Genomic DNA, 104,033 nt, shown 5'->3' on the forward strand with positions numbered 1-104,033 from the left:
CTCATATTTAAATGATGCTAAATAAATTTCTGCAACTGTAAGCGGTCCATGTCTTGCTGTATCTTTTTTTGAGGAGAGTATATCCTCATTGCTCCCTAGCATTTCATACAGAAGTATATTATTTCATAAAAATAATATCTGTCAATGTCCATCCTGCTGGTGAAATGGGCACTAGACGTATAACAGAAAGAGGATACACCACAAAGTGGGCTTACTACAAAGATATAGCTTTGTTCTTTTGACCTAAGATGATGTTAATGATCAGGGCTGGGTCCTATATATATATATTCTTAACTGGTAGAGTGGGCATCACACTGAACACTCTCTCTTCCTTTGAAGGTGAAGATGTTTAGATGTTCTGGATGTTTTGCAGATACAACTTGTGCATGAAGACTAAAAATTTTCCGTAAGTGTGAATGTGCGAGTGTGTGTTGCCCTGTGAAGGACTGGCGCCCCCTCCAGGGTGTATTCTCGCCTTGCGCCCAATGATTCCAGGTAGCCTCTGGACCCACCGCGACCCTGAACTGGATAAGCGCTTACAGATATTGAATGAACTTGTGCATGAAATGAAATGAGAACTCTGGGTGGCTGAGTGAGCTACAGTGGTAGAAAGTTAATCCCAGGGCTTTTAGGAACGTAGCAGAACTAATAATTCAGTTTTAAACATGGCAAATGTTTGTATTTGGCCATTATCGCAACAATATTCCAACATCTAGTGCAGCCCTCCCAGAAGAGATTCTTCTGCCTCGTGGGATTACATTTCTCTAGGAAGTGTATAGGGAGCAAGTGAACTATTCGGAACAGACCCACTCTTCATTCACCACCCCTACAACACGTTCTTTTCCTCATATTAAGACCTTGTTCACATGTAGTTTCGTTAAAACGTCAGTTCAAAATGTCAACAAGAAGTGTACTCATCAGAGATCCGGCTCAAACCACTAAACTCCTGCAACAATATCTGATTTTATTAAAGAAATATCCGATTATCACCAAATCTGTCACAAGGTCAGTGTCCAGCTTTTGGTTTGCGGTGGATGTTTGTTTTATTATGGGTCTAACCTGAATATTAACACGATTTCCCAATTTTGTAATTCGAATAATGTTATTATGACGTAGTGAAAGCAGTACCAGCCAGTAAGATCGCGAAAACCGAGCTGAAGTCACCAGCTTCTTATTCTAATTCCACCTTAAATGGCACAGGACTTTCATTGTAACGGCTGCACGACTTAAGGTGGAACCAGAAACTTGAGTTCAAATTCATAATCAGTATAATACATGCATAGGTAACAGGCGTTGCAGTTACTTAATTATCAAATTCTGTGTGGTTATAAGGACAGCTCGGGCTGATTGATTGAAAGTTAATTTCCTTAGCTAATGTTACTCATGGGCAGGTTATAGATTTTGGTGCGGGGCTGTGGTGATTTGATGACACTCGGTCATGAGAGCACTGTACTGATGTTGGACGACTTGTTCTTCGTCCAATGCGCAACTCTCGAGCTCTTTATAAAGATTTGCTCAAACATTATATTGTTTTTGGGGAAACAGGCCAGTGTTTCACCAACGGGTTAAAAGCCAATCCACTTGGGGGTAGACGCTCAACCACAGGGTGATTGGCCCAAAAACAAAAAGCTTTCAAAGTTTAAAAACAGCACAAGTTGAGTTTTTTTTTTTGTTATTTTTTATTTTTTTAATTATCATTGTAAAATATCAAAAAAATAACAAAAAGCATTTGCTGTGTTGAGCAGCATGTAGCAAGATAAAAAAAATAATAACTTTACACCTTGAGACTTTATTCTGGTCCCAAACGAACACTTTAACTGTCTAATATCTCCCTTTTTTTTAGAAATAATATATTTTGTTACATTACATATAACTGCAGGCCATGTGACTATAATATGGTTATATTTCGAGTTGATATGCTTAGTGAACAGTGAGATATATAACAGTGAGATCATACAATTCCTATAAAGTTAAAAATGTCTTTTAAAATTACCTCCATGCCTGTACATTTAACTTTATTTTCACAAAAAAAAAGTGAACTTAAAATACTTCTCTGCACATCACCTGTGGATTTCAAACAATACACCTTTTTAATTAAAATAAATAAATAAAATAAACTCTAGATGGACAGGTGTCCAAAATCATTTGGTCATTTGGTTTACCGTGACATGCCCTTCTGTTCTGTTTGCAGTGGTGTTCTATCAGCACTCGGGAACCTCCTCTCTCAAGCTTTAGAGTCAAAGAGAAATCTTAAAAAAGGCCGCCCAACAAAAGAAGTGGATCTTCATGGACCAATCCGCTTTGCGATATATGGGTATAGTGATCAGTGGCATTATAATATATATATATATATAGTGATCTGTCATTTATTTTTATTTTTTGCGGGCTGTGGTCAGAGCAACTCAAGGCTTCTTCACTTGGACTGTTCTTCCCCACTCTCAACCTTCACAGAGCTACTGTCAAGGACAGCACCTTAGATTAACAGATAGAGTCAGAATTAAACATTAAAATGTGGTTTATACAATGTTTTCTGTGAGTGTGGATCAAAGCGATGTGTAAATTGTGCCAAGTTCTGTCTGTTTCAGTTCAAAACGTGCTGTGGGATCCACTCAGTTGACTTTCTCTCTCACACTGGGTACAGAAAGGTTGGTCAGCCAGACAGCTTTGGAACCATACTCTGAAAACAATTTTGGATATTTAACAGCAAGGTGTTCTCCATGTTGCATGACTGTGAAAAGAAAGGTTTTTCTTTAGAAGAATCTGAGTAATCTCTAAGCCATTCTAGACCAAAATCTCCTTGCACTACCCTCTCAGGAACAAAGGTATGGTAGAGGTACATTATTGGTCACTAAAGGTACACGGTTTAAATGTACTTTAAAAAGGTACAACAGTGGTTTTAAAATCCAGGGTTTTTCCTTAGAAAAAGGAAAAGAAGGATAAAGAAATGTTTGTAATATTTCATTATAGAGCTCTGAATAATAAATAAAAATAATGTAATTCCTGGAGATTAAATAGAAAGTATGAAATCAACACAACTTAAAAATCTACAAAATAATAGAATAAGGTACAAATGTGTTCCCTAATTAAAGGTACAGAATATGTTGTCTTGAGGGTACCACCACAGTGACAGTTTTTCTAAGTGTACTGAACCTATTTTTTCCCATCATCATGCAACATAATCAAAGATACTGTTATGGAATCATCTTTAAATCTTAATTTAAATTATTCCAAAGTATGGTTCAAGGCCTGCCTTTGTGAGCTAGTGAAGATAAGTCTCAAACTGTCAAAGAGAACACATTGAGTCACTCTGAAAACAGCCCCAGAAAATAAACAGACCACATTCTTATTAAAATTTCTTTGCTAATTATTTTCTGTTTTTAAATCCTAAATCTGTTCCTCTACCATTTTTTAATTCAGAGTAAAAACCGGATAACAACGCTCCTCCTGTTTTTCGTTTTCTCATTTCAAAACGAAAATCATCAAATTGTATCCACCCTGGGCGACTTCCCATGTCTCCTATGCCTGTATCCGCCACTTGGAGGCAGCCATGTTTAACTAGCTTTCCTACAGGATCTCTGATAAGGTCTCATCATTGGATGAAATGACTGTTTGCTCTTTTAAATGTGCAGCAACTAGTGATGGGAATTTCGGCTGTTTTTGGGGAGCCGGTTCTTTTGGCTCGGCTCTTCATAAAGAGTCGGCTCTTTCGGCTCCTAAATGGCTCTTTGTTTTACCACTTATTTCCACTGGTACAGAACCATATTACCTACATTTTACATGACTATATGGACAAAATATTATTGTTCAATATTAAAAATAATAAATAGTGTTGCAATGGCCAATTGTTTTTATGGCTGTCTTGTAATAACTCACTGATTGCACTCACACATTCAATTGTATAAATTTTTATGTATTTTTATTTAAACACCTTAATAAAAAATCACTTGTAAACTCTGAAATACAGCCAATGGAACCCAAAAGGTAGGTATTACAAAAGAGCTTATAAAATTAAATAATCATCCGTTTCTGGGTAATAAAATAAACAAATAATCTGCAAAGTGCAAAACAGCAGCATTCAACGGTAGTGATTAACCCCTAAACAACCACAACTGTCGACAAACATTTAACTGATTTAACATTTTCTTCAACTATTTTTTGGAAGGCAGCTTGGCATTTTTCTCCCTCCAGCTCTCCCTTTTTACTTTCCTCCTGTTTGTCATGTGCGAGCACTGCACACACCACCAAGCAGGGAGGGGAGGGGAGGATGCCACCCCCGCTTGGTGGTATAACCCTTCGCTGATTGGTACCTTTGCTTTTTGTTCTCTGATTGGTTGAATGACAAGCCTTGGAAAAAAATGGCTCGGTCTTAGACAGGAACCGGCTCTCATCGTTCACTTACAAGAGCCGGCTCTTTGAACCGGTTCATTCGCGACCGACACATCACTAGCTGCAACATTTAAACGTTTGCAGACTATAAACCCTGCGACCATGTGGTGTCTGGCACAAAACATTTGAAGTGTTCAGCTACTCCTCACTGTGCTGAAATTAAATTAAAATTGGACCAACAGTTAGGCTTCAAAATCTCATTCCACAGAATTTGACTGAAAATAAAGAATGTTTTTTCTTCAACCCAGTTACCAGTTTTGAAGATATCAGTGTCTGTGTTCTGTGGTGTTTCCAGGCTGGTGGTCACAGGGCCGATCAGTCATTATTTCTACCAGTTGCTGGAGGCTGTGTGTCCGTCCTCTGAGTCGAATTTTGTTCTGAAGCGGCTGTTTTTGGAGCGGCTGATCTTTGCTCCCGCCTTTCTCCTTCTTTTCTTCACAGTGATGAATGCTCTGGAGGTAAAAAAAAAAGACCCTGAAGCACATACAATTCACTGAAGACATTTTAAAGCCCAATTCCTTAAAGGCGACATATTATACCCCCTTGTCCACATGTTAGTGCAGTTCCTTAGGGTCTTAGCGAAATATCTGCTACATACTAATTGCCCTGTCTTAAACAGTCCTGTCCACAGTGGCTGGTTTAAACTCAGTTTGAGAATGAGCCTTGTCGTGGGAAAACAATTTTATTACTTTGTGTTTGTTGACAAATATCCTTAAATGATGATTAGTTAAATTAGCATACTCATTGTGTGAAATCCTGTACCCTATATGCATTTATATGAATGACTAACCAGCATTTACATTATGTATTACTTACACATGTAGTTAAACATTTTTGCTTGATCCTGCACCACTAACTCATATGATAATTACTCCTAAAGACATATTATAAGCTAACTTCACTATATGGCATGATAACTTGATATTTACACATTTTTAATTCTTAACGTCTAACCTTGAACAGATGTGCACTCCAGGATTGTAACACACTGACATCATAGTGTTGGTCAGTACTGATCAACGCGCTGATCTGTAGCTTCTGTTTGTGGCCTTGAAGTGCATTTCTGACTCCCTAAATTTTAGTTTCTCTGGAAAAGAGGGCTGGGAAGAGAGGCCCATTGTCAGCCTGGCCAGATAATGAATGTCTTCAGGGTCACAACAGGCACCTGAATCTTGCACTTGAAGAGCTGAGTACTAACACGTGAAATTATGCATATTAATATACGCTAATCAGCCAGAAAACGTCTCACCACCAGGATATACGTCATCTGGGGTATAACTGTTGGAGTCAGATGGGGGAGAGGTCAGATCTTCACTTGGGAGGGGTATCACACTGTTCTCAATGTGTTAGTTCTCCTGGATCCAGTATTGTTAAATAAATACTTTGATTTGCTTTGAACTTCACTCGACTGGTGTCTGCGACTCTCTCGTGACGGACACGCCTCCCCCGAAGAGGGAGGGTGTAGTTTGGACCTTTTTGTTATTATCTCATAAGCTGGTAAATTTTAAATACTCTGAGAACGGTCCAAAGAACATTTTTATCTTCAGTATACATGCATTAACTCATACGTACATATATACCTACTCAGTCACTCAGTTAGGAACTGCATGACAAAGGAGATACTGTTATGCTTTGCCTCTGTGAAACTTGGTGTCACTGTTCTAGGTTGTAAATGTCCCCAGTTTTTACAATCAATACATTACCAAACCATTGTCTTGTATCTACATGCTCTACATATTTAGTTCATTTTTAAAGTAAATTTGAAACTATCACCTTCCGTTAACTGTGTAAAAGTGAATTATTCATTAACCACTTTGCATTATTCTCTGTTAAGTGTAAGTTGTTCAGACATTTTTTAATCAGCTGCTGTGAAATATTCAGTATCTACTAAAAATTATTAATTGTCTATTTTGTATAAGTATACAGCGGAAGAGAGGAATGACACAATGTTAGTATGATTAAAAATATATATTAGCATTAAGCTCCTAGATAACCTGACTCTATTTCCCGCAGGGTAAATCAGTCTCAGATCTTCGGGAAAAAGTTCAGACACGTTACTGGGCGGCACTGAAAATGAACTGGAAAGTTTGGACGCCGTTCCAGTTCATCAACATCAACTATGTTCCTGTGCAGGTGAGGAATATCACAATAAATGGAAAGATATGTGTCCCAGTACCTTACGGAACAGCACTCAGCAGCATAAAATGTTTAATTTGTAGTTATTTTATATGTATTAAATATTAGCTTGCTCCTTTATGAACCAACTGTTACTGACACAGATATATCAGATTCTTTGGTGGTAAAAAATTACTTATATTTCCTCTGAGTAATGTAGTGTATGGTGGTGATGATCAGTGATTTAATCACTGCATAATTACAATTTGTGTTTTGTAAGATTTGATTTGGTTTGACCTACTCTGACCTACACAGCTTCCTATGTAGGGAATAAGTGGAACACTGGGTATTGGGATACAGTCGTGGAATTGTATCTCATTTTACTTGATTTTACTATATGCATTTCTCTCTCTTTTCAGTTTCGAGTGCTGTTTGCAAACTTGATCGCACTCTTCTGGTATGCCTACCTCGCTTCTGTCAGGAAATAAGAATATAGGAGGGAAATCTAGGTTTACACTCTAAAACCAGAAACATCTGAGAAAACTCACAAATCAAGTTGTCTTTATGAAGCTTCAGCACATTTTTGTTCTGCTCGGCTGCTAATAGAATATATTGCGATCTTTATTGAAAAGAGAAACTTTACTTGCCAATTTTACCCAAAACAACTTCCAGTCTAGTCAAGTCAGAGTTGTGACTAGGTACCGTTCCCATGCAGGAAATCAAACTAAACCATTCAACTGCAATCTTAATTCATTTATTTAAGTAATACCTGTTGAGAACAGTGTGTTTTCAGAAGATTGTCAGTGGTATCATCATCCTCTTAGTACATTGCTGGTTGTATAGCTTATGGTGCTTTTCCACTGCATGGGTCCAGCTCTACATGATTCGAAAACTTACCCAGTTCCAAGGACCAGGTACCAGATTTGGCCAGTGGAAAAGCAAAAGAGCCGTCCTCCACGCAATAGACTGGGGTTTAAATCCCCACTATGGTAAAGACATTATGCTCTAAATATTTAGCGCTACATGCAGACATTGCAGAAAAGCTAATGTCTGCAAATGCTTTATTTGTGATGTTGATTGTGTTGTTCCTTTTAAAACAGTGTAATATTTTATTGGCAGACTGACATTGGAAGAACAAACTAATCTAAGTTGTTGATCAAATGAACTTTACGCAAAGGATATCAATAAAAGCAGATGTTTAGAAAGATCACAGATATAAATGCATCAGGTCTAGATATTTTCAATAGTTTTCTCAGCAATTCTAAAGTGTAGACCAAGATTTAGAGAGTAGGTCAGAACTAATTAAGCCAGTTTGTGCCTTTAAACACATACTAAGTCACTGCCTTCGGAAACGGAATCGAATAATATCCTCATCTATGGAAGATCACTATAAATATTTGAAATGAATTTTTTTTTTTACTTCAGTAATGTGCCTCCTATGAATTTTTTTTTTTCAAATAAAGTGCTACTCTGGGAGAAATAATTTTAACGGTTAATTACCTTTCTAAAGCTGTATGTAGCATTGCACAACAGTTTATTTTGTACGTTTCCTGATGATAAACTATTACAGTATGTCAAATGTGTAAATCTTTTAATAAAAATTAATAATAATTTATTTGATATTTAATGGAACTATTTTCATGTTTTTACTGAAAATATTAAACTCAGATCAGAGTTTACCACCACTCTGTATTATGAATCATTCATTACAACTGCAGTATTATGAAATTATTCAGTATCTTGTAATGATTAATTAGACAGTAATTAAAACTTCACAATCATTTAGTGTCTGTTATTTACTAATCAGATGGTATTAATAATTCAGTAATTTGTACTGCATTTTTAGCACCTTGTGAAAAATATTTAACATCCTAGAATTATTCAGCACTACTATGAATTTCTCAATTACAATATTATATACAGTATTGTCAATTATTAATCATTTACTATGAATTATTCAGTGACTCCTGTGAACTCTTTTGGTGTGTGTTTAACACCTTAAGAGACTGGTGGATGATGAAATACTGAACACTTGTATGAAACTTTATATTCACTCTGTGTCCTCAAGGTTATTTTTAGTTTCTTTTCTTTCAAAAGACCAGGTGTTTGTCCTGCTCAGTTACACAATAATAAAAAAGTCCCCTGAAGAATGCACCCATCCCAAAGGTTGTAGAACATTCTTTCTAAAGAAGGTTTTCAGATTCTTTAAGGTTCACCCACTGTGAACAGAGGTGTTTGGTCCATCCCCTTAGAAAAGATTGATATGATGCTCTGGGGCAGCTTAGTAACCCCCTTTTGCTTTGATAACAGCTTTGCACACTCTTGGTGTTCTCTCAGTCAGCTTTATGAGGCCGTCACCTGGAATGGTTTTCAGTGAACAGCTGTGGAGAACTGCTCGCCTACTACACAGTTCTATACAGTGAATAGCCCTATTCCACTACCGACTAATGAGAAGGTGTGTCCTAACTTTTGACTGGTACTGTAGTTTATTCTGTATACTTTGCATAACATCTTAAAATGCTTGGAGAAGAAAACCACTGACCAATTCATGCTACACACACTGAGAGAGAGAGAGAGAGAGAGATAAATAGATAGATAGATAGATAGATAGATAGATAGATAGATAGTTAGATAGATAGATAGATTACTTTTGGGACTCTTGGCTGTGGCATCAAAGGTTCCAATTTGCAATGACATGACAAGTATTTGACAAATAACTGCTTAAAGTCAAGAGTTGGAACAAATTTATTTATTAAAAGGAACTATGAAGAAATTCTAGGATCTATATTTGCAACACAGGCAGTATATATTTTTTAAAGATGTGTTCTTAAGGCTAAGATTAACTAATAATGACAATGTTGCACATACTCATAATAATAAACAAAATTTACTTAAACAAAGCATCATTTGAAAATCATAAGAACTCACAAAGCAGGGCTTCTGTGCTTTACAATAATTACTCGAAAGTATATTCTGACATTAAACCAATAGATAAAATTAATTAAACAATAAATTATACTAATAATGTACAAAATTATCAATAAATAAAATACAAGATGCTGGTGCATCAAAAAAAAACTTTTTTTGAACCAAACTTATTAATAATACTTCTAAAAGATTTATAATCTTTAAAAAAAGAAAAAAAAAAGTAAATGCAGAAACATTACAAAAGAAGCCAATCTGCTGCATGTATTTCAACCTTGAGGAAGTCAACATGGAATGAAAAATCTGAACAGGCATAGTAGAATGTATAATTAACTTAAGTGAAAATGTAACTGCTACAATATTTATGGTTAATAATGCACTTTTATATGGAATGGTAAATCTGAAATAGAAGCAGGCATGTAATGTGGAATGTAGCATTCATATAAGTGAAAATGTAACTGCTGCAAACTTATTTTAATTTTTGTAATTTCTAGGGCATAACATAATTATTTAAACACTGTACAATATTAAAATATAACATTGGATTATTTATTATTTTGCACATTATTTTTGCATTACATTGTTGGTCTAAATTCTAACATAACTAGAATTTAGTTAGACAAGTTAGACACATAACTACTACCTTATTGTGTCTGACACTCGCAAAAACAGTCCATTTTAAGATCCCTGGCTAACAGCAGATGTCCTCCTTTGTGGTGTCAAGTGGTTTTGTTTCTTTATCCTCCTCTAAGACGAAGAGTCATGTGAATGGTGCTGCCTTTTTCGATGTTGTACTCTTTCAGCTTCTTCCCAGTTTCCAGTTGTTTTCCACTGAAGATGAGCCTCTGTTGGTCAATAGGGGTGTGTTCTTTGTTGTAGATCTTCCTCTGAAGCTCATCCACTGTCTCCTCCTCTGTCACATCATATGTTTTCACCTATATAAGAGAACATACATTTTCATTTTTCTGTTTCAGTTTCAGGTATTTTCATTTATAATCATCAACTGTGCTTACACTGATGAAAACCTCTTTACATTCAGTTGCACTTAAACATTTATATATTTTTATATATTTATATTGTGCCTTTTCTTGTAAAGTTACCATTTCCAAGGCTATGGAAACTTTTTTTTGACAGGAACAGTTAGATGAAATAAATTATTTACAGTACCATAGGGCCACCACAGAGCGATGACAACACAATCTGTGTAGAAACTGATTAGACACTGTCTCTGACTTAAGATCTAGAAAGTGGACCTACTGGGTAAGTATCAAAACCAACACACATTAATACATCAGTGTCACCACGTCAGTGTCTCTGCAGCTAATCTGTCTTTTTGACCGATTTTGGTACGATTTTTTCGTATGCGACACATTTCCAGTGTCGGAGCCGAATTTGATAGTCGGGGGCTAGTAACGGTCGTGTAGTGTGACGTAATGAAAGATCTGCGATGTCTGGGACGCCCCGTGAGAATGTTCTAGAAAGTCTAGCATGTTCGAATTTGTTTTCTCTCTTCGCCTATAGTCTGACGTATTTACAGCGTGTTCCTTGGCAATGACCAATAGGAGGACAGAGCGCTGTGTGGCGCGCATATGTAAACACAGAGAAGAGAAAAGAGGGCGGCAGCTACTGCAGCTGTCAGAGAATCGAAACTGAGGAAATGTTAATTTGACAAAAACTTGACATGTTAATAAATTAACTCAAGGTCTCTTTGCAGGACACAGACTATTCTCTCCACAATTATGTTTTCTTCTACTTCTTTTTGGAACACAAAACCGCCAGTAACACACAGCGCTTTTGTAGCTGTGATTTACATTTTCTTGACCCGCCTCCCAGAGAACCTCTGTCCCCGAGAATGGTCCGTGTCCATCGTGTAGTGTTGCCAGTCTCCCGACAGAGACACAGCATGAATTAATAGCGCTAATCTGACATCCTGAACGTCGTGAAACACAAACATATCTTGTAGTCTGATTCAGGCATTATTGTTATTGCTGATTGCTTTTGTTCGCTCTAAACTCACCTGGCCTTTCTCGTTTTTGACGAAAACCTGGAAAGACGAGAGGATCAGCGCCATGATGTTCGAGCCCGATCTCAGGCTGTAGCTGCTGAGTGCATTGTCCTCGCCCTCGAGGATCACGGGCTGTTCGTTGTTGGTAAAGAGCCGCGCGCGCGACGGGGACACGTCGAAGCTCTGCGCCACCGCGCGCCTGAGGTCACCCACAGTGGCAGCCGCACTCAGGCTCACGCTGCGGGAATCTCCGCCCAAGAGCGTCACAGTCAGATCCATAGGTTTAACGGGTAGATGACCTGCGCGAGAGAGAATGGAGTATTATTCACTACTGAAGAAAACTTCAAAATCAGCGCTCAGTCCAGAGTCCATAAATATAATGTGGGCACATTTAACACTGGATTATTGGGGGTTTCCAGGTATAAACGTTTGGACACATGCTAATTCAACATTTCTGCAGGAAATCTAGGGTATTAAGTGGAAGTTTGTTGCCACATTTCAGCATCATATCTATCACCTTATGTTTAGTCGGGAGTTCAGGATAAAATCTCATCCTAAATTTACCAAATGAAGTTGTATCATAACAGAGAAAACAGTTCCACTGATCCCCAGGACAGTGATGGGAGAATTCATAATAGTGTATGTTTAGAAGTGAGTATAGTGATTTTAACTTCCTGTGCTGCTGTGTTAGAGCCTCTCATTGCATTATAAGCCTTTCTGTGAAAATTGTACATCTGCCTACAGTGAGGGCACTTTACAGTTATTAAATTCACTTATTCTAAAGCCTATCCACAACACTTTGGAGATATACCACAGAATTTTAAGTCGTTTAACAGAGCCATTAATATGATCTAAAATCAGATGAAATTTGTAGCTTACCTGAATTAATGCTGTCTTGAGAGTTTTGAACAACACTCTTCCTTCAAGCTAATGAATTAGTCCTCTCTCCACATCAGGAACTTATATTTAACTACTATGCCACGCCCCTCCACAGTGCCACCCAATAGGACCTAGTTTTCGTTTATCATCCTCTTAGTTCAGTTTCGGTTTCCTTTCCGTGCTGGACAGTGACGTCACAGTCAAAACAGTGGCCCAAATAAATAAAATTAACAGAAAAAATAACTATTTTTAAGTTTTAAAATGAATTATAATACATTGAAATATCATTTTGACTGTTGTGCCACTTAAATTAATCCCAGAGGTTTTGAATGGATCTCCAACAAAGTCCTGCTGCAGCACAGCAGAAAGCTGGCAGAAGGTGGTGGCTTTATATATCTCAGATGAACACTTGAGCATGGTGAATGTTCTGGACATACTTTTGTGTGGAAGTTAATTTTGTGCATAATTAGAGTTCTCAGTCCACAGTGAGTGCACTTTAATGTAGAGGACATCTCCACAAATTTTTGTACCTAAAGTAAATGTGTTAGTTTTCTTGATTCCAAACTGTTAACCGTTACTGTATATCCATGTATATTTAGCACAAAGGCTGCATCCTGTGCTTTAGGCTGAACTCATCAATAAACAATGGTCAACAGTAAAAAGTAAAATGAGTTTCTGTTTCCAGTGGCTGGAGAAAGGAAAGGGAAATACCAGTTGATAAAGGGAGTAAAAAAAAGTGTTGATCAGATGATGGGGAATTCCAGCTGTAAATATCTACGTCACACATTCCTGAAGGAGGGCAGGTTGTGTTAGGCAGCATGTTCTCATGTATTTGTTTTGGACCAGAGGTGGGTAGAGTAAACAAAAATTGTAAAAAGTAAGAGTATTGTTACTTTACAATAATATGACTCAAGTAAAAGTAAAACGTAGTCACCCAATTAATTACCTTAGTATAAGTAAAAAGCACTAAATGAAAAAACTACTCAAGTACTGAGTAACCTCTTTGATTAATAATCAGGACATTAAATAATACACCTGAATGCGCAAAAATATAAAACAGCATGGAACAAATTTAGAGCTGGACAATATCTCGTAAAACAACTAAAACAATATTAAATTAAATCTTTACAAAGTAACGTACATTAAATTCAGACAAAATAACTTAATAACAAAACAATGGGCTCAATAGGTATAGGTTACAAAGAATAAGAACAAGAAGAAAAAGGCAGTCTGGACATAAGTGTGTTTGTGTGTGTAGTTCTCTGTATTTACTTGTTCACTAACAAAACAATGGGCTCAATAGGCAGAGATTACGTTGTCTCTGCCATAGTACTGTGCTTCTGTGCTCTTTTTCTGCCTGGAGGATTTTGTGTGTGATCATGTGACAGCTTGGCTCTGTTTGATTGGTGAAACAGAATCAAACGTCACTAGTGTCTACAAACCGGATTCCAAAAAAGTTGGGACACTAAACAAATTGTGAATAAAAACTGAATGCAATGATGTGGAGATGGTAAATGTCAATATTTTATTCGTAATAGAACATAGATGACACATCAAAAGTTTAATCTGAGTAAATGTAACATTTTAAAGGAAAAATATGTTGATTCGAAATTTCACAGTGTCAACAAATCCCAAAAAAGTTGGGACAAGTAGCAATAAGTAGCTGGAAACAGGACATTGAGCATATAACAAACAGCTGGAAGACCAATTAACACTAATTAGGTCAATTGACAACATGATTGGGTATAAAAAGAGCTTCTCAGAGTGTCAGTGTCTCTCTGAAGCCAAGATGGTAAGAGGATCACCAATTCCACCATTGTTGTGCAGAAAGATAGTGCAGCAATACCAGAATGGTGTTACCCAGCGTAAAATAGCAAGGACTTTTAAGTTATCATCATCAACCGTGCATAACATCATCAAAAGATTCAGAGAATCTGGAACAATTGCTGTGCGTAAGGGTCAAGGCCATAAAACTCTACTGGATGCTTGTGATCTCCGGGCCCTTAAACTGCACCTCAAACAGGAACGCCACTGTCAAGGAAATAACAGAATGGGCTCAGGAATACTTCCAGAAAGCATTGTCAGTGAACACAATCCACCGTGCCATCCGCCGTTGCCAGCTGAATCTCTACAGTGCAAAGAGGAAGCCATTTCTTACCAAGCTCCACAAGCTCAGACATTTTCACTGAGCCAGGGGTCTTTTAAAATGGAGTGTGGCAAAATGGAAGACTGCTCTGTGGTCAGATGAGTCACGATTTGAAGTTCTTTATGGAACACTGGGACGCCGTGTCATCCGGACCAGAGAGGACAAGGATAACCCAAGTTGTTATCAACTCTCCTTTCAGAAGCCTGCATCACTGATGGTATGGAGTTGCATGAGTGCTTGTGGCATGGGCAGCTTTCATGTCTGGAAAGGCACCATTAATGCAGAGAACTATGTTCAGGTTCTAGAACAACATATGCTCCCATCTAGACGTCATCTCTTCATCATAAAGAGGAAGGTGTGACAAAGAAGGCCCAAGACGATTGAACAGTTAGAGGCCTGTATTAGACATGAATGGGAGAGCACTCCACTTGAGAAACTGGTCTCCTCTGTCCCCAGACGTCTGTTGAGTGTTGTAAAAAGGGGGGATGCCACAAAGTGGTAAAAAATGGCCTTGTCCCAACTTTTTGGGGATTTGTTGATGCCATGAAATTTTGAAACAACATATTTTTCCCTTAAAATGATACATTCTCTCAGTTTAAACTTTTGATCTGTGATTTCTGTTCTATTCTTAATAAAATATTAGATGTTGGCACCTCCACGTCATTGCATTCAGTTTTTATTCACAATTTGTTTAGTGTCCCAACTTTTTTGGAATCGGGTTTGTACATTTGATTGGTGAGATGCAGTCATTTGACAGAGGCTGTTTCTTAAAACAAAGAGTGTCAAGTTCGACCTGCCGTACTTGGTAGTACAAACTTGGTGAGTTCATCTCAAGAGTACAAACTCCAGAGGACGCTGTGGTCATTATGTAGTTGGAACACCGGCATACTTGATGAGTCACCAGTCATTTCTCAATATGTGTTCTTGGGAAACGCCATCAGTCGCAGCCCAAGCACTGTTCCGTTTAAAAGTCTACATCTAGGCAAGTACAAATACCCGAATGTGTTCTTGCTCCGCCCATAATATCAAGGTTACACTGGGACGTGACTTCTGTAGACTTGAGTGCGTCAGATATCCCAGAATGCATTTCACACCAACTTCAGTGGAATTCATTATTTTGTGCCACAGAGGGATACGTAAGGTCACATGGTTTCATTCCTTTCATAGCTCAGGAGATTGGTGCTGAATGCTTTGCTGGGATACACTATAGCCCTTTTAGAATTTAGGGTAATCATCAATTAAAGAAGAAATTCCCTCATCTATTAATCTCCCTGAACGCTGTAATCAGTTTCATTATATGAATGCATTATCAATATTCATTATTTGATATTACATTTGATAAACCAGTTGTATGATAAAAAAAAACAATCCTTGGTTATTTGTTGGTGTGTGCACCTTTATTTTGTACGGAATTATTACTATATTTTCAGAGCCAAGAACCTACAGCGGGTCAACGAGCATATTAATTCATTAATAATAATTAATTATAGCTAACTCTGCTATACGTAAAGTCATCCAACATGATGACCTACATGTCCAAGCTGAGACTGGACCGGTAAAGACACTACATATTATTTAATGGCTCCCAACCGTGGAGCTTAGCTAAATTAACTAAATAATTAATTATTAATCAAATAATGATTCATTATCACTGACTGCACTACAGAATCATCCCCTCAGAAAAGAATGAAATGAGGCTCTGGAGCAGCTTTGGCTAAAGGGTTATAAGACCCTCACATTAGGCTCTAAAGCAGTGGAACTAAGTTTTATTTAGTGATGGAGCTCCATCTAATAAGTTTGAGATGGGTGAGAGAGCCAGAAATTATAATCGAACATTAGTACCCTACACTGAAATTTTAGATTTCCATATAGTGTATTTTGTAATGTATGACTGTGTGTTGCCCTGTGAAGGACTGGCACCACCTCCAGGGTGTAATTCCGCCTTGCGCCCAATGATTCCAGGTAGGCTCCAGACCCACCACCACCCTGAACTGTTTAAGTGATTACAGACAATAAATGAATGGATATACAGCATGAGTCAAAAGTTGCAGGACACCCTTGTATTTCTTTGATATGCTGCATAACCACCCTTCCATTGGAAAAACTTGCCCTTGATCCAATATGATGGGTTGCAAAATGGCGGCCATGTTCCTGACAACATAAAAGCTAGGACCAATCACCCATTACTTTCTGGTGTATTCAGATAAAAGGGTGTCCTGCGACTTTTGACTAACCCTATACTTTCCACAACATCTTAACATGCTTGGAGAAGAACACTAACTGCCAATCCATGCTACACACACTGAGATAGAAGGAGTACAATTATTTTTTTGGGATTCTTGGCTGTGGAATCACAGGTTCCAATGTGCAATGACATGACAAACAAAAGTATTTGATAAATAACTGCTTAAAATCAAGAGTTGGAGAAAACGTTGGAACTTTTATTAAAGGCAGTCTCAAGGAATTGTTACAGTTTCTATTTGTCACAGACACAATTTGTTTTCTTAACGGTAAGATTTGCTAATAATGGCAATGTTGCACAAACTTCACTTGAACAGAGCTTCAAAAAAGACATATGAACTCAATGCATGTCTACTTCCATTTACAATAATTATTTAAGTGTATATCCTAATATTAAAGGAATAAATAGAATGAATATAAAATAAATTATAATGAGAAAATATAACACTACAAATAAATAAAAGTAAAAGTGGCTGGTGAGATCAATTAGCTTTTTTCTATCAAATTCATTAATATTATTTCTAGCAGTTTAAGCAAATGAAATTAAAAAAAAAAGAAACAAAAGGTATCTGCAGATACAAGTGTGGGTGGGGGGTGAAAAGCTAGAAGACGTTAACTTCGGTTTAAAAATCACACTTTTAATATGGAATGGAAAATCTGAAATAGAAGCAGGCATGTAATGTGGAATGTAGCATTCATACAAGTGAAAATGTAACTGCTGCAAATACTTGAATTTTTGTAATTTCTAGGGCATAAAAATAATTATTTAAACATTGTTCAATGTTAAAATATAACATTGTATAATTTATTATATTGCACATTATTTTTGCATTACATTGTTGGTGTAAATTCTAACATTGGGAATACACTTAAGTTAGACACATAACTACTACCTTATTGTGTCTGACACTCGCAAACAGTCCATTTTAAGATCCCTGGCTAACAGCAGATGTCCTCCTTTGTGGTGTCAAGTGGTTTTGTTTCTTTATCCTCCTCTTAGACGGAGGGTCGTGTTGATGATGCTGCCATTCGCAATGTTGTACTCTTTCAGCTTCTTCCCAGTTTCCAGTTGTTTTCCACTGAAGGTGAGCCTCTGCTGGTCAATAGCTGTTTGTTCTTTGTTGTAGATCTTCCTCTGAAGCTCATCCACTGTCTCCTCCTCTGTCACATCATATGTTTTCCTCTACAGAAGAGAAGAAAAAAATACAATTTTCATTTCAGGTGTTCAGGGGTTTCGTGTTCAGATTCAGGTATTTCTACGGTATGAAAATTGCGGGGAGGGGGGGTCTCTTTACTTTCATTTGCATTTAAACTAAAATGCTTTGTGCCTTCTCCTGTAAAGTCAATGTAGTTGATTTGTTTGTTTTTTGACAGGAACATTTAGAAGCAAAGAATCATTTACTGTACCACAGTACCACCACAGAGTGAGTATTATTTGGGTAGTGGATATTTTCGATTGGTGGACCATTCTTAATCCAGCTGTGACACTGAGGTGACACCAACACTGCTGTGTCTGTTTCACTTTAAAGAGCACACACACTAAAGCACAGCCACCTGTGCTTATAATGATCAAACACACAAATCATACCTTCCCTGTCCCTGCGGGGGCCCTGATGATTGAAGAACTAGGTGAAAGGAGACTAAAATGTATGCAAAGCAAACAGATGAGCTACCCTCTGTTACTGTATACCTAAGTGCTCCTGCATGGTCAGTGGAGCTCAGAGAATGGATAGCGAGTATACATACAAGGAGGTGGTCATAGCATTATTGATGATCGATCTAAACTGATTAGCCAAAACAGTTTTTGCACTAATTGTCCATTTTATCAACCTCTCATACAATAGAGGAACACTTGTATTTCAGCAATTACTGAGTGTAGTCCATCTGTTGCTCTGCACTCTGTTGTTCAATGTTTACCACAGGATCCTGCAGAGCATGTATATCTTAGCCGGGTGGACCACTGTCACTGCTGTAGTGACACTGATGTGGTGGCTGTGTGTTCTGCGATGGTATGATTGGATCAGACACAGGATTGCTACTGGAGTTTTTAAACCCCTCAGTGTCTCTGCTGGACTGGAAATAGTCCACCTACGAGATTATGACAATACTGTCTCTGACTTTATGTGTAGAAAGTGGACCAACTAGGTAATTATGTATGTCTAATAAAGTTAAATAGTTGTAGTGCACACCATGCTACACCAGTAAGAGTCATGACATGATTAAAGTAGTAACTAGCTCTTGATGAGGGTGTCTGCCTAATTCTGTAAATGTACAATTTTAGTGTAGAGTACACAGTGAGCTTGCATAGTGTTTGAAAACTCCAGCAGCGCTGCTGTGTCTGAGCCACACATACCAAACTAACAGGCGTTAACACATCAGTGTCACTATGTCAGAGTCTCTACACCACCCAACCTGCTCTGTGGTAGTGCTGTATAGGTTGAAGGAGGTCGTTTTAATGTTATTGTTGGTTGGTTTTGTTCGCTCTAAACTCACTTCGCCTTTCTCGTTCATGACGAAAACCTGCAAAGGCGAGAGGATCCGCGCCATGATCTTCGAATCCGAGCTTAGGCGGTAGCTGCTGAGTGTCTTCTGCTTGTCCTCGAAGGTCACGCGCTGCCCGTTGTCCATGAAGAGCCGCACGCGCGAAGGGGTCACATCGAAGCTCTTCGCCACCTCGCCCCTGAGGTCACCCACAGTGGCAGCCGCACTCAGGTTCACTCTGCAGAATTCTCCGCTCAAGAGCGTCACAGTCAGATCCATAGGTTTAACGGGTAGGTGACCTGCGCGAGAGAGAATGGAGTATTATTCACTACTCAAAACTTAAGAATCAGCGCTCAGCCCAAGATTAAAGAGGAATTCCCTGATTTCTTTATTGTCGTAGTGATTGGAACCAGGCGTCTCATTACAGCATTTAATTTACTCTCCACAGCTACCAGTGACCTAAATACGTCGAGGAGTTTTTCGTGCAACGATGATGCATGTATTGAAAATGTGAACAAATGTTTCTTTAAGAACTATTTTAAAAAAACAACAAAAACAAAACAATGTCTCAGATATTATACAAACTCTTCAGACCAATTTAATGTAATAACTTTGTTAGGAGCTTCTAGAGGAAGAGCTTCACACGTCTGGTTCCATTCACCACAATTTCACATCAAACCCACTTGTTTACAGAACCTCTGTCATTGTTTCTCTGGGCTCAGCACTGCAGAAATTACACTATGACCCTTTGGAGGAAGGTAGGAAACCAACCCACCCTCTCAAACCTCCTCACTGATTTCAGTACAGTGCTGTAAAATTTACACTAGTGGGAGCCACAGAAGCAAAAACCAAAACCTTACCTAGTGTTTCTTTAAAAATGACTTTTAATCAACAGAATTTCCCTTTAATTTTGTGTGACCAGACACATAGTCCATAGAGTGGAGTTCACTTTTATAGTGTTAAGTCATCATCTGAACTGTTAACTGAACACATACAGAGTCCATAAATCTAATGTGGGCACATTTCACACTGGATTATTGGGGGTTTCCAGGTATAAACGTTTGGACACATGCTAATTCAACATTTCTGCAGGAAATCTAGGGTATTAAGTGGAAGTTTGTTGCCACATTTCAACATCACATCTATAACCTTATGTTCAGTGGAGAGTTCAGGATAAAATCTCATCCCAAATTTACCAAATGAAGTTGTATCATAACAGAGAAAACAGTTCCACTGATCCCCAGGACAGTGATGGGAGAATTCATAATTGTGTATGTTTAGAAGTGAGTATAGTGATTTTAACTTCCTGTGCTGCTGTGTTAGAGCCTCTCATTGCATTATAAGGCTTTCTGTGGAGATTGTACATCTGCCTACAGTGAGGGCACTTTACAGTAATTAAATTCACTTATTCTAAAGCCTATCCACAACATTTTGGAGATATACCACAGAATTTTAAGTCGTTTAACAGAGCCATTAATATTATCTAAAATCAGATGAAATTTGTAGCTTACCTGATTTAATGCTGTCTTGAGAGTTTTGAACAACACTCTTCCTTCAAGTTAATGAATTAAAAGTCCTCTCTCTTCATCAGGAACCTATATTTTATCTATTCTGGCCACGCCCCCAACGGCGCCAGCCAATAGGCGCCGCGGAAGCACCGCCCACGGCACGTAGTATTCGTTTATCATCCCATTAGTTCAGTTTCGGTTTCCTTTCCGTGCTGGACAGTGACGTCACAGTCAAAACAGTGGCCCAAATAAATAAGAAACTTAACAGATAAAATAACTATTTTTAAGTTTTAAAATGAATTATATGACATTGAAATACCATTTAGACTGTTGTGTCACTTAAATTAATCCCAGTGGTTTGGAATGGATCTCCAAAACAGTCCTACTGCTCTACAGCTGAAAGCTAGCAGAAGGTGGTGGAAATTAACTCTGTGCATAATTAGTCCACATTGGGTGCACTTTAAGGTAGGGGACGTCTCCACAAATATTTGTACTTGCAGTAAATATGTTAGTTTCCTTGATTGTACTGTAATGTGTTACTGTATTATCCATGAATTATTCAGTTCTAAGGCTGCATTCTGTGTTTTAAGCTGAACCCGAATAAATCATGGTCAACAGTAAAAAGCAAGACAAGTTTCTGTTTCCAGTGGGTGGAGAAAGGAAAGGGAAAAGACACGTAGATAAGGGGGCGGGGGTTGATCAGATGATGGGGAATTCCAGCTGTAAATATTTACGTCACACATTCCTGAAGGAATGCAGGTTGTTTTAGCTTGTTCTTATGTCTTTGTTTAGGACACAACCATGTACTTTTATGTTCCTTCTATTAATATCTGATGGAAATTAGGTGACAATAACTGTTTGTTTTCCTGTTAAATGAAACCTACAGAAGTTCTCTTAATAATTCTTCTCAGCTCATGCCACAGTTTTTTTTTCCAAATGAAACTTAATGCTTTCTGCTTTAAAAAGTGCAAGTCATCTTTCAATCAAGAGAAAGTTTTCACCTTACATTTCTGATGCTTTGATATACTCAAAGGTTTCTAGACACTCCTTATAATGAGTGACTTCCTTTATTTTAAGATAGTGTGGACATGCATGTTCAGTTGCAGATACACACACCACGTATAATCTGTGGTCCCCATGCTCAATACCAAGTCATGTCTAGAGGGGTATAAAACAACCTCATACTAGGCCATGGACCAGTGAATCCTCCATCCAATATATTTGAAATGTGTTTTAGTGCAAGAGCTAATCATCCATTATCAGTGTTTTAACCTCAGTAAATGCCCTGAAGGCTGCTTTACTTCTCAGAAATGTGACCATATCTAGTTTAAAGCCTTCTGAGAAGAACAGAAACTGTAATTGCAATCAGCAGAGACTAAAACCCAATTAATACCAATACACTTCAATTTAGAAGAATGTTTTTGACCAGTTTAACACAATGTGTGGCTCTAATTAAATAGACATTAATGTTTATTATGAATTCATACATATTAAAAGCAATAAATTTAAATTTGTCTGAAATTAAAATTCAGCATTTTTCAGCATGGTTGATCGCTCTTCTCTCTTCGGCAGTGGGATATTTCCTGTAAGAAAGAAACGTGGATATTTTTCAAAATGAAATTATTTGAACAGTTCTTTTCTCCAACATGTAGTGAAATGAGATAATGCTCACAACAAACCTTTTCACCTAAAGTAAGAAACTTAATTCCATTATCACTAAATTTTCATTAGATAACATTAGCTGAATTAGAGTGGGGTTTATGGTTTTAGGCCCACATTTCCCATCAAAGACAAATATTTGGCATCTGCATGTGCTCATGGCGACTGCCTGTGATGAATGAACATATCAGGTACAGGATATTCTTGCCCATAATATTCTTAAACCTATTTAAAGTTCTCTGCATTTAATCTTGTAATAGATGAGGTAGATGCAGCAGCAGGAGCAGCAGTCAGCAGCTCAGGCTCTAATATGAAAGTGCCGTCCGTGATTCAGTTCTCTTAATTTTTGGTGAAAGAGCTGGGTTTGTGGGAAAGCTGCTCTTTGTCAAGATACGCAAGTGAAAGTTCTCTTCAGATGAATAATGGTGTTGTGTGTGTGAGCCTCATCTGTGATAAGTTGCATATCTTGCAATCTACCGAGTCCACAAACAACAGGCCTCAAATTAGAAAAGTTGCGTAGTTTGAGCAGTGTTGTGATACTCTTGACTATGGAGTAACTTGCTATTGTTACTTGGGTAACAGTGTTTCTGACCTGGAGGTGCAACAAAATACTCTTCCACCGTTTTCCTGGAGAGCTGACGAAGTTCCTCAGCACAGTCTCCTTCCTTCACCATGTCTTCTCTCAGATACAGAGGTCTGATATGTGACAACAAAAACATTCAGAAGGAATAAAAACTAACTGAATATAAAATTGTACCTGAACAGATGATATTAGCATCTTAGATCACATCAGAGGTCCATACTGCATTATTTAATCCTGGGTAAGGCTTCTTAAGCTGTATAATGGATGTCTTCCAAATATAAATGTACTCTTTTCTCTGCCAAAACAAATGTTCTCATTCAGACTGCTGCTTTACTCAGTTCTGTGTATATTCTGTGTATATTAAGTGTATATTGCTGAGCATGATTGACATTTCCTGTTAAATCTGTGGTCTTTTTTGAGTCAATGAACATGTTGGATGTGACTCACAGGAATATGTCTGTGGTCTGAAACACCTCACAGAACAGCATATTACAGCTGTGTAATGATCTGGGTGGTCAAGGTTTAGAGGATAATTTCAGAACACTGTATAAAAAGTGTAACTGATATTAAAAAGAATATCTCATTACAACCTTAAAAAAGACCCAATATCACAATACCTAAAGATTACCTTTGTAATCTTTGTAATCTAAGGGTTCAAGCATGAACTGGCTTACTATGGCAGCAAAGTCAAATCTGACAACTCCTGTAGTTGTTGTTTGGGAAAGATGTATAGACAATAGTTGCTTTGGCAAAACTGTCAGACACTGAACCAATCAGATTCTGTGTAATGTGTGATGTGTCTGACTTTCTGTGTGAGGTTCAGATGATTGTGTTTGTGATGGGTGTCTGAGAGTCTGTGAAGTGTGTCAGTTTCTGTGCGAGGTGTGTGATGTCAGAGGGTCTTTGTGTGATGTATGTAATGTGTAAACAGTGGACATGGTGAAATTTCAGTGCTTGGACCCCTAAAAATCCTAACAAAAGCTGTGTGCTTGAACCTTAAATATATGCACCATAATATTCTGTTTTGTTTTTAATAAATATATAAATGTGTCTGTAAATAGATTGATATATGTGTGAAATTTTGCTACGAATGTTACGAAAAGGAAAGACTGTGTATGAAACTGGGTTCATAGTCATAGGAGTCATGACAGATCTTCAGAGATGGCGAGCACAAACAAAAGCTGAAAACCAAAAGGAAGTTAGGCTTTGTAGAAATATGACATCTGTCTTAAGCAGACTGACAGTTCAAATGAGGACAAGGCAAAAGCAGGTTTTGCTGAATGACAGGGGATTTCCATCGCATCCACTGCTAACTGTTACATGTTTCTGCTGCTAGCGCCTTAAAAAATGTTTATACTAATTTTAAAAAAATTATAAAGGGAGAATTCCAGTTATATTTCATTGTTTCTGCATGATTTAATGTTTGACATTTATATAAAAACAATAATCACTCAAGTGTTTATGTGAAATGCTCTGTTCTACAGAAGCTTACTAATAAATAGATCAAGACATTTCTTAAAAAGGTCAGCAGAGAAAGTTACTGCATGAAATTATTATGATAAGATTTTGAGGATATATGGACTAAAATATTATTTATATATATTTTTTAATTTTATGAAGAAGGCAAGAAGAGCATTGTCATGTCGCCACTCTAAATAATCTGTAGGTCTCTGACACCATTCAAGCAGTTATAGTCAATGAATGAATGAATTTCAAACCCTGATTATCCAGAAAAAAAAAAAAAAAAAAAACATATTTGTTGGAGATGCCCTTGGACATTAAGACATTACAAATATCTCACCTGTCTTCAAGCACAGAATCCATTGGTTCTACACCCTCTGTATTAACAACATGAAGTTGATCTGCAAAACGTATCGCTTTCTCCAAACACTCCACTCCTTCCTGACTGCCAAAATCCACAAGAGCCAGTCTCTCCAGCTTGTCAACAAGATCAGGGGAGACCTTTGTGTACTGCAGATAAAACATCTCTTGTTATATTTCCATGTTATGAAACAGAGCAATCAGTGATTTTTTTACCACAATCAAAGAAGCAAATAATCATTCATGAAATGGAACATAATTTATGATATTATTATTATTATTATAACAATAATAATTATATTTATTTTTCTCTAAAGTGAAGCACACACATCATGAAGAATCAGACTTTTGTATGAAGCTAAATCAGTGACATAAGTATTTTAATCTGTATTTTGCAATCTGAATTTTTTCGAATTTATGGATATCTGTATTTTTTAAAATCTCTGAATTTTTTTAATGTCCAAATTTTAATTTTTCCAAATCTGAATATTTCACCCCCTTAAAATTTCAAGTTTATCTAATGCCATACAAAAACAATTCCGATACAATATATTCAGACAATTACGTTTCAAATATTAAAAATTCAGACAAATATAATTCAAATATTGAAAATTAAGATTCAAATACTTATGTCATTGATATAGCTCTGTAATTTTGTAACCCTTATCCCTACCCCTCCATTATTTTTTAAGTAGTTTCAGTATATTATGATCATTTACTTCATAACTCAAATAAAACATTACTAGTTGTATGCTGACATCTTGCTGATTACCCTGTAAATTATTAGTTCCACCTTAAATGGTGAAGTAATTGCATTCTCATGCCTGGGCCTGCTGCAACATTTTAGCCCCAGTTCAAACTCACAGGTGACAATTTGCTAATGACACACAATTTTGGTCTCTTGGGGGTGTGTTTGAAGCCACTGTCATTGTCGCATGTGGCTGTGTACATGGTCCATGCTTCACAGTTCACCAGAGTTGCTGTGTCACTTGCCACTTTTTGCTGCATCACAGCTACAAATTGCATTCTCCCGTAGTAAAAATGACTGGTTGCTTGTCGCTCTCTCACCTGCTAGTCTGAATGCACGGTAAGGTAGAACTGGATGTTTTGAACAAAAGGCTGCCAAATTAGAAGCCTTTCAGCTTCATATTGCAGAAGTGTTAAGAGTGGGCGATAATATTTGACTGTTGAATGTTTCTAAATACATATGATGCCGTATATGTAACTAAAGTCCAACAGCATGGTTGCTACACTGCTCTTCTGATATCACTGCAGACTAGCTTTTGATGACATATCAGGCTCTTGAAGGGTGGAGCTATACCTAACCTTTTTACTCAGTTCCAAGAGGCAATGTGACTCTTGAAAACATGAGGTAGTGATAAACATAAGACATTGTATTGGGCATTCAACTGTAAATATTTTTAAAAAAATTGAAAAAGTGAATATAATTCTGAAATGAATGCTTTGACAGAGAAAACGACCAAGGTGACGGTTTAAGTATCATACAGAAAAAGTAACATACTGGGGGAAGTTGACTTTCAGATACTGGCTCCCAAGTGGGATTCTGTGGGACCTGGAAAACATGCAAACAGATAATATAGTCAGCACAGCTATTCAACCTATAGCATTTTAGCCCCACCCCATTCATCATCAAATTATAAAGAGTAGCTGCGTTCCAAATCCTTTAGCTGTGGCCGAGCTCGGCTGCATTTCTTGGCCGCTATGTCACAGAAAGCTGTTCCGATGTGAAGGATTCTTTGTATACAGCCAAGAAATGCAGCCTACGTTCTGAGCGATAAGAAGGACACAACAGATGTATCCTTGTGTTACACACAATTCTCTGTGCACGTACGGTGCGTTGGAGAAAATAAGTTTGTTTACCTTGTAAAGTAAATAATTAAGTAAACTACTTGTCTCTATACCATATTTAAACAAAAAGCTTATTGGCATATTACAGTACCACAGAAAACATATTTAGTAGTATGCTTTTCTTATTTCGAGTTGAAAGGTAAGAAGGTAAGATATTTTGAATTTTGTTAATAGTGTTAATTTTTTATTTTAATTTTATTATTACTGTCTTCCAGAATAATATTAATAATCAAATAAGACTTATTTTAGGGCGGCACGGTGGCGCAGCAGGTAGTGTCGCAGTCACACAGCTCCAGGGGCCTGGAGGTTGTGGGTTCGATTCCAGCTCCGGGTGACTGTCTGTGAGGAGTTGGTGTGTTCTCCCCGTGTCCGCGTGGGTTTCCTCCGGGTGCTCCGGTTTCCTCCCACAGTCCAAAAACACTGCAGGTGGATTGGCGACTCGAAAGTGTCTGTAGGTGTGAATGTGTGTGTGTGTCTGTGTTGCCCTGTGAAGGACTGGCGTCCCCTCCAGGGTGTATTCCCGCCTTGCGCCCAATGATTCCAGGTAGGCTCTGGACCCCCCGCGACCCTAAATTGGATAAGCGGTTACAGATAATGGATGGACTATATTTTAACCTACAGTCATGTTAGTGCTCCAAGGCAGATTGTTATGGCATGCATTTGGGGCCAAAATCGTCTTCATACGAACTGTGCTCTTAACTAAAACCTAGGCTCATGTGACCATGATGTAGTCTGTTTACTTGTTTGACTAAATGGCTCTTCAAATTTTTCTTTTTAATTGCAGAAGAGTATTTGCGGACTGCACAAGGCTGGCCATTTCCAGCCATGCTTTGGGAGATGTGGATCTGAGTACAGAGCCATAAAAGCAAATTTCCATTTTATGTACACGGATAAGACTGTTGGTACCCTTCCGTTAAAGAAAAATCACAATGGTCACTGAAATAATTCTATTTTACCACCTCATCACTGCTTTCATGATCTACTATTACTACTATGATTATAGCAGTACACAGGATCATAGCAGTAGACTTATGTGATGGTACAGGGACATCTTGTCAATAATTTGTAGGTAGTCTGACCAGAGGAGGATAGGCCCCACCTTGTGAGCTTAGGTTCCTCCCAAGATTTCTTCCTCAGCTCTGATGGAGTTTTACTTATCACTGTTGCTCCTGGTTTGCTCATCTCTAGGTTTTATGTTTCATTTTAAAACCTTTGTCTTGTCTGGGTTTCTGTGAAGCTGCTTTGTGACAACATCAGTTGTGTAAAGCGCTATACAAATAAATTTGATTTGATAAACTAACGCTTCACATATTTTTCCACTCACAGATATGTAATATTATTGACAATTTTCCTCAATAAATAAACTCCCATTTTATATGATTTTAAGAAATTTGCCCAGAATGCTGGCTGTTTACCATTGTTATTGAGAGTAGTTAGACTTAACATGATCTGTTCTAATGTTACGTTTGTATGTAAAGCAATAATCTCTTGAATATGACTTGAAAATATAACTAACTATTATTAATATTATTATTATTATTTTCTTTCTGATATTTCAACGGTCAAATCACAAATGGCAGCGTGAGAACCAGATATTTTGCATGCTTCTTTGGACTATGGTACAGGAACATTCTGCCATCTACTGGCAGAATATTGCAACTTTACATAAAAAACCAAGACGTGGTACAATTACGTCTGCACCAATCTGAGTCCAATCTGCATTGTAAAACCAGGCCAGCCAGCCAATCAAAACAGCTTGTTCGTATAGCCACACTAACTAAAACAATAGCAAGTTTTGGTAAAATAAGGAATAATGAAATGAAACGTATGTAATTACGTCATTTTAAAATTAAGGTTTGGTTTAATTACTCTTTCCGGTTTTGGGTGTTTTGTTGTTTAAGTTACCTTTGAAATAAAACCAGAATTGCATGAGCTCCGGTATGAGGTCCAACAGCATCCAGCTGGTCTAGTGGGCGGTCCCCAAGCGTTTTGTGCAGGCAGCTTTGAGAATCGACAACGAGGCTGTGAAGGCCGCAGGTGAACTGTTCCGTGTAAACTACGCGTAGTCAATCGATACAAAGCAGACATTTTTCCTTCCGGCGACAAAACATTATGCCTTAGTTTTACACCGCGGTGTAAATTTATGGCACAGTCGAGAAAACTGTCCTTACTAATACATCTGAGAGACATATCTAACTGTCTAGAAAATATCAGTACTCTCATCTCCCACAACGTTGTAAAGAACGTGTCCTAAATCGCACCCAACTCCCTTGGCATCTAGTGTACTAGCAGTAGATCAGGAAACAATGGTTTCTGGAGCCAAATAAAGAGCTTAATATGTCGAAAGGAAAGCCATGTCTATACCGCACTGTACCAATTTTGATTGAACATTTAGAAATGTGTTCGGAAGACATCCTTTTGTGTGTTATGTAGCTAGCAGCTAGTATAATACAAAGGAAGTAGCGGTATTAGACGTCACAAAGAGCACATATGCAGCTTGGTATGCTGTCGAAGCGACTCGTGCAAAAAGAAGCCCGGATAGCTCAGTCGGTAGAGCATCAGACTTTTAATCTGAGGGTCCAGGGTTCAAGTCCCTGTTCGGGCGATAACATTTTTGTTCTTAAGACTATGCGATAAAACAATAGCTCAATCGTTTAGTATGTACCGTCACATATTTTGATGTGACATGTTAGCAAAGACTTCAAATGAAAAATGTGAGTCTACATTTAGGAATTAAACGTGTTGTTCCAAATGTAATTCTAACTGTAGTATTAAAACTTTAAAGATTCAAGATTCTGAATTTCCAGATCACTCTGGAAATTTGGCACGTAGGTGTTAAACCATTTGTACAAAAAATGTCTCTATCATCTTACGGGGATTTCCAAAATTGTGGCCAGTGGCAGATGAACAGCTACAATTGACAACTGTGACTTTAATTCGTCCCATTGTAAACTTTGTCTTCGGGTTATTGAAAGGCGCTTTAGAAATGCCATTTATTTAGGGGTCCAAGCACTGCACGTGCTGGGGCCCTATTGTTTTTGTTCTGTTTTTACCGCTTTTCTTTTCTTCTTTTTCTCCGATGAAACGCGATGGGCAGCCCAAACCGTAGGTCCTACAGACTTGTCGTTTGGTCAACTGGTAGTAAACCCTCCCGCTACTCAGGCGCAAAGTATCAGCCCGATCAGCCTGATGGTGGCGCTATAGCGACGCGGAACGCCTCCCTATATCTCCTACCCCGTGTGGCGTAGAGACGAAATTCTTTTTTCCCCTTATTCCTCAGGTCAGACCCTACAAAAAAGCCACAAGAACCCATAAGCTCCGCCTACTTAGATTTTGAACTAATATGCAAAATCGCACATATGTTTGAGCGCGAACTAGTCTCTGGTAATGTACCCAATATGGACATATGTGGTATCAGCAGAATCCTAAGAACCTGAACTTTAATAATTATTCAAAAAAAGTTGGAATTTCATCACTGCTTGGCTTCCAGACTCCGCCCAAATACAGGGGTTGAGCTCGCGTTCCAAAAATCAGACAAATACAGCTATAACTCACAAACGCTTTCTCCGAATGTTACGATACTTCACATGCTTGATCCCTATAAGGGCTGGAAGACATGAGTACTTGGTTGTGTCACTGCAAGCCTAGAGGGCGTTGTAACAACAAAAAATTTGTTACGCTTCACAGGATTGTCCCATTGACATGCCGATTGGTATGTGTGTAGTGGGTGATGAGCTGACTCAGGTTCTATGACGATGATGTCATATTCGAAAAAACATGGCCGCCATCAGCCAATCAAATTTCAGCAGCTGTTTCATGACCTTAACAAGGTCCTATCCTCATGACACTTGCATGGTATGTCCATGGCACCACTTCCTAAGCACATAACAATTTTCATTACGATAGCAACTAGGGGGCGCAATTCGATTTTTCTACATGCAAATATGGAATATCTCAGCGAAATATAAACATATTGACAAGCAGTTTGCTTTATTGCATACTCTGCATAGTGTCTTACAACTTTGCAATTGCAACTATTGTCAACAAATGCATAGTTTATCCACAATAGTCAGGTATGTGAAAATGGAGCTTTTCGAACTCCTTCCTGGAAATTTGTCTCATCAATAAACAACTGGTATTTTTGCAATCTGTATAGACTGTAGATCAATAATTATTTTAAAAAGTTGGAACTTTTGACACGCTGTTGCGGCAGTAATTTAACAAATATGCATGGGCAGGGCTCGATGCACTCTTTGAGCTATAACTACAACAAACTTCACCTAAATCAAACACAACTTGGTGCACATATGTATGTCATTACTCTGAAGTACTCTTAAGTAGGAAACCGAAGTGCTAAATATGCCCGCATTGTACAGAAAGGGGGCGCTACAATTAGACAACAAATGGTTGCATAGGGTCATATACACTGCCACCTAGAGATACAGTACCAGCAAGATGAGAGAGATGTATTCTGAAGACCATGGAAAAGGAGCTTGTGCATTTTCTTACCTTATGACTAAAGCATTTGTGAGTTACAGCTGTTTCTTATGCAATGTTTCAAAGGCAAGCTGCACATCTCTATTTCAGCAGAGTCTGCAATCACACAGTAATGAAACTGCTTGATAGTTTCATTACTGTGTGATTGATTTGTGATTAATGTGTGATTAATATTGTGATTACTGTGTGATTAATTTCTGTGTGAGAAATTGATAACTGCTAAAGTTCAGGTTATTACGATTCTCATGATGCCACACATGTCTATATTGGGTTTTGATCCAAGGACTAGTTCTTGCTCAAATATATGTCCATAACATCTTATCTATGCCTGCAGACATGTCCTTGTTATGCAAAATCCCCCCCAGCCCCTCCCTCTTCTCCTCACACCCAGACTGTCACCTCTCTCCCTCACCTCCCCCTGCCAGTCAGAGAGGGCCAGAGGGCACACACAATTGACTGCAGATCTAAACAAATCAACAATAACATTATGACCAACTCTTTATTTTACATTCAGTGTTTTCAGCTCCACTGTCCACAGGAGAACTTTGTAGATCTAAAATGACAGAGAGGGGTCCACCTCTTGCTCTGCATACTTTCATTGCCCCTTTTCACATGTTCTTCAATGGTCAGGACACCCACAGAGCAGCTATGCTGAAAATGTATGAGCTATTGCCTCTGCCAACTCATTCACTACCACTCCCTCTTAAAACCCTGCTCTGCTGAGACACCAGAACATCAAGGATCATATGTAAAAGCTCTACAAAGTCTATACTAAAGTGTGGCTCCTGTATCATGACATGTCATATGCTAACCTCTTGCTCTGCAAAATATTTCTCGCTTTCACACTGATCTTCAATGGTCAGGACACCCATACAGCAGGTATGACTCAGGTGTTGGAGTTGTAAATCCCTCAGCATCACTGCTGGACTGAGAATAGTCCACAATCAAACACATCCAGCAGACAGTGTCTTGTGTCTACTGATGACTGACTCCCATACAAGCAACTCCACATCATATCTGCTGTTTGGGGGTCCTGAACATTAGGGTGAAAAACCAGGGTGCAACTCCAGAGTGACATCTGTGCTCTATGCTGTCTCTGTCATCCACTACTCTTCCAGCTCATGCTACACCTCCAAAGAGATGCCAGGACAGCATGGAACACCTTACATACACTACACAAACTTCCCCAAAAAGCCCCTACTATCTCAGGACAGCTCACATGCTAGCACATTGTTCTTCTACAAGCGAATACAAGCTTGGACCCCGGGAATTGTCGCTTGCGGCTATATTTATTATTGTTGTTGTTGTCAGTAAGCCCAGTAACAGATATTTGCATATTGGAAAAATAATAGCAACTCCATTTTATTTATTATTATTATTTTTTTTTTTACAAGCATGTGAACAATTTAATTATTATCAACCACAAGGTAACACATACAAAAGCAGAGACAAATGAATACATTCAGATATAAATAAATAAATTAACATATAAAGCGAGCTTTATAAATAATTCATCGGTAACAGAGCCTGCTTCACACAATAAAATGGCGATATTTAATGCAAGACAATTCGAAACCATTTAAAGCGCAGCATAAATATCAGATTACAGTTGTTACTGAGGTTAACGCTGATTTTAGAATTTGAGATTTGATTTTGGAAAAACTTAAATAATAATAAAAAAAGACATCTCTATTCTAGGGCCTTCTAGCTAGTCCAATAAGCTAGAGTTTCCAGTCAGCCAGAATAGGTAGATTTTCAAACTGCTTTGATAAGATAGAATTTAAGAATTTAAGATAGCATTGTGTTTCTAGCTGATTAGCTAGAATGTAAAACAACATTACTGTTCTAGCTAGCATAATAAACAAATGTTCACAAATCAGTTAGGTTTACAGACTAGTCAGTATCAATTCAATAGCACAAACATTAATAATGCTTTACAAACTTAAAAGTTAATGCACCAAACATTAAATGGTGCAATATTCATGGCTACTTTGTTGGTTAATTTTTTTTGGTCCTAAATATCATACATCAGCTAGCAACTGATTTTGGTGAATCCACGAGTGTTGAGCTAAGTTTTCTTGGCTAAAAAATGGTGGTCTAAGCTTGAAGCCATAAGAACCTTGAGTGAATTCAATCTAGGCTCACAGCCCAAATAACACAATTAATTGTGATTGTGTTCATTAAATTTCTTTCCTTGGACCAAAAGCTGAAAAAGACTCAGACAGCACCGAAGGACAATACAGGCCACGATTAAATTGACCAAGCAATACAGTTAAGGCCACACTGTTGACTGTAGTTACCCAATAATGCAAAAATAAATAAGAGCACTGCTAAATATAATTCCTTTGCTTTAGTATCAGCTTCCATTCAGACAACCATGTGACTGCTAAAGCTAAAATTCATTATAGATGTCTCTCTATATGTAATAAATATAGTATATATAGTACTTTGATGTAAATAAGCTTCTTTCTTGCATTTGTTATAGTCACAGTAAATTCAAAACACACACACAGGCAGTCAAGGTCCTCCAATTGAAGGTAGCTAAACATTGGCAAATAAACTGAATAACTGTCATGGTGATTCAGAAAAGGTAGTGGCTAGTCCACACACACACACTTCATATACACAGGAGTAGGCAAAGTTTTAATGAAATGATAAGGTAATACCGGTAAATCATCACTGAAGTGAACTGAAATGAACTGGTTTTGGTGACTACACAGACCTAACTGGATATTCTAAAGATAACACAAATGTTTCCTAAAACATTCTCAGTTCTGAAAGAGACACTTTAAGGGCTCTGTAAAGACATCTTTTACCTTGTTTCTCCAGAGCTAACTGTAATGCTGCGTCTAAATGTTGTTTGTACAAAGACTTCTGTGCTTTACTCTGATTGTTTCAATGCACACATCAAGCTTGTAGAGGGTCTGAAATGTACACAAGACTTTTTTTTACAATATAGCATGATTCATAGTAGCTTTTTAGTTCTTTTAACATTTATATTTATTAAAATTATACAGCCATCTTAATACCTGATGTACCCAGGTTTCAACAATATATATAGTCTCCCCAAAAAATACAAAACAAATAAAAGATGAATATTTGGCTTGACCTGTTGTCTACCTCCAACATGAAAACACAGCATACACATTACCAAAAGAAAAATAAAACATGAATACATATAAATCCCAAAATACCGGTATTCCAGTCACACCAGATGTTCTGGCGGTGAATTTAAATTAATTTCAGTGAAATTTACAAATGGTGCTTGAAAATTCCATATTTTGTTTTTTTATTTCTACATATGTATGACTCATCCAATAACAAAGAGATCCTGGTTAAAAAACGCTACACTTGGTCATTTTTATTGAGGAAAATAATCCAATATTATACACAGTGTTACATTCATGCATAAATAACTGCAGCTAAATGTTTCTTGCAACTGCTAATCTGTCCATGATTGGCCTGAAGGTATTTTAGCCCCTTCTTTCGTACAGAACAGCTTTAACTATGGGATGTTCAAGCACCACTGTACAACATCAAGAATTAAAAGGTAAATTTAGTGTCTGAATATTAACTTTGAAGTTTCATTACCATTAACCAATTATATCCGCTAATAGCAGTTTAAAAGCACTGATATTCAAAAATGAACGAAGCATTCGTTTCAGCAGTGTCTAATTATAACATTTCCTAGATTCCTTCCCAACTCTGCTATAAATTGAAACACGAAACACAGTTTGATTTGTATGCAATTATTCGGGAGTTCGAGTAACCATAACAGGCTTCATTTTGTGTCTTCCTCGGTCCCAATATACTGCTAGCCATACTTAGCTATCAATGCTAGCAATGCTTAGTTACTAAATGTCTTCACTAATTTGGGTTCTTACTATATTCAGCTAAACACCAAATGTGAATTTCTAGTATGGTTTTCTCTTTAGCCTAAAACTCTATTTAATATTTTAGAGTGAACTGAAACCAGTGCTAAATAGCTAACTGCCATATAGTGGAAATAAATTATTATTAATAATAATATTTTTTGATTGTTTTCCTATAACATCAACAATGTAAATGTCTAAGCTAAGCTGCAGTTTAGTCTGAAAACATATGAACATGTGTTTTGACAAAAGTACAACAGGGGAACAATTAATGCCCCTCATTTTCAGAGCTAAAGCTCAGATTTATAGGCCTTTAGGAAGTTTCACAGTTTGGCTTAATGTAAAACGCACTTTTCCTTAACAGCTATCGCTAACTCTGAGACTGGAGGCATCCTTGGAAATGTAAACAACACCTTAGGAGCACCTCAGGATGAAAAGAAAACCTTAGAAAGAAAATGTAGTATCTCCAGATAAGTAACTTTCTAAAATGAGATTTCAACAGGAGCAAATGTACTGAAATTGTTTTAGGGTCATTTTGGAGTCATTGTTCTATCAAAATTAATGTTTGACAAAGTGTAAATGCCAGCTAGAATTTTTCAAATTATGCCTGAAAAATGGAGATATAAGGTTTTGTTCTGACAGGAACAATATGCCTACTACTGAAACTATTTTTTTCCCTAATGTGTTGAACCTGATGGAACAGGAAAGGAAGAATTGCACGCTGTCTGGTTCCCGTAGGGTCAGTTAGGTTAGCTAGAGGTTGATTTATTGTGCTAATTTCCCAGTGAACCAGACACTGAGCTGTACCCAGTCTGTGCTGCAGCAGTGGAGGCTGATGGTGTGTCTTGGCAGTGTTTTGTTGGAGAAGGAAGAGGGGCTGGTGAGTTACTTGTTCTCGATGATTGTCTGAACTTTACACACCAGGTCTCGGGCCATAGCCAACACCTGTTTTACGTTGTGGTGTTCAGCCATTTCTGGAAAGAGGCAATGATGGCATTCAGTTATATATCATCACTAGACATACATTTCCATTCATGATTAAAATAAGTTTCTAACTGACCATGTCCACGGTGTGTGTAACAATCTGTTGAACACCCTACTATTTGTTTTTACATATGTTTAAAGCTAAATGTTTATTTGACTGGTTGGCTGTACAGCTACTGAGTGCTGATGAGTTGAGAGCAGATAAATGCATGGGACCTGTTACAAAGTCCCATAACTGTTGTTAAACAGCTCTGTAAACTAGCACTGAAACATCACACAAAAATTCACCACATTCTAGAGCTTCTTTAAATTGTAGAATGTAAAGTGATGAACATATCACTTTCTGTTCCATTTTCCTATCACACGCAATGTCTTAGCTGCTTTTGCAAAAGGGCTTCATAAGAACCCCTTCTATAAGTAGGTTGCACCATCTAGTGTCCAACAAAAAGAACTATTTTTGAATATCAATTCTCCAGTAAAGTGCATTTTTAACCACCCTATGGGTCCTACAACCAGCCACAAAAGAGGTGCATCTCTAAATATAGTCTAATAGAATATTAAAGGCATTGACTTGGGTCATTGGTTACCATTGAAAAACTTGATAATGTCAGTGAAGTCCATGTTGTTCTCCAAGATGATGTCTCTATAGATCTCAACCAAGGCCAAAGCGATGAACAAAACAAAGTGATTGGATGAGACATACTTTGCCGCCCAGATGGTTTCCCACACAGAAAATACGTCATCATACACCAGCTCTAAGGGACCAGGACAACACACACACACACACACACACACACACACACACACACACACACACACACACACAGAGTTCATAAACTGAAAACATTGTTTCAATCAATGTGACATTATGAGCTGAAAGTTATAGAATGTAAATAAACTTAAATATGTAACAATGTAATTAACACCTACTTGATTAATAAATTAAGCAATAACTTTAAACTAAAAACTATTTGTAACAAATGTTTTTCACCCATTTTTCTAAATTTACAATTACATAATAATATACATATGTATGCACAAACACTGCTGATATTTTGTCTTGATTTCAACCTGAAATTCTGTACAAATTTTTCCCTTAATATTTATTAATTATGATATGCATTAACAGAGGGCGCTGAGTTCTCTGGTCATTTTGGTTTTTGTGTAATTCTGTAAATTTCATTCATTAACTCATTTCCTGTAACTGCTTTATCCCATCGATCACAGTGGGTCCGGAGTCTACCCAGAACCATTGGACACAAGGAAGGAATGTACTCTGGACAGAGCGCCAGTCCAAAATAGTCCATAATTCCGACACAGACAGAGAACTGTGGGAGTATTTTTAAATATTTTGTTATTTAAGTCCATTAAGCAACACTTATTACTGTGCAATTTTCACTGAAAATTTGATCTCCCCCGTTTTGTCAATATCAATTCCTGCATTAACTAAGATCCCTCCAATCACACATACTGCCGCTGTAATGTGACAAGATTAAGACACAGGTGTGAAAGTGTTTAAAGATTTTACATTGGTAAACACAGTGATTAAAACAAAAACACTAAAGGTACATCATCCATGGTGAGCAATATGTGTTTTCTCTAAGACATGTGAAGTCAAATAACACATCAAACTGTTGCTAACACAACGCCACTGGCTAGCTAAGCATGTTTGAAGGACAATGTTAAATGGTCCTCACCTGACACCCGCAGTCACTAGAATTTTACCAGTCATGGGGCAGTGGGAGGGCCATCCCTGCTACCCACCCAGAGACAGCAGGGGATCTAACAAATGATCTCTCCCAAGGTGGGAACAACACTTAGACCACCATGACACTTGGGGAACAAAATATGTAAAATATTTATCTAAAAAAGCAAAAACATGACTGAAAATTAGATGTGTCGCCAATAAAATCAGCCTTTGTTGAGGGTGGTCTAATTATACCTCAGCCCCTTCTCTGACTGAAACTTGGTGACTCACATTCCTTCTGGGAGTTAAAAGGCTCTTTACTAGAGAGGACAGTCATTTCTGTCAAACCAGCATCTCTTTGACCATGAGACTCATTAGTGTTTGGTTTTGACCTTTGTTTGGACAGGTTTTAAATGAGAATTCTGTTGTTTTGAAAATTAAAATATAGCAAACAAAATAGATTTGAATATTCATTATCTGTAACCGCTTATCCAGTTCAGGGTCGCGGAAGGTCCAGAGCCTACCTGGAATCATTGGGCGCAAGGCGGGAATACACCCTGGAGGAGGCACCAGTCCTTCACAGGGCAACACACACACACGGACACTTTTGAGTCGCCAATCCACCTACAAACATGTGTTTTTGGACCCGGAGGAAACCCACGCAGACACAGGGAGAACACACCAAACTCCTCACAGACAGTCACCCGGAGCGGGACTCGAACCCACAACCTCCAGGTCCCTGGAGCTGTGTGACTGCGACACTACCTGCTGCGCCACCATGCCGCCCTAGATGTGAATATTATTTATTTTATTTTTTTTAAGTAAGATTCGAATCAAGAAATGAGTCAAGATGTTATTTCATCTCAATAACCCATCTTTGGTAGATAGAGACAGAGTGGGTCACCTACATGAAGGCGGCTGTTTCACACCAGGTTTAGTAAAGACATCACAGGCAAATCAAGGCCAGTAGATGTCAGCATAAGGTTAATGTCTGTTTCATGACATGAAGAAAACAATCCAAGGGTTGGTCACTGTATTTTTCATGTTTTCTTCCTCCTGGGAAGCTGGACTGACCCATCCAGGGATTAGTTCAAAACTGTTCTCAGGCCCGGCTCTGTCCCATTTCAATAGTTCTCAGCAGAAGTCAGTCACAGGCTCATTAGCTTTGCTTTTTAAGCCTAATTCAAACATGTAAACAAATTTTAAAGCATAGCCGATTCTACTGGTTTTTAGATCACTGAAAACACACCTTTTGGAAAACTCAGGGTGAAGATATATTTCATCTCTGGTTTCAGTGTTGTCATGTAGACAACAAAAAAAAAAAACATGGACACTGTTTCCTAAAGTCTCTGTTATCTCTGTTTCCTTTGTTTCTTTATTATGGTTGTCCCTGTGACATATATAACAAACATGTGTTTGACCCGTGCCTGTCCTGACTATTGCTATAAGCTCAGCTCAATTAAAACTACTAATCACATGTATACTTTATTCATGTCTCATTTTTCTGCATTTACCTCGCTTAAAATCCAGAAGAAACCAGCGGTAGCAGAAATAGAAGTGTGTGTAGTCTCCGTTCTGATGCATCAACTCAAAGAGTTCAGAGTCCAGGATCTACAGAAAGGGGAACAGATAAAAAGGAGACACCAAAATCAAAGGCATTTAATTTTTATTCAAATTCGAAGTGATGAGAATACATTTAAAATCATAGTGATTTTTGAGGCCAAGCATCTTAATTCCATAAAACTCAGTTCATGCAATGATGTCATAAATATAGTATTCATGTTGCTTTATTGATTTAACACATTTTTATCTCTAATAATATAGTATATGTATCAAATAATCATCTACCTGGATGAGGGATCTCATGTTTGCAAAGTGAGTGTCCATCGCTCCTCCATGTGGAAAGTTCTGGTTCATCCTATTCATCAGCTCAGAGAAACAACTAAACGCCAGAGCCTCTAAACCACACATAATAAGAGAAATGTTGAGTATATAAAAGAAAACCTAGGATCAATATAATTTCTTTACAAACCAGTAACAATTTGGGAAGCTTTGAAAAATGTTTTAAATGTATTTATGACTAAATTTGTGTCACTTTTTTACCTATATGTATTAGAACTACACATGCCTATGTTTCTTACAGTTGAACTGCAGTAGCCTTAAAATGAGCTTTTCCAGTTTAAAGACTAATTTTGGCCTGTTCACACAGATTCAGACATTCATTTTTCTCACACCATTTCGGAAAATATCCCTGTCCAAGCAAATACAAAAACAGTTGCATTATCTTGGCACTCAAGGGACACATCAAAACACCATGAAGCACGAGAGAAGCACAGAGGTTTATTCACAAATCACTCCATACTCTCTGTAGCACAGTATGCAACTCGTAAAATAAATTAATCTAGATTTTAATAGTGCATTATGTATTTCTAATACAACAGTATTGATATTTATTCATATATAGGAATCTAAATTCTTGTGCTAACTGCATGTATACATTGTAGTTTTATGATTTATGTTATTCACTATATACGTAATGGGGAGCTTTTTGAATTTCAGCCAGAGACAGGCACATTGTTTGACATTACAGATCCAAAATGCTCTATTTGTCTCATAAACACAAGACCACCGACAGCGGCATTTTCAAAAATCTTCAAAGTGGATTAGAGATTAGAGAGCGTTTCTTAAAACCTCAGTTTTCTGTGACCTACAATGCTGTTTTCGCATGGACAAGACGCCAAAGCACAGGCAAAAACTTAGTTTTTAAAAAAGTCTGGATCCATGTGAATGGGACCCATGTATCTTCAAAGTGGCAAGAATTGAGAAAAGCTACTTTGATGGAGAGATGTTTTGGAAAATTCCAATTAATGGATTACTCAGACGAGATATGAGCAGGACAGCAAACTTAAAGCTAACATTTGCAATTAAATTTATGAAAAATCAGCAAAGTATTTGACCATATTTTTCATACATCTGTAACAATCACATACGAATAACTATGTCATAAATAAATAAATTGTGTCAATTAAAAGCCTCACACTATAGTCAGGTCCAAAGTGGAGGGACTCACCATCATCTAGAATGACGAGAAGAGGGGCCAGGAGGTCACACATGCCCTGGACGTAACCAATCTCCAGATGCTGCCAGACGTAGCTGTGGACAGACACAGAGCTACTTACAAGACAAAAGTTGATGTTTTGCAATTAAAACTTATGTTGGCCAGCTCCCTTGCAGTGCCATCTTATCTTCCTAGGAAGTATCTAGCCCAGATCACACCTGGGAAGCTATGATGGCACTGCAAGTGAGCTGGCCAATATAATTTTTAATTACATAATTATATTTCAAAATTTTGACCAAATCAAATACAATCTAGAACTTAAAAACACTTCTTGTTTGATAATATTAGCAAAAACTGGACAAAAGCTTGCAGACATACTCTTTCTTTTAAAATGAAAGGTATAAATAATAAATTTATCTCCCTTTGCTGCACTGTGGTTAGGATTTCATTAGATACGCACTAATAACCTGGCTAGGGGGGTCTTTCTACACCAAAACTGGACATGGTGATTTTAGACTTATGCGTGGCTTCTAGTGTCCATTGTATTATTCAGCACTTTTCTACAGAGACTATACTAGCTGTGCCATCAAAAGGTTCACCTTAAACCAGTGTAAACCACTCATTAAAAGAGGTATATATAAACCTCTGGTCATACAGTGTTTTCGTTGCAAGCCGATGCAAATTTGTCTATTTTTGATCATAAGGAAGTCTGGAGGACCAGAATGATTCAGACTTAATGGTGCAAGTTTGATTAAATAAGCAGGCTAACAGTGACACTTTAATCAGGAGTTTAATCAGAGAGCAGCTGCTCACCGAGAAGATTAATGTGGTGTAAAATGATTTGATAGTATCACGTGGAGTCCCATTCTTTTGATAAGAATCTGAATGAACAAAAACAAGAACAAAAAATGCTCTTGGAATATGTATCATCATTGACTCCAGTTTCTGTCCTTAACTTAATTATGCTGATCTGGGAAGGCTTCACCACTGCTGTAAGGAGTTGATTGTATCCACACACAAGAGTGAGGTCAGGTACTGATTAGTAAGGTCAGGTACTTATATTTGATGACTAGTTCTGACTCATTCCTCCTATTCTCAGATTTACCGGCAGGAGACGAATTGCAGAATTGCAGGCCTCAGAGCTTTGCACTGAGCATGCTGATTTAGGCTCATCTGTAGCTGGTCAAATGCATCTCATTTGTTCATCTGTTCTCAACTGATTCCACAATGGAGACAGTTGAGAAGCTGAAATAAATAATTTTCACTAAAAACAAAACAAATAACTCTGCGTTAATTGAACTGAACTTCACAACCCACCTGCACATGATGTTGCGGAGCTTCTCCAGGTTTGCAGGGGTGAAGTACCAGTAGTTCCTGTCACACCTCTGTACATCCTTTTCGATACGGTGCAGGTTCAGAGTGTACATGTCCAAAAGCTCCTGCTGCAAAAGCCAATGGAATATTTTTTTAAAAGAACAAAACACTAATTAAAATACATTTTATGATTTACTATTACTTTTATGTTTTAGTCTCTTCTAACCTACTCATAGAGTAATACTTGAATTATAAGGTGTACAAACATGTTTTTAAAGTGTTATGGTGTAACATAATTTTACTAAAAATTCAAATATTCTCTGACATTTTATGTCATTTTATGGTAACTGTTGAGTAATATTAAAAGTGACAATTGTCATTTAATTAAAAAAATCCCTAAATGTATTAATACACTACGTTCACGTTCCTTAAGACTGAAATCACCATCTTAAAATCATCTAAACCAAAACACACCTACTTTTGGATACAAAATTATCCCCAAGAACAGATTGATTCACATACTTTTAAAGCACTTTTTTTCTTTATGGAACTCATTATTAACGAAATGAATGAATTTCCAAACTACTTCATTTTTATTATTATTTTTTTTGTGGAATTAAATGACAATGGTCAAAAGTGAGAGGATGTATGAATGTATGTGAATGTTATTTAAAAACTTGAAGCCTATATGTAAACTAAATACATCTAGTGGTGAAGCAACACTAAAATACCAAGTCAAATTCCTACTGCTAAGTGCTACCTTAATTAAGCAATAAATCTAGTTGTGACTCTGAGAACAATTTTTGTTTCTATGCATACCGAATAAGTGGTGCCTATGGAGGAGACAGGTGATGTGGCTCCATTTTTGTCACCAGTCACAGTTAGTGCATCAAACTGGGGGTAGAGGCTCTCCATCTGAGGCTCGTCTGACAGACCTGACTCTGTGCCTTCAGGGCTGTCTTTAGAGCTGCCTTCATTCGGTCGGTAATCCAACACAGGTACTGTGGCAGCTTTGCCACTGGGGTGAGACTGTCTGTCCCAGGCTGTAGCAACCCTAGCTGAGGGAATCTCCTCCATTTCGATGGCTGAGGGCGACTCGTCTGATGGCGTTTCACTCATTTTACATGTACTGAAAGCTTCAAACACAACTGGTACCACAATTTCCTCCACCACAGGGGCACTCTTCATCACAGTTTTCTTGTGAATGGCCTCCTCCTTTAGCTCCTCTTTCCCTGCTTGTCGAGTTCCTTCTGTTTTTGGTCTCGCACCCATTTGATCTTGTCTGGTCATCTCTGCTTTTGAGGCTAGCGTTGTTTTTGATGTAATATCTTTTAGGGTCACAGAAATTTGTTCTGGACGCATCTTGATAGTCCCTGATACTTTTGATCCCTCAAGCATCTTAATGTCTGATGCAACTGGTCCACTGACAACTTCGGAACTCTCTCTCTTTTCTGTTTCAATATGTGCTTTTGTTGCTGCCTCTGCTTTTGTTTCTGTGGTGTCAGCTACTGATAATTTGTCTAGAGAACTGACATCTTCCATTCCATTGTCTACTTTTTCAGCTGAACTTGGCATTTTCTCCTCTTTGTCCTTCAAAGAGTCATCAGTTTTCTCTGTCCCCTCCAAGCCCGAATATTGCTGCACAGCCTCATCAACTTCAGACCCTTTGGCTCCAATATTTTGGCTCCCTGGATCACCATCCATTGCTACAGTTGGGCTTGAAGCTGGGGCTGGCTGTGGTTGGCTGGAAGCTTTGGCACTCAATTCCTGTGCCCCGCTGTCTTCCATGCTGAGAGAATCCGAGTGCCCTGAGGTCACAGAGAAGTTCCTGGAAGATGGGTGTCCAGAGTCTGGTGAAGCACTGCCATTATTTGGTGCTCCATTGGAGATTTTGTGGACCTTTTTGGTCTCTTCGCTTTTGGGCTCTGTCTCAATCTGCTCAACCTCTTCAACAGACTCGAACACCTGGAAGAAGAGGCCAAAGGGAAGACGACTACTCCAGGGGAAGGGGCTTAGGGAAGTGAAGAGCTAGTAGGGACAGTGTGGGGGGTAGGGAGTGACTGTTCAGAAGTAGCACTATTACAATTGTACACATTCAGTTCATGCAAAATCTTCTGAATCAGGTACAGCTAATAATATTCAGAAAGGCCAGTTGTGACCACAGGTTTTTCTTTACCCAGGGAATATCTGATTAAAATTGGTCTTAGTATCAAAATTATTGATGAGGCGGGATCTCTCTTTGTTGGAATGAAAACCTACAGCCACAACATTGGCCTAACAGTCTGGACAATATTCAAAATAACATTTTTGCACATATGAGATGTACAATATCAGCCTGTGTGTGTCTAGTATATGGTCATGGTACATATTTTACCTGTGTGCTGCTACTGGAGTCACTCTGTAGCCGAGCATCTCTCTGCCTGTCAGAACTACAGCTCTGAGAAGACTGAGGACAGAAGAATAAACAGACACAGGCCTCATTAGAATAATCATTATCAGAAAAAAGAGGAGATCTGCAACAGAGAATGGAAGGCAATACTTAGTTCAAAGATTTGAGCATAAGCTGAGAAAGAATCATCAGTGTAAAGAATGAACAGTGCGATCTATATAATGATTACATTTAATTGTGCTCAAAGTGCTGGAAATATATCAGCACAGTATGTTTCACAGCACTTTATAGCTGCTGGGAGTTAAATGACTCGCTCAAGTCAAGCATTTCAGCAGCCATCTTCTTTCAACACGGTCCATTAATTCTTGATATCTGCCCGCTGAGTAATTATGACTGCAGTAGATGAGGCTGAGTACCTCATTGCTTATGGTGGAGTCCCGGTGCAGCATTCTCTGGCTGCTGCTATCTATACTGGCCCCCGATGAGCATTTGGCCAGGGCCACAGCGTGCTGTTCTTTCTCTTTTTGTCGGACAATGGCTTCACAGCCCAACCATTCGCTCATTGTCTGTTCGTAGCTCGCCCGAACATGGTCATCCACCTGCAGTGTAAAATGTATCTGTGTTAACTACATTTAAACCTTTAATTTAATATTTCAGTTTCAGCACTTATAATTTTGTATTTGGATAAACAAATTTATTCAAACACTGACCTCTTTTCTCTCACTCTCAGACATCCCAAAATGGTAGTGTCCCAGGAGGAAAGGCCAGACTTCCTTTCTTAGAGAAGACTCTACTCCTCCAAAGTACACCAGCCTCAGCAGCTCTTTCTCATCATAAGCCTGCAGTGGAGCAGAGGGTAGGATAATAGAGACCGACTGGTCAATTAAACCCGATTTCATTTAAAATTGACAGAACTGCCTCAGATTGATACTTTGATACTGATACTTTGGGAGTTTTTGTCTTGTAATACCAAAATATTTCTAGAAAACTGTCACGCCCTCGTCTCGTCATGTCTGTTTTCCCCGGTCATGTGCTCTTTTAGCACATGGCTATGTTTGTTTATGTTCTAGTCTCCGCCTTTGTTCCGCCTCCTCGTCTGTCATTTGTTAACCCGTCCTCCTCGTTATCTGTCCAGGTGTGTTTTGTTTGTGTCTTGTATTTAAGTTCCCTTGTGTCGCTCCTGTTTGTCGAACATTTCTCCTTAGTCAAGTCGGTCATGTTATCTGTCTGTCTCCGTAGTTTTCCCCGTCGTCGTTTCATTTCCTTTCCTTTTGTCGTTGTTTCACCTTTGTTTTGTCTAGTCAGGTCATGTTTGTTTCATAGTTTTGTCTTTCTGTGTTTTTCCTGTCCCCAGTTTAATATCCTCGTCTTGTTGTTTTCTTTATAGCTTGTCTTTGTTTTGTTAGATCTTTTGTTATAATAAAATCATCGTGTTTTAGCAAGTGCGTCCGCTTTCGTCAGTCCGCCCCGTGATCCGTGACAAAAACCAAGAGATAGTTTGGGATTAAATTTTGGAAAATATTACAGAGTTAGTCTTGTATCAGAAGTAGGGGTGAGCGATACTGCACTAAAATAATATCACAATATTTCAATGTATTTTTAGATAACAATATTTTTGGCGATATGAACAAAACACTGAAAATAAACTTTTATTAACTATTGCACCAAAATAAACACTATATTACTATTAATTATTCATTAATTCATCCATCCATTATCTGTAACCGCTTATCCAGTTCAGGGTCGCGGTGGGTCCTACCTGTAATCATTGGGCGCAAGGCGGGAATACACCCTGGAGGGGGCGCCAGTGCTTCACAGGGCAACACAGACACACACACACATTCACACCTACAGACACATTTGAGTCGCCAATCCACCTACCAACGTGTGTTTTTGGACTGTGGGAGGAAACTGGAGCACCCGGAGGAAACCAACGCAGACACGGGAAGAACACAAAGACAGTCGCCTGGAGCGGGACTGCGACACTACCTGCTGTGCCACCGTGCCGCCCAGTATTAATTATATTAAATAAAATATATTTTTACACAATACCACAATTTATTGTACATCAGTTATTTTGTAACCAAACCAGCTCCACAAGACTGAAGTCACTCCCCTTTTATTGGAGCAAATTCCTCCACCTCAGAGCCACTTTCCACCATACTTCACTGTGCCTAAACGACTGATGTAAAGAATGTAGGCTGTACTATAGGTAACTGCATGATGTCATTACGTAAACAAGTCAGAATACAAATGATATGATATAGCACAGCCCTAATTTGAAGTGGATACAAGAAACTGATTAAACTAATGAAACTAATTCTGTTAATTAGGGATTCTACTTTTAAAGAGCAGATGGTGGAGGATTTTGCAGTGGGATTTAGAAGGAGCGAACTCTCGTTAGGAGCTAAGTTGAACAAGCAGGCTGTAGGTTGAACCAAGTGTCACCAAGTGGTCACCAAGTTGTACTTGGTTACTGAGACCATATCTGGCCTAGCAATACTAATTCATCTTTGGTTTGTCTCCAAGTGTACAGATCTGATGTGGCAGAAAGGACAGTTTGTGTTCTCCTTCAAGCATGCTGAGTTGTGCAAAAAAAAGTATTTATTTTATTTTATGTTACACACATAATTAAATCATAATTATCCTCCCTCTAGTTTTGGTGAATTAGAAACCTTGAATCGGAAAAGAAGTGAAATCGGAAAAGAAATTGTGGAAAAGAAGTGTACTTATGTTATTCTGAAACCATTAATATGTACTAAATCACTACTAATAAGTATTTTCAATTATATTAAGTTAAATTTAATATATACTATTTTTCATAAGGGTTAGTATTGGCTTTAGTGTTTGGCTTTAGTATTGGCATTAGCAAGACTTTTTTTTTGCAGGTGTTCTTGGCTCATCACTCAAACACTCGGCTATCAGAATGACACAGCAAATCTCAAGGAAAAGCAGTAATAATGGAATAAAAAGCTTTTTGTGGAGCAAAACAAAAAGATTACAGATGAAGCATGGGGTGGAAGAGGCTCTTCATTTGGCTTTTGTTTGAAACACTTTAGAAATGACGTGTTCTCTGATCAGACGGCACTTTCAGCCCCAGCGGCACAGCATTAGTCATCCACACATATTGTGTGTGTGTGCGTGTGTTTGTGACTAATCTCTGAAATGTGTTTAGAGGAGGATGATTATTCATGAGAGGCACAGTCCCTAGAGGTCTGGAGTGAAGGATCAACGTCTACACTGATAAACAGATCAGTATGAAAGCCTTGTTTGACAATGTGTGTGTATGTGTGAGAGTGTCAGTCAAAATTACTGTCCAAAAGTCTTGGATAAAGTGATCTGTAAAGCTACACTTCACTGTTGCATGTTCATGGACACTTGTTCATCCAGCATTTCTTCTACAAATTAAGGCTATTTATCAGGAATTTGACAGCTTCTACTCTTCTGAAATGGCTTTAGACTCCATGTTAGGAAATTACAGTGAGGATTTAATGGAAATCAGTCAAGAAAATATTAATAATGTCCTGGACTATTATAAGCTTTGTGTACATACCTTACTGTCCTGCAGGAAGCGGTGCCACACATCTGCAGTCAGACCACTGTACGCATCACCAGGTACATCAGGCTCCACGATGGTGTGATTAACCAGAGCGGACAGGTGGATACGGACAGTGGACAGGTGACGGCAGTATGCCAGCCCTAAACAAAAAACACACACCAGCACATACAAACAAATAAGAAGAAACTATTAAGAACGTAGTCATATTAATATTATCATTTGAAAAAGCAGGAATATTTAAGTAGCATATTTTATAAACAAGGCATTTACCAGTAAAACAGAAGAAATTAACCAGTATATAATGCACAGAGTTGGTCTATGACATGTTCCATATAAGCATAATCAATAGAATTTGATATATCCAGACCACACTGGAGAAAATGACTTACTGCTCCTATTAGTGTTTGGAAGTCTGTACTACTTAGTTCACAGAGTTTGTAATTTTAATTTAGCAATGTGCATAATACTCACAGCCATAGAAGGCTCTGGAGATAATCTGATACTTCATGTTGTCACAGAGGAGCTTCAGAGGAGCTCTGAAAAAAAAACAAGCAATGGCAATTTCATTTTTATAATATTTTAACACTGAAAAAAAAAATCATAATCATCACAAGTTATTCAAGCTAGAGTTAAATTACCATATTTTAAATGTTTTTCCCCACATTGCCGGAGTCTCAATTTTTATAGATAGTGACGGGTCTAAATTGCTAAAACATTTACTTAATTATTGAATATGGAATTACATTAATTAAAAGAATAATGATGTTTAATGTTAAAATACTATAATTAATAATGATGGAATCGTGAAGCTGGTTCTCTCTGAGTTTGGCCTGTGTGCTCTGTGAGGCCTGAGAAAGCTTATCCATGACACTGAAGAAGCCCATTGTAGTTCAGCACAATTCTGGCAAACATTACACACACACTCTTTACGTGAACAAAGACTATTACAAAAACTTATTATCAATTTGCCTTATTTGCAGACAGGTCAACTCTTAGAAAGGACCAGCACAAGGCCTGAGACCTGAAGGCTGAGATTATTTGGTAAATGTTGGCTGGAAAATAACAAAACCATTGTTAATGATATTATGAGTATTTGGGAGGACTGGGAGAAGCCAGGTGTTAGTCAAGAGATTGCCAAAGGCTGTGAGGGTGTGAAGAACAGAAATATAATTAATGGGAAGGAAAATGAGTATGGGAAAGAGTAAAATGACATTGAGTATAGTTAAGAAACTTTTCTAAAAAATACACATAATTTCTCTTGAAAATAATAGTGTCTAGTAAACAATGTCTGAAGAGCTGAAGTGGAAGCTCTTAAATGTACACGGGGAATAAGGTGCCTTTTGGTTGTAGTGGGATCCAGCTCAGCCTACTGATTGTGTGAAAAAGGTGGGGTGATATTCTTATCACCCCTGAATACTCTACAAAAATGAGAGCTTCACAAATGCTTTTTTGTATGTTCTATGTATAGACCTTAACCTGCTTTCATGAATGCTTTCGGTATCTCTTTCTAGACTTACCCAGGATAATGTAGCTATGCCTTAACCTGTTTAAATAAAGAATGGAACCTGTTCTCTTTTAACCTGAAACCTGTGTCTGTTAAATTTTTAGTTATTAATTTTTTTTATAGAAGATGTGATTTTTAATGAGGCAAAGACAAAGCTAAGTTTGGCTTTAAAGGAGAAAGCCTTCTTGACCTGACAATAGTTTATTTGTTTATATGTTTATTTTTATATGCCTTATAGATGTATTAACCTATACGGCAAATTAATTATACCATTAAGAAGCTTAGACGCTAGACTGCTGCAATATTCAAACTGGCATAGTCAAACATTTTAATGTCAGTATATCTTTAATCCTTCTATAGTTTACTGTTAAAACTACTGACCTCTCATGGTTGCAGCCATTAGGGGGCACTCCGTCAGAGAAGCTGCTCTGGGAACAGGATGAACAGGATGACTTCCTTGGGTGCCAGATGTTCGATCCCTGCTCCATCAACTCTGGAGTAGCTGTAATTTGTAGAATAAAATATTGTTGGTGGATTATACTTATCATCCACACTCAACATTAAGTCAACATTGGCAAAGCATGAGAAGACAAAACACAAACTTGGTCAAAGCAGATTATTTTGACAGATAAATAAAGTCAAAGAGATGATTGGAGGAAATGATTGGGGTGATCCAGGTAATCTGCGGTTGATTAAATAATAATTAGTGATGTTTGCAAAGTAAACAAACGTCTGCACAAAAATATAACATGCAGTATGCTAGCAACATATGTACTGTGCCAAAAGTTAGGTTAGACAACAGCTACAAGTTTTTGAGACCCAACCTTATCCTTATGTATGACAGTATCATACATATATTGTTCAATAGCCTGTACCACCCTTTCAATATACCAGTTTATGCCCCACATGAATGTTGCCATGATTAAAACAGGTTTAGTACAGTCTTGTTTGATTCATTCAGGACCCTAGGTATCAGTATAAAGTCTGTTAAGTAACATGGATTAGAATATGCCTGATTTTTCCTTAAAGTTATTCAAGTTAGCTCAGTATAACTAACATTAAATCCTTGCAGACGTTTGTCCAGTAGACCGGGATTAACAAGCCTCAAGACAGTATCAGTGAAATTCACGAGGCACCCAATTGCTTGAAGCAAAACTCTAAAGGAAAGAACTGCCAGCAGAAGCAAGAGTTAGTCAACAAAAGAATTTTGGGATGAAGAAATTACAGTGGGGTAAGGATGGTGAGGAGGGTGAGGATGGTGACTCAGCCGGTGACCCACTGGGCGACTGCGGATTGTTGTTGCAGCTGCTACAGCGTTTGGGCATCACTACAGTCTGATGCCTCTGCTGCCTCCCGGTGGCAGGGAAGAGAGAAACTGAACGTGACAGAAAGGTAGGGCCCCCCAAAATAGTGGAGGACTGGGTCACAGTCACTGGAATCGATACATCAATAATGATGACTTAAAATTACATGTCTTTAAAATAAATAGGTGAATTGGTAGGATGTTTAAGTAAATAAGCATAAACAGAAAATGAATAAAAAAACAAGCTAATAGTCAACTTGTATGTTGGGTGTTAGAATGTAATCGATGTACCTTTTAAGATGGAATGAAAAATTCAAATAAGAAGCTTAGGCAAGAATGTATTACAGATTTTTTTATTTTTATTATTTTTTTTTTTGCCAAAGCTTTCCTAAATGTTGTCCATGTTTTGGGATTGAACATTCATTTTTGAGCACCACTAATGAATACTTGTATTCAAAAGAATAGGGACAGCGTGCATTCATTAAATCTTCAGGCTTACCAAACTCAGACTGGCTGTTGGGGAAGACGATGCGGAAGACATAATCTGTGGCCTCGTCCTCTTCTTTGTCTGAGATTGAATCTGTGGAACCGAGAGGGCCCCTCTTCCTCAACTTCGGAAACACTTTTCCCTGTTAGAGAACACACCCACTCAGTATATCAGCTTAGAAAAAAAAACAGCTCAGAACTGAAGACTGGTGTCACCAGAACAGTGTTCCGCAGCGTAATTTAGAGCTCGGAGGACGGCTAATGACCCAAAAACATCTAATGACCCCATTACTCTGACACCTGAGGGCATATTCAAAAGCGATGGAATTCATTACCTTGCTGCAATTTGGTAATCTTCAAATGCAAATGTGGGCGGAAAGGGAAAGCGAATAATTTAATTATACAATACACAGTTGTTGAAGCTTTAATCAAATACCAAGAGCTCAAAGGCAAGTTCTCAGCTTTCTGTAAAAATCAAGGCAGGTGGTAAGCATACAATAAAAATAGAAATTTGAAGACGTTTAATGAATTCCGCTACTTTAAAGTGCACCACACACTTTAGACACAGTGTGTAAAATCTCTGTAGAAAACCATGAAACTAAACAGGATGCTCCAATGGAGCTATTCTTGAGACTAAAATCATCATACTCAAGGACAAGTGTCAGTCAGAGTGGTATAAACCTCACCAGTATCAGGCTTTTGAGCAGTGGAACTGCTTTCTCTGATGATATGCCGCACTATCCAGGTCCTTTGGGGAATAAGTAGAATCCTGAATAGCTTCTAGCTCAGTATCTCATCAATCTCCAACATCTTGGCTGTCGGAAATGACTCTCTATTTATGTTTTAAGGTACTACAGAGTGTCAAATGAGCGTGATTTTGAGGACACTACAATCTCCCACAATGCAATCACTACAACGGACAGTGGAAGTGTCCAAATTTGCTTGTATTCTTAGTACTATTCAGTGAACTAAATAAGGCCTCACTGTACTGTATATCAAAATACTAATGAGGGATAAGGGAGCCATTTCAGTCACAACTCTTACATAAAGTCTTTCCAGAAGAGTAGAACTATGTCCCCGGAAGGAACAAACATTCTTACCCTTACAAAGTTCAGTAAACAGGTGTCACAAGCCTTTGGCAATATAGTTCATGTTGGAAGCAATCCGTGTAATCTGTCAATATTTATTTGTTTTGAATATTACCTCAGTAGAGTCTTGGGTAAAATTCACAGAAAATAATAAATCCTTCTGAGTATGTGTCTATACACTGTAATTAGCCACCACCACTGACCTTTCCTCTCTGTGACCACAGTGGAGGGTCTAGCTGACCATGAGGCAGAAGGCCGTTCTCCAAACAGGAGAGAAACTGGAGGAGGTGACCACCGCGAGGAAAACGCAACGGAGGCCTCTGGATACCATCCTGACTGACCAGCACCACTGTCCCTCCACTGTCCACTGAAACACAAATTAACATGAGGCTCACACACACATAACATAGCACGGCTAAAAGATTTGGGGGAAACGTCTTATTTTGACCTAAAGAAGCAATCTGTCATTTTGACCAGTGATTTCTTCTTTACGTTACAAAACAGTTATACTGACACCTAATGGCTTGGATGCATCAGAGATTCTGTACTAAAGCTATATTAAATATGGCCACCTCCAAGAGAAGGACCTAATCTATGGAGCATTAACTAGTTTGTTCAAGGATTATAAGATAATTAGATTTTTCATCTTATGTGAGTCATGTGATTTTACTGAAAAAAAAAAAATAGATATATAACAAAAATTAAAATAAATAATAATAATAATTTTATCAGCAATGTTTGCTACATTTTGGTGGTACATAAGATCCTCTAAGATTTAAGGTTTTTTTGGACTGTGGTTTTGAGGTCACAGCACATTGTTTAGTTGATTCTGATTGGTCAAACCTATCTACAGACAAAATAAAAGCTGCGTTCTGTTAGCTTAAATTTTGTAATAATAAAACTGGCAGCTGATGTGATATGAGAATTATGCTCTTGCAAATTTGTAAATTGGTACTGTGAAAAAAAAATATGAATCTTTTTGCTTGAACACATCATCAGTGTCAATGAAGATCTGTTACAACTCAGGAGATGAGCAGAATCAAACTCAATAACAGATTTATAAATGAATCATCCTCAAAAATCAGATTAATCCCTGGAAGTCTAACTGAGTCGAAATGATATTGAGCTAAACTTCATTTTTCACTGCTCTTCTTCATTATCATACTCTGCCTCTGAAACCACAGCCCCCCAATCAATATACAGATATATGTCCTACTAAATTATATCATGGATTGTTTTTGTCATGCTTTATTCTGAAATAACACTTTTACATAATATTATAACACAGTTCTATTTTTAAAATATGCTATTAGTTCCTCAGGGTAAATAATCTAAATGGGATATGGAGTTTTGTGATATGGAGTAACTTTTGTAATGTCACAATCATATATTTTTTTAAAATAGAAGATTAGTTGTAAACACAAAAAAGAACAAACCTGTAAAATATATATAACTGCTCCACAGATGTGCAGCGTATTATCACTAAGCAAATTAAACCTAAAACCTTGCCTTTCACAATGCTATTAATGTTGCTTTAACTGTCCAAATATTTCTCCAATTGCTAGAAAAGTAGCTTTAAATGCTGTAAATGCAGCAGTAAGGCTGCGATAGCTGCTCAGAGGCAGCAGGGGAAGTGATAATTGAGGATTTAAAGCTGTGAATGTGAGAGAGACTCCAGGGCTTTCATTACAGCTGAGCACAGATTAATTCATAAATCTCCTGCTCCTCCAGGTTCCATATGAATCCCTTTAAAACACTTCAGAACAAAATTTCTTCAGGGTTTTATGTATTTTCCACACTAGGATTTCACACATATATGTTAAATGTGTGGGTACCTCTAAAAGAATCAATTAGAAGCATAATTGCTATAGAAATGCATACAATTTAATAATATGCCTTAGGATGCAGAATTAATAATTGAAGAAGAGAATCATGCTTAAACGGCAAATGTCAGCTAGAGGTCTCTAAAGCCTCCAGCACTGGGTTCTGGAACAGTGGAGTTGTGCTGAGTGTTCATGCCAATCTTCCAACATCAGTAAGTGTCTGATATCACTAATGTCTGTGGCTGAGTGGCATCAAACCTTCACAACAATGTTCCAACAACCAGTCTAAAGATATCCAGATGAGTAAAAGCATTAATGCAGGTGGGACAAACTAATAATATACTTCATTTTATAAGAAACACTGAATCAGTATGTGTCTACATACATTGGTAATGTAAAATTCATTCATTCATTGTTAATCACTTATCCCGTTCAGGGTCACAGTGGATCCAGAGCCTTCCTGCAAGGTGGGATTACCCCCTGGAGGGGGCACCAGTTTATCACAGGATAACACACACACATTCACCTATGGACACTTATATTGTGCCTATATTGGACTATGGGAAAAAATGGTGCACCCAAAGGACACCCACGCAGACATGGTGAGAAAAACACCAAACTCCTCCCAGACAGTCACCCAGAGTGGGGCTCAAACACGCAACCCCAAGACCCTGACAGTGACCCTACATGTTACATGCTCTCATGTTAAATTGTAAAATTCAAACATTCTCCAACATTTGAAGAAACGGCCATGTTTTCCTTCAGCAGAGCGTTTTCTTCTATTTTGTGTTCATATAAACAGCATTCTTGCTCCGTGTCTCTCTTTTTGGTCCTTGATTTTGTCCTTCTGGGCACCAGAGTATTTCTTGGGGCTGGTCTCGGCTTGTTTTTCCTCATTTCCGCTTTGCCCTTTTTTTTTTTTTTTTTTTTTTTTTTAAAACACAAACGAATTTTAATGAGACCCTATGAAGCATTATGTAAATTACATACATGGCACCCCCTCCAGTGTGTTCCCACCTTGCGCCCAGTGATTCCGGGTAGGCTCCGGGCCCATCACAACCCTGAACTGGATAAGCTGTTTCAGACAATGAATGAATGAATACTTACAATTATTATAATTTTTTTAACAAATTCTACAACAGGAACATGCCTGTAACTGAGATAATATTGTCTGGCGCTGACATAAACATACTGCTAGCTCTGATCGGCTGTTGACAAACTTGACATCAGTTTTTGACATCAAGCTAAAATTATTCCTGCCAAATAATAATCCCAAAAAAAATAAATAAATTACTGTAGCAAACTCTCTACATTACTATTTTCTGTGCCATTTTAGATTCTGCATAAAACATATAGATACCTACTAGAGGAAAATTTTGAAAATGAGCGGACAGGTTTGTGGTGTAGCTTACCCTGCTGATGACAGTGCAAATATACAATCTCCGCCAGGCGGATCGTCATGGCGTAGTCCCAATACACACTGCAGCAAGAAACATCAATGTTAGACAAGATTACATTACAATAACACCAATATTATCTAGCACCAGAAACTAGATCTTATTATCAACAGTGTATGACTTTCTTGCAATTTCCACAAGGAGAGTGTGAGCACTATGTGAAGAATCCGAGTTCTGCACCAAACCAACTTGACTGAATAATTTATCAGAATCTCATAGCATTCCACTATCTGCCTCAGGTTTTTTAGATCAAACAGAAAGATACAAACACGTCATCTTTCATAAACTATTTACTAACACATTGCAGTTCAGGCAGAAAAATCAACAACAAACCAGAACTAAAACATCTATGAATCAGAAATAAAACTCTTTAACCTTTAATTCCAAGGTAAAAAACAGAAATGTATGCTTCTGGGTCAATATATAATTTTGAAAATTCATTATTTAATGGTCTAAGAAAGACAAACTCAAATGTTTCTTAATGTTATGACACACACAGCCGTCTTGAACAAGCAAAAACATGACAGCAATTTGAATCAACTTTAATTCCACATGCTTACTCTTTTTATTTTAATCAATAGAGACAAATCTGGGAGCAGATTTAGTCAATTTAAGGAGTCATGCATAAATTGTTAACATCCATCATGGAAAAATTTTAGAGAAAAAATAGTAAACGTTTACAACCTTTTCTCATAGTCCAGGTCTCCCATAGTACCATTCATCAGCTGATTGGGTGTCCACTTAAGGGTCATGGCCTCAGCCGTTTGGTGCAGAGAGAGATATCCTGGGATTGCCTCCATGTCATCCCTCTGGAAAAAAATAACAAAATGAAACATTGCCAATAGCTTTCTGAAGGTGTTGAAATGAGCATTGAATATAAAACAAAAAAAAATACAGAAAAGTATGCAACCAATACATATAGGCCACACAACACATTGCATAACCCTGACTTTTGGTTTGTTTCTAAGGTTAACACTAGATAAATGATGCAGCTGTTCTCTCTATTCATTATTCATCATCTGTATAGCAGAGATGCACTGAAAGACGCTCATTTACTATCCTGTTCACTCCTCCATTATTAATTCTACAGTGGGAGGGAGAGGAATAGAGCATGGCTGACAGATGTTTTGTGGTTATACTGATTCAATTTGAATGATTTTGTGTGCCTGTGATGGTGGGAAATCTAAAAGAGATATGTTCTGCTTTCCGCAGTAAATTCTAAGCATTCTATATTTCTGTATTCAAAAGGCTGGTGTTACAGGATGTATGAAAGCATTTTATGATTACATTCTGTGGCAATGGGCCTCAGAATGAGGAATCAAAAGATAACTGGACAATTTGCTTCGTAGACAATCTGGACAAAACCCAAAGTTATAAACCACAAACACACAAAATAAATTCTGACATCCAAGATTCTTAATAAAATTTTATGTTCAACCATAAATGGTGTAGTTACCTTCTGGCACCAGTCCACTTTACACGGTGCAACAAAAACATGACTAAATAATATTGTGCGAACATGACAGTGAACCCCAAATTGTTTCAACCAAAACTGAAAGACATTTACTGACTATTTTTAGAACAAATTTCAAAGCATCTCCATACAATTGTGTTTATTTTGTTGATAAAACAGTGTCTTGTTGATGGATGGCTTTTACCGGCTGCACAAGGACATTGTTTTTGCCAAAGAGCAGCGTGGCTCTGGAGTTCTGATGAAGTGATTCCACGTAGTCCCTCGCAGATGGAGACGGAGACGGACGCTCATCCATACTGCTGCTGGAATGTCTTTTTTGGATCTAAACTCACAAGTACAAGAATAAAAAAATATATGACGTTACAGAAATACACTAACACACTCTACAGAAGTCCAAGTTGTTTACATTATGAACATTGCATTAAATCTACTGAAATTAGAGGTCAATTCATTCATTCATTCATTCATTATCTGTAACCGCTTATCCAATTCAGGGTCACGGTGGGTCCAGAGCCTACCTGGAATCATTGGGCGCAAGGCAGGAATACACCCTGGAGGGGGCGCCAGTCCTTCACAGGGCAACACAGACACACACACATTCACTCACACCTACGGACACTTTTAAGTCGCCAATCCACCTACCAACGTGTGTTTTTGGACTGTGGGAGGAAACCGGAGCACCCGGAGGAAACCCACACGGACACGGGGAGAACACACCAACTCCTCACAGACAGTCACCCGGAGCGGGAATCGAACCCACAACCTCCAGGCCCCTGGAGCTGTGTGACTGCGACACTACCTGCTGCGCCACCGTGCCGCCCGAGGTCAATTCAACTTCCCTAAAACTGCAATGGAGTATCACAAATAAAATGAACAGAATAACAGATTGTTGGTAGATTGTTATATGATGCAAAAAGTCTGAATTTATCAAACCTTCAGTCAAAAGAGACATTAAGTACATCCTGTTCATTTGTCACAGTCAGAAAATAAGAAAACCTAATGCTAATCCTTGTAGCAAAACCATGTATCTCCATTTTTTTTTTACACCAGCTAAGTAACAATTTTTTTATACATTCACTTACACTGAAATTGTGGAGATACGAATGACAAAGACAAATTATACTGAAACTAAATATATTTCATTCTGCATTCAAAGTATCAAATATATAGGCCCCTATTCTTTTTATAACATTGGATTTTAGATTTCAACAGACATCTGCAGATATTTTTTTTTTCCAAATTTCAGTTGATTGCATGTTCTGGTTCTCACAAACTTGCACACATCAATCCCCAAATGAAAAACTTGTACTTAACTCTTTTTACAGGATAATAAATCATGCCTGATCTCAGAATCCTGTGCAGTAAATTCAGATCACACCAAACTACACATAGACACACACACACACACAGAGTGCAAGAGAGAAAAATGATCCTCATATTTACACTCTGACATACCCTCTTCATCTAGCACTCTGTTCCAAAATGACTCAGCGTTGGAGATGTGTGTGTAATTGTGCATCAGAGAACAAGCTGCATGCGGTCTCATAAAATATCGGGCCCATCTCTGGCCCAGAGCCCAGTTCTACATGTGAGTCCGCCCCGTTGCCATGGCACCCAGGCTTTAAGAAGTGATGTGCACTGAGAGAGATGCTGTTATGGAGCAAGAGAAGAGCAGCGGGAGGAGAATTTTTTAAGAGGAGTAAAACGAGGGGAGATACTCATGACAAAAGTACACAGTGAAAAAAGAAATCACTTAAGCCGGAGACAGAAAAAAATCTGATGGAAGTAGGAAGCAGCTCTATGAAATTAATAACATTACTTATCAGTGTGAGGTCTGCTTCAAATTTCCTACACTTTTAAAACCAAGATATACGGTTTGTGTGGAGTTAGTGAGCAGGGCTGTGTGCTGTTAGTGGATGGGCTGTGTGCTCTGTGTGCTGTTAATGGGCAGAGTTCTGAGCAGATGCGACAGGACTGTTTGCAGGAAGTGGGCATAGCTACGTGTGCAAGTAGAGTGAGTGGAGCTCTGTGAAGATTTCAGAATCAAGACCAAAAAGCAGGCTTCAAGAGAAACACCTGACTGTGGCTAGGGGCAAAATCCTGTGCTGGACAGAGAGTAAACTGAATTACTTTGGATTGTCTGAGAACCTGACCTTATCAGCTGTTAGTAGTTGTCCACCAGCGCTAAATTGTATAGTTTATTCATCATCAAACTTGTTTAAAAGGCCCACCAGCACATGCCTTTGTAGCTTTAAATCTATTTAGCTGTGACTGAAGTGGAAGTATTGGTTTAGGCAGGAGCTATTCGATCTAAATTGTTTTTCATGTTATCCAGACTGAAATGATCCATTTTGACAAGCGTGCTTGTGGCAATTCACTGCCAGCCACTGAGCTCCAAATCACTGGTCATTCATTCATTATCTGTAACCGCTTATCCAGTTCAAGGTCGCAGTGCAAATCACTGGTCATTCACTGGTTAAACTATATTTGTTGCATGAATGTTGTTAAGTGATATGCTTGACCAGACAAAAAAAAAGAGATTAATGTAAAAAAAAATATATATATATATATATATATATATATTTTTTTTTTTTTGAAAAACTTTTAAAAAATTTCTCATGTACATGCTATTCACATCTGGCCGTATATTGTGTGTAATGTCTAGTATCATGCACTACATGTAGTAAGTCAGGAGAAGGATTTTGGGTATAAAGTTTTTTACTGGGTATACTGTGTGGTGTCTCATTCATTCATTCATTTATTTATTGTCTGTAGCCGCTTATCCAGTTCAGGGTCATTGTGGGCCCAGAGCCTACCCTGAATAACTGGACACAAGGCAGGAACACACTATTGAGGAGGTGCCAGTCCTTCACAGGGCGACGCACACATACACACATTCACTCACACCTATGGACACTTTTTGAGTCGCCAATCCACTTACCAACGTGTGTTTTTGGACTGTGGAAGGAAACCAAAGCACCCGGAGGAAACCTACACGGACACGGGGAGAACACACCAAACTCCTCACAGACAGTCACCCAGAGCGGGATTTGAACCCACAACTTCAAGGTTCCTAGAGCTGCGTGACTGCGACACAACATGCTGTGCCACCATGCCGCCCACCCTGCAGTACATTAGATGTAATATTTTGGGTACTGTAAGACGTATATTTGGATATAGCCTTGTTGGTGCACAGTGTTGGTAATGTATGTCAAGTGTCGGGTACAGTGAGTGTTTATGAAGTTCACTCACACAGTGAGCATAGTGTGTAGCATGGGGTAACAGGGTGACTCACACACAGTGCTGGTCTTTTTGTGGGTGAATCCTGTCTGTAGTGTGCACTGTGGATTCTGTGTCTCTGAACCAATTCATCGGCTGAAGGGTCTGTCCAGAAATGATCGGCTGTTTTCATCTTAGTGTACTCCAGGGCACAGGGGCCAACTGAGGAAGCAAAGGGAAGAAACCCACATCATCAAGAGCTCAGTAACACAGACTTACTAAGAATGTTATGCATATGAAATAAAGTTATTAACAATATTTAGTTGGGGATTGACTATGGATTCACCATAAAACTGCATCTTACAAAGAAAATATATCCACACTGATGGAGAGAGACATAGAAGCTAATATAATGAGGTATAAGGTAAAGAGAGAGAGAGAGAGAGAGAGAGAGAGAGACAGAGAGAGAGAGAGTGAGTAAGTGAGTGAGAGAGAGAATGTATCCCAGTAAACTGCAGTAATGCTATCAGCACAGATCATGAAATGGCAGGAAACCAAATAATGCAGAATGAGATTTATAATCATAATTAAAATATGAAAAGACTGAACAGATACCTAACAATGAGGCCAGAATAGGGCCGTCCACAGGGTCCATCAGGACAGCTTCTTTTTCATAAAACTTACTGAAATCACAATATCAAATATGACATAAAAAAAACATAAAGGACATATGTCTGAAAATGTTATGGATTATGTGTGAAATCAAATTTCTATACGAATCAATACATTTTAAACAATTATCTGTCAATAGCTACATGTTTCTGATATTGTGGTGCATTTTGAAACCAAAGTTCCTGACCCACCAAAAAATGAGACTCTTATGAAGGATGAAGGAAAGATGAAGGACCTAGTGTCACATTAAAACAGTCCCCAATCAGATAAAAAGCACTCAGTCATCTTTCATTTTGACCTCAAACCTCAACATCACTGAATGTGTTCTGGATGTATTACTTGGTAAATATTTTGGATATTGATGAATTTGAAGTTGAATAGATGAATGGTGGTCTCTGACTTATGCACAGTAGTACAGGTTTCACTGTAAGTGCTTGATAGCTAGCTAATGTAAGTTAATGTTCAAGGTAAACTACATTAGGTGAAAGGTAGGTAGATATAAAAGCCTTATCTGTTACCTGCTGTTCTCCACCAGATGTAGGACGATTTTGTCAAGTATTTTCTCAAAGAGGGCTGTGCGGATCCACAGGTGTCGGACTGTCTGACTGGTCAGGCTCGGAAGTTTGGGAAGTTTACGAGTGCTGTCGCATGAAAGTGTCTGACTCCGTCTTAAGAGAGAAAAAGAGAGTTGTAGGGTAAAAAAAGTTAGCGTCTCTGTCTTTAGCCCGATTAGCTTTACACAACGTAATTATTACTAGTGTACCTCAGTCATGTATTTAGTCCCATCTGAACAGACCATGGCACTCTTTTTTATAGATTGCACACTCCTATATTAACAAATATAAAAACATTTGAATAAGCTTTTGCACCAGACTATAACTGCTGCATCATTTAGGGTGGCCTGGTACCAGTATGTACAGTAACTGTGGCAAATAAGAAGCATAGGTGCCTGAATATATCTGCTGCACAACTTAAGGTGAAGCAATAAACTATACTGCACTGCTATTAAGCAGTATATATAGCTGTCACAGTGTATTTTATGTGTTTATTTATCATTTATTTTTAATTTTTTTTATTGTATCATTTCAGATTTGTTTTGACCAAGAATTTCCATTTTGATGCTTCACTAATTTATACAAAGATTTTATAGAAATATTGTAACTGACACCCTGTAGTGACATGATATAACTGTACATTCTCAGGTAAAACTAATAAGGTGCCATGCAAACTGAGGGATTACACATTTGCCTGAAAGGCTGCTTTTGTCTTGCTGCAATTAAAGTCAAATTGGCTGAAAGCTTTAGGGCTTGTACTCCACTCAAGCATTACAGGAAGAAGAAACTGACAGAAACGTGCCACGCACACAAACACAGTGTGTTATTACTGTGATTTCCTGGTTAAATTGGCCAAATTGCAAGTGTCTTGTAAATGTGGTTCAGAGTGATTTAGAGCTGGTGTAAAACTTTTAACAAAGCTCAAATCTGTAGTAAATCCTGCAGTTAATCCTGGAGATGGTCTGTCTGCCTGGAGCTGGGGAGATAAAAAGAACAAGTCGGTGTACAGCCTTAAAAGAAATGTGGGTTCTTTAAGTGTTCTTCAGTGACGGCATTGTCATTCAGAGGTTTAATCCATGTTACAGATGTAGCTACATATTGGGTTTGGAGTTTTGCTGAAGGACCTTTATATTTTTTTCTGCCACATAAAGACCAGGGATCATACAGTTCACTATTCAACCTCATAGATCTGTGGAGCAGAGCTAAAGTAGAGCTCCTGTATTGAGTACAGCTATGTAGAATGCCGAACAATAGCTGTGTAGCATTGAGTGTATTTATACTGTAGCCAAGTACAACAGTAGACACTGTAAGCTGTAAGCTGCAATCCCACAGAAAAATATTGGCAACTGAATGACATGCTGTGGAGCAGATGCTCATTTGCCTATGTCACCATGAACAATACCAAGAATGGGACGGAAGTTTGTTGTCAAATCCAAAACCTATTGTAGAGTTACTGCTGTAAATATCTGAAGAAATAGTTGAGGAATGATTGTGTACAAATTTGGCCACATACTACGCCTTATGCTGTTGATGTGTGGAGTTGTAGTGTTGTAATCCTGCACTGATTACTGTAGTTTATAGTGTTGTGTAGTGTTGTATCGAACAAAGTTGCTCTCTCACTTTGTCTCAAGGACTTGCTCCAGTTCCTGAGCTTTGCCGCAGAGCTCCTCGGCCGGAGGGAACGTTTTGGCGACTTTGGTGAAGAGAGCCGCCACTTTGTTGCTTCTCAGAAATCCAGCTGCCCTTCGCTTGAGTCCGTGCAACACACATGCCTCCACAGCGGCTACACACAGACACAGAACAACACACGCAGACACGTAAAGAAGAGCAGAAATTGTTTATTTTGTAGAACAAACGTCAAGTGGCATTTCAAAGGAGACGCTCCACTGTAGTGGCTCGTAGATCTAACAGGTCAGTGATCACAGATGAACATACGGTCAGTGTAATGGTCAGCAATAAACCACTGAGTCATGAAGTGATTGCAGGTGGAGCATACAGAAGCACACACTATGCAATATGACTAAATCTGAAGAGGCTGGATTATATGGATAAGCCAAACTATTAAGACCACCCCCAGATGAAGCAAATAACTTTGCTTAATTCTGCACAATGACCCATGTCAAGGTAAAAAAAATAGTATAGGAAGGGATAAACTAATTTGTATATCCAGTGAGACCTGTATTTAATCAGATACAATACAATATTAATGGATGCCTGCAAGTTCTAACATCCTGCTGTACAGTACATATCATCATCAAAAGATTCTGAAACCAGGGTATTTGGAGTAACCTGTGTTATAGTGGAACATCTAGAATGTTCCTATCACAATGTACAAGAGGATGTGAGTGAGTTAAAATCCAGCTCCACGAAAAGCATATAAAAACAAATTTTTGGCAAACTATATTTAAAATTGTATTTATTTATTTAAAATTTCACATACAGTCCCAACATTGGAACTGCTTTTGTATTAAACTATAGAGCATTACTTCCTAACTGAGGAGGTAATTAGATACAGTCATTTCCATGGCTTTTAGTATTCTACTTAACATATTATTTACATAATTACGACCTTGAACAGAAATGTCATTAGGATTAGCCTCAGCTCTGAATGAGTTATACATATGACCTATTAATCTAAATATGAACACACTATGTTTTATTCATAAATTATGTATTGAGCTATATGGGCACAGACTCTGTGCTACGTGGCAATGCTCTCGGAGGCTCGGCTCACACAGGGTCCAGGAGGTGGGGAGGAAGCCTATTTAACCACGGCAACCAACGCTGATGGAACTCCTGCTCTGGAACATCTTCATCATCATCATCATCATCATCATCCTTTCTCTCTAGTTCCTTCTCATCCAGATTCTCTTTTCCATTTGCTTTCTCTTTTTTCCCTTGAGCGCTATTCTTACTTCCCCTATCTCTATACTTCTGCTCTTTCTCCTTGTTTTCTCTCTTATTTAATAGTTAGCCTGTTTCCCTATCAGGATTTTTAGAATGTGCTCTTCCTCTCTCTTTGTTTAATTTCCTCCTTTTGTTTAAATTCCTGCTCTCTCTGTACTTTGACTGTAAATCTCCATTTCCCTTTCTCCTTCTCACTCCAGCATTCAGATTCTCTCTACCTTTGTTCTCGAATTTTACATTTAAATTTTTTCCTTTGATCTTTCTCTTTCTCTCTGTAATTTACCGCTTTCTCTCTGTATTTTGTCTCTTTCTCACTCCCTTTTTCAGCATTCAGCCTCTCTTTCTCATCTCAATTTTTATGTTTACTTTGATGTTTTCATTTTCTCTCTTATCAATTGTCTTGTTATATTTACCCTCTCCCTTCTCTCTCTCTCTCGGTCTCAGCACTCAGTATGGCGTTCATTGCTGTATATTTTGTTGTGTGTGTGTTTGTGTGTAATTTGGGATGATAGATAATAACATGCAGAAAAAAAATTCATTGACAGGAAGGAGTGGGATGATACCACACCATAGTATCACAATAGTGTTTAATAGATGTAATAATGTAATTATTAGTTCCTAATTCATTGATTTTCTGCTTGTAATAACCAAGAAAAGTGCACTGTTATATTAAGGCAGTGTCTGTTCATTTTCATACTTTTAACCCTTACAGAAATAATGATCAGTCTTGTTTTTTAAACAATTCTTAAACTAAACTTTCACTGCAGCTTTATTCTCTTGCCTGGAAACAAGCTTGGCCTACAGGAGCTGTGTAAAACACAGATTCTCAGTGCTACAGAAAGTGTGTGTTTTGCCTATCATGGCTAGTCCCAGGGTTTTTAATCCCTACCGTCCTTGCTAGTACTAGCAAATCGTTATTGGCGCTGCAAAATTTACATTACAGTGGTGATGCTACTGTCAATAATTTTGTAATCTGACCCACCCTAGCAGTGGAAAGTAGGCAAGGGTTTTCTGAGCTTATAAACACTAGCAAAGGGTATTACTTTATAAATACATACTGACAATAATAGGGTACTTATAGTGTGGCATATGTTTGTAAAAATTATATACACTTTATAATCTTAAAAAATATTTAACAAATGTATTCAATAAGTGACCACACATGTTTACACAGATTTTGTGCTCCATAAAGACTTTTTCAAATTTGCCAGTGTAACAAAGTTGATAGACGAAAACATGAAACTGGCTTCAGGGCTGTTAGAAGAGGTGGATTTTAGGCCGACACGAGTGCATCTCAAGCTGCTGAGAAACCTTAAATATAGTGAACATTTATATGTATACCCAAGCTTAAGATGAAGAGAGAGGGATAAGAAGGAGGAACATGGAGAGATGGGGTGAGTGAGAGGGGAAAAAAAGAGACAGAGAGAATGTGTAAATGAAGCTGCCTATTATCATTTCATTTCTGCCACCACAACAAACACCAACAGACAAAAGATCCAAAGCAACTTTTCTGAATATACCACAGACTCCAAGAACATCACACATTTACATAGACATAATTGCACATTTTCACACTACCCAAGACATAAAACAGGGCTATTTTCTCTTTTAATAAAATCACCTGAATCACTAGTACATTTGAAGTAGGCACTACCTGTGTCTTCCACACACAAGTACATAGACACATGTAAACATCTGTATTTGTGCATTTGTGAGGACATTCATTGGCACGCATAATAATACAACGTAATACATAATACAAAATAATACATACTGACTAATATCACACATCAGTAAAACTGATCAGTAAAAAGAGTGTGGTGCAAAAATAAGTGGCATTTGTGGTAACAAATTAATGTTTTCTTATGGACAGCAGGAAAATGTCATCACTTTCCATGCTTTCCTTTCATTATGAGATAGGTGGTGTCATTACTTGGGCTGTTAAACTTCATCCTTAGTAGCAGAGGTTACTCATATGAAACAACTTTTCAGACTGCTGTAAATACAACGGCACTGGAGCACAACAAGCTTGGTGGAGAACACCACCTTCCCAGATCAATTTTGTTAGTTAATGCACCAGCATTGGCTAGCAGTCCAAACTAATTCACTCAGAACTGATTCACTCTCACATGATTCACTTTGAACTAAAATACTGAAACACTAGAAACACCATAAATCAATACACACTCCATAAAACGCTGCATTAAACAGACAGAGAGTGGACAAAAGAGTTTGAGAGAGAGAGAGAGAGAGAGAGAGAGAGAGAGAGAGAGAGAGAGAGAGAGAGGGGGGATGGTGAAAAATAGTGATTGGGAAAGAGAAAAAGATAGGGACTGAAAGAGAAAGAAAGATGGAGAGAAAGAGTGAGGGCTTGTGTAGTTATAAAGGAAGTAAAATTTCATCAGCCCTTGATGTTTCCAAAGCAATATCCACATCAAACCCACCCCAGAACACAATCAGTCAGAGGAAATCGCATAGTGTGTGTGTGTGTGTGTGTGTGTGTATTAAATGGCCCTTCAATGTAGAGAGTGAAAAATACAGAGGTTCCAGGAGAGCCACTGTTATGGCTACAAACAGATCGGAAATTACTGCAGGCAGCGAGACTTGGCATAAAACATACTCACTGATCAAAATACAAACACCAGAGGATGTTATTTACTCTTTCTTTCTTTCTGTTCTTCAACTTGAAATTGATGTCTCTTAGATTTATAAAGGAGTGCATGGGGTCAAAACAGCATATGATGAAAAGTAGATTCCAAGTGGCTCACCACTAAATGAAACACAATAAATCTTACAGTAAACATGGACTAGTAAGATTTATTTCAAATGACCCAAAAACTACTGAACAGAAAAAAAGACAAAAGAAACAAACAGACTTTCAGCAGTAACATCAGTAACAATCAATACAGACATATCCATGCTCACGATGTATAATTCCAAGTGTTGGGTGGGTCAGTGTAAAGCAAATTTAGGGGTAGTAGAAATCTCTGATCGATAATTCACAGTTCAGATATTTATTGGATTTTAAAAGCTATTTATCTAAGACGAACATTAATTTGCTAAGAAAATAAATAAATAAATGAGAGAAACATACAAATCCACATGTCACAGCAGCTACTAGTAGAAAAGAGACCCAAGTTGCAGGGCTAATAACTAGCCCTCTGATGCTATGTGCAGTGCTGATATTTTCAGGCAAGGTGAGTAAATGTGTTTGGGTTAATTAATCCTCCACAGGAGTCACAAGAGCCGGCCTGCTCCCTGTTGTGTCCTCCATTATCTCTGTCCTCCATGCAGCTGAGCAACTCCAGGCCTTTTAGGAGCTGGGGTTTATGGGCTGCAGGCATTATTTCCCACTGTTGCATCACAGAAATCATCCAAAGGGTGTCTAAGGGCCAGGTCAGGTGCAAGAATTGTGACAAGACCCAAACATCCTCAACATGAAACTTGGTGCAATACATAGATTCAAAAACCAAGGCATTCACTTTGTAGACATCCGCCACAAACATCTCGCTGTTCTGTAGGTACTTGTCACAGATGCTGGCAAATACAGCACTAGCAGTGCTGTAGTTGCATTAACTAATTCATTTGCCCAAGGACTTTTAATTTGCCCGAAGACTCCAACAGATGCAGTGCACTTTGAACTTCAGTCTACCACCTGTTTTACAGGATTGAATGGCAAAGCCAGAGTCTTATACAGTGTTTACCTGAGCTGTGAATCAAACTCCAGTCTACTTTACAGGAGGGCAACAATGTTACACTTTACTCTCAAATATAATGGGGAGTAAAATTACAGGCTAGGGATTATGGTGTGTGGGGGTTGTTTGCCACTTTTATTGTCCAGCAAACATCCGACATGTTATATTCTTTATTCTATGTATCAACTATGTTTGAAAATTCGATTTTTGTTCATGTTCTTTTGTCCATGTTTATAGTTCCAATGCCAATTCAACAGCAGTTTTTACACCAGCATTCTCTGACTCAATATCTGCAAATCATGAAGAGAGAGGAGGGTGGAGGGGTTAATGCAAAGTAAACAACAGGCTGCAAGAAGACAGAATAAACACACACACACAGTACATTTTCACTAGTTCAAGCACCCTGCTCCCACTTCACACTAGCGTGACATTTAACCAAATGTTTAACAAAAGAAAAAAAAAAAAAAATTCTTTCCATAGTTGAAGCCGTAAAGGCCTTGCTGGTAATTGGACAGGTTAAATAAAGGCCACATGAATAGTAACATGTGCTGGTAAATTAACTTCCTATTTCAAACTACGCAAGCTAACTCCTCCACTGACATCACAAAAATCTCTTATAAATGTACACGTTTTGCAACTTTAAGGTGCGCAAATTGTGGACACACATGTTCAGCTTGCATAATCTACACAGAAAAGCAATTTTGGACACTTTGGAGCAGCTAAAAATAAGCCTAAGGCCAACAAACTCAATGGCAAGGGGTGTCCAGAGGGGTTAAAAAAATATATATATATATGGGCGATGGAGTGTGTTTTCTGGAGTGATCAACCTTGATCAAAACTGTGTCAAAACTAATCATCCAACATCTGTACTTGACCTCACGAATGCCCATGTGGCTAAGCTATCAAATTCACACAGCAAAATTCCATATAATCCCTTAATGTACCAACTTGTCTTTTGACTTCCAAATTTTGGTAGCAATACAATGCCAAAAAAAAAAAAATAAAAAATAAAAAAAAAAAAAAGACAGCACAGCACACAAAAGTAAGCTGATCACCAACAAAACTTGCATATGCATTGTTTTGGTTGCGTTGGATAAGCAGCTGAAAGCAGCATTTTCAACAGGCTCTTTGGATGAACAATACAGTAGCCGGTCTGTGGACACAGAAGGTGGGTGTCTAGTAAAGTGGATGAAAGTGTGAAGTATGTGTTTTTAACTAAGTGGATGATTGTTTTTTTTGATGAGTTTGGGGATTTTTTGGTGTAAAACACCCACAGGCAACTTCTCAAAGCTGAAGTGGTCCTGGTGGGCTTATATTTTGATGTGTTATTAACTTGGCATAACTCTCACTCTGAAATGGCATGCCATGACACACTTAAGAGCTCTGCCACCATTCACCCTTTGACAGCGTTGAGGCAGAGACTGTAATTGTGTTCATATCTTACAACCTGAGTTCAGATCTTAAAAGATTCATATATGGAAACTACGCTGCAAGAAACAACCTGTTTAGTCTTCCTCATAGTTGTGATGTCACAACAATGAATATATTAATATATGACCGCCCATTAAGCCTATCCATGGCTTGCAGCTGCTGTCACACTGTAGGGTAGTCGCTGTACTGGGGACAAACTCCTTACTCAAACAAGCAACTCAAATAAAACTTGTGATTATTTATATTGATTTATTGTTTCTGTCAACACATGTAGTCTTCATTTAGATGTTAAAATTAAAGAAATATAAGTATGGATCTGTAACCCATTTATCCACATCACGTTTGTAAACAGAGCTCTGTGGTAGGTGTCAGTCAGTAGAGGAGCCTGGGCCACCTCTCAAAGTAGCGCCATGCTCCCTACATACTGCATATCACAGATAATAAAAATAATTTAAAAAAAATTTTGGCATACAATGCACTATAGCATTGCACAAACCATTATTTATGACTGACATTGTGCCCTACGGAGGGTGTAGGGAGACATTTGGGATTCTGCCTTGGCTTTGCTGGGACGTGGAAACATCTCTCAGTGATTGCTCACATTATCTGGCAATGAGAACTGCTTAATTAAGCTTTATTTAAAGCCAAACCAGAGGAATAATTTAGGCAGACAGTCACGATTAAACATTATGAAACAATAGAATATGTGGCTCGTGTATATATATTTTTAAACACCAAAACAAAAGCTTGTACATGATCTGTGTATGTATAACTCACTCGGAATAAGGCAGAAGAGCAGAGAAAAACATTACAGACTGGTGTGCTAACAACTTTCCTTTAGATAATCCTTTAATCTTTCCCATTTGTTTGTATTAGGGCTGTGCTCTGAAACCAGAAAAATTGGTTCCGAAGATAGTCATGCCAAAAAGAAAAAACCACCATAGATAGAATTTCAGCTCCACCTATTCAGAAATCTGAAGTTTAGCCACGCCCACTTTCACTGCAGTCAATGGTCATAAAAATAAATTATGATTGTTTTTGGCATTAAAGCCACACAAAATTGTAAACAGGCTTCAAAGGGATAAGAATAATCTAGGCTATGGTTTGTTTAATTACTTTAACCATGTGTAGTCCAAAAACTAAGACAATGTGTAAGTGTGAAGACTAAAGCAAAATTTCTCTATCCATCTTCCTTTTTTTTTTCTAACAGATGGGACATATGCTAATTCTGACTTTCTTCCTAGAGCCTTTCCATCACAATCAGATAAAATATCTTCCTGTGATTCCCAGAGTCCCATAAAAAAAACACATAAATACATTCCAACTGAGAGAGATACTCTATCTAAGAGACAAAATAATGTGGTTAAGTATGAAAGAGAATGTGAGAGAGATGGGGATGTATCAGTTCAGCTTTAACTTTACTAAAATGAGAAGAGGACGCTGCATGTTTACTCTATGGCACTTTCTGCTCATGTGATATTTGCCCTCAAATAAATAGAATACAATTTGTTCCTATATACACACACAAACATGTGAAGGCACTAAAATCAACACGGCAATGTTACTGCTTTGTCACCTTCAGCAGGTGACCACGTGAACGTGAGAACATAAACAAGACAATAATGTGTTTCATTCAAATGCTTGTGTGTATGTATTAAATTATAGAAATATATATATTTTTCTCCACTCGCGAATACTGGATTGGATCTGGCGCCATAAATCAGGCTGCATCTCTTAAATAAACACGGCCAATAAACCCTCCCAAGTGCAGAACTGTTCCCATATTGCGTGGTGATTCTGGGCAGCCTCCCACACCCACAGCGCCCCTGAACTGGACAAACAGTTAAAGACAAAAAATGAATGGAAGTGTGAAACTGAAAACCACTGTTAAAAGTCTTCCACTGTTCTAAGCCTCCTAATAGATTAAGTGCAAAATGTTTACAGTTCAGCACTTGAAATATTTATTAGTTATTAATTTAATTTAAAGTTGAGCTGAGTATGCATTTTCTTTAATGTGCTTTCAAATATAAGTTGAATTAATAACAAAATGATAATATAATAATAAATAATTATATAATGAAAAACAACCTGTACTATTTCTTCTGTGGCAGCATTTTCCTTTTAATTCAGGCAGACAAAAGTGTCTTGATTTTTGTCAGCATTTCATACTGCCCCTCTTCGATACAATGGGTTTCTGACATGCTGAAATTTGCTTGAGATTGTTTACTCACCACAGAAGGACACAATGTGGCTGCTGTCTTCATGAACAAACTTCCGAGTGACAGCTTCCTCCATAATTTGCTTCACCTGCGTTGGACACACATACAAACAACCAAAAAATGATTAATATTCCACTGCTTAATGGGGTATAAAATTGGGATTTAGGTTTGGAACAGAAAAAAATCTGGAAGATGGAGTCAGTGTTTACCATGCCCAATGAACAGAGTTGGCTAAAGGGGTATAAATCCACCCATCAATGTGCTGTGGAGGAATAAAACCATTCTGTGGAGTGATGAAGCTCCATCCAATAACTTTGGGATGAGCTTCAAAACGTAGTCCACTTACATTTCTCTGGTGGGTTGTCTGTGTTTGTCGTATGACATTAAATTCACCTTTAAAGGCAACGTCTACAGTTCGGGGGAACTGCTGCTCCCTCTCGTTTGCTTATGTTCAGAAGCTTCTTGAAATTTAATATGGAATGGTGTGTTTGAGGATATAAATAACTATTTGAATATTATTTATTGTTTGAATTACCACAGAGAACCCATTTGCAACTTGAGGTGTCTCCCAAAGTTAGAGTCAGTTTCACATTAATTCATCTGAAACAGTAAAAATAAGTCAATATTATGGAGCAGGAATAGAGCAATAACCTCATCTTGGCTCATGACTTTTTAAGTTTGAAAGCCTATTCACTGCCTAAAAAACACTAGATACAATATCTCTGCTGTGAGCAAAGAGAGAAAGTCTAGCATATAATTTACTGACACTGGTGCTTTGTACACATATTAGCCAGGTTTTGAGCACCCAAAAAGAGTGGCGAGATAACAATTGTTGATGAAACATCTTCAGAACTTAATTTAAAAAAAATTTTAAACAAAAATCACTTAAAAAAAAAATAAGTATCACTTTAAATCAGTGGCGGATGCTGGTCTTTCAAGGAGGGGAAGCTCAATTTCGGCCTACATCATAAAATGTGTCGGTTTATTTATACGTAAATTCTACCCTCCGTTTCTTTTTAAGAAATTGATCTGTGACCCTGTCGTACCAACAAGGCGTCTTTTCCAGGGACTTGACTAGTGTCCTCTCAATGGCAGCCTTGGCCCATGTGAAGTGTGTCCGCCTGTGCTCCCACGGATCTTTACACCAAAGGATCGCTGATTCGTTCATTTCGATGTCAATCAAAAAGGGATTCAGCCTCAGACAGATCATCCAATCATCAGGCACAAAGTCCAGCATTTATCCAGCGTCCTCACTGTGCTGTGAAGCACTGTGAAGCTGCGGGAATGATTGAGAGGAAAGTCGCGTCTTTACCAGTGATAAGAAGCTGATTCTTATTTATTCAATGACATGTACACACAACAGTATATATTTGATCACTTATTTTTTTACATTTTAGGGGAAGCTGAGCTACCCTTGCAGTCTTAGAGCATTCGCCACTGCTTTAAATGCATTAATCCACTATCAAATAAATTTCTTCTAAATGGCTTTACAATTATGTGACAGTTTGTAAAAAGAAGGGAGAAATGGAGGTGTTATCAACAACATTCTGTAAAAGAGTACAGAAAGAGAATGAGAGAGTGAGAGAAAGATATCAAAAATGGAAAGAGAAGAGGTAGGTGTTATAATAACTCATATCAACTGCACAGATCTAGAAGAGTGAGGTGCTATTAGGTTTGGATGAAACCCACAAGCCACCATCTGTACCAACGTCTGTGATCTCACATGCATACACATGCACACAAGGAAAAAAATGGGAAAAAACACAGCAAGGCATCTTGCTGTGAGGGTGATTAGCACTTTGATTGGACGATGGGAGGGGGCTGCTGCTGATTGGCTGATTGTGGGGGCCGCTGGCAATTTCCTGGGGATGTGTGTTTTTCCTCACTGGTATATTACGCAAGCAGAGAGAGAGAGAGAGAGAGAGAGAGAGAGAGAGAGAGAGAGAGAGAGAGAGAGAGAGAGAGAGACAGAGGAGAGAGAGAGAGAGAGAGAGAGAGAGAGACAGAGGAGAGAGAGAGAGAGAGAGAGAGAGAGAGACAGAGAGAGAGAGAGAGAGAGACAGAGAGAGAGAGAGAGAGAGACAGAGAGAGAGACAGAGAGACAGAGAGAGAGACAGAGAGAGAGAGAGAGAGAGAGACAGAGAGAGAGAGAGAGAGAGAGAGAGAGACAGAGACAGAGACAGAGAGACAGAGAGACAGAGAGAGAGACAGAGAGAGAGACAGAGAGAGAGACAGAGAGAGAGAGAGAGAGACAGAATCCAAAATAATGCAGAGAACACACAGGGAGTTTCCATGTATCTGACAGGTGACTAGTCCTTTAATTTTTGGCTAAATTTAAACACTATTTAACAGTTTTCTGACTGCTACAGCTACAAGACAGCCACGCATATAAAATGGCCCTCCCCCTCCTCCAAAAAACTGCATGATGCAAGCCAAGAAGGGCATTTGATAACTCAAAGAATGAACAGTCTGTTCTCTTCAAAGTGTTGAAATTTAAATGACATTGCACTAGATGGATTTTTTTTATATGTATATTTTTTGCTGTTCTGTTTGCACATCTTTATACGTGGTGAAGTTTACATGTTTGGAAGGAAATATATGCCAGCATTCAGGGCTTGCTTGTCAGTGTAGCCTCATCTGACACCTGGAGACCTAACAAGCAGTGATGTCTGTGAGTGTGCAAATTCTAAGCAATGCACTGAAAAAGACTGAACTAGAGGTGGGCGATATCCACATTTTCATACAGTCAAACCACCTCAAAATATTAACACGGTATATAATATTACTGTATGGGTGGTGGGTGTACTGTCAGTCTGCGTGAGCTTCATATCTGTGAGCACAAATTTAGGTGTGTTGTGTAGCACACTGACACACGTGTTGATCATAAAAACCTATTTCCGTGAGAGAAAGCTTAGCGACTGGTCCTGGAGGAACAGAACATTTTGAAAATAAGTGAAATAAGACGTTGTTAAGGAGCATAGCTGGCCAGCAAACAGGCACTTGTGGTTTAGCACATCACAGCAGATGGTTTTTCCACTGAACTCTAGCTCAAAGCACACATACGCAAGCGAAGGGTCTTCTGGCTCACAACTGCAGTGGGTTATTGGGCTTGTGTTTTTCCCCACCTGTTATCAGACAGACATCAGCAGTCAGTGAGCTCCCACAGCACCCCCTCTCTGTGGCTTTCTTAAATGCACATGAAATGAACTCTGACCTTGTACTTAAAGGGTCAGACACAACAGAAATTTGACGCACCACACATCATGATTTTGAAAAACCACCCTCTTTTTGAGATACCATCCACATTTTTAGATATCATGGTATAAATTTTATACCGCCCAACCCCACTATGAACATTCAGCCACTCCAACTAAGATATTTACCCCCTGTTTGATGTCGCAAAAAACCTTGTATCTAACAGGAACTGTATGTTTTGGAATCCAGAAAATTAAAACAGGAGTAAGATTAAGTGCCATTTACTCATTTCAAATTCCTATGTTGTTGCTGTTTTTGGGACTGAACATCCCCGGGCAAGAAGTACCAACTTTGCTCCCCTCTTCCTGATAACCCCACAACCTCTGCTCTCTAATAATTTTTAAATATAGATTATGATGACCTGTTCTCTGAAAAGGTAGATCCCAAGCCCCGAAAGTGTGGGCACCCCTGGTCTATACTAAGTGTACTGTTGAACAAAACCTCAGGTCTGGAGCTTTGAGAAGAAAATTATTTGAGTAAATATCAGATTAGTGTTATGACTAATCCTCAGCTCCAATGCCAAATCCTTTATTCAAAGTTACAGAAAGTGTGGGAATGATTCACTGATACTTCTACTCTGAAAATAGCAAACAATAGGAACTGAACTCCCTTGCTACAAGTACGCAGACAGCTTTATATAGTCTCAGCTTGTGAAGTGACTAGCTGAGTAGGTGGAGAAGGCAGAGGAGGTGAGACCGACTGAGTGAACTCAGACATGGAGAACATAAGATGGTGGAACTAAATGTAGATCTAAAAAACAGCAGTGGGAAATATTGTAGTGTTTTACTTCCTGATCCAGTAAAATCACATGATCTATAGTTGAATCAAAACGATGTAAAAAGCCAAGCTTGGACAAACTGACATACGTTTAGCAGCTATCAGTGTGATAATAACCAATGAATTCTCTGGTGTAACTGAGCTAGTATGTCTTGTTTAATTTCTTTAATGGAGTACAGAAAGAGAATGAGAGAGTGAGAGATAGAGAGCAATAAGCCCTGAAAAGCTCAGTCATTTTGTGCTTGTTTTGTAAATAATATTTCGTTGTTCTGTAAGAGGTACTGTACGCCATTTAACTGAATTAGCTTGTTTGTGTGTCATGGTATTTATGCAATTATATATCAATAAAACCTGAGAACCCACAAGATCCCCTGTGGTTTGAAGTGGAGTTTCAAACATAATAGCATAGTAGCATAATGCTGAACAACTCAATGTTATATTCCAGACCATTCTAAAAACTGTTATGTAAACAATTTACTTGTAACTCCTGCCTATGTGGGTGAACTCATGGCTGTTTCTTGTATGTTAACTGTCACATTACATTTGAAGAAATTATAGACAAGCTGAAACAGACACCACAGTACTGAAAAGCTGGTAAAACTGAAGTGTACGACTATTTACCTGAACCAATTATTTTGCATCGTTCAATTAAATGAATCAACAATGCTGACTCAACTAATTAGTTAACTCAAATAACTTTTTCTTAAAAACGTATAACGTATAAGCCATTGGTTTAGACATAATACTTCCTACGATTCTTAGGTCCAGATGAGGCTACAGCAATGTAAACTGATAGGACTTCCGTATCTGTCAGACACATCGTTTGAGTGAATCCCGTTTCATTATAGTGCTTGCTATAATAGAGGATTTATCTATAGACTTATGTGTATCTATCTATCCATCACAATTCCCTCTATAACTGTCCATGCATATATCTATATATATATATAGTCAACTATATTAAATATTTAATTATTAACTTTTTCTGGCATTTCCTTCAGGAAAGCACTTTTCTAATTATTAATTTCTGGCTCTGGCCTGAAATGTCTCAAACATAACATTGCATAATCTGTAACCACAACCTCCTAAACAGGTAAAAATCAAACCAGCTGGTTCTTAGCCATGGTATTTTACCAGAAATGTTGTATGTTAAATTAAATGGAACAATGAACTAGGACATGAATCAACAACATGATAAATGCCAATTTTCATTACAGCTTAACGCTACGTGTTATAGCACTTACTCAATTTTTCTGACACTGGGTCAGGGAAAATATTGAGAATTTTCCTCTGAGCCATGTTGTAAACAACGCTTTATATGGTTTGGGGTCCTTTACATCAAACAGATGAACTTCAAACCAAATCGTCAACTGTGTGTTTGATGAAATCCTACATTTTCAGATCAGAGACTAAATAGACAAATATTCCGATTTTATTAGCTTGTGGTGCATCTAAAAATGGATTCCTTTTTTTTCCTTCTACTTGTACTGAGGAAGGTCAAAAAAGCTATCAAATCCGAGGGATCGAGCTTGAAAATAAGGGTCATTGCCATGAGCACCGTGTCAGTTTGAATGAATCACCCTCTGATATCTTCTGACACTGTAACTAATACATCAAGTATGGGTCTGGGGGATGAAGGGGGTAAAATGGGGGTCAGCTGGTGCGAAATTGACCAGAACACTTAGCCAGCCTTGGCAGGATGACAGCAATCAATAACAATAAGCTTAAAGGAATTTTCTGGAATTTTATAACTTGATCTCTATTTACTACATCTGTATTATATCATCTGTTACAGAGGAAAATAACTTTGACACTTTGTTTACTTAGAACAGAGCAGAAAACCCAATGATGCAAAACAAGATATAAAAGCCAATGAGCATTTTGCAAATAAACACTTGAAATATGTAACTATATCAAGATAGGTTTTATGATGGATTTTATTTAACAACACTAGGGTAACTCAGTGAAAGTAAACTATTCAGACAAAATCTTTAAGAAACTTGATTGTCCACAATTTCTTCTAAAAATAAAGGGTATTAATAGGTACTATATCTGAGTTTGCTGCAGTATAAGACTCATTCTCCACAGCTCAGTGCTGAGGCGCTTTATAGATACTTAGCGAATACATTCATACATAGAATTATAATGGCTTAACTGGCTCAAGTAAATATTTAATAGAATGAAGCAACTGCACACTGGAAGCAACTGGAGGGTTTGAGCAGAAAAAAACGACTGTTGATTGTACATGGCTGACATTTAAGCTCTCTGTATGATTTTATTCAGAATTGTATACCACAGAAACTCATTTGTAAATCTAGTTGTTACTTGAGAAACATTCTATTATCAGGAGATGGTGGGTTTGATCCCCGGTTAAAGCTCAATCACTGACATAGTGGAATTGGAGATAGCTAATAATTTTGGAGAAAATATTTCAAAACTTGGCAATAAACAAAAATTTAAACAGAAATTTGTGTGGTAACTGACCTCACAAAACTGATGCAAAAGATGAAAGCTTGGGTTAAATATCTGCTGTCTTCTTTTAAGTCTTCTTTTCGTCATCAGCCATTTTTATTTCCTGGTTATACGGCTGTAAAAATGTATGTTACAGAAATAAAAAAGAAAGAAAGAGTGTGCTGGTGGCAATCATTCTGGACTGATTCTATAGAGGAAAGCCTGAGTGAACTCTAATGAGGCCTCTATGATGTGGTTTAATGCAATCTTTGCTGACCTACTGAGCACAGTCTTATCAATAACATCAGCATGGAGACAAGGCCTTGAAAAATCGTGACTGGAATTCATTTCTGCTTCAGACATATGGAGAACTCTGCTCTTGAATGTTTTTCTCATATGAATAGCCACTTTAACAAAATTAGCCCAGAAAGAATGATTCTGAATGCATTGATTATTTGGAATAAATGTACTTCATATTAGTTTTATATTTTATTTTGTTTGTTTGATTAATTAACTTAATCAAATAAGTTTTCAACATATGGAAACTAAGTGGCCAAACAGCTTGTTTGAATTGGCTGTTGTTGCAATGTCATAGAAAAATCCACACATTTGTATACATCTGTCTACTCCAACTACAGTGATTTCACTTAAGCTATAAGGAGTGTTTCAGCCCTGACCTTATGAGTAAAGCACAGTAAAAGGCAGCCAGTAAGAAAAGAGCACATTTACATATGGTATTTCTAAAGTACAAAGTGAAGCTGTATAACAGGCACTTATATTAGTGCAATTATGTACTTATGGGCCATTTAAAAAAGCCTTTTTATTATTGTGCCTTTACAACAAATAAGTAAATGAGTTATGTTGAGACTGTCCACCATGTACTGCGCTTCTGTGCTAAGACAAGTGGTGATAAATGGCTGTAGACCAAACATGTGGATATATGTAATTGTTAGTTTTTGTGACATCATAAAAACAATCAAATAAAATGGGCCGGTTTACAACTCAGTTTCCATATATGGACTGTACAAATGGTATGATTTGCATAAGTATTTTTTTCCTTAAAAAAGCAAAGATAATTCAGTTTTTCCAGGATACCGGCTGTTTAACATAGTGTAACAAAGTAGCATCAATAAAACAAGTCAACCCACAAAACAACAGATACTATAATCAAACCACATGTAAATCAAATGTGAGCCAGTCAATATGATCAGGTTTGGTTAATGCTTATTGATTGATTGATTGAGAGAACGAGAGAGAGAGAGAGAGAGAACGAGAATGAGAGAGAGATTGAGAGAGAGAGAGCGGTCTTCCTGTGACTCTGCAGTCCCTGACGTCTCGGGACCATGGCAAAGGTTTCCATGGTAACAGCATGCGTCGCAACATATCTCATGTTGTGGCGTGTCTTTGCTGGGTCGTTTGCTGATTGTGTGTGTGTGTGTGTGTGTGTGTGTGTGCTCATGTGCGTGTTTATGTCTGTGGCTGCTGTGTAAGAACACAAGGTACATCCCAGTCCGGAACAGCTGGTGCTTTCATGATTCAACAATTTTCCAAATTATGGGGAAAAAAGGAGTTTATTAAAATATGTAAAGTTTATAGTGAAACCTAGTGGCATTCAAGTGTCAGAGATTTGGTGATAAATCTATTTTACATCCATACAAAACATGGAAAAACATAGAAGTTTAATAAAATCTGTAAAGTTTGCAAAACATACTGTCCATGGAAGCTCATCTTCAAAAAGCCCTTTTCAACCTTCTCTGTGTCACAGCAACCAACACATTTTCTACCTCAGTCCACCAGATCAGCCTACAGCAGCTTAGTTCATAAGTCCCAACCATACAGGCCAAAGTTGTTTCTTGATTGCAATGAAATACACACCAGTCTATCAGAACACTGCTATTTTTTTTTTCAAGTCAAACCAGATTTTAAGCATATATATATAATTATATATAAAAGCTAGGTGTTGTCAATCAATTAAAAAAAATTATCCAGTAACCACAACAACATTTTGTGATTAATCATGATTAATCTTAAAATACAACAATAATATTTCCTTGTTTTTTGGAAGGGTGATAACACAAATAATGTGTAGAGTGGTATGCATAAAAAACAGGTTAGAGGAAACCATCTATTCTACTTTATTATATTATTTCAGAGTATTTTTTTTTTATATTTGAAGTTGAATTTCTCAATTTTTTTAGTAAAAGTTCCAGGGAGAAAGTTAACTTCAAACACAATGAAGCTAGGGCACAATTTTTAACTGAGAAACTTAGTGCACAGCACACAACTCACAGCTCAGACAACACAATATCTCCATATTCCAGCTCCAACATCTTTATAAGAGATAAATATATGGATTAAATCAGGCATGAGAAATAGTATTGCCAAACGTCTCGCAGCTGTGTGTGTGTGTGTGTGAATGAGGAAGTGAGTGAGTAAGCAAGGGGGAGAGAGTGAGAGAAAGAGAGATAGAGAGGGAGACCATAAGAGTGAGAGTTATGAGACTTATTTTATCCATATTTTATCATAAAAATAAAGCACCGAATCACCAAAGTTAGCAGTAGTTATGCTGTGTTTACATAGTCTAATAACACCGCTAATATGTCACGGCGCTCTGTAAAATGTGTGAATTATAGAAAGAATTTGAGGCCAAATTTGTTATATTTGAATTGCGTTATAAAAAATTTAATGCGTTAAAGGTTCCCGATTAATCACATGTTAACACGATAACACTGACAGCTCTAATGAAAACATTCACTTGTGCTGTCAAATTATTTTACAAAATTAACACACTCTACATGGATGTTATGCCCAGATGGGTCAGAGATTCTGTGCTAAATCTATTGTAAACATGGTCAGCCAAATACAGAGAACTCCCTCATTGACTATGTTTACGTGTAAAAACCATCTCAAATCCAAATAATTCATTTTAATTATAGATTAAGACTGAGGTGTTTGTGTGTGCACTCTACTCATCTGATTAAATTATCTGTTTACATGCACACTACAGGTAATCCCATCCAAAAAAATGATGCACTTGCATTTAGCCTCATTTAGAATACACCTCACCATGACAACATGCATGTACCTGGTCCAGTCAGCGTGAGAGGAGCATCAGTGTGTTAGTTTTCAGCTGATGTGACTTTTCATTTACACTTTTAAAATAATGTCAGACTCAGCAAAATGTGCTGTGCATGCACTTACTTTAATAAGGGCAAGATGATTACGTCCTGTCCCACCAACAATGACACAAAATTCCTGGATAAAAGTGGGCCGTTGTAGAGGATACTTCAGATATTACAACATAATTCATAAAGGGATATCTACTTCAGGAAGAAAGCAGTTTAGTTTTTTCTTTGGAATGTTCAACTTTTATAAAATACATTTCTCTCCTGTGGAATTCACCTTAGTGAGTTCCTCAAAGCCCCTTCACAGATAAGACTGGTGAAATAGAGTTGAACAGATTTTGAATGGAAGCTAATTTCCATATGACATGGCAGTCAGTCATGATTTTATGAGTTGATGAAAGATTATCTCAACCCCCGCAGAACACATCATTAGAGCCTGTTTACATGGTTATAATTCTTCTAATTAAAGGATTACCCACCTTGTTCAGTAGGATAGAAATTGTAATCGGGATGGCCTCAGTCGATTACTACTCTATTCCAACTATGGAATATTCTAATCTGACTGAGTAATTAGTTGGATTACTGGATTATTACGCAGCATGTAAACATGGCTAAACTGGTTAATTCAGGGTCCACAATGGATTCTGATTATTGCTTGAGCAAATTTAAAACTAACACATTATCACTTACATAATCATTGTTGGCAGTTTTGGAGGTAAAATTATTTATCACTTCTTTGTTTACATTTTACATTTATTGTTTTTAGCAGACCCCCTTATACAGAACAACTTACAAAGTGCATTGTGCTTTAATACATAACTAACTGGTAAGCATGAATGATATCCAATCAGACATTGGAGGTCTATGGATATGTTGAGTTCTATGCAAGAGACAGCTTTATTTTTAACTGCACACTGAACTGAACAGAAAGGTTTTGTTTTCCATGACTGAATGAAAAAGTCTTTTCAGAGAGGTCAGAGCAGAGGGAGTAGGAGCTTCCGAAACTAAACTCCAGCTGTGACTCATCCTCCACCGTCACCAACCTAGAGGAACAACACTTCCTCCACTCACACACTTCACCTGCTACTCTCAGCTGAGTGTGCGTGTGTTTGTGTGTATGAATAACTTAGTGAGTTTGTATGGATGTCAGAGTGAGCACACATTTGTAACTAATGTGCTAAAGTGCTAGTAGAGCTACATTTTCAGTGACATTGCTCTTGTTGTGGTCTTTGTTAGGGCCCTTAAGACCAGCACAGTGTGTAACACTGACCTAGGCCTGAAATTGTCAATAGAAGGCTTCATCATCAATAGATTTGTCTTTACAAGTATACAAGTATTCATTATCTGTAAGTGCTTATCCAGTTCAGGGTCGCGGTGGGTCCAGAGCCTACCTGGAATCATTGGGCGCAAGGCAGGAATACACCCTGGAGGGGGCGCCCGTCCTTCACAGGGCAACATACACACTCACACCTACGGACACTTTTGAGTCGCCAATCCACCTACCAACGTGTGTTTTTGGACTGTGGGAGGAAACCGGAGCACCCGGAGGAAACCCACGCGGACACAGGGAGAACACACCACACTCCTCACAGACAGTCACCCGAAGCGGGAATCGAACCCACAACCTCCAGGTCCCTGGAGCTGTGTGACCGCGACACTACCTGCTGCACCACCGTGCCGCCCAGTATACAAGTATATATTTGAGAAATTTAACCCAGCGATACACTGGGCTTACTAAATAATTTGAACACAGCTAACCTTCGCAATGTGTGAAAATTTCATAATAGATGGACCTTCAACTGAAAGTTACGTTTTTTTCCTTCACATTAAAACAATCCTGTACAACAACCCCTGTACAAAAAAAATAAATAAATAAAAAATTAAAAAAAAAAAACAGCATTTAAGCTCAGCAAAATGTCTAATAATACATGATCATGCATGAAGATAAACCACGTTTGTCTGTAGGAATTGAATTCATACTAATTTTTATAATACAGTCCATCCTCCGCCTTAAGTGTGCATTAATTTTGTTTTGCTTTAAATTAGACAGAAAAGCCAGAACACAGAAGCCATCCACTCAAAAACTAGCAAAGATATACAAGGGGATACAGTAGAATGATTCTGCTTCTCAGACCAAACCCAATAATGGACTACATTATACTCTCAATGAGCATCTGGAACTGACACAACTTTCAAGGCCAGGCTTAACCTGCATTTGGAAATTGCTCCTCAATTATCCAGCAGACTTGAAAACAGCTGGATTTAAGGGAACTGCTACAAAATATGTCCAGAATCACAAAGAAAAAAGACAGTGAAGCTCATTTTACCTCTATTATGACCACCATACTACCACTCTGAAAAAGTGCAGTAAAAGAATCATTGCATTAGATTCAATAAATCAGACACACCCTGGACATAAAAAAATCCCTTCGTCTCTCAAATCACAAAAAAAGTTACAATGTTAGAATCAAGAGAGGAAGAAACGTGACAATAGATGAGGCATCTTGCAAATGGGAGATGTCATTAGTAATCTGACAGAAAGTGTAGGCGCTAAATCAACATGTTACAACAGCATCTTGCAAAAGGGAAGATGTTTCTAACAGAGCCAGACAGCCACCTGCCAGACCACAGTCTCGTACAAGTATATTTCAGTGGTTAGCAGATGGAGAGAGGAAAAATGGAGGATTTGTCGGTGGCTATTACTAGGGTCTTTTTATGGATATTTTCACAGAGGCCTTACAAGATGACTAACAAATGTTATGAGATATTGGAGAGGCCTATTACATCACCTAAATTTACATGTGTACCATGAGGGGACAGGTTAAACTTGAAGCAGGTTTTAAGACAACAGTAAATACTGCTTACATGTCATCTTTATTTATTTTAACTGAAAATCCATCCTGAGTATTTAAAAGCCATTAGAGTGAGTTATACATTGGCTTTATTGTGGGCTTCCACAAATTGTGACATACCACTTAAGGAAACTTCATAGCTTAAGAAATCTGACAGTTCAAATTAGTTTTACAATTATAATATACTACTTAAAGGTTTCCCACAGGCAATGTAGCTATAACATTTATATATGTTCTTTATATACATATGAATAATCTCAAAAGTTAATGTGGTACTTGTAATACATTGTTAATGGAACTAACTGTATAAACAACATTTAGCCATTTTTCTGGTTTGTGTCTTGAAACAGCTAAAACAAAAGGTGCATAGCTACTGTGTTATATAGCTACAGAATCAATGCTGTAACACAAGAAAGAAGTTTTATTTACAACTTTTTTTTTTTAAGTATATCAGCCATGGTGGGCGGCACGGTGGCGCAGCAGGTAGTGTCGCAGTCACACAGCTCCAGGGGTCTGGAGGTTGTGGGTTCGATTCCCGCTCCGGGTGACTGTCTGTGAGGAGTTGGTGTGTTCTCCCCGTGTCCGCGTGGGTTTCCTCCGGGTGCTCCGGTTTCCTCCCACAGTCCAAAAACACACGTTGCAGGTGGATTGGCGACTTGAAAGTGTCCGTAGGTGTGAATGTGTGTGTGTCTGTGTTGCCCTGTGAAGGACTGGCGTCCCCTCCAGGGTGTATTCCCGCCTTGCGCCCAATGATTCCAGGTAGGCTCTGGACCCCCCGCGACCCTAGAATTGGATAAGCGGTTACAGATAATGGATGGATGGATGGATGGATATCAGCCATGGTGCTACAGACTGGTTATTATTCAAGTATGATGAGAATGCCGGAAGTCATGAGACCTATCGTTATTTGGTCAATGTAGCTAACACAGAAGCTAGCTGGAGTTCTGTCAACGAGTGCCTGGATCACTATGTGCCATCTACACATAGACTACTGCAAATTATGCAGAGCAAGAGTTCTCTTGGTTCATGGTCGCTGTTTTCTTGGTACATGTTTGAAAAGACACAAACACACCTTCTCAACAGTTACTCTAAAGGAAAAGAAAGAGAACTGTGATCCTAAATTGCCAGTCTGTGTTGCTCTATATCGGACAACGGAACAAACATGAGAAGTGTTATGGTCCTAATTTACTGAAAGTAATCAATCAATACTGATGAAAATCACTTTCCACACTTATGTATATAACTACATCTAGCTATATTTAAGGGTTAGGTAAAACGAAAGTGGGATTATTTACAACTGCCTATGTAATCATGGGATTAATCGCAAATATTATTCTTGTTTTTTTATTGTTTGACATCTTGACTATATTAATAAATATAATAACACACAAGAATAAGAAAATAACATGCTGCATGCATTTAGATACTGGCCAGACTTAGCTTTTTAAAATCAAAGCCTAAAGAATGAGGTGTGGTTAGTTTCAGATCGATGTGTCTAAAGCCAGTGTAAATGTGTTATCTTGTTTGACTGCTGGCAAGGTAGGAAATGAAGTTGAGAAAATCTTATCAGTGGCGTGATTGTTGGCTTGTAGCACTGTAATTATGCCTGTATAAAGAAAAAAAATATTTGCTGAACATAATTAAAAGTAAGGCAAGAACCAGGCTGTAATTTCACGAGCCCTACAACACAAGCGAAAGCAAAGATCAATATGGCATCATTTACTGGGCAAACAAAGCAAGTTCATATAAAAGCCAAGGCTTCTTAGACTGTTTCATTATTCCCGACTGCAAATGACAGGAGTTTGTAAAGCAAAAGACATTAACTTTAACTCCTTATATACAGGCATTTCAATATATTATGACCACCTCCTTGTTTTAACACTCACTGTCCATACAGTAGGACTCTGAACTTCTACAATTACACAGTGTAATCCGCCTGTTGCTCAGCACACTTTGTTAGCCCACTTTCACTCCATTTTTCAATGGTCAGGATCATTGTGGTGCGGGACCAAATTACAGTGTCCTGCAGTGAGTGGGTCGTTAACTAATCCAGAGATCACTGGAGCAAGACAAGACAAACATGTAGAAAATTCCCACAAATGAATAAAAACTCTAATTCTAAAAAGATAATGATCATGAAATAATTACATTGTCTAATCAACAAAATGAGCTAAATAATTAATAATATAATAAACTTATTCTAAATATTTGGGAAGCAACCAATAACATTAACACCACATGAATTTTGTATTACTGTGCTGCAGAAATGGTGGCGCCTGTAGCCGGTTAGTCTGCCTCTCGCACGAGCATGTGTGTGTGTGTGTGTGTGTGTGTGTGTGGCCATGCTCATATACCAACATCTTTGTGAGGGAATGCAAAGTGCATGATCTTATTATCCCCAGGCCCTGTAGGGGAGCTGTATCATATTATTTCAGAAGAAGATTTTTTTGTGAAGCATGCAGGTCCACAAGCATGAACAGGCTGGAACGTCTGTGTTGCGGGTGGAAGAGGGACAAATGCTGCTCATTTTTGCCAGGAAATGATGGGAATGGTATGAAGTCTAGCGGGAGAGAGATTAAAACAAATCAATCCAGCACAGACCGCTACCTCAGAGGCATAATTTGGGTGGTGGGATATTCAGTGCTGCAGTGACACTGACATGATTGTGGTGTGTTAGTTTGTGTTGTACTGGTCTATGTAGATCAGACACAGCAGCGCTGCTGAAGTTTTAAAACCCATCAATGTCACTGCTAGACTGACAACAGTCCACTATTCCAAAATATCCAGCCACCAGCATCCTGTGGGCAGCGTCCTGTATCCACTGATGAAGGACAAAAGGATGTGTAATACATCGTATGCAGAGTTTCAGATGGAACACAGTGTTTAATTGTAAAACTATAAAGTGGTCCTCTGTGGTCAGCGGAGGTGAGACATGGACAGTGGTTGTAGAAATAAGTAAGTGGTCATGTTGATTCTTGTAGTCATAGACTATTAAATATTCACTGGTCATGCTGTCACTATAAGACAATTCTTATGTGAGTGCACACAGCTATTATTCACATACTCCTATGAGCCATGAAGCATTTTTCCTTTTCAGTGACAATAAGAAAAACAAAAACTCAGCATGAAACAATGCAAATAAGCTACGAAACCGGAACCTTCAGTTGCAGGTAAGATCAAGATCCCAATCAATGCCTTTTTTTTGTATTTGTTGAGAAGGTTCTTGATTATATGGACATCTTATGTCAAAATCTTGGGTGGCTGAGCAGTTGAGAGTTTGGAGGTGAGTACACTTGGCCCAAATTGGACACAGCAATTACTATGTTTTATCAAACCTTAATTAAACACTGGAGGCCTTTCTTCCAGACAGACGAAGCCAAGTCCCACACTACAAAGGATTTTTAATAGAGTAAGTCCCCAATGGCGGTGTAATTAAACTGTTAGAAAAGAGGCTTATTAATATTTCCCTTGAACAAGCAGAACTCTTTCACTCTCTCTGTGGGCAGTTGAGTACACATTGAATTGGAATGTCTACAGGAAGTGCTCGATCCTTTTAGGAATCTGTGTGCACAGTGAAGGCCTTTGGAAAGAGGGAAGGGCACTGGATTTCCTCTACAAATGTGGCATGTTTCAACTAAGGCACAATGTTTTTTTATATGTAGGTTGCAAATGATAAAAATATTTCTACCACAGTTGCAGTTACCTTTTAATTTTTCATAGATGTTTGCACTGCAGAGGCTACATCAGGACAATGACAAGGAATCAAGAAGGGCCATTAAGACGGACAAGGTTATCCACAGATTATAAGGAACTGTGAATAGATAGATATATTTTAAGGATCTTCTGTATTCGTATGAAATGAAACAACACAAAACTGAGGTTTTGTGAACAAAATTTAAAAATGCCACTGGGAATAAGATTAGTTAACTTAGTTACAAGGCTGCCCTAAAGTTTTCAGTTTCCTGAACTAGACATAAATTTGAAAACAGTCAGACTTTAAGGCTGTGTGCTAAATTTGTTTTTCAGCCAAAAGAGCATGATTTTTTTTTCTTTTTTAAGTTGTGCAGCAGCTGAAATGCTGACAAGCTCTGCAGGGCAACTCCGATAAGACCCTGCCACAGTCTCAACCAGCTGGGGCTAAATGACAAAAATAAACAACTCGTGGCAAGCTGGTGTTCGACGGGCCTGGTGCGCATGCCTCTGACCCTGAGTCAATACAGGTGTGTGCATGAGTGAGTAAGAGAGAACCAGACGAAGGGTGGGAGGGAGGGATAGAGGCAGGTTTGTAGTCTGTGTAAATAGCCGCAGGTAATACAGCCTCACCGTTCAAGCCACAGACGGAGTAATCAAACCCTGCAGGAGGCAGATCAGTCAATCAAACTCAAACTCTTCGAAGCAGAAAGAAAAAAGAAAACCTGAAGACTCAGAGGAAACAAAATATAAAAAATATGAATGAGCTTTTAATATCTCTAAAGTTTCTCCTGAATATAGCTATACTTCATATTTTTCCTATTTTAATATTTATTTGGTTTCTCCTTTCTCTCTCTCTGTAGTGGTTCTTTTACATCTCTGAAGTTCCTCCTTAATATCTCAATAGCTCCACCTAATATCACTATGGTTCATTCTTAATATATCTACAGAATCTCCCTAATATCTCTGCAATTTCCCCTTAATATCTCTGAAAACGGTTGGAGAGATGCTGCCGACTTCACTGAAGTCTCCTTTAAATCTGATGCTGCTTTTCTTGAGAAATATTAGGATAACTGACATTAAGCCTCCTGAACCATCCCTAAGCATCTTTTGAGCAACAACATTTTCCTCAGTGGGGGACCCTGATATTTTTTCTTTGTGTTTCAGCAAAATCTGCAGGGGTTTTAAGTGTGATTTTTCTCAGCTTCTACAAGGTAGGGGAATCAAGCCAACAGACAAGTAGGCACAGTATCAGCTAAATCTGTCTAGCCGCCAGACAGTGGGTAGTTATAGTGTAAACATGATGTGAATCCGGAATGAGATTTACTAAGAGCTTCTTAAGAGGCAGAGTGGTAAGTATTGTCTTCAGGCAGTTGACTCCTGGGAGGATGAACTGATTACTTATACTCATTACTACATCTCCTCCACTTCATTATTCTGTAGCTGAAACTCTATTGCCTCATAGACTTCATTTCCAGGCGTCTACATCCTCTGGACTCATGGTAACACTAACAAAGACTTTCACGCAGGATGCATACATACTCATTACATTCACACTTACCATTCAACAGGTGGCCAATGTAACTTTTTCAGTTTCGCTCAAGCTATTTTGTTGGTACTATGTGAGAACTGAACCTCAGGTTGCTCAGGTAGGTACATTCCTATACATACATACATACACAGTAGGTATACTATGTATGTATGCATTGGAATGTACCTACTACTGAGAGCAGCAATTAGAATTCTCCTCCAGATGTGTTGAGCTGTCCAATAATGTTGCATATATAAGGCAGAGCTTAACGTGTCTCACAGAAAAGGTTACATCAGGGGTCACTAATAGGCAGATGGCAACATACAGTACATGTCCTGAGAAGGTGTCGTTTAGCATTTAGAGTATTATTTTACTTAAAAACATGGATTCAACAACCAGACCTATGCTGGACCAAGCCTGAAAACTGCAGCAGGTTTCCTCAGGGCAAGTGATTGCGGGAAACGTGGTCTCAATGAATGTAGTACGCCATTATCTCATCCATAGATTAGTGCCAATTCACAGTGGAGAAGGGTGTAAGACTGGTTGCACAAAGATGGGAAATCCAATCACATCCTGTGAATATTTCATTTACCACAAGACAAATGACTGCCTTGAAACCTGAAACCCAAGGCTAAATTCTATAGTAGCACTGTAAGTCAGGAAAATGTAGGCACCTGAATATTGAGGTTAGAAGGACATGTCTATTCTCTCTCAGTCTTTTGGTCCATGGGGACCAGTCAGTGATTGATGAGAAAAGCTAGTCTTAGAGCAGCAAGGAAACATCATGTGATATGGGACTTCCATTCTTGTGACTGAAGAGCTGAGATAAGACCCGAAGAGTGCTTATAATGATCTGATGATCAAGAACCTAGTGACATCTCTATGGGTTCTGCGTGTGAAAGTGAAACATAGGCGGGAAGGGGAGAGTGAGAGCCAGAGCGAGAGAAAGAGTGAAAGATGGAGAGATTCTCTCTTCATCAGCCAGTGACATTTCCAAGCTCTAATCAATACACTTACTGATGCCATGCTTCGGAAACATGAATGACTTGCTAAAGGTGTCTTGCCACACAGAACTAACAACAACATAAAAATTACAGAATCCAACCAAAATAACGAAAATAAGAAAACATTTCTTAGTTTCCAAGAGGCAGTGTACATATGCTTAATGAATTTATTCATCTCGCATTAGCTTCAGAAATAAGCGTTTTAATAGGACAGTGTCAAAGTTAAATTTGTACTAATGATGTATCTGTTTACAGTGTCACTCCACAGATCTTTGAGGCTTGCATATGCGTTTTCAAATGCCACATACACAAATTAGATGACTCATTGGAAGCAGAGACCATTAGGTAAACTCAGTCTCATATGCACACAGTTAGATATATAGGTTGTTTTAACTGTCGTATTCAACAGAAATGGTTACTTCTACTTTTCTGGGAAGGCTTTAAACTAGGCGTTGGAACACTGCTGTAAGATTTGTAGGCATTAAGCGGCTGATATTGAATGCTAAGCACCCTGTGAAGGACGTATGGTATGGTATGTTCCTGCCTTGATTCCGGGTAGGCTCCAGCCCCACCGCGACCCTGAACTGGCTAAGCGGTTACAGATGAATGAACGAATGAATGAATATTGAATGCTAAGCCTAAGCACTCCAACTCAAAGCTACTGTACGGAGCTCCAACAGTTCGGAGAACAACACTCCATAGTCTGGTGCTGGTCTCTCATTAAAACAGTAATACCAGAGCATGCTTACACCCACAGCAGACTACTCAACAGTAGAGTTTAAGCAGACAATATATTTGTTTGTGGACATCCCTTATACTTACTGAAAGCACCCACTGTGGCACAGATTTACAACTGATCCCATATAGCTTTTAAAATCTCAATAGACAAACATAAAATAAAATAGATGGCTCAGAAGGAATTGTACATGAGTCTAAAGACACCGTGTGCAATGACAAGGAAGGGATTTAAAGCCCCCACTATTGGGTTGAGTTGAGAACTGTGTTTTCTGGATTGATTAGCCTTCCATTCAAAATATCTGGGATGAGCTGAGATCCAGAAACAATTATAAAACATCAACCTTCAATTTTTCCATTTGAATGGAGATTATCACAGTAATGTTACAAATCATAGAGTAAAGCATTGCCTGGTGCTGTAAATGTAGTAAAGTGTCTATGAACACCATCCATTTCAGAAGAAATTTTGGGAAAACAAGTGTGTACAACTGAGGCTGTATAGTGTCAGTACAGTTTCAGCTGTTGAATGTTTTAATCCACTTTGAGCTTGGAAACAAAACTGGGTGAAGTGTAATAACAGCAATAAAACTGGGGAAGCCCTTTGTCATTCAACAAATCATATCTTTCTCGTGCAAACGAGGAACCACAAAAAGCTGGACAGAGTCTGATTTGACCCAAAGAGGCCTTACAGAGTGTGGGGTCAAACTCTTAATGATATATTGAGTCAGGAAGGCCAAGAATCTCAAAATTATCTGATTATTTGTGAAAACTTATTCAAATTAATATGATTCCTCTTACCTCCACTCTTAGAACAAGACCATAAAATATGTAACTCCTGTCTTTTACACTTTACGCTTCTTAACCATGTTAAAAATGTACAATATTTTTATGCTTTCATTACAGTTGATAAAATTAACACATCGAATTTAATTTGTATTCGAATATTCTGGAATATATTACTGAAACTCGACTGTTTTTAAATTAAAATAAGTTACTTAAAATTGTCCTCCCACAGAAACGTCCCCTTCTGGTTATTTTTAACGCTCGTTTAATTTCTTTTCGAATTATTAACTCGAAACGTGAACTGAATTTTCCGTTCATTAACGGTTTCACTCAATTCCTGTATCGTTTATAACCAATGATTTAACGTCACATTTATTTCCCTTTATTGCCCACAGAGAAATCACATACCTCCTTTTTAACGTTCCTCACCAGCCTCTGGCGTGTTTCTGCTTCTGTGGAGAAAATGGCAGCGTTATAGAGCGATGAAGCGAAATACAAAGATCAGACCATAAACAATCTCTTTATGAATAAGAGCCCTCTCCGTTTTTTTACCTGCCGTCGCCATGGTTGTGCCTCCGTTCTCTCTGCACGACTGAACACTGAACTGAGGGAGAACCGGACTCTCGCAGCCCATCCCCCTTCATATACCACGCCCCCTCCCTGACAGGCCACGCCTTTTAAAAAGACAGTTCTCAGAACGTCTTTAATTGAATGATTGAGTTGTAAAGATAATGTGAACCGTTTAGTGTAAAAAGCTCAGTTATAGGGAATTTTAGATAGTTGTTACATAGGTGTTTAAAAACACACTGCCTGATGTCTAAGGCATTGGTGTACAATAGTTTTTACATATTATTTAAAGAATGACTTTCTTAAAAATGTATAACTTGGAGTCAGAATAAAAAAATTAATAATTCACAGTCACAGAACTGGATCCATGTTCATGTTATTCTCTTTCATGTTGTTAGGAGCTTATGTCTTTACGTCCCCAGATGTAGTTCATGCTAACGACTGTGCTATGTCCAATTTCTATTCACCTCTTGATAAGGTTCGGACGCACCACTTGGGTACATCTTAGATCTGAGGTAAACGGAATCCTGAACTGATTTGTTTTCCTTACTATTTATTTCTAATGGTGACTGTGGATTGCTGGCCCGTGTACCTACTGAACAGAACTGAGAAAAACATACAGCCTTGTCATACAACTGTGTTTAGCAAACATACAAACTCAAACATACAACTGCCCAAAATGCTGTCAGAACTGAACTGCTCTCTTTATAAAGGATGAATGAATGCAGTGGAGGAAAGTCAGAAGCCCCCCCCCCCCCCCCCCACCAAAGACCGGTGCCACCACAGTGTTTATAAGCTTTGTATTTTATTCATTTTTCTACCTAAAACTGCTTACCCAGTTCAGGGTGACTGTGGCCCTGGCGCTTGCCTGTTATCACACAATTATTTACAACATTGTTCCCAGAACATTTGGGATATTTTGTAGCATGCAACAAAATTATGAATCTGTAATTTGTTCATTTTCTTAAACCTTAAAGTTTCTTAAATCAAAACATTTCATTGCCTAAGGTGTATGTATCTCATAAATATAAACAAAGATCGAAATTGGTGCCTGCCACACTCCTCAAAAAAGATGGGACATGTTTACCACTATGTTACATCACCTTTCTTTTTTTATTACACTTTATTTCAACCATTTGTTGATTGAGGCATCACAGTTTAATGTTCACTGTCTGATTCTGCTCTTCATCATGCACCAAGGAAAACATATCTGAATGTCAGATTGTCTGGTCCAAGAGAATTAACATGTCAAAGACTCTTTTAAACTGCATTTTGACAAAATACTCAAGCATTTGTGGAAATTATTTGTATATCAGACAGTCACACTGAAATAACCATAGTGTAATTTCTAGACAAAAATTGTATGATTATGACTACATTTATAGAATTTTAGAATTTTTAGACTACATTTCCATCACAACAGCAACATTTATTACCACTCATGCTGAATCATTGGGCAAAGAGAAGTAAAGACTAGAGGATCTATGCAGGAACTGGACATTGAAATTTTTGGCAGCAGATCCAGAAGGAGGCTGTTGTAATCAGACTAGTTGCCAGGCAACCATACAAGAATGTGTGTGTGTGTGTGTGTGTGTGTGTGTGTGTGTGTGTGTGTGTGTGTGTGTGTGTGTGTGTGTGTGTGTGTGTTTGTGTGTGTTGCCCTGGTCATGGTAGAAAAGGCCACAGATGAAATGAAATTCACGTAAATCAAATTTCACTAAGATAGCAACTTCACATCATGGAATAAAAGAGCCACATAATGACAACATTAGCCCCATTAGCTTGGCTAACAGGACTATATGAAAAATCAACAATAATAACAACAATGCAGTAATGAAAGTGTCCCATCTAAATAATGGAGTTATTTCTCTGCCTTTAATATTACTCAACTAGATGAAACAAAACAACATGTTGTATAGAATTATATTACTGCAGTGATTTCAGTTGTGACTGGCATGTTAGTTTCTGGCCGTGTTTTATGGGGCCACACAGTGTTTTATGAGGCCAATGGAAAATAAATATTACTTATACATTATCAGCCATTTGTTGCCACTGGTAGTGCCACAATCAAATTGTTCTAGTGGCCTGTGTTTGTGGGTTGAAACCCCACCTCAGGTTACTGACAGTGAGGAGTTTGGTGTGTTCTCCTTGTGTCTGTGTTGGTTTCATCTCACAGTCTAAAAACACATGGTGGCAGGTGGACTACTTGTAAATGTGTCCATAGTTGTGAGTGTGTGAGTGCCTGGGTGAGTGTGATGGTGCCTTGTCCAGGGTGTGTTCCTGCCTTGTGGTGCCCAATGATTCTGTGAAGTGTTGCAGTGGGGACTGTGTTTTTGTTTTGTTGTGGGAAACCTAATCACCCAGGGGAAATCCTCACAGTCTTCTGGGAGTTCTGGCTTCCTCCCACAGTCCAAAAAAAACAACAACAACAACAACAAAAAAACAGTCTCCACTGTGACCCTTGGCTGAGTGTTTACAGAGAATGAATGAGTGAATGAAAATGGCACAACAGACTCCTCATAGAGAGTCCTCTGACCCACGGCTTGAACCTACAACCGCATGATCTTGGAGCAGTGTGACAGTGATGTTTCACTATGCCGCCCTTGATCGGCCAATGTTTAAATATTAGATTATATATTGAAACCATTTTTGCATTACATTAAACCAATTAGCCTAAGTGAATGATGTGAATTAAAAAAAAAATGTCTTTTACGTTTCTTTGACCGGTGCTCCCCGTTGTGGCAAGAAGGAGAATTACAGTTTTAAACTCAAGCCTACTTCTATTTAAAGGTGATGCTTGACATTGCAATCAAAAAACACTTTTTTACATATTTCAGAAGGTATTTCCTCAACCTTTCCTAACTCTCCAGTCTGTCTGTGTGCTGGCAACAGGTCTAACCCAGCTAATAAAATTACATTCTCAAAACGTTCCATTTTGGATGTGGGATGTTCCCTCAAACCTCATAGCAAGGAGATGGCAGACCACTGTTGGTCCACTGAGGGCAAAGTTGGAGGTCCACTAGTGTTTTGCACAGCGTTTTTTGGGCGGATCGCTGGTGATTAAACAGAATTTTAGACAAAATGCCACATTTTAGCACTTTTCCACTCACAGTGCAATTTGTATATGTATTTTTTTCCCTTTATTAGTCTCTTTTGTTATCCTTTATAAATGAGATCAGTAAATAATTTTAATCCAGCACAGTGTCAATAATTTTAGCATAATCATTATATCTCAGTCATACTCATTATTATATCTCCCATAGTTGTTAGTAAAATTTGTATTAGTTTGTTTTCCAGAGAAAAAGTCTCTGTGAATTTAAAATCTGTTTGTGTAGATTAAAAATGGGTTACATCCTGTACACAGGGCAGTAATCTGAGAGGTCAAATGGCGGACCAGCAGTGGTCTACAGTCAGTGGTGTTCCAGCCTTTTTGTGCAAGTGGAGCCATATATGCTTGCTGTCTGGGAATTAAGCAGAAATAAATCAAATACTGTTACCACGCTACAGTGACATCGTCAGAGTTCCATCGGCCTGCTGACTGGCCCACAGGCCAGTAATTGCTCTGGGTTATTGTGACATGGTCAGTGTTCCATTGGCCTGCTGCCTGGCCCAATGTCCAGCTATTGCCCTTGGTTATTGTGACATTGTCACAGTTCCATCAGCCTGCTGCCTGGTCCACAGACCAGCTGTTGCTCTGGGTCATTGTGACATCGTCAGTGTTCCTTCGGCCTACTGCCTGGCCCACAGGCTAGCTATTGCTCTGGTTCATTGTGACATCATCAGAGTTCTATCGGCATGCTGCCTGGCCCACAGGCCAGCTATTGCTCTGGGTCATTGTGATATCGCCAGAGTTCTGTTTGCCTGTTACCTGGCTCACAGGCCAGCTATTGCTCTTGGTCATTGTGACATCATTCAGTATTCCGTCGGCCTGCTGCCTGGCCCACAGGCCTGTTATTGCTCTGCCCCAAGGCTCAGTGCTGGGACCCCTCCTCTTTGCCTTGTACACCACCTCTCTAGGCCCAATCTGCTATGCAGATGACACACAGCTCTATTTATCCTTTCCTCCAGGTGACACTTCAGTGGCAACTCGAATCTCTGACTGTGTCTCTGACATATCTACATGGATGAAGGAACATCACCTCCCATTGAATTTATCCAAAACTGAACTACTGGTCCTCCCAGCCAAGCAAGCTATTCTCCACAACATCAGCATCAAGCTAGAGTCCCTATCAGTGGCTCCCACCAAGGTTGTAAGAAACCTGGGTGTCATGGTTGATGACCAGCTGACTTTCGCAGATCACTTTACCACTGTAGCTCGATCGTGCCGCTTCTCCCTATTCAACATAAGGAAGATTAGTCCATACCTAACTCAACATGCAACACAGCTCCTTATTCAGACGTTAGTAATCTCCCGTCTTGACTATTGCAATGCCCTCATGACAGGTCTTCTGGCTTGTGCTCTGAGACTGCTACAGATGATCCAGAATGCTTCAGCATGCCTGGTTTTCAACCAGCCTAAAAGAGCACATGTCACACCCCTATTAGTTGAGCTGCATTGGCTACCTTTAGCTGCTCGCATCAAATTTAAGTAATTAATGATGGCCTTCAGAGTATTCACTGGTTCTGCTCCCATCTACCTCAATAGACTCTTAAAACCTTATGTTAGAGCCCGCCCTCTCCGTTCCTCAAAGGAGCGCCAACTAACACAACCAACCCCCCGTACAGGTCAGTCGAGGCTATTCTTATCGTCAGCATGCTGCCTGGCCCGCAGACCAGTTATTCCTCTGGGTCATTTTGGCATTGTCAGTGTTCCGTCGGCCTGCTGCCTCGCCCACAGGCCAGCTACTGTTCTGGGTCTTTGTGAAATTGTCAGTGTTCTGTCAGCCTGCTGCCTGGCCCACATGCCGGCTATTGCTCTGGGTGTTTGTGACATCGTCACAGTTCTGTCAGCCTGTTGCCTGGCCCACTGGCCAGCTATTTCTCTGGGCCATTGTGACATTGTCAGTATTCCGTCGGCCTGCTGCCTCACCCACAGGCCAGCTACTGTTCTGGGTCTTTGTGAAATTGTCAGTGTTCTGTCAGCCTGCTGCCTGGCCCACATGCCGGCTATTGCTCTGGGTGTTTGTGACATCGTCACAGTTCCGTCTGCCTGCTGCCTGGCCTACATGCAGGCTAGTGCTCTGGTTATTCAGATATCTGGGTCATTGTGACATTGACAGGGTTTCGTCGGCCTGCTGCCTTGTCCACATGCCAGCTATTGCTTTGGGTGTTTGTGACATGGTCACAGTTCCGTCGTCCTGCTGCTTGGCCTACATCCAGGCTATTGCTCTGGGTTATTGTGATATCTGAGACATTGTGACATTGACAATGTTATGTCGGCCTGCTGCCTGGCACACAGGCCAGGTATTGCACTGGGTCTGTGTGACAGCGTCAGAGTTCCGTTGGCATGCTGCCTGGCCTGCAGGCCAGGCATTCCTCGGGTCATTTTGACATTGTCACTGTTCCGTCAGCCTATTGCCTGCCCTACTGGCCAGCTAATGCTCTGGGCCATTGTGACATCGTCAGTATTCTGTCGGCCTGCTGCCTCGCCCACAGGCCAGCTACTGCTCTAGGTCTTTGTGACATCATCAGGTTTCCATCAGCCTGCTGCCTGGCCAACAGGCCAGCTATTGCTCTGGGCCATTGTGACATCGTCACAGTTCCGTCGGCCTGCTGCCTGGCCTACATGCAGGCTATTGCTCTAGGTTATTGAGATATCTGAGTCATTGTGACATTGACAATGTTATGTCGGCCTGCTGCCTGGCACACAGGCCAGGTATTGCACTGGGTCTGTGTGACAGCGTCAGAGTTCTGTTGGCATGCTGCCTGGCCTGCAGGCCAGTTATTCCTCGGGTCATTTTGACATTGTCAGTGTTCCGTCAGCCTATTGCCTGCCCTACTGGCCAGCTATTGCTCTGGGCCATTGTGACATTGTCAGTATTCTGTCGGCCTGCTGCCTCGCCCACAGGCCAGCTACTGCTCTAGGTCTTTGTGACATCGTCAGGTTTCCATCAGCCTGCTGCCTGGCCAGAGTTCCGTCCACATGCTGCCTGGCTCGCAGGCTATTTATTCCTCTGGGTCATTTTGACATTTTCAGTGTTCCGTCAGCCTGTTGCCTGCCCCATGTAATGATGACCCAGAGCAATAGCTGACCTGTGGGCCAGGCAACAGGCCGACGGAACACTGACGATGTCACAATGACCCAGAGCATTAGCTGGCCTTTGTGTCAGGCAGCAGGCCCAAGACACTCTGACGATCTCACAATGACCCAGAGCAATAGTTCACCTGTGAGTCAGGGAGCAGGCCGACTGTTGGCTCACTGAGGGCAAAGTTGGAGGTCCACTTGTGTTTTGCACAGTGTTTTCAGGGCAGACCGCTGGTGATTAAACAGAATTTTGGACAAAATGCCATATTTGAGCACTTTTCCATTCACATTCTAATTTATGTTTTTTTCCCCCTCATTAGGTTTTTTTGTTATAAATAAGAGTAGCAAATAATTTTAATCCAGCACAGTATCAATACTTTTAGCATAATCATTTCGTATCAGTCATACTCATTATTATATCTCCCATAGTTGTTGATAATATTTGTATTAGTTTGTTTTCCAGAATAAAAGTCTCTGTGAATTTAAAATCTGCTGGTGTAGATTAAAACTTGGTTATATCCTGTACACAGGGCAGTAATCCGAGAGGTGCGATGGTGGACCAGCAGTGGTCTACAGTCAGTAGTCTTCTAGCCTTTTTATGTAAGTGGTCCAACATTTGCTTGCTGTCTGGGAGAGCAGAAAGTGAAAGGCTTGTGTGACACAGAATCGCTTCCAAATACGAAGAAGAGACTGAACAATTAACAACTTTCTTAACAACTTTCAACACATTTCTGTTCAAGGCTCCAGTAAAACACTGCGATGTGGAGCAGAGCTCGGGTGAAAGTGATGACCCCTGGAGGTTGTGGGTTCGATTCCCTCTCTGGATGACTGTCTGTGAGTTTAGTGTGTTCTCCCCGTGTCTGCATGGGTTTCCTCTGTGTGCTCCGGTTTCCTCCCACAGTCCAAAAACACACGTTGGTAGGTGGATTGGCGACTCAAAAGTGTGTGTCTGTGTGTTGCCCTGTGAAGGACAGGTGCCCCCTCCAGTGTATTCCTGCCTTGCGCCCTATGATTCCAGGTGGATAAGCAGTTCCAGATAATGAATGAATGAAAGATGTTTAATCTCACAGATTGGATGGCATCGTTAGAAATGTATTTATTTATTACACATTCATATAAATGTTCCTCATTAAAAGTGCAGTGCAGCTTGCCATTATTCTTATTATGACTAATTAAACTTATAGGGAAAATACATTCATATTCTACACAGCAAAGTATGGATTCATTCATCATTCATTCATCTTTAACCTACTCCTCACCCCTGACCATCCTGATCATGGTCTGTCAATTTGTTGCTGTCCAGTAGGTGGCGACGTTCCTACATTATATTTCGGTCCAGTATATATATATATATATATATATATATATATATATATATATATATATATATATATAAGGGTACAAGTATTAGAAATATATAAACATATAACAGTGGGAGATGTTAAAATGTGAATAAAATATGCTAAAAGTAGAGTAAAATTAGAAATAGTTTAGAAATAGTAAAATACTACTTTATTAAATGTATAAGTGCTGTATTTCTGTATTTACTTCAGTTTAAATACACATATGTACTTGCTTTTCAGTGCCAATAGTAAGAATTAGTAAATTAATTATAATGATCCATAAAAAAACCCACACTGAGAAGTGAGTGAAAATACACTCTTTGGAATTCTTCGAGTATTAAAAATCCCAGATTTCTTTTTCATTCAGAAAGCATAGACTCAGAATAGTCTTGTGACTAAAAGGATACTGCTAGGTTGCAATGCTTAATGTACAGCAGAAAGACAAAAGAGGGGGTTAAGAAAGAAAGACAGAAATAAAGCTGAAATGACAATGTATATTCGCTAGTGTGAACAGTACCATTAAGGAAAGGCTTGAACTATAGGCTGACTGACAGACTGACTGGAAAGCTGATTGACATCATAGTTATAATAAGCGCATGTCCACTGATTGGTCAATTGTGCATGTGTATTATCTCGGTCAGACTCAGTCGGTTTGGGCTGGCCTGAGGGTGGAGCTGTCAGGTGGATTAAAGAGAGAAAGAGTAAATCAAATGCATTTGGACATGCACAAAAACATTGTCTTAACTCTCTTCACTGAACATAATGCTCTGTATAATTTTTCACTTTGAGGTCCTTGTAATTATAAGATTATTTATATTATTTGCAGATATTTAAACTTGTTTCAAGTAAACCTATCAGGTCAAGTTTTCTCATTATAAAGTATCTGCTAGTAATTTACATAGATTATTTTACCTACATACTCAAAAATGTAATATCTTCCACTGACTATTTCAGCTGTACCACATTATAGAATTCTGGTGTTTTTAGTTGACTACAGTTCTTATCAGTTCTATACAAAAGTGACAACTGTTGCTTCAAAACAAGCTGCGGAAACTAGCATGCTAGTGGTAGCACAACATTATGGTTGCCATATGCCACTCACTCAAAAGGTGATAAAGGAATATCCTTGAGGGCTTTCAGAGGTGATAACCGAGCTTTTGCCTTTAGCTGAGTCTCACAGAATCAACAGCTAGTTTTCCACTGTTTTTTGGTCACGAGGTTACAGTATACAAATGCACAGTTAGGCCAAAGGTTTTTCAACACTCCTACTCAGAGATTTCTGCAACCTATTTCTGATACAGAAAAGCATTTCTATTTGCTTAAGGACATGCCCAATGGCAAACATTGATTAGCCACATAGAAATTATTTAAAATATTTTCTCACCATTCATTAGCAACATATCTAGAGATACTACTCATGTAAATGTAAAGCTGTTTACTGTCAACATGACCCTGAAAGCAATATATCAGATGCTAAGCGTCAGCTTGAAGGGTGGGGACAAGTATAACTACATTCTGTGGAGAGACGGAGCACAGTCCTTTTGAAGCAAAGTATTTTCGGACTTAGCATCTTTTGTATTTTGGAGTTCAAAACTACAGCGACAGTATCACAGTTTCTCTACTCCATGGAGAGTTTGTGACTCTCCTCAAAATTACCATCAGATGCTACTAAACCCTGATACAGTCGGATTTCCTTTCACTAATGCAATTGAGAGCAGGGGTCTTTTGTCAAGTGGCTGCCACAGCAGGTGAAATAGAAGCACATGGAAGCCCCATACACAGCAAATATCTTGAGATGTGAAATAGTCTTAAATACTATCAATATTAACTCACGGGAGGCATGGTGGCGCAGCAGGTAGTGTTGCAGTCACACAGCTCCAGGGACCTGGAGGTTGTGGGTTCGAGACCCGCTCCGGGTGAATGTCTGTGAGGAGTTTAGTGTGTTCTCCCTCTGTCCGCGTGGGTTTCCTCCCACAGTACAAAAACACATGTGGGTTGGTGATTCAAAAGTCTCTGTGTGTGTGTGTTACCTTGGGAAGGACTGGCGCCCCCTCCAGGATGAATTCCTTCCTTATACCCAATGATTCCAGGTAGGCTCTGGACCCACTGTGACCCTGAACTGGAAAAGCGGTTACAGAGAATGAATGAATGAATATTAACATAGCACAAGAAGTAAGGAAATTTGTGTTTGGTAGATTGTTTCTTTGTTGTAACAATGCTTCTTGGCAATAAATTTTATACTGTTGGAAAGCCTTTTAATTTCCCCTTTAAATAGTGCCACATTTGTAAGGAACATACATTTGTGGGATGAGCAGTAGAGCTGAGTATGTGGACTGCGCCCATGAAAAATTTGCCAAATTCTCTCTGACAATGCCAAACAGCTTATTTTGCTGTTGCTACTGACACTTGTTTTGAGCTTCTGGTACGCCCAGGTACTCTGCTTGGCAGCACCTTTAAGAACAGGGCTCGTGCAACAGGGCAACTTCAAGCTGGTGTTCCGCAAATCCAAGCTGCAACATTATTTGGAGTGAGCCCAAAATTTGATCTCCAAATTGAAGGTCAAGTTCCATATAATGGGGATGTCAGAGACTCGCAACAAAGTGGGCATCCCAAAAAGATGACAACCCAAGAAAATAATTTCCTCACCCTGATGAAATTCTGCAACAAGTGGCAATCCCATATCTCCACGGTCTGGAACCAAACTCTGTCCTCCAAGACAATGTGGGGTTTATCAGAGACTACCTCCAGAGTTTGGGAGTGGAGAAGATGGAATGGCGTCCTGACCTCAACCCCATTGAACACTTGTGGGATCAGCTTGGGCATGCTGTTCGTGCCAAAGTGACCAACATAACATTGGCTGACATGCGACAAATGCTGGTTGAAGTATGGGTAGGCTCCGGACCCACCGTGACCCTGAACTGGATAAGCGGTTACAGACAATGAATGAATGAATGAATGAATCTTAAACTAAGTTGCATAATTTTACAATGTTTTTAATGAGATGTTTCAAAATGCGAACGAGGTCACTTTTTTGCAGTGTAGTACAAGTCAACTGTTCTATGAGCTATAGAACTGTTAGAGTCTCCAATGAAGCCCAGATGGCAGAAGTCCAGAGACAAAGTGAATGATGCCAGTCATTTCTCAATGATGTTAATATGCTCTGATGTGATATAGTCCTTTACATTGGCAATGATTGCCTTCTACGGTTACTTATCTTCTTGAATGTTATACATAAAGTAAAGTGCTAAAGTAAGAGACTGTTTAATTTATTTAATTTCTGTTCATATTCATGAACTGAATCTGATATATTTTAATGATTTTTCAAATATTATAGATAATATTGTCAGAAACCTGCATCCACACCTCATAAATTCAGTCTCAGGTGTAGGTTGCATTTTCTGTATGTAACACCAAACACATTCAGTGATGCTGAGGTTCAGGATCTGGGGTGGCCTCTCCATTTTCACTGTGGATTTCTCTCCACCTCCATGTCGTTTCAGAACCATGGCATTAAGTTCTCTGACTAGAAGGATGGACACACACAGCTGCAGATATTTCCAGGTTGATTTTCTCCTCTCACTCATAGATAATAGTTATAATAGTTGGGAGGAAACCCACACGGACAACACACCAACTCCTCACAGACAGTCACCTGGAGCATGAATTGAACCCACAACCTCCAGGTCCCTGGAGCTGTGTGACTGCGACACTACCTGCTGTACCACCGTGCCACCCATCTGCCTAAATATAAAAAATTATAATTAGAAAAACATATACAATTTTTTTTAAACTCCAGTTTGACCACATAGCAGTGTCGGGTTTATTTGCACAGTGAGCGTTTATGCTTGAACCGAGCTAGCTGACTTTCTAGACTTGATCACATTTGTGGTTCTGGACAAGCTACTTTGGCAAGGTTTCCACAAATG

General features: G+C 38.6%; 5 protein-coding genes and 1 non-coding gene across 9 annotated transcripts; 2 read left to right on the plus strand and 4 right to left on the minus strand.

Moving 5' to 3' along the window:
• The first annotated feature begins 812 nt into the window (after nt 1–812).
• LOC136677745 (peroxisomal membrane protein 2-like) lies at nt 813–8,152 on the plus strand. Its single transcript, XM_066655345.1, has 5 exons — nt 813–1,005; nt 2,192–2,314; nt 4,682–4,844; nt 6,400–6,519; nt 6,921–8,152. Exons 1-5 carry the CDS (start codon nt 896–898, stop codon nt 6,987–6,989), a joined length of 585 nt encoding a protein of 194 aa, XP_066511442.1. The 5' UTR covers nt 813–895; the 3' UTR covers nt 6,990–8,152.
• Nucleotides 8,153–9,240: 1,088 nt separating this feature from the next.
• On the minus strand, nt 9,241–12,353 carry LOC136677746 (uncharacterized). The gene is made up of 3 exons (XM_066655346.1): nt 12,311–12,353; nt 11,444–11,730; nt 9,241–10,361 (listed from the first exon to the last, which is right to left on the minus strand). The coding sequence occupies exons 2-3, from the start codon at nt 11,708–11,710 to the stop codon at nt 10,164–10,166; spliced, it is 465 nt and encodes a 154-aa protein (XP_066511443.1). The 5' UTR covers nt 11,711–11,730; nt 12,311–12,353; the 3' UTR covers nt 9,241–10,163.
• Nucleotides 12,354–16,893: 4,540 nt separating this feature from the next.
• LOC136677748 (uncharacterized) lies at nt 16,894–21,587 on the minus strand. Of its 2 annotated transcripts, XM_066655349.1 has the most exons (3): nt 20,690–21,587; nt 19,191–19,477; nt 16,894–17,880 (listed from the first exon to the last, which is right to left on the minus strand). In XM_066655349.1, the coding sequence occupies exons 2-3, from the start codon at nt 19,455–19,457 to the stop codon at nt 17,683–17,685; spliced, it is 465 nt and encodes a 154-aa protein (XP_066511446.1). In that variant the 5' UTR covers nt 19,458–19,477; nt 20,690–21,587; the 3' UTR covers nt 16,894–17,682. The 2 variants fall into 2 exon arrangements, with proteins under 2 accessions (XP_066511446.1, XP_066511447.1); XM_066655350.1 differs by lacking the exon at nt 20,690–21,587 and having other exon boundaries at nt 19,191–20,676.
• Nucleotides 21,588–21,717: 130 nt separating this feature from the next.
• Nucleotides 21,718–29,057, minus strand: LOC136677744 (glutamyl-tRNA(Gln) amidotransferase subunit C, mitochondrial-like). The gene is made up of 5 exons (XM_066655344.1): nt 28,524–29,057; nt 26,272–26,322; nt 24,730–24,899; nt 22,938–23,041; nt 21,718–22,269 (listed from the first exon to the last, which is right to left on the minus strand). The coding sequence occupies exons 1-5, from the start codon at nt 28,839–28,841 to the stop codon at nt 22,208–22,210; spliced, it is 705 nt and encodes a 234-aa protein (XP_066511441.1). The 5' UTR covers nt 28,842–29,057; the 3' UTR covers nt 21,718–22,207.
• A 93-nt stretch (nt 29,058–29,150) lies between these two features.
• On the plus strand, nt 29,151–29,223 carry trnak-uuu (transfer RNA lysine (anticodon UUU)). The gene has a single exon. It is a non-coding gene; the product is annotated as a tRNA-Lys (tRNA).
• Nucleotides 29,224–32,515: 3,292 nt separating this feature from the next.
• Nucleotides 32,516–92,617, minus strand: LOC136678289 (small G protein signaling modulator 1-like). 3 transcript variants are annotated; one of them, XM_066656287.1, is made up of 25 exons: nt 92,566–92,617; nt 92,422–92,465; nt 71,823–71,898; nt 63,179–63,341; nt 61,523–61,672; nt 60,948–61,015; nt 60,409–60,554; nt 57,298–57,435; nt 56,324–56,448; nt 55,595–55,662; nt 52,563–52,726; nt 51,285–51,414; nt 49,864–49,984; nt 48,450–48,514; nt 47,973–48,118; nt 45,130–45,258; nt 44,836–45,018; nt 44,405–44,476; nt 42,850–43,995; nt 42,034–42,158; nt 40,729–40,811; nt 39,507–39,616; nt 39,173–39,269; nt 36,559–36,726; nt 32,516–35,961 (listed from the first exon to the last, which is right to left on the minus strand). In XM_066656287.1, exons 1-25 carry the CDS (start codon nt 92,576–92,578, stop codon nt 35,873–35,875), a joined length of 3,819 nt encoding a protein of 1,272 aa, XP_066512384.1. In that variant the 5' UTR covers nt 92,579–92,617; the 3' UTR covers nt 32,516–35,872. The 3 variants fall into 3 exon arrangements, with proteins under 3 accessions (XP_066512384.1, XP_066512383.1, XP_066512385.1); XM_066656286.1 differs by having other exon boundaries at nt 42,850–44,058; XM_066656288.1 differs by lacking the exons at nt 63,179–63,341; nt 92,566–92,617 and having other exon boundaries at nt 42,850–44,058; nt 92,422–92,459.
• Nucleotides 92,618–104,033: the final 11,416 nt, after the last annotated feature.

This window comes from Hoplias malabaricus, chromosome Y (genome assembly GCF_029633855.1).
Source record: "Hoplias malabaricus isolate fHopMal1 chromosome Y, fHopMal1.hap1, whole genome shotgun sequence".
In the NCBI taxonomy this organism is placed as follows: Eukaryota; Metazoa; Chordata; class Actinopteri; order Characiformes; family Erythrinidae; genus Hoplias; species Hoplias malabaricus.

Coding starts and splice junctions, on each gene's coding strand:
- LOC136677746 (XM_066655346.1), bottom strand. CDS start 11,710: ATGGATCTGACTGTGACGCTCTTGGGCGGAGATTCCCGCAGCGTGAGC. Junction 10,362..11,443: donor TCAAAAACGAGAAAGGCCAG/GTGAGTTTAGAG, acceptor TCTCTTATATAG/GTGAAAACATATGATGTGAC.
- LOC136678289 (XM_066656286.1), bottom strand. Junction 51,415..52,562: donor TGTGGTCACAGAGAGGAAAG/GTCAGTGGTGGT, acceptor GTTCTCTAACAG/GGAAAAGTGTTTCCGAAGTT. Junction 49,985..51,284: donor CAACAGCCAGTCTGAGTTTG/GTAAGCCTGAAG, acceptor TACAAATTACAG/CTACTCCAGAGTTGATGGAG.
- LOC136677748 (XM_066655349.1), bottom strand. CDS start 19,457: ATGGATCTGACTGTGACGCTCTTGAGCGGAGAATTCTGCAGAGTGAAC. Junction 17,881..19,190: donor TCATGAACGAGAAAGGCGAA/GTGAGTTTAGAG, acceptor TCTCTTCTGTAG/AGGAAAACATATGATGTGAC.
- LOC136677744 (XM_066655344.1), bottom strand. CDS start 28,841: ATGAGAGTACTGATATTTTCTAGACAGTTAGATATGTCTCTCAGATGT. Junction 26,323..28,523: donor ATTCTGGTTTTATTTCAAAG/GTAACTTAAACA, acceptor CATGTTTTCCAG/GTCCCACAGAATCCCACTTG. Junction 23,042..24,729: donor GATTCTGTGCTTGAAGACAG/GTGAGATATTTG, acceptor GTCACATATCAG/ACCTCTGTATCTGAGAGAAG.
- LOC136677745 (XM_066655345.1), top strand. CDS start 896: ATGTCAACAAGAAGTGTACTCATCAGAGATCCGGCTCAAACCACTAAA. Junction 2,315..4,681: donor ATCCGCTTTGCGATATATGG/GTATAGTGATCA, acceptor TGGTGTTTCCAG/GCTGGTGGTCACAGGGCCGA. Junction 6,520..6,920: donor TCAACTATGTTCCTGTGCAG/GTGAGGAATATC, acceptor CTCTCTTTTCAG/TTTCGAGTGCTGTTTGCAAA.